Here is a 144,179-nt window from a genome sequence, read left to right as displayed (position 1 = left end):
AAAATGAACGCTTAACCTTGCACTGGGCCACGCAATGCTTGAAACAGCGAAGCTCGGCGATTGTAGCCCAGCATTTTCCAGAAGTGCACGTGAACTTTTCATCTTATTACTCATGATGATAATTTCTTTTCACGCGTCTCGGACTTACGGCTGTCACTGCGCTTTGCATAGCACAGCTTGCAACACCGACAACGCGTTCCAGCAGACCAGCTCCGTGAATGCGTCTCTCCCTCTCTCTCTCATTTTCTCTATCTCTCTTCTTCTTATTTCTTCTTCACCTCGCGGAGCACAAGCGTGGGAATGCAGTCATATGGTTTGCATAAATGCATGTTCTGCAAGCGTGGCTGTATAGCCTAGTAGTTACGACGCTCGCCTTGGGAAGGTCGGTATGCGGGTTCGAACTCTGCCTCGGCAAGAAAGTTTCTTTTATTTCTTGATACGAACCACAAACCACAAATTACACCTGGCTTGAACAGCTTCGCTGTTAAAAAAAAAAGGAAAAGAAAGAAAAACAGAAACCTTACACTTGCACAGTGCCATCAGGATTATGTAGTGGTACACATCAAAGCAAGGTTGCTTTCATGGACTTTAATGGCAAACAAATAAGTTTTTTTTATGTGCCGTATTTTTATATTGTTCCTATTTCTTAGTTTATTTAAAAGCAAAACTAAGTTTCATCATTTAGGTCAGTGCACCACCCAGTCCCGATTAATTAAAAGCATCAATGCTTTGCTGGGTTGACAAAATATTGCATTTGCATGTTTTATATTGAAAAATACATATATAAATAAATAAAGAACAAAAGAAAGTAAGGAACGACAAACTTCACTTGAGGTTGGTGAGAAGATTAACAGAAAATGAAAATGCCATTATGTGTGATCCAATAATATGTTACACATGAAAATGCAAGCTAAGCAAAGAAAAGAATGCAGAGTTTTCTTTCTTATAGGCAACAGATTTTCTCAGCTTTTATAAGCAAATATTCAATATTTCTAAACAGTACAGTACATCAGCTTTTACAGCTGATGTACTGCTGAAACACTTCACATTACAGCTGAAACACTTCAGAACCTATGGCCACACATTCACCCTATTGAGGTGACAATTATGTAACATTTCAAACCTTTCCATTTCTCTTTCATGCACATGCACTTTCAACATAAAAGTAAAATTTATATATGGACCAATAAATCTTGGGAGATTGCAAAAGTTGGATGTGGTTTCAAAAAATAAATTGCTCATAGAGAAATGTGTTCTCATAAAACATCAAGTACAACCAAAATACATTAAAAGGTATGTAGTCAGTCAAAATTAACTGGTGACAATGAAAAAAGCCTGGCGTCCACCCAAACACTGCCCAAGCAACAGAGGAAGCACACATGGGTTGCCCGTAAGCCTCCCTGAACTCAAAAATGAGTTACATAGTGGCTGATGTGTATTAGTCTACTATGAACTCATAGCCGTAACAATATTTTGAACTGGTACAGTAACAGCAAAGTGACAGGTTTTGATGAACGGAAATGCAGTCACCGCAGTTTCCCTCATGCTTTGCTACCCTACCCTCTCTCCTCCTTGCCGCATACTCTCACCAACTCTACGCAGTGCAGCCAAAGCTAGAGGTCGCATCCGCGTGCCAGAAGAAAGGCTCCTTCATTATTGCCCTTAATCACCCTCCGCATGAAGGTGACTTAAATGGAAGCTTCATTACAGGTTCAATGGTGCACAATGGGCAAGTCCCCATCCATTCTCAGAACACAGTCGGCGCTTGGCATGTTGGCGCTGTCATTCCTAGACAACCAACCGATCGACAGCTAAACCCTGGTGACATCACATGGAGCACTGTTCACATGGCGCACGAAGAAGGCACCGAAAGGCCAGGAGAGGAGCACGGGATCGCTTTTTGAAATTGTGGCGTTCCGGTGGCACGTAGCCCTGCTACATTCACCAGAGATGATGGTCATCGCATTCTCTAGGCGATGCATACGTTTGTTTTAAATGTGTAAAAAATGAGGGATGTTGTTTAGGGGCCGTTTAAATATTTGCCAAACAACCTGTGCGCTATCCAAACCAGATCAGAGCACCATCAGTGTTGAAAACACGTTGCTTACCACTCAGGCATGCCGTAGTTCAGATTCAAAAGTTAAATACAGCAGTTTATTAACCACATGTCTGCAGGAATTCATACAATTTGGGACAGTATACTATAGCTTGGATGCAACTATAGCTACAAGAAAATGTGTACTTATTTTCATCCACATACCTGTGCCTCCCAAGTAATTGCATTAGATAATTGGGTTTTTACGTGCCGAAACCACGTTTTGATTATGTGGCACGCCGTAGTGGGGGACTCCGGAATAATTTAGACTACCTGGGTTCTTGAATGTGCACCTATATCTAAGTACACGGTTGTTTTCCCATTTCGCCCTCATCGGAATGCGGCCGCCATGGCAGGGATCTGATGCCGCGACTTCGTGCTTAGCAGCCCACTCGTAACATTACCTGTCACATGCAATGCCACTAGTCAACTAAAGTCGGTGACAACCCAAAAATGCATTGCTAAAGGCACTGTTGTCAAACTCGAAAGAGCGTGCGTATAAGTGCATTTTGAAGTGCTGCCAAGATTAACCTATTTTGACAAGGAAGGAGATGGATGAAGAAGTTTCATCTTGGCAGTACTTGAAAACATAAATTATGTTCCAATTAGCCCACATCCAGTTCTTGTGTATAGATGTGCCAGCCAATTATGTTAGCTCATTTCCGGGATGCCAAGGCAGAGGAGAACTTCTTACAATATTGGCATCACCCGAGAACCATGTCACAGAGCGCAGAGGCACAGTGAGCAGGTGCAGTGTGTTCTTGCTGGCGGAGCTTATGCTGCACTTTTACTACAATGCTGAAAGATCCATTTCAGTCAGAATCACTGCCAGACTTTGCAGTGCCAAAAAAGTGCAAGATTGTGGTTGTTCACGCAAGCTGCACTTTGTGAATATTGATGCGCAATGATATACAGAAGAAGTGATCCAACATCCACATTTAACATACTTGAATTTTCCAACTATTTATATCAGTTCAAAAGAGAAAAGGCACATAACAGTAGTTTTAGTAACTGCCCTCCAAGACCCCCCCCCCCCCCCCCGGCACTTTTTCGCTTTGACTTCGTATTTGACCATGTCTAACAAGTCAGAACAAAAAAGATAAAGCAAATGAACAAAATATGTTATTGTTATAACATCAATTTTGGCACTGTTATATGGTCTGATGATTTGATTATGATGTGGTGTCTAGTGGCACAAGAGCCAGAAATGGCCAAAAAGCACCAATCAATTTGTTATATGGTCTGCCCAGTGTATATGTACTTCCTAATGGGGAACACAAGCATTATGGAAGTGTAAGAATTATTTGCATAGAAACAAAGATGTGTATTCAAGCAAGAAGAGGATGAATATAATTTACCTTTGCTTAGAATAATGCTAGCTGTCCCTGTTAATGTCTCCTGTCAATATTCCACTCATTTAATGTCACATAACACTAATGCAAAATTATGTGCGATTTCAGTTTTTACATTGTTACTGAAAAAACCATTTCCTGAGATCACAAGAACTTCTATCTGGAAGAAAGTATGGCTATGTCGGCTAAATAACAAGTAGCCACTGCTAAAATCATGACCAAATGGTACTATTCATGCTACCAATGCAACATAAATTCAGAGGCCTTCATTTAATCCTTCCGCCACCGTCGACGTGTGTCACTACTTGTAACAATGCACTGAATGCATGCAGTGGAAGCTGGTACGGCACTGTAGCTAAGATTGAACTTTTGTCTAATGTACATGGTAAGAAAAGGGGCAAAAGAAAAGATGCTGCAGTTAGAACCTCTTTGACCTATAGTAGTGTTTATTCTATACCACTTCTGTTTCTTAGTAAGTGCCCTTATAAATGACATACATGACAATACACATGGTTTTATTTCTGTTCTGAAAGATCAGGTTAAGCATAAATTACTCATTCTCATTTAATAAACTATGGACAGTGACATCCTGCAGCTTGGTGCAGATAAATCACCACTGCACAAGATGGTTTCAAGTTAAAGCATTGAGCATTGAAATTGCAGCTCTGCAATGGGTCTCAAGGCATTACTGTATCCTTACTACACAAAATAGATTATATGCAAAAGTGTGTACGCCAGTTTTCCCACAGAGCTAACTTTCCCTAACCAAGATGCCTATTTTCCTGCTAGTAGCCCTGCTAAAGCTGAGACGTGTTTTGATGGATATGATGTTGTGGAGAACGGGCGGTGACAGGAATGATTTCACTAACCCATATTTCGATACCTCAGTTAGAATCCCAGCCCAAGGTGCGCCATCTTAGTTGCGTCAAAGAAGGTGTGTGGAGAAGCACACTTGCAAGCTTTCAATATCGTCTATTGAACATTTATCATGAGAAGTGAAGTCACCACAACGATGGTGAAATACAAGTGCCACATATCCTCATTCTACATTACTGTGCGAACAGATGTCTTTCTCGCATGATCAGGGTGTCAAAGGGTGCCTGTGTTGATAACAGCATAGACAGTAACAAACAGTACAGGCCAACAACAGATGATAATGGGGCATGGTAGCACACTGCTTCAACTGTGTGTTTTCCCTCTGCCAGTGCAAATTTGTGTGCTGCATTTTCATCATGTTTGTGTGTAATGTGAGGAAGACGTTATCCTGCCACAAATAAATCTGTGTAAGTGCTCTTTGTGGCCAGGAACAAAGGCCAGCTGTGTCCAGCACATTTTGCAGGCATGCTGTAAATCTAGTTATACAGTGTTTTGCTTTCCAACAAATGTACACAGACAGTATTCCCTTGTATGTATATAATGAAATGTTTAATAGTCACGAAAATTGCTACTCAGTAGAGAAAGTATAGAATTCAAATTTAACTGAATAAGGATGAACACGTGCACACATGCAAGTACAGGTACTGGGATGACATCTTTTGTGTTTCTTGCTATAAATAAAAACCCAAGCCTTCTAAAGTATGCTAAAAATCACCCAGAGAACCCTAAATAAGTCACTGTAATGCTTGTTCTTATTACAGACCAGTTTTGTTTGTACACCAAGGAGGTGGTTGTGAAATGACGTCTCAATACAGTGGTTTACTCCATCCCTGCAGCTACTACACGAGAGCGCACTAGGAGAAACGCTCACTTTTTTTTATGAGCAGCACCATCATAGCTAGCCTTATTGCTACACAAAGTCTTGTAAATTTGATTCTGTGTCGCGATAATGTAGATGACGGCAGGTCAGGCACTTCGACAAAAGTTGAGGATGAAATTAAATATCATTAAAATATTGCGTAATTTTCATACTTGCTATGTGTGTGACCCTTTTACGTGTAAGAAGCACATGGTAGATTTTCTACATATTCGAAAATATGTGTCAATGTTCGGTAAAAGAAGTTGCCTTTTCATAAGAAGCCAGTTCTGCATATGCTGATGCCTCCTATACTAGCCCGTGTAATGCCATAAATACTCAAAAGCTGGATGGTGCCAATGTTGTCAAACTAATTTGCCCTAGTTAACAGGTCAAGCTTTTAAAGCCAATTACATTTTCTCCATAACAAAAAAGCATAAAAGGGAAAACAACTGCTGCCAATATGCTTGGCCAAAGTAACCTAATAAAACTAAATGTGCAGAACAGTCTAACGTGGTGCTTAGCTTGCCTGCAGCGAAGAACCTCCCCAACTTATTGGTGCAGAAATGCATGGGAAGTCCCTTTACTACAAGCATTGATGGCAAACACACTGCATGAATTGGCACAAATCCAATGACACATCGCAGCCAGGACTGCTGATACACCGGAACACTCACGTGGTTGTCTCGGCCTGCGGTGTTTGTAAGAAGCTCAACAATGTTCGTAATGCTTGGGTCCTCAGTATCGGAGAACCAGACCGGTGGTGTTGAGGGGTACGTCTCCTGCAATGTTTTTGTTGCACACTGGTCAAGGAAGAGGCTTCCCGAAAGACATCGGTATTCTTGTTTCATAGTAATTCCGGTCGCTTATGCAGTACTACCGCGTCACAAATGTTGGCGTGAATAACGCCTTTAAACTACCGGCACTACGCTACGCACACGCCAACAATCACAGATCGCAATTCACTTTTTTTTTTTTTTTTTCCGTACGCCGTTGGTCAGAACCACGCACGTCTGACATGCTCATCATATGTAACACGCAGGAACAACAAGTGCGACTGCTCGAACAAAGGTCCACGCTGTCCAGCGGCGATAGGAGCAGGAAACAAAGAAAACCCAAGAGAGTCAACACTCCTACTGCGACGTTCCGCGAAAGTCGGCGTTCGGGGCGACGCTCCTCGCACGGAAGCGTCCAGACATCGGCTGGCAGGATTTTTTTTTTTTTTTTTTTTTCGTTTTTATGTTGCTTGGTCACTGCGCGCTCCTATTTTCAGGTTTCTTTTTCCACCTTCATGCACCCTCTTATGCGGGAGAAAAGGTGATCCAACGGGACAACGCAGTGATTGCTAGTCTAACGACATACGTTCTCCTAAATATGGGATACGCCCGCAAGTTCGTGTCTCCAGCGGGCTGCTATGTTGCGGGCGTCGTAGCCATGGTTCGCGTGAAGGCATAGGTTTCCCCGAATCGTGCTAAACGACTACAGCCCTGGGTGAATTATATGCTTCACCTAGGCCTGTGTTTACACAAGCGTGTTCGCTTGCGTCAGAAGCTGCTGCACGAGGCATTAGCGAAGCAGGACTGCGAGCCCAAAAGCGAGACAGCGTTGCAGCGCGCCAGCCCACGATGGCAACAATACACCGATTTTCAGCACACTCCGTATATCGAACGTATACTTCTGCCACCACCAAAATGTAAGCTCCAGATCATGCTTCGGAGTATACAATGGCACAATAACACAGTTCTTAAGAATGACGAAAGTGTCAAAGAACGCGCACTGCTGGACGTAGGATTTCGCTCGTAAACAATACTCTTGTTCAAGGTCTTGGCCTAGTTAGAAAAAAAAAGGCACTCAGCTGTTAGCGAAAGCGGCCGGTTACGTCACACAAAAACTTCTTAAAACTACACGCAACAACCACACAATACTCCGCTTGCAGTAGTACTCACTGTGATGTTGGCGTGTATTTCAATTTTCTTCCCATTGCGGCCGATAAATCTGCAAGTGAGTTCATCCACTGACGCAGCTACCACTTGGAATCGTTCGTGGTTCTTCGGGAACGACGCTTCCAATGCCCGGATATCTTGCTTGAGACTGTTTAGGCAGGCCATTTTATCACCTCAAGAACATGACAACGTCTGTAGCTGGATCGCGAATTTGAACACGGGAACTTTATGGGACTGACTTTTGACACATTCTACCCCTCACTGACACAATATGGCGGACACTAGTAGAAGAATATGCGCATGCGCACAGCAGCGCACTCTCAAACCCAGTTTCCTCACTGACCGTGTGAAGAACGGTATGAAACTAGATAGAGAGCCGTGGGGGCCTAAGTAAACTTGGATTTTGTTTTGTAACTCATGTGGCCCTTTGTTCCGGCATTCCATTAGTTGTGCGTGCACTTTCGTTTTCGCTCTTTCCGTAGGACTCGCCCCGAGTTCTCATCACCGGTATCCGTCTCAACAAGGTTGTTGCGTTCATTTGCGCTGAAGCAAAGAAACAAGGCTAGTTTTTGAAAGGAGCTTTTTAGTGGGAGTACAATTGTTAATAAGCGTTCTCGGCGTCATCGCTCACGAGTGCTGGCATCTTGAATGGCTGGCAAGTGACAAGTTCGCTCAGCATATTTGGGGTCATTTTTTCATGTGAAACAAAGTATGAAGATTCTAAGGTGATCCCTTGATTGCGATATCGAACCAAATGGCGAGTTGTGGCGTCAAGACCAGTCAAATCTAGTATTTCGTGAAATAATGTCACTCCATACCTTCCCATATTATAATTTATGTGCGCAGTAAATCTCTGGTGGGTATTTACATTACGCCGGAGGCAACTATGCAAAGCAGATGCTCTCTATGCAAATACTGTTGGTGTGGTTCGACAAGCGCCATACTGTGAACATAGAGCCATTCTAAAAACAGCTGAAAAACTTTTTTACTTCCAACAAGGGCAGGAATGCCTGTCGTCCGACACCAGCTTTGTCGTATGCCTTCAATACTAAAAGCAGATTTATAATCCTGCTTTAATTTATGAGGTGCAAATAAAACTCATTAATTTTACATTTCTTCAGTCAGATAGAAGCTCTTTCAAAGAGTTCGAGTTTGTTGTAGTGCCTTCAAAGTTTTAAGTAGGCCAAACAATAAAGTTAACCTATCATAATGACTAATTGCAGTTGGATGACATGGTTGTACTGCAATTACATGTTGTGCCAGTGATAATCAAAAGAACGTAATCTTTCTGAAATGTAGCATTTACCTGAAACATTCAAGTGCACGTAGGATATGATTTAATTTGAACCAATAACTGCAGTTGGCACAAGACCAATCTTGCTCAAGCTCAAGGCCCTGTTATATTGCATGGTGTCCCAAGATATTGGCAGATATCTATACATTCAGCAGCACAGCATTATCTTAAAGATAAGATGAAACATATAAACATAGTTTGCCAAATACAATAGGCAAGCAAGTTCCTTTTTTTTTTTTTTTTTTTTTTTTGAGAATGTTGTAGCTGGTGTGCAGTAAATTTTCTGGTCAATAATTACATCATGTGAACACAAAGATTTTGACCCACCATGGTGGTATAGTGGCTAACACATTGTATCGAGTCCCTCATTATGGCATGCCTCATAATCAAATCGTGGTTTTGGCACGTAAAACTCCAGACTTTTTTTTTTTTTTAATAAAGATTTTGTTTTATGAGCACAGACTGGGCAAGTATAAATGGCTAGCTTGTCACAGCATTTTTTCATTTGCTCCTATAGCAGTTATTAATGCATTGCCTTGAAAACACAGATCTGTTCTTGGTGTTTCAGACAATGAGGCAACTTGTCAGTGGAGCTTGAAGAAGCCTTTAACAACTCATAATATGACATGTACTTCTTAAGCAAGTTACACCTATTCGCTTAAGCCAGCAAGAACAGATTTGGCTTGTAACAAGAGCAGTTATAACTGACAGCAGAACATGAGCCAACCTATGCTTGCACTCCCCGTGCAACAGCATGTCTTTGTATTTCTCGTATCGAACAAGTGGAAATTAAATTTGACAAACCGTTCACAATGTGTTTCATGCAAATTATACCTACACTTCTGTGCACAAATCTGAATTCACTACATGATAAACATTCAGCACTACACTCTGCACGTTTACACTGCTTCCCCTAGACTACTTATGTCTATGGATGTGCCTGGATATTAACTAAACTCTCGTTAAGCACCAGTCAGCATTCATGAATGCAGAAGTGCAAACATGCACAAGAGAATTGCACTGTTGCTGGTTAACAATGTGGACACCACCACTGCAAATCCATATTTTATTAGTTGTGTCAAAAACATTTCACAGCCTATAAAAAGACTTCAAGACTAGCAAACTGAGTGACCCCCCCCCCCCCCCCTTTTAGTCAGACTGGGATGTGTAGTACATAATCAGAATAGCAAACACAGGTTTAAAAAAGACCCTTGTTTATAACTGATTCTTATGACATTCTGCTCACACCACTAAACTAAACACTAATATTAGAAAAGCCACAGTATGCACACATTATCTTTGAAGTGTATTAAGTCTGTTTAGGCTCAATTCTTTCTTGAATATGTAGTTATGTTTTTTCTAGAATGTTAAAACTGTTGCCCCCTTTACGTCTTACAAGTCTGGCAATTCCAGATTGCGCATTCCATATTTATAACACCTGTCACTGCATGATCTAAAGAAGCCCTTACACTGAACAAGGCCACAGGAGAGCAAGGTTAATGGCATAGATTGTCTTAGGCTCCCAACTTTCCTAATGGCAACATTTTCATGTCGTGCAAAATGTTCGTGTTTAATATCACCATGCACCAACGTGATTAGATGGCCAAGAAGCAACTCACATTCTCACCAGTGTTTTACAAACTCTGTTCATAAGCCTAAAATGACATTATGATGCAAATGAAATGTTAGTTGCTTTATCTGGAGTTGCCATAAGCCCACCATTATTCAGCAAGTTAAACACACAATATTGAATCCTAACATCTGACAATATGGTGCCCATCAGATCGGAGGTGTTTAAACAAGTATAAATGTGTTTCAACAAAATAAGATCTACGAGTCATTTGTTGTATGATAAAATGCTATTTTGAAAGAAATTAAGTGTATTGTCCTACATAAACCAAGCGCGCAACAGGTGGGCAAGTTTCATCCGACTTTTATTAAAGATGGCATTAAGGCACATGCCACGAAATGACGTAGCACAACATAAAAGCGCGAGAAATTAAGGCAGTAATTAAGTGCTTAACAACGGATATTAGACTGCTAAATGTACAACCACACAACTATGGCCAAGCATTCTGTGATCTCTATATCCAGGTGCATTTCTATATGGCTGGAAAGGCTATCTTTTCTCAGTCTTAATGAAGAATTACAGAACCCCAGATTCCGTATGAATAATGCATCAGAGGCAAGACATTAACTACAATGCTGTGTGACAGTGCAAGGACGACTCATATAATGTCAGTCAAAATAAATTTACGTAGCGGGAATAATTAAGAAACTTGGTTGATCCATGGCTTCAAATAAAAAAAAAAAAATGTGCTTAGACAGCATGCAAAAGTTTGTATGACTTGCATTATATCACTGTGATTAATGTGCCAGCCTAATACAGACAGATTTTGGCTTACTCAATGGGTTACAACGTACAGGAAGAACAACCTACTAGTTATAAGGCTGAGATATACATTACGCTACAAACTTGACTTAGGCTATGGTAAGCCAAAATATAACAAACTACTGATATACCAACCTCTTCTTGTGGGAATTATTCCATTTGTTATAGTTGGGCTAGACTGTACTGCAAAGTGAAGGAGGAATGCTAAAAATGCAACTACAAAATGAAAAATAAAGGAAGGGGAAAAAACGGTGGCGAATATATTTACAGGGTCATGTCTTTCAATCGCCACTTTTGGGAATATAGGTAATTCAGTGTGTGTGCGTTGGTTGGCCCAGAAAAGTGGTAGTGGATGTAACGAACTTGTTGAATAGCATAATCCGATCGGCATTTATATTCCTGTTGTGCAACCCTGGAGTACACCGACAGGCTACCCCATCACTCCCTTGGGGTGTCACACCTGACATTGTGTTGCACGAAAGTGAATGTGATGGAACGAGAGTATGGTCCTCGTTCTTAACCATAATTGCATGACCACATCACAAAATGAGATTTCATTGTTTAATTACAGCAATAAATATTTTGAAATCAATGTTAACAGCTGCTAAGCATCCAATCTTTAATTACCACACATTACATACCACAAAAGAAGCTTGATGAAGCGACAACTTTTTGGGCATCACACCAGCATACATGTTGCAATGCATTCGAACCAAATGAACATCACAATCAAACTGAAAATCGGATTAGACAGAAATATAAACAGCATCCCAATGCCTGTTAAACACAAACAAAATCACAGGGACCCAACAAAAATCCAGCACACACCAAAAGACTTAAAAAAAAAGAAAAGTGAAGGAAAGATGAAGGTAAACTACCATTTGATTGGCCAGCAACATGTGGCTTACATTCAGCAATAAAATAGAATAAATAACTAACACACTGAAAAAATAATCTTTCTGCCTTGTTCAACAGTGAGGAAATAAATACTCTGCATCACTGGTTTAATATGTGAAATGGACAAAAATTACAAAAGAAAGAAGCACATGTGAAATATAACTATATTATGCACAGAAAAGAGGCACCACCTTCCTGCCTCATGCCTATGACATTTAAGCCACCCAAGTTTCACTTCAAAGAGTGGGTGATACCCTTAACAATAGCAGGAAAATATAACATGTATATTATGAGAATAAACAAGAGCCTATGAAGGGCTGTCTATTATGTAGGCATCACAGTGTTGTTACTTATATTGGAGTTCGGAGTACTAAAATACCTTTGCAGCTCGAGAACAGATCTAGAAGGCGATTTAGCTGACTTGAAACACACAAATGTGCTAGTGGCAGTATACCAGTCTTGATAAATATCTGGTGAGCCAAGCTAGGTTTAACCAATCTTCGCGCCAGGTAACAGTCCAGCATTTTGATGTTGCATATTTGCACCGCTAGCTGCATTGGTAAAAGTTGTCACTTCACATAACTAAGCTTTTAGCAACACAGCTACACCACACAGCTGCTGCTTCAACAAGCCCTATTCAACACCGGGTATACATGAAAAACCTGGACCACTTTGTCGTGAAGTGAAATGATCATCGAGGACAGAACAGAATGGAAAGTGATAAGTGGTGCTAAATTTAATATGAGGTAAGCAGTAGCAGATGTTCTGTCTTACAAACAACATGCCTCATAGTGTATATGTTCACCTCATAGTGTATATTTCTTTCTTTTTTCAAAACTTTCAAACCATGTAGCCCCCCCGTGGTGCTCAGTCAGCCCCAGGCCGTGGAAGGGGCCTCGTTCGACCACCGTGCATTTCCACGAACTGGACTAGAGACCGCGGGATCTCGCCTGCCCGATAACTCAGTCCATACTTGGCCACAGCACGTGCGGCCAGGCAGCGCAGAGTCACTTGGGTCTGAGTACGGAGGATCACCTCTGCAACACCCGTTGTAGCTGCTTCCGCTGCTGTCTCTCCACGTGCGTTAGTTGCATCTGCATGCACTCCTGCCTCGATGAGGGCCACAATGATAGAGTGCAGTGTAAGAAAGTCACTGATTGGCTTCTGGTAGGTGACAATGGCATGTAGGGGCGTGTTGCGCCTGGCATCAACTGCATTCGGATCGGCACCACAACGAAGCAGCAGCCGAGTGGTGTCAGTGCATGGGAAGTGGCAGATGTTCTTGGTGTGGAAATCGTCCACAGGTGTGTCAGCGCTCACACACAGGTGCAACAGCGTGCATCCATCTCTAGTCACCCTGTCAAAAGATGCAACGGCCAAATTTAGCATGTAAAGAACAGGTCAGCTTACATAATTTTGAATATGCTAAGTGTTTTGCGCAAATTAATGGCCACTGCAGGCATAGTCATCATTTTTATCACGAGTAGTGAAAAAGTAGGTTCGCACAATCTTGGAGAGATCATGGAGTTTCACACAACCTAACTAGAGGGAAATCTAACACTGTAATTGTTGAACCACCGCGGGAATGACTGGACGTACATGCTTGCAATATCATGGATTCAATGCTCTAGCTCAGCGAGTTTGGCTTCCTTCTGATTAGTTCACTTGTCATTTTGTAGCTTGGCATGTGCTGTGAACTTGTGCAAAATAGCATGAGTGTTCCCAACTTTACAAGCTCTTTTATGCCAGCAAGCTATAATAATGGAACATTGTGGTACTACCGTCAGTGATGACCCATCAGTACACAATTACAGGAAAAGGGTTAACGGGCAAAAACACAAATGCAACTCCACAGTGCTTTAAAGTGTGTGCAGCAGTTCCAACAAATTCTGCAAAAAGAGCAAAGGGTACTTACGCAGCTCTATACATGCTCTATACTAAGCCATTAATGTAGCCAGTTACAGTGCTTGCACTTCCTACCGTTCTCATACCAGGTAAAGCAAGGTTGCCAGAAACCAACAGACGTTTCCCACCGGATATTTTAGAAATCTCATAGATGATATGCTACATGGGACACAGAACTTAACCAAAGGGCCCAGCACTACAATGCACATCATATGAAGAACTGTACACATATCTTTGGAAAGTCCTCTGTTCCAGGAAGCACAGAACTATTCAGCTTACAAAAGAATTTAGCTCACCTTACCCATAAACTACAGTATTCAAGAAGGCTGAGATTATAATTAAAAACTGCTTAACACATTATATCACAGTCATTATTTGGTGAGCTTAAAATGCATTATGCTTGATAGTTGTCTCCTGTACCAAAACCAATTTGGTGTCCCACATGTTTCACTGAAAACATTTATTCTACTGGTTCAAGCTCACAAAAGATCAATAATTATTATAACCATGATAACAGAGAGTTCTTAGGAGCAAACCTGTCAGAAAAGTGGGCACTATGCTTAGTAATACTCTTTCATTAAATGCACAGAGCCAACTAAGAATGATAAGAAAGCCCATAAAGGACCCAGTTGAATAAGGAAAAATGCTAAATTTAGCAGACAGTGTTTGTAAATATACAAGAGGCTAGTTGACACTCTGCTACTTAAGTACTTTTGCAGGCAATCACAGGTAAATTACAATACTGAGTGAAAAGCATCTACCACCAAAACACTGATATGTATTAAGAAATCAGAAGGTGCAGTTCAGGATGTATTTTTTGAAATACCATCTTTTGTTAGGTTCATGTATATACATGGTAGAAGAGGTACCACCAACACAGTCATACTAATAGTACCATTACCACATTTAAAATCTGCTGTAAATTATTTCTAAATGTCTGTGACATTTACTCTGATCATCATCATCAGCCTATATTTATGACCACTGAAGGACGAAGGCCTCTCCCTGCGATCTCCAATTACCCCTGTCTTGCGCTAGCCGATTCCGACCTTGCGCCTGCAAATTTCTTACCTTCATCACCCCACCTAGTTTTCTGCCATCCTCGACTGTGCTTCCCTTCTCTTGGTCAAATGCAGTCAAACTGGGGAGCAGTCCTTAATTGGTCACATTCAGCAATTCCATTAATTTCACCTGACACAGCATGTAAAAGAATGACACTCTGTACTAATAGACTTTGCTTGACACTATGATATTTTCATGCTCATACTAACCCCACAATGTGAAAATAGTGATAATAAAGATAGCACATGCCCCTAAGTTTCTTTGATCACGTCCACTTCTGCAGATTTAGATCTATGGACCGTACGCCAAGAAAGCAGAACAGCATCCAGACATGTAACTGATTAAGAATATTACCGTTTGACCACAAGTACTCAGGCGCAAGTTGGAATACGCTAGCGCAAGACAGGGGTAATTGGAGATCACAGGGAGAGGCCTTCGTCCTGCAGTGGACATAAATATAGGCTGATGATGATGATGATGACTCAGTTCAAAATTTTTTTAAAGGTCCTCACCGGCCCAACTGGACAAGGCGGTAGATGAGCCTCATCAGCTCGTGCTCCTGACTAGCCGAAATGAAATGGAGCTTGCCGACCACTACCAACAGGTACAGGGAAGTCAGCATATTGGCATCATTGTCCTCATCTGAACCAGACTCCAGCTCGTGAATGGCCGCTGACAATATCTGGGCGACTGCTCCTGGTGGCACTTCGACTCCGACATGCAGCATCTGGCTGAAAACCTGGACACGGATTGAACAAATGCTAGTGAGCTTCCGGCAGATGGTCTACGATAGCTAGGGCAGACAGTCCTATAAGTGTGAGAAGAAAGTTTCATGTGGGAGATTTAGGAACAAAAATGTGTGCCAACTCAAAAATCCCATTTTTGTGTACACCCAAAAGTACACAACGGCGTGAGCACCACAGGCTAGCCGGAAAAACTTAATTTATTCGTAATTCAGACTTGCAACCTGAAATTTACAAATGAACTGGAAAATTCGTAATGCTAAATTTGGACAGTCCTCAATTTCGAGTCACACTCATAGAAGGAGATTAAAATCAGCTTTATCTCAAAATCCCTGGTCTGTATACTTTTTCTCAGCAGAGTACTACGTCTGTAGTGACTTCACTTTAAACTCCTACAGCCTTTTTCCTTACATGCCCCCTCACATGTTTACAATATGTGTAGCTTACAACAAATTATTCTGCATTCCCTGCAGTGTCCAAACACATAATGATGTCGATAGCTCAGTTGCACTGAGGATCACACAATAGCCGAGTGACAGGTAGTGTGCCTAACTGAATTGGTCGCTAACATTGCATATTTTGCCAGAATAAATCAGAATTGCATGTCATCTGCCATCATGCTAAGCAAAGAAAGTAGACTTTCACCAGTAACAGAGCAGCGGCCCCACCTGTCATTCTAAGAGCGATGAATGCTGCATCTCAACAGCCCCTGTTCATTTCATTAAGAAATGCTATGTTTTTCATCCATCACTACGGATGCATAATTATGACTTATTTCGGATAGGATGGGCAAGTAGTACGTACTGCATCCAAGCATGTAGGGATGTGTGAATAGTCTAAACTTTCAAACAATGAAACGGATAGAGTATTCATTTCGGTCTTCAAATCGAATATAGTCACTATTTGTAAATACGAATATTTTTCAAATAGTGTTCAAATCTTTTAAAACATCAACTGTGTGCAATCAAACATAAAACTGGAGCAAAAGTATAATAAATTTCATCACCACGGGCATAGTATAGGCATAAAACATGAGAATTCATGTCATTCGCACTTTCCAAAGTTTTCACTGTACGAGAAAAAAACAGGTTATTTGTTTGTAATCCTACCATTGTGCTTTTATTAACGCTTTCTGACAAGCTTATTTATGTAATGAATACTAGGATGTGAACATCATTTTATATTAATTGTGAAAACATCTCTTCATTATTCGAAAACATTAGAAAAGTATCCAACTTGATTCGCTGTTGACACTATTCGATTCAGTCTCAAATACTAATATTAACACACCTTCAAAAACATGATATTAAGCACAATGCACTGTGAAACCTTAATGTGATGCAAAACTTGAGCACAAACAAGCAGGTATTTTTAATGCATTTATTTATTTGTACATACTGCAGCCAAACATTTGGCTATAGCAGTAGTAGGAAAAAAACAATGAATTTTACCCATACATTACAACTGTGAAATAGCAGTAAGAAATTCACCTAAAGGGTATTCGCGTACATTTCTGGGCAAAGCATTCCAGCACTGGATCTTGCGAGGGAAAAAACTACAAAAACAAGTTTGAACGAGAACTATACGGAACAATATTTAGAGCATGATATTGTCGAGTATTTGAGGGGGCTGAAAATGAAATATAATCCTGAGAAGAACAAAGCAGTGAATTTACATAATTGTGCAAAAAGAACAATGTAGTGAATTTAAATAATTGTGCAAAAACTTCAAACAATCAAAGTGGCGACGTTTCGGGAGTGTGATTAGACTCGGGTCAGAAAGGTTGGAAGAGGATGAAAAATATCTATCGTAACGACGACAGATAAAACTAACATCTCTTTTCTGTACCGACACTAAAACCTTGCAAAGTCTTTTTTATGATGGGGATTCCATGTGATTGATAGATGAGCAAGTTACACCTGCCTCTCATATTTACGCAACATTTGGTATAAAGCATCCAGCCACTTACTTGGGCAAACCGCAGTAGGTCCTTGCGCAGAGGAAGCCTGGCAGCTGATCGCAGCCGAAGAGCATGCAGCCATAGTTGCAAGCAGCGATCAAACGCTGCACTGTCAGCAAACACTGCGCCCCTGCACACCATGAGCAAAGAAAAAGAAGTGATTGACTTACTCCTAATAACCAACGATACTCAGAATACCTGGAACCAGTAAACAGTCACAGACAGCCATCCTTAAGTAAATGCATGATTTTGAAGTAACTCTTGCACAGTCATGGTTTCTCTTCTAAGATAATAAGGTCAATACTCTGCATGTGAAAGTGATCCATTGGAGAAGAAAAACTAGATGCTAGAAGAATGTTGGTGCTGTGGCTTTTCTCTAATTCCTTGCTTCATATGAATTCTAGTAATGATGCTTCATCTTCTTGGGACATTATGCCACGCCCTGAAATGTGAAAGTGTGTAAAAGATGCCTGAAACTTGGGAAGATACTAAAAAATCTAAACAAAATACAGTGTAGACCGCTTATAACGTAAGTCGCTGGAGTCGCGAATATCTGCACTATAAGCGGCACAGCACTATAACCAAAACAACGATTTTCAAGCCCTGCACGTATGCAAAACATGTAGACCAAGCATGTAGACACGCTTTGTACTATCGCGCGCACATCGCGATTACGTTTTCGCCAGTGAGCTGGCGAAAACATAATCGCGATGTAGCCGGCGCTCTTTAAGTTCGACAGCTTTGCACCGAGTCAAAACGAAACAACAGTGTGCCGCAACCGCTGCGGAAAAAACCTTGACCGCTATCGACGCGATTATGAACGGCGACTTTGCGGTGCTGAAGGCACGCACGCACCAAGTCTGGACGAATTAACTACCGTTCGCTGCAACTGCAGTCGAAACCGCGGTCGCTATCTATGCGATCATCAATGGCGACTACGCAGTTTTTTTTTTTTTTTTCTTTTTTTTGCACGCGGCCGACGCGCGCGTGTACCAAGTAAAAACGAAACTACCGTTCACCGCAACCGCTGCGGAGAAAACCGCGGCCGCTATCGACGCGATCGTGGATGACGACCACGCAGTTACGAAAGCCCGTGACCAACGCTGTGTATGCAGTGTACGCCTGTATGCTTGCGGTAAACGCAAGCATACTGGGGCCGTATTCTGAAACGTTCGCCTAGGCGAAATCAGCATGCGCGCTGATTGGCTGGTTGAGCAAATTGAATGACGTCGGGCTCAACCACCCAATCAGCTCATCCAATTTTGCTAAAACAGCCAATCGGCGCACGCCTGAAAGCGAAAAAAGAAATTTCGCCTAGGCGAACGTTTCAGAATACGGCCCCAGGCGTTGCTGTCATTCACGTACGTTTTCAACTGATGGCCGTGGCGATGCGGATTCCGCCGCTTCGTTTCGGTTGGATGCTAGCGCCGTTCTTGCTCTTTTGCGTCGCACATTTGCGGCGCTCCTCGAGCTCCGAAAGTAGTCCGAATTAACTGATGTGCGGTCAAATAAGTCCGAATTAACGAGAGTTTGATTGCAGTGAATAATGCACACGACGGCCGAGAGCACGCACCTTGTTGAGAAGCGTGCTCGCTGCCGCCCTTGTCGGCGAGATTTTCCTGCGGAAGCCGCATTATAACCGGTATTTCGTCTCACGCGGCTGCACTGTAAGCGGTATGCGTATACATGGAGTGCTATGGGAAAATTAACGGGAGTTTGAAAACACCGTACTATATCCGGTCCTGCACTATAAACGGTTAAGTTATAAGTGGTCTATACTGCAGTACACCAAGATGTGCATTTGAAGCCTGGGAATAACAGTGATTATAAACCACTAACAAAATGTTTTTAAGCTCTCCACACAGGTCAATAACAAAGGCATGGTGTAAGAGCAATGGTGCCAGCATTAAATGAAATAATCAGCAATACAGAAGGCACCAACACGACCTTGAGCACATATAGAGTAAAACAAAGATGAGCAGCTATGATATTATCAATAACAAAATCCTCAACAATGGCAAAGAAAGAAGGAAAAGAATCATTAACAAGCTTTGTGCAGGTCCTGACTGGAACAACTAAGGCAATTTCCTGCACTCTGCAGCGAATAGGTTACGGCTACTTTGTATCCTGTTTGCGCACTCATTCACCAGAAGGGAAGGACACGGCCGGATGAGCAGTTCGCCCTCATCATTCATTTGCATGAACCACTGACGTTTGTTTGCCACTGGAGCAGCAGCCATGCATTCGCCGCCTCTGGCTTCCATCGGGGAAAAAGCAAGAGACTGCAGTACAGCCCACGTGTTATGGAAATGGCACTACGTCAGCAGCATACCAGAAAACATCCATTGTTCGAAATGAGGATGCATAATTAATGCCCTGTTCACTTTAATGTGGCAGTTACTACGCAAGATAGTTTGGTTTCACTACTCTGACCTGGGATTATGCCAAATTAAAATATAACACAAATATTGCATGCAACTTGCATAATAATTAAATAGCCATTCATGACCCTGATATAAACATGCTGCACCTGTGGTACAAGTTGATTATGTTCTTTTCTTCTTTCCTCAACGCTGTTGAGTAAAGCTCAGATATTTGCTTGGCAGTTGGAATACATGCGAGAGAGACCACAAGACTTGTGCACTAATGACACCTACTATTGACTGTTGTCTACTATTGACTATAGGCTTACTGTAAACTGGCAAAAAAAAAAAAACCATTAAAATTGAGGGCATTGGTTTTCTTTGTTTTTAATAATTGTTTAATATTCAGTAACCCAGCAGTACCAATAAATCCCATGATGTTCTACAAAGGACCCACATGTAACCGGCAACATTTTTGAGCACCAAGAATAATGTATGCAAAACTGCTTTTCCTTTGCACATTCACTGGGCTGACCTTCAAGCCAGCTCCAACATTAAAGCATTGGCACAACATCGGCACAGCGCCAAGAGCTATGAAAAGGCCAAATCCCTCGTTTTCCACGAAGAACAAGCCCTGGAAATAGTGAAGAATGGTGCACATGAAAGCAGATAGTGGCACATCATTCTATGTGCTTTATTCAAAGAAAGAAGCCCAAGCTGACACTTGTGCCGGATACTTTTGACCCTAAAGCCTGCTCTCCTTTTTCTTTATAGTGTCATAACCGAAGGCACCCACTTATTGACGCTGCTGGTCCGTGGTGCGGTATAGAACATTTATAGAATGTAAAAATGCTGCACAGACCACTACAGTGTTTGACCATTCGCGAGTTTAAAACATGCCTGCATGTTGTTTATCAGGAAGCACTCTGCAACTATCACGATAGTTAGCACAGCTATCACTGTTTCAGCAGTACTCCAACATTGCGGCCACCCATAGTGCATACCTTCTATTGTGAAATTCACTCATACATTTAAATTTCACCAATCCCGTAAATACTCTACAGCAATGCAAGATTATGACGAATATGAAGTGTGCCCATGCCCAAATTTCGCTGCAGCTGCTGGCTTACACAATCAGTGTATGCTGAATACTTATTGCCTAAAGTGACTGTTGCAGGTATTTTTCCAAGCCATGGCCTGTTCACTTGCAGCTATTGCATGGCAGACTAGACCAAGGGCAGATTTAATGAGCTTACTCCATGGGCAGGCAAAAGCAGGCCGTGAGATGTTACATACTGGTTATGAAGCAACATGAATAATGGCTGTTATTTCGATGTTCAACATCTGCGTCTTACGAAGAGGGCTGCTAGAAGCCGATACTGGCCCATGTTTTCGCACCTGTAGACAACGGGGTGCGGCAGCTCAGGGTTGTGCGGTCCCAGGATGCGCTCGCGGATCACCAGGGACTCCATGTGCAGGGCGTGCGCGTCGTCCCTGATGCTGTACAGTTCGTCGAGCGTAGCGCACTCGACGCGAGAGTCGTACGCGGCCACCACTGGGCCGCGCTCCTTAGGCAGCCGGGGCTCGCGCTCGCGCTCCCGCATCGCCAGCTCGAGGAAGCGGAAAGCTCGCTCCAGGCTGTAGTTGTCCTTGTCGTTCGCGAACGACGCGCCTAGCAGTTCGAGTGCGTCGATCTTCTCACGGCGCGTGCACCACGGCTGCTTCACGAGATACTCCACCACTTCGGCCTTCGTGCGCTCTGCGGCGGCCAGCAACGGCGTCATGCCGATCCCGTTAGCCAGCACGCGGGCGTTGGCATCCAAAAGCTCGCGCACTATGTCCAGGTGTCCGTGCTCAGCAGCGAACTGTAGCGCTGTCGCACCGCAGAGCGCCTGCACGTTGGGGTCGGCGCCTCGCGACAGTAAGTAGCGCACAACGTCCAAGTGGCCCTTGTAGGCGGCGATCATGAGACAAGTATTGTTGTACTTATTGGCCAGGTGGATGTCGGCACCGTGCTCCACGAGGAAGCGAACAATGTCCAGCCGCCCATCGAAACTGGCTGCTCGCAACGGCGTCGATACCGTGCGCGTCGGGTGGTTCACGTCGGCACCGCGCAGGACGAGTATGCGGACTATGTCCAGGTGCCCTGCACCAGCCGCGCACCACAGAGGAGTTGCGCCTTCGATGACGTATCCGTCGAATTGGACGGTGCCCTCCTGTTCCAGTCCGACCGAGGAACCGAAGTTTTCTAGCAATGTCTGCACCACCTGCCGATGTCCGTTGCGGGCAGCGATGAGAAGCGGCGTGCATTTTTGTTCCTTGTCTACCATCAGAGCACCTAGATAATCACGGTAGTCGCATTTCGGAACACTGGCCAGCAGGGCAAACAGAGTCACCGGGAGACCCTCGCGAGCCGCACAGTAAATCTTAGAGCGGAGACTCTCCTTCAATGCGTCAGCCATCGTTGTTTGCGGCAACGAGACTGCTGCTACAGCCGGACTGCTCCGGAACTGCACCCTAATAATGTCGAATAGCCATTATTCCTCAGACGGCTCCCCGTGTTTCGACAGACCAAACCATCCCGTGATCACTCATGTGACGTGAACAAAAAAAATAAAAAAAATAAGAACAAAATAAAAGCACATTTGCAGCTATTTGCAGCCAAAGCGCGGAATACGACCGACGCGCTGCCACTCGGCGTAATGGCGTAACTGTTATGCAAAACTGCAAATAATTACGTCAGAAACCAGGTGAATCAAGGTAAACTTAATACAGTCAATATCAACTGCTTAATAAAGCGTGTCTATCTCTAGCGACTATGGTATGATAATTGTTCAGGCAATGGGTTCGGGCCATTCGGGCACGCGCAGGCACAACTCCAAAGACCAATTATGTGAGGGCGCGAGACTGTCAGGAGCACGTAGACGCCCACATCACCAGGGAGTCGCAAAGAATACTATGCAAACTACGCAACGCCCATTTCTAACAATCAAACATATTTAATATTCTCACATATAGATGGCGCAACAATCGGCATAATCTAAAAGCTTGAGGCAAGCATTTTGTGCGCGGGCTTTTTAAAAGTAGCGTTGGTTCAGAAAATCGTAGGGTTGGGCGAATATCACACATTTCGAATATGAATCAAATACTCCTTGCTATTCTATTTGCGAATTCTCTATTCGGTATTGTCGAATATTTGTTTCAGTTCGTATACAAGAGATAACAAAACCATAAGTCTACCATAAGTAAACATTAGGCAGAGATCTGCCTGGTTGGGAACAATTATACCTGAATTGAAGGCACAAAACCCCAACCAAAATTTATTTAAAGAACCCGACATTTCGGAGCCACACCAGTTCATTCTGAAGGGGTGAGATGGCTGGTGGCGCAGCGTGGCGTGGCGACTGCGCAATCCTTGTGCCAGTGCTGTGGCCCCGACGACGCCGTCATCTTGGAGAAAGAAAAATAACCATCAGAGGAGGCTTTATTTGGAGTCGCGACAGATTAAAAAAAAAAAAAAAAAAGAAAAAGAAAAAAGAAAAGAACCGGGAAACATCAACCGCTCCTCAGAAACTCTTCCCGCGGTCTATATTGCGCAAGGTCCCCGGCGCCTGTTTAACCACCACAAACGCATGAAAAAAAATTGGTGGACGATTAAGAGTGGAACGCGATAGCGTTATCGGGGCCCGTTCGCATCGCGTTTTTCTTAATGAGTAGGCTTCACTGCAACACACAACGTGGGAAAGCCAGCTTTCAAAGACCAAGCTTACACCGATCCCCTAAAGTCGGCTTTACTTTTAAACACAAATGCATTGCTGGAAAAAACATTTCTTCAGGGGGGCAATATAAGCCGTTTTATATCGAAATGTGAAGGCCCTGGGTCCCTTTTTTTATTACTTTATTAATTGTTGCTGCTGATGATGATTTAATGACATCCCCTTTGAAACGGAGCGGTATATATATATATATATATATATATATATATATATATATATATATATATATATATTCAAAATCTACCTTGTACCGCTACCTATGATTTTAAGAGATCAGGTCGTATCAATCCGTATTATCCCTGCTTTTTTCTGCCAGTACTCTAATCGTCTCTTGCTTATCTCTACGCTGTTTCCTCGAGTGCCATCTGGATGGTGTTTTAGATCATACGCGAGTGCTTCAGCCTTACTTTGCTCGAACGAATATGTCTCGCTATTCTTTTTTTTTTTTTCCTGATGTAATAATTTGATGCATGGAACGGGCTTCCGAATGATGTGGTCAATACAATTGATGTTATTGAATTCATACGTTTACTTGATGACATTTATCTGATTTACTATGGTGGTTATTCTGAGCTTTAGCTATGATCATTGCATTTAAATGTCTTATTGTTTGGTTGTATTACTTATATACGCATATATGTGTATGTAAGTGTATGTAAGTGTATATGTGTGTAAACTTCTGTATGCAAAATGTGCTCCCTGCCTGTAATGACCCTCAAGAGAGGGTTAACAGTATTTCTAAATAAATAAATTAATAATAAAAAAATTACCCGGGCGCGCCGCTGTTGTATGGTAGAAATGCTGGAAAAGAAGTTTGTGTTTGAGTTTATTCCTCGTACATTCAAATTACAATCCGACGCTATGAGTCTGCAGGTTGTGGTTAAGTCGATCATACTGACGGATATTACTTTGAGAAATTCAATTTTTGTTCACTATAACGCCTTGCGCCACACGGAGGGCCTGCGCGGTCGGGGTGGTTCGGGGCTATTTTCCTGGCCGGGCAACATGGAGCAACGACGCCGACACCGGATTTTCTGCGACAACGGGGCCCTTAACGCTACCTCCCACCATCTCTCCCCATAACAGAGTTAATATAAACAACTCTAGAGTAAAGGCTCACCATATAACATCCATTCATTGAAATCGGCAACCGCAAGGGTGCCGCCATATATGTTGCTATTCTGTTATTCTGTATTCCATGTTGCTATTCTGGAGATTCAAACTAAAGTCCCCAGATTTTCAGCCTTAAAAATATCTAGGGACTTTTCATTCAGACGAGACGCGCAACAAACGCGACCCCGAGCCTCCCTCAGTATGGTGGCACTTGCGAACACATCCTTTCATGCACCGTAAATTTTACACCACAATTTTCTAAATGGCCATTCGATCTCGCATAAAAAATTTACAGAATGAACTTTACCTTGTCCATACGTACGTGCTACGTACGTGTTAATGCTTGGTTTTGCATTACATTTAGAAAAAAAAATTAGCGTTACAAAAAAGTTGCACTTTTGACATCTATACAAACTTACAAAGTAAGCATACTAGTAGCTTTATCGGCCGTATAAGCTTGCAAACATTCGCGCACTAACTAAATTAACAAGCATAGTGTCAGCGTGCACGTACAAGCAATCATGAATACATCACACTCGATGAGCGCGGGTACTGGCTGTCAAAACGCTGGCGCGAGGAAGCGCGGCAGCCGCCGCGAGCGAAATTACCTTCGCGCTGACTATACATATATCGCTACAACGTAAACTGAGCGCCGAGAACGCAGCACGTATAAAGGTAGGAACCGTCGAAGCGCCTAGCTAGACTCCGCCCTCAACGCAGATCACTTCCAAGATATGGCGCGCGAGGCCACGGAAATACGCAGTTGCTGCGGGAGTTTAACGCGCTAAGGCCCCCCGCCTCCCGGCCTGGAGCCTAGCGCGCGACGGAAGACATCCCGCCGCTTCCTTCCCACTTTCCTCCCTTGCGCGCGCGATATTGAGCCACGATTGTCGACTTGCCTCGCACGCTTTCACCCTCACATACAACATACGGCGCGTGACGACGGTGTCATCGCCCTTGGACTTCAACGAAGCATCACGGAGACGGCAAAAATGCGCCTGGAGTGTCCACATAATTGCTTTCGCAATAAAATGAGCCGTAGCAACATGGCGGAGCCTCTGCGGTTGCCGCTTACTTTTAACAGCGAAGCTGTTTAAGCCAGCCATAATTCGTGGTTCGTATCAAGAAACTAACAAGAAATAAAAGAAAACAAACTTTCTTGCCGAGGCGGGATTCAAGCCCGCGTAATACGTACCTCGGTCTCAAGCGAGCGTCGTAACCACTAGACTATACATCCACGCCCCCCCCCCCCCCTCCTTTATTGCATGGAATTGTTAGTCACGCTTGCAGAACATGCATTTATGCGAACCATATGATTGTGTCGTCGTCTTCGTCCACACCTGGCGCATTCGCACGCTCGTGCTCTGCGAGGTGAAGAGGTTTTGCGCGCTATGCTTGGGAGAGAAATAAAGAAAATGAGAGCGAGAGAGACGCATTCACGCAACGGGTTTGCTGGAACGCGTTGCCGGCATTGCAACGCGGTGTCGGTGGCGCCCTCTCGCGGTGACGTCACGGCCAGGACGCCACTCGCTCCGGCTCGTTCGTGCACGCTCGGTGCATGGGGCGCGCCAGCCGTACTTTCTCAAGGATGTTTTGGGTGCTTTCTGCTGTCCGCTGTCACACCTAAAGTACAGTGTCTCTTTCGAAACTGCGTGAATCGCGAAAATTTCTTGCTTGAATATCGAAGCTATATAGAGTTGCACGGGTTACTGCTTTTGCAAAGCAGACGTGTGCCAAAAATTTTGCGTAAAAAGAATGTTTGCAAATTCAGCATGGAGAATTTTATTTTTACAATGGTTCGCTCCAAACTTAGCATTTCTTTAGTACTTAGTTATGGCAGGCATTTCGTTTTACACAGAACAGTAATATTCGTATTTGGTGTCAACTTTATATATAAATCAGTATGTTAGAATACGATAATACCGGCGACGCTTTCATCAAGCTGCTTAGTTTTTCTACTCAAATCTGGGCGATGTAGTAAGGCGTAAAAGGAAGAGATAGGTGGCCATTTTTTCCGCAAAAGAAATTGGCTACTACTTTCATCGTTCCCCGAAACAGCAGCCCCGAAAAAGCATTCTACATGTATTTTAACCTGACTGCGCATATGTATGTATAGCAATCACTTGAAAAGAATGGATCGTGGTTAAGATCAAGAGCCAAGCCCTTACAAGCGATGTAATGTTTCATAGTGGCCTGAAGATGTCTTTATCGACAATATGGCAGACACCTCCCGCAATGGAAGCAACCGACTATCGTTAGGGCGTTATAGCGAGGCACACATTGTTCGCGAAACCCATCCGTTCACTACAACTTAGAATTGAAACCATGAAGCAGTGTGTTACAGCGCCAATTGGAAATGCCTACAACATAAAAGTACTAAAAGTTGGGCAAGTTGGTACCTACTCATCTTGAAACTGCAGCGCAGACACAAGAAACAAGGTCACAAGGCAAGGCACCAGCGCCTGTGTGTTACCTTTGCCTTGCGTCCTCGCTTCTTCTGTTTGCGCTGCAGTTTCAAGATGCCTATAATACACTCAAGGCACTGGAAAGCAGCTTCGGCTGCCTGAAAGAGGAAAATCTAACTACCGTTTGCATGACAATGTGTCAAACCACAATGGTGTTTAACTATACCAACTTAGAACTACTCACAGCGTTAGTCCATGAAAGACCCCCTCGTATACCCGCCTCATAAAGAGGTCACTATATGCAAGCCTCATATGAACTCAGCTGATTTTTGACCTCCTTCGGTGAATGCTGGTATTTTCAATGTGTCGTATATCACTAAAGAATGAAGCTTCGGCTTCTTGCTGGCTGCAGCCATATGGTCTAAAAGGCATATTTCGCCCAAAAAGTTGCGCCGAGCAGCTGTGATCGCCAAGCAGAGGTTTAGTGGCCTCAATGAGCTTTACTTAAAAATACCACCGCTTAAGAATGGCTTAATTTTGAGAAGCTGTTCAAAAATCAAACGGCACAGCCAGAATTTATATTACAGTGTTGTTTAGCCCTCGTGCAACTGCCGAACGTTCGTGTGAATAAATGCAAAAATTCGATATTTTGCCATGAACAGCTCGTCGTGAGCAGACAAGTTTTAGCGGGTTAAAGTCAAGGTAAATGTTGTATAAATCATATATAGCCAACATTTGTTACATGCTTGTTGCAACACGGCAAGTATGGTTGCTTAACTGGATCATTCTATCCCATGTTTTTGAGTTTATGCTTTTATTATCCACGCACTACCGCTGCAGAGTGTAGAACTGCAAATGAAAAACCCACACCACTCTGGACTGAGCTCCGTTGGCCGGCACTGTAACACTGTCTGAGAAATATATTGTTGTATAAAAAATAAGCTCTTTTAATAAATTTTGATGAACGAAGACATCGTAAAAACCAGTAGCGCACCCAGGATCTCTGCCAGGGGGGGGGTTGACAGTTTGCCAATACCATCTAAACAGCACTAATTTCGATTTCTTCACGGGAAATTGTCAAGAAAATGCGCTTCTTGCGAGTGTGCAGACGATTGCGCGTCTTGCATCTTAGTTGCAGCACTAAAATGCGTAAGGAAAGAAAAGAGGTTGAACAAAAGGGGGGGTTAAGTCGGCCTCAGGGGGGGGTTACAACCCCCGAATCCCCCCCCGTCGGTGCGCCACTGGTAAAAACTGTCATAAGTGTACTAGCATAGAGAATGAGAGCGAACAAACGGAAACACTGCAGAAGGCGCCTGGACGCAGCCCAAACTGTAGCAGACGACAGGCCCGAATTCTTGCCATGATGTCATGCGAGCGACGCTCGCAGTGCCCCTATTGGTTGTTCTCGGGGCTAATGCAACGCGCAGTGAAGGCCGTAGGTCCGAGACGCACGAAATGATCATCATGGGTAATAGGATGAAAAATTTGCGCGTACTTTCGGAAAATGCTGGGCTACGATCGCCCATCTTCGCTGTTTCAAGCGTTGCATGACCGAGTGCAAGGTTAAGCGATTTTTCCTATGTTTTTCCACTAGAGTTAGTATACAAGTACGCCCTGAAGGGGGAACCGATGGTTGTTGAGTGAATGCATAAAGCAGTTAATGTCAACTGAATAAGTCAGTCATTCAATAAGGTTCTCACTTTTGGGCAGTATAGTTCCGTTTTAATTTAGGCAATATTTTTATCAACATTCTCACCGAAGTTTCACACCTTTTGAGCTATGTGCAGAGCTTTAGTATCGCATACTGCCCCATCAAAATCTCGCCATGTGCTGCTCCTGTTTTTCATTGCAGACATTGTCACTGTGCGCTGGATACGATTGTTCATTTACAAGCTCCACAGTAGACCAGAAGTCCAGCTGTGTATCGCATTAAATTACCTAATGTTAAGCCTTCATCTCTTAACAAAATGGACTACATGCAGCGACGACATTTCACTCCTAGAAATCAGAAAATATTCTATTCCAAAACATTTTTCATACACCCATCAAAAAGCAAGTAGTATTCGTGCAGGTTTGTGCTGTTGCAATTTGTAATTTTCTTTTTCCTGGATGCAAAGAGCACTCAGGCAAGGCACAAGCTGGCCTAAGTGGTTAACAAGCCAGCAAAAGAGGATGCAAGTGATCGAACTGGTAAACAAAATACACGATTGAACTGGCATGGCACCAGTTACCTTTCATTTTCTCACATTTGCCTGCACTACTACGATACTACTTCACCTGGCAAATAATTAAATTCTAGAGTTTTATGTGGAAAGCCAGTTCCGATTATGAGGCACGCCTTAGAGGAGGGCTCCGTATTAATTTTGACAACCTGGTGTTCTTTAACGTGCACTTCAACGCAAGCACATGGGCATTTTTGCATTTTGCCTCCATCGAAATGTGGCCGCTGCGGGCCAGGGTCACCTGGCAATGAGGGCACATTATTGGATGCCGTGAGCGCAAAAGAACAGTGTGTGGCACTGTTCTAACGAGTTCACATTGCATTGTTTTCAACATACTGGAAGGGTCGTGAACTCGCATGAAGAAAGGCCAAGCAGCTCTCTCGCTTCGTCAAAAAAAAAAAAAAAAAACATACATATGGCGCATGAATCGTCTTTATTTCAGGGGTAATAAATTACAAAATTTCCAGTAACAAACAAATTCTTTAATGGCTGGTTATATAATCTTTAATAAAGCCCATTTCTTTTTTTTCTAGAGCAGTGAAAAGCTCGCGCTCGTCAAGTGCACACCGCAACGTCGAGCAACACTATATTACCCGCTTGTGCAGCTTACCAAGACTTGTTTTTCAATCTCTCCTGCAAACGTGTTCACTGTGTCCTGTTTACTGCAACATTCAACATCCATGTAAATGTGGCGTACGCACACTCACCATGTGGGTGCAGAATACAGTATATACAAAGAAGTGAACACTCAAAATTCAGCAGGTTTTCCGTGTTCCTCACAAGAACAAGAAAAGCAAAAGAATGTACAGCTCCAAGAGGAGTACTGTGCTTTGAGCACCATGAAAAACCACGTATTGGAATGTGAGGTCAGCACCCTGTCCTGGCAATCACGCAATGGCCTTTGCTTCAGGCAAGAAGGTCTCCCAATACTTGATCAACTGTAACAGAAAAAAAAAACAAACGACAAACACTCATTTTTACGTGCTTCTCAGGCACTTAAAGAGGGCACTAAAGGGAAACCAATTTAGACTGATAAAGCTTTTCAGAACTCTATTTTTGCTGATTTCGTGGCAGGAGATTGATCACTGGAAGAAAAAATGAAGACTTAAAAAAAATTTTCAATTTAGCAAAAAGCTTCAGCGTCAGTACGTTAGTGAGATGTCGTGGATTTAAAAGTACCTATATGTATTTGCTCGTGTTTGAGCTGTTGTGGCACAGTAAAACATCTTTGAAATTTGCTGAGCTAAGTTGTTTAGAATACAATGTTTAGAATACAATGGATAGTCCATCTCTAGATAAAAACTTAACTAGAGCTGAGATGATGGTCATGAAGAGCTGGTGTGGGAACTTCCAAGGTGGTGGCACACCCCGTCTATTGTTCTGCACCTTTCCTGACTTATCAAGCTTCCTCTGACAGTAACAGTGGCTTTTTTTTTTTTTGGTATCATAGAAAAGGCAATTCATCTATACAGCGCAAGAAATGAAGTGTTTCAGCCAGCTTCTGTGGCATGGGTAATCATTACAGGCGAGGCACCCCAAACCAAAAAAAGTATTCTCCAGCCATACCCCAGCACAAGAGGTCACCAGAATGTCACAGCAGCTTATTCTACTTTCGTCACAATGATGTGCCAGTAAGCAAAACAACTCACTGAAGCATGCTCGCTCTAATCCATTAGTGGCACTTGAAGCACAAATAAGGCCATTTTCCCTATGTAAACATGGTACTTGTTTACCACAATTGACACCAGACAGTACTATTTTAAATTCCAGGGGCCACCTGATGACTCATGGGCCATCTGAAGAAGAAATCACTGCATTGGGCGGAAACTTTTTCCTGATACATGACACCTAATGGAGGGATGGCAGAGTTGTCAGTTGGAATCTGTCCACAGCACCCAACATGCAATGCTGAATTCCTGGACAAGACAGATTCAATGCTGGAAAATTGCTGCCAATGTTCCTGGATAAGTTAATCACCTAATAAGCGAACAGCAGTCAGAATGTTTTGAGCATTAATAAACACTCAAGTGAACTTAGCAAGCAAACTTTTCCTTCCCTTTCAAGAGCCGAGACGTATGCAGGGTGAAGAAGTGTTAATGTGAAGGGCTTGCTTTTTGTGACAACCGAACTCTCAGCAGTGAAGCCCACTATTATTTAAGCTGATGCTAGAGTGGCAGTATGGCTAAGCGGTAGCTTGTACTTCATACAATTTATTTTATATTCATTCATTTTACATTCACGCAGCCTACAATGAACCCAAACTGCGTGACTAACTGGTGGTGCCACCCACTTAACTGCACTAAATGTAATGAATAAAGGGGGCAGTCTTCATTCTAGTCCCGAACAAATTGATTTGCTGCTTGTTCTCTCCTAAGCTTCGTTAAGCCTACCATGCCATAGCAACACAGTACCCTACACTCCGCAGACTGAATCATAGTACAGAAGTGCAAAAATCAAGAAGCACTGCTTTCAAGACGCGAGTGCCCACCTGTTGTTGGGTGTCAAGGAGAAACTCAAAGTAGCGCACAACTGAGTTGCGGAAGTCGGCGATGCGGTTGAGCTCGAAGCGGTCCATCTCGGTGCGAATCACACGTGACACATTGTCAAACTCCTCCTGCCCGCGCTCCACTTTGGCTTCCCACTCGAGCACCTCTTGGCGTGCCTGGGGAACCTTGTCGTTCTTGGCTGCCAGTTCAAGCTTGGCCTTGGCCTCCCGTTTGCGAGCCAGCATCTGCTGCGCGTGCTGCCATGTCTGGTACACCTGCAACAGGTTCCAGTCACCATGAGCTCGGTCTGCTTTCCGAGCCAAACATAGCTGCCCCTAAAAGCCACAAGGATTGCAGTGTACTCTAATGACAAGGGATAAGGTGTACAGGAAGCATACCACATTTACACATAACACAAAAATTTCCTTTGTCTCTTTACTGGGCTCAAAGCAAGCCTCCTGCTAAGCAAAATGCTTTACACTAGTTGGTAATATGTATACACTTCAATTTTTAACATAGAATAGGACAGAAAAGGCATTCGTTCCTCTCGCTTTGTGTTGCTGTCTATCCTATCCTGCACTAAAAAAACAGTGTTAAGCCTTCTGCTAAGTTCAGAATTGTGCGACCTATGAATGATATTTTTTTCAATGCAACGGTCTTGGCCGGCAATAATCTAAGTTATGAAGGAAACCAATCTTATATCTTATGCATCACTTCCTAAGTCTGCTTCCCGCACATACAGATCAAATATAGTGAGCTGATCACTTGTTGCTAAAAAATAAAAAGGAAATGAAACACTGCTGCACATAACACCACTTTCTTGTTTGAAACTGATTTTGTTTACACAAAGCTCAAAACATGAATGTTCACCAGCAGAGGGGTGTTATAGAGAAAGGAAAAAGTGGATAGGGTAGGAGAAAAATTAGAGTAAGAAAATAATACTGTACCTGTTTACAATGAAACCATCCACAGCATGCAATAGTGTGAATGTTGCAAGAAAAAAAAAATGCTCATATTGGAATCTATGTAATCTGAAGCCTTAGTGAAGCAGTTAATTAAATGCCTACTGTACAACTAAACGCAACATGTTAAATTGTGTTTGTTTTCATCCCATGCAACAAGTAATCTCATGCAATGTTTATGCTTATGCTCTAAATTGCTTACAAGCTATGGCAAATTGCAAACATCAATTCAGGCAGATGAACAGTACGAGACGTTGATGCAGCAATGTCACAAGGACGAAGGCGAGGTACAATGCTTAATGGAGAAGCAATGGTGATGAGAGCTGTATGAACGGACAACTACAGCACACATATAGGGTTGTTTGTTTTCGGGTTCTATATTTTAATTCGGGGGGGGGGGGGGGGGGGAGGAAGGTAGGTTGCGGTTTTTCAAGCGAATATTTGGGGAGAAATCGGATTTTAGAGGTCAAATTAGAAATGTACCGAGTAATACATAAATTTCATACAACGAAAAGATGCAACACACCAAGGAAAAAGACAGGCCAAAGGAAAGAACTTCCTTTCCGCTCGTTCCTTTTGCCTGTCTTTTTCCTTGGTGTGCTGCGTCTTTTCGTTGTATGAAGCATGTACCAACTAGCCCAACAAGTTTTATTAATACATTTTTTTTTTAATCGGAGGGTATCACTGAGCTCTTTAACGCTAACGTGTTAAAACTAGGGATCTGTTTAAGCTGGGAATCTGGGGGGCAGTAAATGACAGTAAAGAGCATTGATAACTTCTAGGAAATGAACCAATTTATGCACGAAAAGCTGGTCATCAATTTTTTACACATCCTTGTTAACGTCTATTATCATCTGTATGTGCAACATGTCGGTCTCCATCTGAGACCTGTCTGATCTTTGAATGTATCTAAGCTGAGAGAAAGTTCTCTTGACATCACAGCTTCCATTAGCTAGGCAGAACAATGACAGTGCAGCATTTGCCAGCCCGGGGTAGCGAGCGGTAAAGTGATGCCAATACTCAAAGAGTTTGATAGCTGTGCTAGTGGGGCTGCTTGCTTGTGAAAAAGTGCTGCACGCAGCTCGTGAATTGAACTATAGGTCCCTGGAGTTCACTTAAGGCAACAGGATCAAATTTAGTTTTCCCTAGGCTGGGTAGCTAGCGTGTGTACACCGCAAACTCCATGCAGCATAAAAAAAGATAGGTTGATATGTGATTTTGGAATTCGGAGAGAAATCGGGTTTAACCTGATTCTCCTGAAACATCGGGTAAAATTGGGTTTTACCCAAAAACGAACAACCCTACACATACAGCACATCTAAATACATTTAAGACTTCTATTCACCCTGTGTCACAGTGGCACATATCCATCATGGAGGATTAACCTGGAATGGGCACATACTTGGGTTGCCCGGATGATGGATTTTGAGTTCGAAGCGAATAGCGATTTTGGCCGAATATTTTGGCCAAACTTTCTGGGGTATTTATGTTTTACAACATAAGTGTGTGGTGGCGCTGGCTAACACTCCCAGGGTGAGTTCTAGTTGTAAAACATAAATACCCCAGAAAGTGGATGGGAAAACGGCTCCGCGGTAGCTCAATGGTGAGAGTATCGCACGCGCAATGCGAAGATGTGGGTTCGTTCCCCACCTGCGGACAGTTGTTTTTTCATCCACTTTAATTTCTGTTAATTTATCATTTTCATTAATTGAATTAGTAAGTACAAGTGATTTCCCCTATAAGCGGGTGTCCTTGTTTGTTGGCTTCTTATGATGCAAGGTAATTGTTGGATACGTGCAATGATTGGACTAATTTGTGAGAATGAGACCACAATTAATTCAAGTATGACTTATTTATTGGAATACATTTGACAATGTTGATGTCATTCCCTCATCTTATTGCTTTCTTTCATAATATTATAGTTTAAATGTTTTGAAATGGCGTTTATGAGTTTCCTCGCAAATAAAGGTGTCTGAGCAAATTATGAAGGTTGTTAGAAATTTTTAAAGGTCCGAAACTGGTTTTTATAACTTAGTCTGGACACGGCGGTGGTGAGAAAAGAGTGTTGGCAACCAGGGCACCAAGATTGGCAAAGATGACGCCGGCGTATACAGGTCTATCTGTAGCTGAGTTTGTTTCGCCTGTTAAACGCAGTTGATGAAATTCCTACAATTAATATACAGTCAGTGTACTATATCAAATAGCATAATATTCGAAAATTCCAATATTTGCACAACACTAGTACATACACAGTTGCCCAAGAATGTGGTAGCCCAAGTACATGACATTCAAGAAAATGAAAGAAGCTGTTGATTCCTATTCCATTAAGAGGGCTGCCTGCTTTAGAGATACCTATGAGCCGACATTATACAGTATGCTTCGTTAATTTGACTGGTTAGATTTTTCGGCTAATTCGATCCTGACCGAAGGTCTTGTCAGGTACCCATGCATTTCTATGAGCCCGACTTTTTTTATTTTGATCCTGAATTTGGTCTTCGCTGTATAATTCAAACTTGACCAGTCAACATGCACATGCCTGACCCCTATGGTGACCCCAATCGCCCTTATAGGGGCAGCGTCTGTCTCAACAGAGCTTAGGGACATTGAATGCATTGAACAAAAGTCATCCCCCAACGAAAACACCTATTGTCGGCCCGCCCTAACAAGATTTGCAAGCAATAATGGTGGCTCACAACAGATGATTACAGTATTTACCAATTCTAAATTGTGCTTTCTTTCCCCCAAGAAAATTGGGCCATAAGTCGCATGACACGGCTATGTTGCAGCAAAGCTGAGTTTAATGGGCTGACGATCACTTGCCTTTACTCTCTGGTGGAAGACATCCTTGATTGCCCCAACCAGGGACAGGTAATCCTTGACCAGCTCCGCCAGACAGTAAAAGTCGTGGTTGGCCTGGCGCCCCTGCAGCTGCTCCACCCGCTCACCGACCTCGGCAAGCTTGGACAGCGCCCGTGACAGGCCCGTGTGCTCTTCGCAGTTGCCTAGCATGGCTGCGCTCTTGGCAAATGCACCCGTGCTCTGCGACAGCTCTGCGCATTGTCAATGCACAGTGAGCCGCCAGAAAGTTTGAATGACCTACGATTGGGGTTCAGCGTTTTCGGTTTTGAGTTGGTCAAAATTCAGTCAACTTTTTTTTTCTTTTAAACTGACAACACGGAACCCTATCTGCAATAAAACATTTAACTGAATTTTACATGTGGTTACAAGCTTGCATACTGCCACATCGTTCAATAGCTCTTGGTCAAAAGGAAGAGTCACAACAAGAACAACACAGCTAAACATTCCAGTTTTTCATATTGGGCGGACACTGGGGGACTATGTACAGTAGAGGAGTTCCATATGGGCAGAATTTCCCATCACCATCAGAAGCTCAAAGTGCAAATTCCAAACATTTCAAAACCTTACATGCGACACATGCCATTAAGACCAAACTGGGAGTCTTAAGCTTCATACATGTTTACAGCGTCAGGCATACTAATATAGTGGCGACTTCATGCAGTAACTTCCGTGTGCAAATGATATAGCATATGGTTGCACAGAGGTAAGAGGAGCTTGAACTGTGAAAGCAGGTAGAATTCAATAGGGGACAATCCAATGAGCAAGGAAGACTCAAGAACTCAATGAAAATGCCAATGCAACTACAAAATATTGTGTTTGTGAGGGCCAAGAGGCAACACTAACTATAAATGGGAGGTTCATGAAAGTACTGGGTCCACTGGTGCTTAGCAGCATCCTTCAAACATGCCTAGAGCAGCAATTTCTCCTTTTTATGCAATTTGTTCTTTTTTATCACGCAGAATACAAGTAGATATTGGAAACGCTTTTCGAGATGCATGTAATGCGGATGATCACTTTTGGTTTGGCCAAGACTTGACTAAGGCACCTTCGAGGAGCAATATCAGCAAGGAGTGATGCATCAGTGAGCAACACGAGTGGTGTGTACATGTGAGCAGTCTATGTAGCAGAGCTGATAAAAGTAGGCTACTGCACAATGCTCACAGTAGAAGAGAAAAAAGGACTATGTCAATGAGAAGCAGGGAAGTTCATGACAAATTTGTCACCCATGGCCAAGGCCACGACTCCTCTCGACAAGAGAGTACTGCACAGTGTGTCATTCTCCTACAGGCCTGCTACTGCATGTCCGTGCTTCACGATTAGCACAGGACGCTTCCTGGCTCACCTTTTAAAAGCTTGCCATCTCCAATGGATGTCGCCATCTAATTCATTTGCAGAGCCTTCACTGTAAATAATGAATTTTGATACTCAGGCATCTACATGGTCCTTGCTAATCCATTAAGATGTGGGTTATTACAAAACAGGGAATGCATTATTGTCGTTCTACTGCAAGATTTCTTTAAAACCGTGCGAAGTCAATTTACCCCACTGAGTCCTAAGGATAATACAGTAGAGCTTTGTTCACACATATTGGAAAAAAACCGCGAGCAAAGATGTAACTAGGAAAATGTAATCCAAAGTAACTAAAAAATTTTCAGACTCGACTATAGTTGACATCTACGCAATGCGAAGTCTTGCGCGAATCGTTGCGGCACGAGGCCCGAGACACCGATGCGCGTCAAGATGGTGGGGCTTTGGCAGCCCGAGATGCGTTTTGTTGTTTTCCCACTGCGCAGTGTTTTGAGACGGCGACGGGAAAACCAAAACGAAATCGAGCTGGTGGGTGACGCTGGACGCGCCCGGAGCGAAATGTGACACTCACGTCACGCGGTGTGCTTGGGTTATCACCTACTAAAAGCATGCAGTACGCTTCCAACGGCATTACGCCCCATGCGCTTAAGAAAGAGCTTATAGGTGAAGATGCTTGCCACAATGGAACTGATTATAGTGATGGGGGCCCTCATTATAGTTATAACACTGTATCATCAGCTATTAGCAGCCAACGCAGAACCCAGGTAATAGCAGATATTTTCATCTGGTTTCATGGCGCCACAGCAAAGTGTCAGGTTTGTGATTGAGGTGTTTGTTGGCAGTTAAAAATCGCATTGTAGAAAAATTTTTTTGAGCCTGTTTTTTTTTTTTTTTTTTAATTCTGCCGCACTTGTTCTTTAGGCCAATGCTTCACCAACACGCCTGACACGGTGGGCTCCTACCAAAGGGAACGAAGTGACCCATTGCGTCGCCCAGGGGAAGGGGGGTGGGGGCTTAGGTAGATGCCGCTTTAGCGGGCGCAGACCAATGAATAATGACGCATTGTTACATTGTTAACTCTTTCCGTACCGCGCCCATTGCGCATGATTAGCCCTCTATCGATGGTTTGAAAAGCCACTTTCAAGACCTTCCGTGCTGCTCACAGACATACTGCGCTATCGAACGTGGAGGTGGAGAACTATATTTTAGTTTTCTAAGCAGTTCGCTTTTTTCCAGCGAGGCAGTGACCTTTAAATGCGCTCCGAAGTTTCGCGATCGTCAAAGAAGAATGAAAAAATGGCCGCCCGCTATCGATGGTTTGAAACGCCGCTTTCGAGACCTTCTGCGCCGCTCACGGACACACTGCGCCATTGGACGTGAAAGAGGAGAAACTATATTTTTGTTCTAAGCAGTTCGCTTTCTTCCCGCCAAGCGGTGATATTTAAATGCGCTCCGAAGTTTCGTGATTGTCATAGCAGAACGCAGAAAAGTCAGGCTCCGGTAACGGCGTCCGTGCTTCGGGATATCGCAGATATCACGATTCCACTGCCTCTGCAGCTGATCTTATCGATACATCGAATAGCAGCGAGTCAGAGGACGCTGACTTTTTGTCGGACTTTGAGTCTGAAAGCGAAAACGATGCAAACCAGCCCGGAACATCGGCGGCTGCAGCCCAGCACGCCCAACTTGCAGTGAAATTTTTGTGTCTAATAGACGGCAATACATGTTGTATATCTCATAATTTTGGTAACTTTTCTTTCTTAGTAGATGCAAGCATGTCTTTACATACTTTGTTTATTTTTATCGCACAATCTTGATTTTAAAAATTTATATATTTTTATGACAAACATCTTATTAATGAAACTTTTATGCGTGAAAAGTGCACTCATTTTGCTGTTTATGTATTACATTAAATATTGAGTGCAGTAGTTCCTTCAGAAAAAAACATCTGCCATAACATTAAAAAAAAAAACACCTATTTACCCCATGGTTGGGAAAGAGTTAATGTGCGCCCCAGTGAGACGTGTTTTCCGAGAACATACAAACCGGTAAGAAAGAAATATAACTTCATTCGGTTATTTTTTTGCGTTTTCGATCACGAATGTTGGCGCCAGGAAATCTTATGTAACGGGATTGTATCAACAAGGTTCTGCTCTACATGAATCCTTAGAAATGCTTGAAGTCCACTAAACGGTAGAAAAAATACACTACCTCTGCGTTGCTGCACCATATTTTCCACACTGGCATGCAACCGCTTCAGTTGAATGTCCAGGTTGTCAATCTGCTGTTGCTTTTCTTCGAACCACTGCACACGAGACACACATTCCATATTAAGTTACTTTGCTTCTAAAATGGGGAGTGCTCATGTAGTGCAATTAAAGAAAGAAAAAGGAGAGCCCACACAAATAAAAAGTGCAGAACAGGTGATACATGCTCATATGTCACACATCAGAACTAATACGTATGAAAATGCACTGTTGCCCCAAGGCAAGTGAGCAAGCAGTTGTGCATAAGAATCAGAGAGCATTCAGAAAAGTACAATTATTAATGTGCATAGTCCTGGTTGTGGTCTGCAGCTACACGGGGCGTGAATTTGGAGGACCCAACTGAAAAGCTTGCAAACAGTAGTGTCTAAATGTAACAAAGACAAAAGCTGGATTGTTTATTTCTATGGAAGAATGTACGATCTGAAAGACACATCTAAAGTTCCTGCTTTGTGCGTTTTCAAGTGCCGTAATACCCAATGGGACAATATAGAAAAATATTTGGCTGGAATATTGAACTAAGAAACGTCATTCTTACCATAAGCACACATATATAGTCTGGATAAACCAGGAAAGGTGCAAAATGAAAAATCTTCAAAGTTTCTGTGCTATCTCCTCGTGGCATCATGAGATTTGGACAGTATGCTTGGACTATAGTTAAAATATTTACCAGATTCTAACAAGCACAGTTTTCCTGAGAAAGTGGGTACGTTAGTTTAACAGATCAGTAGAGTGACGTCACATTGCGTTGCTGTCAGTGGAATTGGAATGCAGCAGCATTTTTATTCTTATAGTACAGCACATAATGGGCCGCAGAATGAATGAATTATGGGCCAGGAAACAGTACAAAAAAAGTGATCTGGCAACTGTTCCTCCAGCAGATTTTTCAGTCGCTGCACATGAGGCACATGGCAGCAGTCATGTGTCTTGTCTGCTCTGCCATGGTTTGTGCGCCTGGAAGGTTTTTCCTTTTTTTTACAAATCTCACAGGTCATCAATTGCTCATCTTTTACTATAACATGTTACATAACAAGGTGTCAATTGAGGTGGCCCCTGAACATGCTTCAGAAGCATCCATTTTCAACCAATATTACACAGCCCTAGGACGCTACTCCTGTCTAGTACGGGCAAAGTCGTAGTAGGCAAAAAGAGTAGCTTCTTTCCCACCAGAGTTAATCGTTGCAATGCCTAATAAAATAACACTACGAAACAGCTTTTATACACTTTCCTTTAGCAGCAACATAGCAGTGCTTCTTGTGCTTTCAGAACACTGCCTATCTGTGAACAAACTAACTCAAGTAAAGCTGGCTGCAGAGCAACAGTGAGCTACTGCCAGTAAGCAAATTAATCCCAGTAGCAAGTTAAGTGACAAAGCTCTGCTCTGCTTACTCGTTAAACCTTTATGCCAGTCTATACAACTCCACATATATTTTTTACCATGTACTGCACCGTAATGCACACACACTTATGCCACATACTGTAGGCAGTCACTGGCAGTTTCATATACAACACCTAAAGAAATCTTCAGCAAGTCAAGAAAATTATAGAAAAGCATTCTTCAAAGGAAAACAAAGGAGCAAACAGACCTTGAAACATATCCAAATGAGCAGGCGGTAGTGCAAGAACGTAGTACGAAAGAACTAAAAGTAGCGTGCTTGCATATTTGTGCACTTCAAAAGAAGTTATTTCTTTTACCTGGACAGCAAATGAAGGCTCGGCCAGCAAGACCTGGCAGCATTGAAAGAGGCAACAAGACGCCTGATACAGACACAAGACTGGACAGAGGCAGGCTGCCCCCAGGAAAGTTTCTAAAGGGGCCACAAACACTCAAGGTTTCGGCTCTCATTTTTCTTGTCAAGGTGATGGAGCTGCAACTACAAAGTCATGGAGCCCCTACTACAAGCCCAGAATGTGTGTTGGGTGTTTCTTTACCTGATTTTACACAGAGTGGTTTTGGTTTCCCTGCAGTCAGTACACCTACGGAATGCAGATGTGAAAGTGAGGGTGTCTAGTATTCGTTATGTGGTCTTAAACTGCTGCCATAATAGAAATGTTTCTGTCAAACTTGCATCAATGAGGATCAAGTCCTGTCACGCAAACATTCTTAAGCATGTTTGATTTCAATATACACACCTTACATTGATAACATGTGTTAACTGCAGTGCAAATCAATTTTTCCATTAATTTAAATTGTCTATGTGACCAGGGTATAACCCTAAACTACTGTGCTGGCCTCGCTCATCTAAGCCGGGGGCTGTCCACAAAAGTTAGCATTAAGTGTGACCAGTAGGGTATAGCCAGTTTGCAGATTGAAAATTTTTGACAAGACAGGCCTGTCATATCTTAAGCATTTGAAGCAAGAAATGTAACTTTGCAGCTAAGAAATGAATAAGAAAGGGCATATCTACACCCTTCCAATGGCATTGCAAACCATTATGTGTGCATGTAACAGGGTTCGTACAGGTTTCTAAGGCGAAAATTCAAGGATATTCCAGGACTTTTAAGGACCTGTCACAGATTTTTCAAGGACTCAAAGCGGCATCCAAAGTAGGATTTCTTTACTCGAACATTTCCAAAAATGACCAGTTTTATTGCACTTACAATAAATAAATGTATATCACAATTACAATAAAAATGTCTAGCCTTCATAACTTCTCAATATCACAACACAACACAGCGGCTGAGATTTCTCCAGTATAGGCTGGGTAAAGTTCACCAAAAATATTCAAAACATTCAGCATACGGTTATTGCACCAAAATAAAAAGAAATAAATGTATATCCCAATGACTGTAATAATGTCTAGCCTTGATCACTTTGCAATTTACAACATTAACAAAAAAAAAAAAGTTCGCAAAATACAACGAATGCTCCCGACAGCTACTCTGACTTCTCCAGTATTAACTGGGTAAGTTTACTGCACATTTCCAAACCATTCGGTGTAGTCTTCCTACATTTCCATTGTACTATAACAAATAGATGTATACTGCAATTTTGTAAAACATGCCTTGTCTTGATCATTTCTCAAGTCCGCAATATTAAAAGTTAACACAACGAACACTCACAATAGTTGCTCAGGCTTCTGCAGCATTAGCCGAGTTGGTTCATCAAACATTTCCAAAACATTCAGCATACCACATTTTCCGGTCTATAAGACGCATTTTTTTTCTTAATTTTTCGTCAGTGCGTCTTATAGAATGGTGCGACCTATGCACGTTTTTTTTTTTTGCAGAAAAACTGCTGTCAAAATTGGATCCGATGTTATGGCCACGCGAAGTGCGCTGGTTGACTAAATTGCTACGGGTTCTGTGCGCGCTATCGAGGTGCCGGGTTCTCGTGATCAAGTTTGGGCCCGAGCGCCGTGCGAGAAGGATGGTGCAGCAACGCAAGCGACGGTAGGCCGACCGCGATTCGATCGATCGTGAAGTCGTCGCATCTGCAGATCACTGTCAAGATACGGCGCGCGCCACTGCGCAAACTACGCAGTTGCTCCGAGAGTACAGGCAGCCCCCCCCCCTTCTCCCGGGCTGCCTTCCCACTTTCCTCCCTTGCGCGCGATCTGGCTCACCGTCGCACGCTTTCATTCGCATATAATACAGCATACAGCGCGCTGAAACGATGTTATCGCCCTTGGACTTTATACGGAACATCGCGGCAACCACGACGGCAGAAAGGCGCCTGGAGTGGAAATATATGGCACCCAAATGCTTGCGCATGACCCGCATTCACAGGGCGAAACGTCACTACCTTTTTTAAATCGCTTACCGAAAGAACAGGTGTGTCTTATACACCCGTGCAACTTATACGCGTTTTGTTTTTGTTTTTTCGGAAAAACTGCCGTTTTGAGGGGGGTGCGCCTTATATACAAAGGTGCGACTTATAGAACGAAAAATACGATAATGTTATTGCACTTATACAGGGTGTTTCAGCAAACGCTTTCAAAAATTCTTGAAGGTTGCCTGCGGCAGATAGCACAATTCTAGTTCATTAGTTCGTCTACTCGAATAGGCGGACATTACTTCCACAAGAAATTGAAATGCATAATCGAATAATTAACAGAAATTTACTAATTAAGTTTTTTACTAATTACCTGATGGCTCATATTGCAATTTACAAATTTTAGCTGTGGAGTTCGCAAGGCGGATCCACTTGGAACTAATTCTCGGAATGACACCAGTTTCGAGATAATAATTCCTGAACTTTGCCGATAAATGCATTGGCGTTCCAGTTAGGTTCTTAACAAAACGTCGCTTTTTGCAGTGAAGCACAAAATTAACTGGAACGCCAATGCATTTCTCCGCAAAGTTTGATAATTAATATCTCGAAACTGGCGTCATCCTGAGAATTAGTTCTAAGTGGATCCGCCTTGCAATCTCCACGGCTACATTTGTAAATTGCAATATGGGCCATCAGGTAATTAGTTAAAAACCTAATTAGTAAATTTTTGTTAATTAGTTGATTATGCATTTCAATTTTGTGTGCAAGTAATGTCCCCCTCTTCGAGTAGACCAGCTCATTAACTAGAATTGGGCTATCTACCACAGGCCACCTTAAATAAATTTTGAAAGTGTTCGCTGAAACACCCTGTATTATCATAAATATTATAACAAACATCCACCCAAAGGCACTGAGCATCGTAAAGTTGCTCTACTATAGCTTCACTAGTTTCACCTCGTGCGCAAGAGTGAAAATGGCACAAGGCAGACCGACGGGTGACGAGTGAAACAAACAATAGGGTGAGAAAAGCAGCGTAAACTGCCAACTGAGCCAGCACCGAAGCGCGGCACGGGTCTCTCGCTCCGTTCGCGGTTTGACGCGGTGAAGCCTTTTATTCTTCAAAACGGAACCATGTTCTGCAAAACGGAACCATGTGTGGGGAGTTCGACGCCGATCTACCACAGAAAGGAGGTCGCAATGTCGATATCAAGAGTGCATTGCTCACGAAATTCAAGGATTTTCAAGGAAAAAAATTCGAGGACTTTCAAGGGCCTTGAAAATGCACTTTTCAATTTCAAGGGTTTTCAAGGATTTTAAGGACCTGTACGCACCCTGATATAATGGCCTATACAGTTAAACCTGGATATAACGAAATTGACAAATTCCCGAAAAACTTTGTTATAAAGAGGATTTCGTTATATGCAGGTTCGGCACGAAAATTCGGAAAAGAAACGCTTACCGTATTTACTCGATTCTAATGCGCCCTCAATTGTAACGCGCACCCGTTTTCCGTTTTCGTCGAAGCACTCATCCTTGGAATGTCACACCAGGTACCGGATGTGTGGACGCATGTCGTTTTGCACAAGCGCGAGGCATCGGAAATGAAGAGCGAGCGTCACGATGGCGTCGTAGCGTTGTATAGGGTTACAGTTGTGGGAATCCTCGGGTCCCATAACCGCCCCACGGGCAGCGAACGTCGCGTCAAGCGCATGCGTGCCAGGGAGAGTTGGGAGAGGGGAAAGTTTCCTTCCGCGGGCGGCGCGCGGGAATCGCAAGCGCTATCAGCGCCACCGGGTGGGTCACGTGAGATCCCGCTGATATCGCCCGGGGCTCTTTGGTCTCCAGCAAGCGGCGACGGCGGAAGTCTCCGCCGCTCCCGTATTCCCGCACGTGGTTAGTCAACCGTGTTCTTGCCGCGGCAAACGCCGCGGCCCCCCTCGTATTCCCCAGTTGGTAAGTCGGAAACCTTTCTTTACCTAGTGTATTATTCTCTTCGAAGGAACCCTCAGCGATGTCAACTATAGCTAGCTGACCTGCTCGAAGTGTTAGTTGCAGTCGTAATAAATGCTTTCCGAGTGTACACGTGGTTGTCTATTGTTTCCTCGAGCTTGTACCGGACCGCGGTTGATGCGCAGGCATGCGCCAACCGCTGGGCTCGGTGTGTCGAGGCAGAGGGCCATTGGCATCCCCCCATATCCCGACACAGTAGAACCCCGCTGTTACGTTCCCAGGTGCTGCGTTTTGGGACAGCTCCCATAGAAGTCCCGGCACAGCTCCCATAGAACCCAATGCATTGGTAACCCCGCTGTTGCGTCGCAACTGTGGGACCGTTCCCGCATCATACGTTGCGAACTTCCACCCCGCGCCGGCCCGAGCAGGCATTTTGACTTTTTATGTCGCTTGGCTTGGTGGCTTGACGATGGCATTGGCTGCCCAAAGTGCCGGGGTCGACAACTATGACGTATTTTCAGTTTCTGTCAGCAAAAGTATGGCCCTTGAGATCCGTATTTGCTATCTAAAGATGGTGTCTATGACGTGTTGTGGCCCTAAAATTGGTTTTGGCTCATAGATGTTCTGTATAAAGTCCAAGGGCGATAACGCAGTCACCGCGCGCCGTATGCTGTATGTGAGAGTGAAAACATGCGAGGGGAGCCGACGACTGCGTCTAAATCTCGTGCGCGCAAGAAAGAAAAGTAGGGAGGCAGCGCGCCTTCTTTCGTTGCGCTCGAGGCACCGGCGAGGGAGTGAGGGGGGAGGGATAGCAGGCGGCGTTGTACTGTACTCTGGCATCAACTGCGTGCTGCGTGGTCGCACGGGCCATATCTTGAAAGCGATCTGCGTTGGGCCAAAGTCTAGGCAGTGTAGGTGCGTCGGCGGCTCGTAGCTTTGTGCGTGCTGTGTGTTCTCGGCGCTCAATTTGCGTTGAAGCGATAGACAACAGCACGAAAGTCACTTCGTTCGCTTCTGCAGCGGCTTCCACACGCCGCCAGCGTTTGACAGCGCGTGTCCGTGCTCATCGAGTGTGATGTGTCACAGCGTTTGCCAGCGCGTCGGCAACATCAACTGGAAAAGGAGAGTGCCGGCTTGGCGGGCTAGGCCAGCTGCAGCAAGTGGCAGGATCAGGTATGAATGAAGGGAGGGGGAAAGGTCACGCCCACGGCGGCAAGATCGCCGGGTCGAGGGATGCAGGCCTGCCTCGCATACGCTCGCACGCACGCACACGTGCGCTCGCTTCGCATTCCGTCCCGGCGGAGACGGTCCTTCCGGTTGCTGCTCGCGTAAAAATGACAAGATTTGGGGCGAAATCTCTAGGTTGTCGGCGGGGAAAATTTGTTATTTCGGGGGTCTCCCGCTGCCACTTCGTTACGTAGAGGTCTCAAATACATGTGCTTCTATGGAGTAATGGCGGGGAATAGAAAAACTTCGTTATATTGAGGTTCGTTATAAGCAGGTTTAACTGTATATCTTGTAACATCACAATGCTTTTAAATAATGCACTAAGATGGATAGTTATAGTACCTGAAATCACACAGAAAGCCAGCTTGTTAACAGACCCTGCATTGTAATTTGTCATTCAGAGGTTGCATTCCGAGGGTCCAGACAATAAATTTTTGATGCCTGTACTCCTCAAGAGTGCCTGAACACCCCACAGATTAGCCACACACTCTAGAAACCAAGACCACACTAATTAATTGGGGTTTTATTAGTGCTTTGGAAATCTTGTTGGAATTCCCAGCATATTTGAAAACAACACTGTCCTCAATGACTGGCTCCCTTTACCCATGCTAATCATTGCTAAGAGGTTTATGCCAACAACAAAATAGGCAATATAAGCTTAGCAAACAAAGCTGCGACAAAAGAACACAAGCAAGGAATGTAGCAGTTCCAGAAAGTCAGGGTCAGCATTAGCAAAACGTTTCCTATCCCAAAGCAACTAAACATAAATGCTGCATTAGTACCATGCTAAAGATGCTTTTAGTACAGAGTGGGCAATATTACAACCAGTAAAAGAAAATTAAAAATAATGTAAGTGCTACTTATCTATAGCACTGTGATGCACATATTACTCTAGTGGTTAAAAAAATTGTTCCTGTGGTTTCCTATCGCATTATGGGAAACCAGTGCTGCCCAGGGGTTACTCTCGAACCTCGAAGAGGTGCAGCTGTTGCTGCTCCGCACATCCTCACATGTGCCCATTTAATAAATGTCTGCAGTTACCTTTATGGCACACCCCCGCAGCATACATTCAAACATGCTCAAGTCAATTTTAGTAAAACAGATGCATCATAGAATGGGACCCAAAGGTCAGTTTAAATTATGAGAGTTAGAATTACTGGGATTTCACTGTATTTGGCCAGCGCTAATGCAAAGCTAAAATTAAAAACGAGATGGTACTAGCACCTCAAAATTTCATACTTTTCAGATCCATCGGCTCCGGTAGCCTTTGCATAACAATTAACTGAGGTGTGAGCACTAGCAACTACTACATGTTCAGTGGAACCTCGTTGATACGATTCTGTGTAATACGTTTTTCGAGATACATTTTTTTCCCTTTCCCGTAATATGATTTGGTTGGATAATACGTTGGATGATACTATTTTTGGATGATACACTTTATTTTCCAGTTCCCGCGGAGATCATATCAATGAGATTCCACTGTATCTAATTCGCCAATGTAGAGAAAGTGCAGAGAACTAGCTTCATCCCCATGGTTTGAAAAATAACTAACAAGACTGTAATCAAGCATGTTTAAAATGATAAATACAGTGGAATCTCGTTGATACGATCTTCACGGGAACTGGAAAATAAAGCGTATCATTTGAAAATCGTATCAAACAACATATTATCGAACCAAATCGTATTATCGGGAGGGGGGGAAAGAAATCATATCCCGAAAAATGTGTTACGCAGAATTGTATCAATGAGGTTCCACTATAGTTCACAGCGGTGTGATAGTGTTTGTTACACTACACATGATGATTACATTAAGTGTGCACTGCACTAATAACTTCCTTACCGGGTCTGCCTCGTCCATCTTGGTGGTGATCTTTGAAACTGAGTCTCCCATACGCGAGATGAGCCGGAACATGCCAGCTCCACTTAGAGACGATGTGTTGGTGGCTCGAGGCAGCTCAGCTTCCTGCTCCAGAAACTCTCGGAAATCTGGGTCGACTTTGAGCGAAGGGTGCGCAGCTGTTCGTTGCAAGAAACGCTCCAATGCGGCCCTTCGACGCTCGACAAAGTCTTCTGAAGTCACCTGCTCATCTTTTGACATCTTGATCTTGGTCATGCCTGAGCAGCACATAAGAAAGCATTCAAGTGCACAGCCTAGCTGGGATAATGTGATAAATGTCAATTATCAGTATAGCATACAATTAGGTATTACAATAGACTTCCATTAATTCAGCCCCGGTTAACTGAATTTTTTGGTCATTCGTTCCTGGCCGAAGGTCATGCCGGTGCCCATGCATTTCTATGGTCCCAAACTTTGTTATTTTGATCCCAAAATTGGTCTTTGCCGAATAATTCAAACTTTACCATTCAGCATGCACACCCCTGACCCCTACGATGGGGCACTTTTGGGGCAGCGTCTCTCTCGACACAGCTTAGGGGATAGTGAATGCATTGAACACGTCACCTCCTGAACGCCTAATTTTTGACCTGCCCCAAGAACATTTTCAAGCAATAATCATAGCTCACAATATAGGATTACGGCATTTACCCAATTTCAAGAAGTGCCTTCTTTTTTTTTCAGGAAAATTGGGTCAGAAATTGCCTGCACAGTGCAAGTGGAAAAAATAGCAAAACTGCCTTCGTGGCGTTTGGATGCTTACTGCACAAGACAAATGTATTGCAGCAAAGCTGACCAACCTCTTACAGCCTAAATATTTTTACCTGAAGAAAACCTTCGAACTGCAGTCAAATATACTTCTATGCAGGGTAAGAACATCCAAAATTACTATCACACCATTTGCTACCCCGGGTGAGATTTGTAAAATTCATTTCAAGACAACTGAAACAGGCATCTAGCACAAAGCAATGCCTTTATATTCGCGTGTTTTCATACTGAACAAACTCAGACTTGGCAGGCAAACCATCTCGCATCTTATGGCAGTCTGTAAAACAGCTGGTATTGCAGAGATGGTGACCAATTCATACACCTGAAAGGACGCAGCTGCATGAGATTCTTGACCCTCGTTGGAAGCACCATGCACATACAAGCATTGTTTTCCGAGTCATAGCAACACGCGGATGCGTTTTTGCGGGATAACCACACCGAACATGAAATCAGTATTTCTACCTTGAGCGTTCCATTTAGATTTACGAGCTCAGATTCGGTATGTTGCGAAATCGCGCCAACAGACTAGAATAGGCTAAAAACCACGTGTCAAAGCTGACTCTAGGAAACTGGCCGCCGTTGTACAACACATATTAGATGACAGAATCCTTGTGTCCAACGACGTTTACAAACACGGAAAATGTCATGTCAGGCATGAGTGCTAGCAGGTTTGGGTAGAGGGGGGGGGAGTCTTCCTTTTGCAGGCGGTGCATGGGCATCGCAAGCGCTACCAGCGCCACCAGGCGTGTCACGCGAGATCCCTCTGACATTTCCATAATCTCTTTGGTCACTAGCAAGCGGCGAGTGTGGAAGGTTACGCTGCCACTCCCAGCTTTCCAGCATGCGGTTACTCAACCACGTTTCTGCCATGGCAGTCGTGCGCCCGCTGGTAAGTCCGAAGTCCCCCCCCTCTTTGCCTAGCGTATTCTCTTCGAGGGAACTCTCAGCGATATGCAGCTAGATGGCCTACGCGAAATGTTAGTTGAATGCATAATAAATGCTTTCCAAGTGTACACATAATTTTCACTGATAGTTTTGTCAAGCTTTTATTGTACTATGGTTGATAGCAGGCATGTGCCAACTGCGGTGCACCAAGGTGTTGCACCATTGGCACCCCCTTATGCTTACAACCCGTGCCCATTTTTCTGGCTGAAAAATCGGGTGTGTGTTCGATTTATACTTTGTTTAGGAGTTTTATGTCACTTCTAGATTAGTTTTCTACTTTGGACATATAGAAAGTGGGCGTGAATTTGATTCAAGGGTGTGTTAGAATCTGGAAAATGTTACAAGGAATCAGCGATGTGTATTGGCATTTTTTGCGCATCTTGTTTAATTTGCCCCGCCAGATAATTTGGTCCATTTCGTCGGTCCCGTCGGGGTTGAATTAATGTAAGTCGACTGTAGTGGCATACGATGCACACAAGCAACACTTTCAGGCTTGGTAACGGGCTAGGATGTGTGCTGGTTTGCTTGTTGCACCATTTCCTCACCTAAAAATGTCTGGCACTGTGTGTATGCGGTAGATGATTGACAAGCAGGAAAGCTCATACAAGCGAACAGAATGAGGCCAACAAAAATGCTTAGCTTCAAGGAGTACTGACACACATCTTCAAAGTTACAGAAACTTTACCACACCCATTGCGCATGCAAAACAATGACAATTATTAAGTGTGAAGGTTAAGAAACACTTATATAATATGTATTCTAATTTAATAGTCACCTTGCAATGTCGAACCAGGCGTCAACATCATGAGATAGGAAAACATATGCCGACATCATGTAGCAATATGGCTAGGTATAATGGTCAAAATAGTGGAAAATTAGTAGACTTGGTGTAATGAGCTGAATGGATGGGCACTGAATGAATAGGCACTGAACTTCTGACTAGAATGTATTCCGGGAAAATGCTTGTTTAGATACGAACAAAACATACGCAAGCCCAGCTATTGCACAACAAAACAGGAAAAAAGTAAACCAAACCACGAGGATAACAGACATAATTTTAACTTTGTGGGGATGCGCAACTCTCACGCGTCCCCTGATGTTTTCCCCGCATAGCTCGCGTCTCCTGTAATCTGGCTTCTCCTCGTGGCTAAGCGCCGGCGGCGGTTGTAGTGGTTGCGGCGCATTGCGCGCGAGTGTCGCGATGCTAACGCCACAGAACGGCGGCGTGACTTGGGAGAAAAAAATCACAGCATATCCACGGGGTGAATGATGATGAGTGGGCGAAGCTCCGGAGGGAATCATCGGATCTCCCGCTTAAGGGGACGCTAGCACAAACGCGTTAGAAACGTGCAGTACTCTCTAGTAAGGGGGAGCGGCCACAGCGTCTTACGCAGCCATTTACACATGCCGGAACGTGCACCGCGTTTGCCGACGCCATCACATGACTGCTGAGAGAGTATACCCCCCGTATTCATAAACGCTCCTCGACTTGAACTTGACTTGCCACCGCTTTGGGCAGCGCGTTTGAAATGCGTAGAAGGTAAGGCGGAGAGGCCACAGCGTCTTACACCAGCTTCTTACACGGGCCATAACGCGCTAGCACAAACGCGTTAGAAACACGTTAGAAACACGGCCTTTCGTTAATGTTGGGTATTTATTGCCATCGTGGTGCGTGTGTCCATGTCCGCTTCGTGGCGTAGTGGGCTAACGCCGCGCGCTCGGAAGCGAGGGGTCCCTGGTTTGATTCCGCGCTACGGACACAACTTCGGAATTTTTTTCTCATTTTTCTCAGACTGGTTACACACTACTACTACGACGACGGGGACGGAACGGGTGCCGCTATAAGGAGCTTCGCCCCTAAAAGGTCGAAGGTGCTTCCTTTTCGGGTTCGGATCGGTGGGCGATGCGGAAGTCCCGCGCATGCGGCGATCCACGCTTCGCGAGACGTCTCGCGTGGCTAGGAGGGCACCGGTATGGATGAACACGGATCGTTCGAACATGCCACCGTTCGCGTGACCGTACACGTGAACGACTAGGCGATTGTGTTATAGCATGGGGCGAACATATTAGCTCGCTATCTGGTCGCCGTGAGTCGGACTTCCTTGATTTGTCGCGCGCCCATGTGAATGTTTTATGCATAGTAATTCGGCTAGCATGTATTAGTGTATGAAATGTGCAATAAATGCCCTTTTGACTGTTTGCACTACTGTGTTGTCGTTCCTTTGTCCCAAGAGCACGTGTGAGACCCCACAACTTAGATACCAGGTAGAGTACCAGGTACATCAGATCATGATACCACTAGTTTAAAATCACTTGTTAAACACTTTGTGCATGCCTAGCACTTTTCCAATAAGCTTACTTCACTTTCTAGAAGTGATACAGATGACTGGCTGACACACGCGATCCCTCTTTTCTCGATGTGGTATGCCTCAACCTGATTTATTTTATCTCTTGGGTCATAGCTGGGCATAAATAATTTTTCTTCGTATTTAAACAAGCATTTTCTGTGCATAAAATGCAGTAAATGTCCAGCGCCTGTCCTGTGTGGTTTGTGTCGTTATTCATGGGGCTTGTAACAATAGGTATGATGGTGTTGCTCTAAAGAAAGAGAAAGAAAGAAGAGTTCTATGCATGTTTAGGCTCCACTAATGTGTGGCATTTGCAGGAATCGCAGGAATGAAGCAAGCTAGCGTATCGTGAAGTCCCGACGAATCCACCTCCCAGGTACTGAAACCAACTTGTTCGTAGAAACAAGTAACATAGAAAAAATACTGGTAAGCGCCAGAGTAGTCTAAATAACTTTCTAAAGTTCAGCGCATCATTTAACAAAACTTCGTCAAAAATGTCATGTCGGTACTCGCTTTGCTTGGACCGCATTTCAAAGGCTTGAAAAGCAGCCAGAAGAAATTAGAAATTAGTTTTACGTGCCCAAACCACGATTTATGAGACACACTGTAGTAGAGGAATCTAGGTTAATTTTGGCCACCTAGGGATCTCCAAGGTGCACCTAATGTACGGCACAAAGGCGTTTTTACATTTTGCCCCTATTGACGCGTGGCTGCTGCAGCTGAGATTTCTATGTCAAAAGCAGCTAGAAATTGCAGAGGTGAGCACATTAGAGCAGTGCATTGACCTAAAGATAGTGTAAAAGTGGTCATACATGCACACGAAACTGCACACGAAACTTGAGCCTTTAGAAATGACCCGCCAATGTGCATCTAGAAATGAACACCACGTGAAGCGAGTGCTACATTGCTCGAGGAACTTTTGTACAGATTCTCTATTTACACAATGCATTCTGCATAAAACCTTTGTGCAGCAAAGGAGAGACGCCCATCTGTTTTCGCACCTAGTCACTGAACAATACAAAGATATGGGAAATGTCACTTTCTCTGTAGCATGCTGCATAACCAGCACACTGACTGTAGATTGGCTATTACCTTTAAAATGCCACACCTACCCTTCAAGAGATGACAAAGTGGGGGGCCCAAGCCAAGTTTTTATTATCTAGCCTCCTTAAATGCCTGCCAGGATCTAAGTGCACATATTTTAAAACAAGCACACTCCAATTTTCCACAACTGCGTTTGAGCTCACCTAGAACACTCTTTTCAGGAGCAGGTGGAACGATGCGCCCCATGTGCAAGTGCTTCTCCACCAGCTTTTCGTGCAAGCCAAGAAAGTCACTGAAGCGCCGGTTCACTGAAAACTGCGTCTTGCGGTAGTATGGTGCGTTGGTCCGTGTCACCACTCGATAGGTGACATAGGCAGCCATGCCCTCACCCACTTTCTGTGGCTCCCGCACGCTGATCTCCACAAACTCCTCCCCCTCAGAGGCCTTCTGCTGCTGTGGATGCATGGGAAGAAGCAACGCCAATTGACAAGAATTTCAGTGAGAGAAACAATGCACGTTCAATGATATATAACTGTGCGTGCTATAGTAACAGATGCCCATTATCAGTTTCAAGTTTCAACCAGCAAAGAACGGAAAATTTTTCCTCAGATGATGCATATTAACTACATCCAAGGTAGGTGGTTGATGTACATTGATTTGCTTGTCGCACTGCTTTCTCACCTAAATATGTCCGACACTTTGCTTGCATGTGGCAGATAATAGACAAGCATGAGAAAGCAATACAAGCATAAGAACTTGCCCTCAAACATTTGCATGCAGATGTACTTGTCATTTTTCAGTGACTAAATTATGTATAAGATCTTAAAGGCTATCTCCATCAAAATTTCACTTTGGTTACATTTGTCATACCCTCGAACTTCAATATAATAAATGCACATATAATTATTGAATATAACAAAGCTATATCCGATAAGTGCATCATTTGCTTTATTTTAGTGGAGTACTGTCCTGTTATAACAAAACCAAAAATGAGGGATCCGACACTGGTATCGGTGATAGCGAAGCTAATTCTTGTTTTACGTAGCTTAAAACATGTATTCTGGTAGCAAAAATGTCCAATACAGTTACCGACTGATTTTTCAGGAGCTAGATATTTTGGACTTGTGTGATTATTCAGACTTCGCCGTGCCACCGCACCTATCCCTGAACCAATTGTATAACGGAAACGAAAATTTCGGACGGCCGCATGGTGCGCTGCTGAAATTTTCCATATTCTAAAGCACGGTGCTACGAACATCCTGGCCAAGTTGCTGCCACGCCCATTTGCAACCAAAACAAAACTTCGGTTGCCGATAACCAATGGAGAAACACTGGGTATGCTTAGCGACCTAGGTGCATATATATATATTGAAATCTGCAACATCACCGACATCACAGATAGCCTTGTGCATCTATTGAGATCCACGTTTAAAAAACTTGCAGCATTTTAACAACTGGAGAAATGCAGATCTGGTTTCTGGATGTACCATTTTCCACTGATGTAGTACTTCTGTTTAATTGCCCTTTAAGGTATGAAGTTATAGCACGCAAACTAGCATTCCCACAGGTTTTGCTACGTTAGAAAGGAAGAGTCACCTCTTTCTCCTTGGCTGGTTTCAGTGTGCTGACATCTGGGGAGAAAAGCGTGGTGGCCTGCCTTGGGGGATTCGGCTCTGGATTGCTTCGCTGCACTTCGTCGTCGGCGGCTCGGAACTCAAGCTTGGCAGAACCCAGCAGAGGGGTCTGGGTGGGTGGCTCGTCGTCGTCCAGATTCACCTCCACTTCTTCGGGCCCCTCCATTATACCTGAGACACCGACAAAACAGTGTAAACAACTTTCCACATTTACCACAACTGACACATAAATGTGTTTATAACATGCTTTATATACATATATAGTTTATAGTATGCCTGCCATGAAGGCACATGGCTGATGACTGCTCATAGAGCAACTCAACTGCAGTCCAAAATAATTTAACATAGGGTGGCAATGAGAACACTAAACAAACAGGTCCTGGATTTGAAGATTTTGTACGTACCTGCCACTTCACTGGGTTTCAATGCACCAAGACAAGCATTCAAGCACAGAAGCAACCTGCCAGGAAAGCCAACCTGCCCAACTAAACCTAGTGCATGCAATTTCACATTTTTTTTACCTTGAAGTTTAAGGGCAGTGGAATTGCGTCTTAAATATGCGGACTTAATACAGGTGTAAAATAAATTACAAACCATGCAATATTTATTTACTTACGTGAAGCACTAATTCCTTTGTAATAACATCATAAAATGCTAATGCACAGCACAAGTTGACCTTTTAACTTGACAGTTTACAGTTTAGTTTAAAAGTGCAGAAGTTACCAAGGACAATTAATAAAGAAATGAATATTTGGCTAATTGGTAACCGAGTTAATTTCCAAAGGCACACAATGACAAAACCTAGTACTGATAAGAATGAAAACACCACCGAGAAATGTGTGATAATACCGAGTGGCTCGAGAGCGACTGCAGCTGCTAGCATTATTTTTAATTACACAATATAATAAAGCATATCCATACAAGAACATAAATACTGCTTAAGGTGACAGCTAACAACATTGAACGGCTTATATAGTTCATTTGGCTGGAGTTAATTATCTGCTAGTATGCACAACAGTCATGACAGGCGACTTCCCAGAAATAGTATTTGCAAATTTTCAGCTTGAAGCTACTACTGTACCCAGTTCAAAATTAATCAAGACTGTGTTTGACGACATATGCATGCATTACTTTTATGCAAGTTTCAGAGCACTGCTGTAGAAGTGTTCGTAAAGCAGAAAACACAAGCAAAATCATAAGACAGGAATGTAGGGCAAAAGTAATGTTGGCAACTATATAAACACTGGCTGACACAAGCTACTTGGCCGCCGGTGATTAAAAAAAAAAAAAAAAAAAAAAAAAAAAACACCAGCTGCTGAACAACCTGAAGCAACAAGTGCGAGTTTCCCTGCCGGCGTTATTGCATAGAGTTTGATCACAGAAAGTTAGCGAGAAGGCCTCTAGTATTACCCAGTTAAATGACTAAGTGCCACGTCGTTCCTAGGAAATTAACGGCGCTTCAGAGAGCACGAGACGTGCTTACAAGATAGAACCTAATAATCCTAGGTCACTCACCTTCCCTCAGGTTCTTGTGGTGCTGTAAAAGACAAAAGAAAGAAACGATTCAAGCTATGTACAGGTTTGCGTTGGTATTCAGTGAAGTAAAACAATCAACTAACAGCGACACGCTATGATGCTCAAGCAAACACTTGCGGAGCACAGCATCGGTTTCAGGCTCACGAAGGGGCGGATCTCGGCGACTCCCACCACTACTATCTCAACCAGTTAGCGGTCAAAATCAACCAGCAATCTAGCGACACAATATTAGCATGCGGCGCGTAGGCTCGAAGTAATAGAAAACAGAGGCTGCGGGCGTTGCGGTCGCGTCTGCATTCTTGCCAGTCACGGGTAGAAAATTAAAACACCCCTAACGAGGTGTGCATGTCCTGAGCATGGTGGACAAGCCGCAGGCGGTTGCGGCGACGTCACCGCGAAATAAGCGCAATTCTATTATACTGCCAACATGCACAGCACACGCTAATCAGGAAGGGCGCTTCACATACGTCAAGGGCTTACTAATAACGAAGCTATCAAGCTTGGTCAGCAGAGAAAATGAAACGATCCCGTTATTTACTGGGCGCAATCTACACCACCACCCCTCCCTAGTGCCCGCTCGGCATGCTTACTATAGGCAACGCGAAACGGACGAACACACGACACCGTGAGGTCAGATGACAGCACGTAACTAACTCACCTCAACGGCAGATGTGAACATGTCATCCTCTTCCTTAGAATTTAAGTCGCCTTCGCTGAGTAATGGAGGTGGCTCCTTGAGGTCCGCCATGTCTCACGTCAAGATTCTAATTGCGGCGGCGCTGGCGCTGCACTCGCCGATCCGTCGTTACCATAACTTCTAGAGCTACCACTACTGTCGCAGCTGACCTAGATAGATGGATAGATAAAGCTGAACCCTTTAAATCGGGCGGTGGCACACGCCGCCTAGCCGTGACTATTAACGTATGAGTGAAATTTCACCCCTGCCTTGATTTTAGCCACCAATCAGATAACCTCTGTTTGGTTATTTCTACCCGCTTAAAGTCTGTTTTGCCTCCACTGTCCCTAAACCCCAATGCTTTGTAAAAATCAGCACCGTTGCTTTGCACTGTAGGGCAGTAGCGCAACCCAGGATCTCTGCCAGGGGTGGGGGGGTTGACAGCTTGCCAATACCATCTAAACAGCACTAATTTCGATTTCTTCACGGGAAACTGTCAAAAAATTGCGCTTTTTGCGAGTGTGCAGACGATTGCGCGTCTTACATCTTAGTTGCAGTACTCAAATGCGTAAGGAAAGAAAAGGGGTTAAACAAAACGGGGGGTTAAGTCGGCCTCATGGGGGGGGGGTTACAACCCCCGAATACCCCCCATCGGTGCGCCACTGCTGTAGGGTTAAGCCCACGTGGTTAAGCCCTTTACAGAAAAGTACGAGATGTTCAGCCGTTTCCTCTTCCTATCCGCACGCACCGCACAACGTGTCTGTACCTTGGTACTTGGTACATCGTAGTCCGCAATACTCCCGTCCTGGCTTCAAACAACAAATAGCTTCTCCTGGAATTATCATAGATATTTTATTTGACAATTTCTTGCTTGAAAGTTCTGTATGTTCCCAGTGCCGATTTTGTAGGCATCCCTGTTTTCCACAGACCCCTCTCTGTTCTTTAACCTTTTTCTTAACCGCTGTTTCCTGGTTCGCACCCCTCCTGCAGTCCAAATATTTGATTGGCAAATTTCTGGTCAGCTTTCTCCATTTTGTGTCAACATTCCTCATGTACAAATAACTGAAAACTCTCCTTGCCCACCGTTTTTCTGCCATTTCTCTCAATCACTCCTCAAATTCTGTCTTGCTGCTAGCTTCCCTGCCCTCGAATGACGTCCATCCCATGTCACCCTGTACCCCCTGATTTGGTGTATTTCCGTGTGCTCCCAAAGCAAGCCTACCTACCCCTCGCTGCTTAACTTCCAACTAGGTCACTCTACTTCCAACCTTGCTCGAACCTCTGACCTCATGCACAGGACCGCATTGCCGAAAGTCAAACTAGGGACCATCACCCCTTTCCAAATCCCTCTCACCACTTCGTACCTATTGTAATTCCACAGTGCCCTATTTTTTTATCACAGCTGCATTCCTGCTACCAGTAGTCGTTACATATTTTCCCCGTTACATATATTAGAGGAGACTCGCCGCGGCGCCACCTACCACTTGAAAACGCGTTTGGTAGCATGTGCCACCTGTTCCACCACGCTACGCTATTAAAAATTTAGGCTCGAAGTAGAGTATACTAGAATGTCTAGTACACACTTGTACTCTCTAGCTTGAAGTCCTCAGCAGACGGACGAGAGAGAAGCGAAACGGCGCATTGCGCGAAACTCGCACGAAACGGTAGCAGCTCCGTGCAGTTCCAATCCAGCTAAAATCGAGCGCTATTAATGTAGCTCCAAGTCTGCTCAAATCCTGCGCTTGTGTAGTTCAAATCCAGCGCTAATGCAGCTCCACTAACGTGAAACCTGGGGAAGTGCGAAGCAGTGATGCGCCGGTGCAGGAGTAGCGCTGGAGGGGAGAGCAATCGAGCGCTTGTGGGGTGGTGGCGGCCTCTCTTCCGCTGCGCTGGTACCAGCCTGGCGTTTCGGAACCGATTTTAACGAGTTTCTGCTAATGAACGTGCTTAATGCTTGATTATTAGTCCCGTCATAAATTATTCTGAACCACGTTAATTTGTTTTGAACCGATTTTAGTCAATTGTCATTTGTTTTGACCGTTTTGAACACTTGTTTGTGAGCGTGATCATGACAGACGCTGCCGACAGCCCGGGCCCCTAAAGTGCTTCGCACCATCAGCTGAAAACCGTTTCATTCGCGAGCAGAATGCAGTAACGTCGATAAATACTACTGAAACTTCCCAGTGAAAAATAAATGAACACATTCTGCAAATAAGCTAGTCCAAAGGATGGGCTAAACTGTAATCTACACACGAAAGCATGCTAATGACCCGAGTGCTACGTACAATATATATACACACACACAAGTCGCGGCGAGTGTACACGGAGCTTCATGCAGAAGTTATTTCATTTGTGAAACTGGATATTCAAACGCGAAGTTCCCATTGCAATGTTCTGCCAGTTCGAGAATGAAGTATTAATTGCACTGAAATGGTGAGCAAATACGAGTCTGATGGTTTTAACTGCTGCATGTTAACATGACTGTTCTTTATAGGCTTGAAATGCTTTAAATACAAAACAGAACTGAACATTGAAAACAAGAAGACATGACACAACAGTATGTTATAAATAGCTTGTAAGATTTATTTCTTTTAAAACAGCTAACGACGGACTGTCCTGCACCTATCAGTGCTCGGTCACGTTGCTGTACACTGTGCTATTTACATTGAATGCTGTGTTTCACCATCATTTCTTTACAAAAAAAAAAAAAAAAGTCAGATGTAGTTTGTCCGAAACACCTCATAGCACGGTGATAGCAGTTCACAGCGTCACATTTATCACCCAGAAACAGTGCAGTGGCACCGAGTGTTGAGCGCATGAGTCCATCAGTCGCGTTAACCAGATCAGTCCAATCACTTCACACTGTACACGGGGTCCATTTCGATGAGTTCATCTCTGGCACTTTCTGCCTGGCACTATGGCATAATCCTCTCTTTGCTCAGCTTTCAGGTGCCTGTGATGTGTACATATTTATAAAAGGGAGAAAGGACTCGGACGAAGCTCCTTCAACGTTTCAGTCACTGTCCGATGTAACAAGGGCCGTTTTCTTCTTTTTCCGTGGTGGCTTGGGCTTGGCAGCTTCTTCATCCTAGTAAAAGCAGTAAACAGCAGAGATGTGTTAAGCGCGCATAAAAGCAGCAACAGTGATAAAAATTTAAGTGAGACTGGTTCGATATGATACAAGATTGGCACATCCTTGCATAATGCAGTCAACAGGTCATTTTAACATATAACACCCTTCCAGATATTACTTTAAAGAGTATGAAACATTTTAAATGCTTTCTGTTCAGACAACGAAATGACAAGAGGGCGCTCTCATCATAACACTGCCCAGGTCACGCAGTCCTCATATGCAACAAGCAACAGGTGCACACGTTGAATAAAGACAGTTAAAGTGTCTGCAAGTGGAAGATCCCCCCACCAGCAACTTCCTTTTCACTCAGTTCCATCTTCACAGCTAAACAATAATAAACATGTCATTTTGTACAACAAAAAATTTTAATGAAAGGCAGTACTGCTCGCTGTTCATGTATACAACGAAGACTGGAATGCAGTCACCAGTACTCCTGTACGAAAGCATGAAAGAGGTTCACAAGGCAACTTGGAGAGAATATTGCGAGGAGAGCCCTATAATAAAATCAGGGAAAATTATGGTAAATAAAAAGCTCTCTTTATAATTCAGTATGAGAACGTGCTGTAACAGTGCCGCCACGTCAGTATAGTCAGTAACACAAGAGAACAAGCACATATGGCTTTGAACACCAAAATGTGTTTTCGAATGGTGGCAACTAGCAGCAGAAGAAAATATATATACAGTGAAATCTCATTGATACGATCTTCACGGGAATCGAAAAATAAAGCGTACCATCCAAAAATCGTATCATCCAACGTTTTATTCAACCAAATCATATTATCGGAAAAAAAAAGTATAATCCCGAAAAACGCAGAATCGCATCAACGAGGTTTCAGTGTACTGCCAAGTTGTTGCACAGCATAAATATTCTTTCTGAGAGCGTGCATTTTGGTGTAAAATGTTGGGCTTGGAGAAGTGCAACAGCAATAAAGGTATGTTCTTGGTATACGCAGGACTACGAACCAGAGACCCTACTCACTTCCCTTGTGCATGAACAATGCATGTGCCTAAGTGTGTGCATTGTCTGTGCTGCAGACATGTATGCTCCCGAGGCTTTCAAAGGACACTAAAGGCAATTATTAAGTCAACGTGGACATCTAAAATACCGTTCCAGAAACCTCACAGCACTTGTCTCGTGCCAAGACAAGACTTAGTTTAAGAAGAGTCTGCATACCTTTAGCGCAATTCAAATCACCTGCGCCCGAATGGGGAGTGGTGACGTTCAATATGTCATCACCGCCCTTTACTGCCGTCAGTGAGTAAAACGGCGCCTGACAGACGGCGCTACGGTTTCTTGCACAAAATGCGAATGCACGGCCATGGAGAAACCGAGCCAAGACAGCGTTATATTCAACTATAGATTCGCCGCTGCAGCTGCTCTTGGTCCAGTGGCATGGACCGTTCGGGCATTCCGCGAACCAGCTTGTGATAACGAAACTACATGATAACCAGACTACTGAAACGCGAAAGATCAGGTGGTGCAGAGTCAAACGAAAATGAAACCTTTTGACTGCCCGCGTTGTTGTCAAGGGTAATGTAAATCAGTTCTTTTTTCTAAAAATAGAATAGAACTGCACAATAAGCATTTCCTTCCATCTCCTAATGCAATCCAGTGATCTTTTTATCACGAGTGGTTGAGTACTAGTGACAGAATTATAATGAGGAGTACCTATATCATCGTGCTAGTACTTGAATGTCCCGGGGGAGTCTCCAATAGTGTCCTGCATTTACCTCAATTCTCTATTACCAATGCTCTGTTCTCAATAATATTGATCCCTTAGACATTCTTGAGTATTAATATATCACTTGACTTAATATTTGCCTTTAGTGTTCTTTAATCTTATAGGCCAGCTACCAGCTATCACTCTGAGCTAGTAGTGCACTAGACTGCCCAATCTGCTGCAACCAGATATTCAAAGTTCAAACAATGACGGTCAATCCGACAGGCCAGAGATGTCTTCATGAATTAAGTAAAACCTCATTAATACTAAACTTACCTGAAACATACGAGAGAGACATTTTATTTACAGGAAAGGCAGATAGGTTGGGCTGAGCTGTAGTGCTCTAGCCTGCTACTCTGCACTAGGGAAGAGGGAAGGGGAGTAAAGTATGGGGATGAATGATGATGATGCAAAGAGGAGGAGTGGTAACGTACAAACGGTTCCTTGCATAAACCTGGAGATGCTGGCAGTGTTTTTGACGAGCCTTGAAATGAGCATTCATTCATTCCACAATTTGCGACGTGTAAAGGTGTACCTTACCTCACTGCTCTCAGTGCTGGAGTCAGAGTCTGCTAGAACGGCTTTCACTCTGGACGCGGCTGCCTTGTGCGAGGAAGAGGAACTAGCATTGCTAGCCTTTCCCCCTCGGCCCCCCCTCGATGATGACCCCTTGGGAGGCGTTGAAGGTGGAGCTTTGATCTCTTCCGCGTCATCCGCCAAAGCGAAAAGGTCACTGTACCTGAAATTGACGTGGTTCAATGCACAAAAGTCAGACACAGGTTATGTGCAAACACTTGCGTTTCTGCAGAGCAATGCCAAGGTTTTGTAATGTCTTATAACTGCACTTTTCCCTCCCTTTCACAGACATATATACTTTAGCAAGTAATGAAGATAGTTATGTAGGGTTTAATGGCGCAAAAGCGACTATGGCTATGATGCGCCAGCCACAGGGTAGTGCTCAATCAATACAATGCTCAATCAATGAAATGAATAAAAGGATTAAGACCTTCCTTTACAGTTTATTTACAAGACTCGTGGCCTCTAAAAACCTAAAAACGTCATCAATGGACACTAGTGCATGCTCTGATAGTAGTAAACGTGGATGAAGTGGTGTTAGTGTTTTGTATAGTTCGCGAAAATAATGCTGTCTTTCTTTTTCGAACGCCGGACACGTGATTAAAATGTGATCCACACTGAGAGGTTCCTTGCATTGTTCACACTCCACTTGTTGTTCTCCTCTTAGTAAAATGTTGTGGGCCAAGTGTGTGTGTCCTATACGAAGACGACATAAAATCACTTCAATAAAACGTTCTTGGTGGTAACACGACTTCCATTCTTGTAGAATAGGCTTAATGGTTTTAAGTTTGTTGTGTACCCTGGAGTCCCATTCGTCCTGCCACTTTGAGTTAAAAGCAAGTTAATGCAAGTAATGAAGATACTATACTAAGAAGCAACAAACAGTTATGATAGACAAATGTGTTTACAGCTCGGCCTGTTTTGTTTATTCTACCAATTACTTTATCCAATGTTTCTGGTTTTACATGACAATAAGGAGAGCCGAGAATGGAAAAAACATTAATTTAGCTGACGCTGCCATGTCCGTCAACATGCTCAACAACCATAAAAATGTGAACCAAAAAGCACAGAAAACATTTTATATATTCTTCTGCCAAGTACACTCACTTTGTTTTTTGTGCTTCAGTGGATGTAGCCTGGACTTGAGAAAGAGCCGCCTGAATGGCCCCCTGACCAAAGACTGGGGAAAAGAAAGAGGGATGACATGGCATCAAGTGCAGTGCTCTATCTGATATAAAGTACAGTGTAGACCGCTTATAACGTAAGTCGCCGGAGTCGTGAATATTTGCACTATAAGCGGTACTGCACTATAACCAAAACAACGATTTTCAAGCCCTTATGCAAAAAAAGTAGACCAAGCAGCCGCACGTATCCGAGAATCGAAGCGTGCGACTGGGAGTTTTCCATCCGTTTCAATTTACGAACGTTGAAAGGTTAATGTCCAAGTACCCACGATCTTTGCATGAAGCAGACAAAGTGATAATTAAAAAAAAAAAATGTTTCAGTTTCGCCCGAAAGGCGAAGCATCGATTGTGATAGCAAATTAGTAGAGAGCTATAGAGAGTAGGGATAGTAGTTTTTTCGGCTGCATAAACTTGACACATTCGCTTACTAACTGAATTAACAAGTGTGGTGTCAACGTGAACAAGCAAACATGAATAGACTCGATGACCGCAGACAACCACTGTCAAAACTCGGCTCAAAACTCGGTCTGGTTCTCGGCATGGGGAAACGCGGCCGCCGCAGCGAGCGAAGGTTCGTGCGGTCTATCGCTTCAACGGACACTGAGCGGTGTAAGCACAGCGCATACGAAGGTCAGAGCCGTGTGGAGATCGCTTTCAAGATACGGTACGCGCGACAACACCGACTGCCGGCACAGGTGCGCACGCATTTGTTGGCAGAGTAGAAGCCGCCCCCTCCCTCCCTCCCGTGCTGCCTTCCCGCTTTGCTCCTTTCGCATGGGAGATTGCGTTGCCAGTTCCCCTTGCGCCCAGTTGCAAGATACGCATTTGGTGCCGCAGCACAGCGTCGCCTCCCCTCCCTCCCTCCCATACCCCCACGGCCTTTCGCATGATGGAAGTCGCGTTTGCTCTCCGCTGCGCGTTCGCTCTCCATGAAGGTGCGCGTCCCCCGCACGCTTTCACTCGCACATTCGGCGCGCGGCGACGATTTCATTGCCCTTGGACTCATGCTCCACGTCTTATGCTCCTCCTTCGCATCGCCCTCGTTGATCGGTGCGCACACCTCGTTGAGAAGCGTGCTCGCTACCACCTTTGTCAGAGAGATTTTCCTGCGGAAGCCGCATTATAACCGGTATTTTGTCTCGCGCGGCTGCACTGTAAACGGTATGCGTACACATGGAGTGCTATGGGAAAATTAATGGGAGTCTGAAAAGACCGTACTATATCGGGTCCTGCACTATAAGCGATTATGTTATAAGTGGTCTATACTGTAAAATGAGGTACCAGACATGACTGTGCTTTCTACATCCCTCCAATGTAGAAATCCATTGCTACAACAGAGTCAACAGCACGGTATGAAACTTCACACGGGTGGCTTTTCATTAAAAGTGCAGGATGTGCACGGCCCACACAACCTTCTCCATTACTCATGCCCCCCTTTTCTCCTTACGTGATATAGGCCTTTGACAGAACCAGTCCTTCCTGCCACCTAACAACTCACAGGTGCTGCGCAAAAGGCACAATATCTAGTTTTGATCATGAGGGCTTGTTCTTCGTATTCTCCCATGTGACTGTGTCTCTTTTTGTACTACCTTCTGTTACAAGTTTGATTACAACATTAGGATCGAAAACTGAGCAAGCTGGTATGTATTCATGTTGTGGTTTGTGCAGTGGTCACAAAAAAAAAAAAAAAAAAAAAAAAAAAAAACAGATACAACAGAATTGTGCACTTCCTTTTCTGCTCTCCCTGCTTTTAGATGAGCACAGCACAGACCACAAGTTTTGATTACAACCATACACCATATTAAGCCAGGAAAGAGCCCATAAAGAGTATCACTACAAAAATCAGACCTGTTATGAAGGATTACAAAGTAGAAATTCAAATAAATTAAGAGAACAATTGTTGGAACTCAAGGCAGCATCACGACTTCAATGTTGGCAGTGTAGATCTTGGGTGAAGAATATGACACTATACACAACGATCACACATACAACGCGCACACACACATTACGGCTATTCATATTGTTACAGTTAAAGTTGAATCGGCTTTATTTAAAGGACGAGGTTGATGGTGAAGTAAAGATGGCGTCCAGAGGCTGTGCCAGGTAACGTCTTCCTCTTCTTCTCCTAGCCTGGCTCATGCCGTAGCAATCCCCGGTTGCCAGACGAAGCCCGCTGGGCAAGTCCAAATCACTCGGAAAGCGTGGGGTGAAACCGCTTAAGACGAGCAACATGTACTAACTGGGTCCAGCTAGACCGACGACCAGCTGACGTCAAGCGTGCCCCCATGTACGTCAAGTCATTCAAGCGACCTACAACGACGAATGGGCCCGTGTACTGGGGTAAAAACTTTTCGCATAAGCCCCGTTTACGTTGCGGGGTCCACAACCACACAAAGTCTCCTTTAGCGTACGAGACAGACTGGTGTCGGCTGTCATAGCGCTCTTTCGATCGGTGTTGCGATGCCACAGTACGAAGACGAGCAATACGCTGGGCTTCTTCGGCAAGACAAAGCGTCTTGGCAACAGAGTACTCGCTGTGAAAGTCAAACGGTAGTATAGTGTCAATGCAACTTAGCGGTGGACGTGCGTAAAGGAGATAAAAAGGACTGTAATCGGTCGTCTCATGCTTTGCAGTATTATAAGCATAGGTGATGAAGGGGAGTACGTCATCCCAGTCTCTGTGATCGGAAGATACGTACATGGCCAGCATGTTAGTTAGAGTTCTGTTCGTACGTTCTACAAGCCCATTTGTCTGAGGGTGATAAGGCGTTGAATGGTGGAACTGCGAACTGCAGAGACGAAGCAGTTCTTCTACGGCGTCCGCAACGAACTGACGACCGCGATCGCTAATGATTACACGGGGGGCACCATGCCGAAGAATAATGAAGCGAAGCAAAAACGTTGCAACGGACGCAGCTGTTGAAGATGGTACGGCCGCCGTTTCCGCGTAACGGGTCAGATGGTCGACACATATGATCACCCATCGGTTGTCGTTAGATGATCGGGGAAATGGGCCCAGAAGATCAATACCCACTTGTTCAAATGGCAGGCGAGGCGGCGGCAGAGGTTGGAGAAGACCTGGCGGAGCGGTCGTAGGACGCTTGTAGCGTTGACATTGTTCGCAACTGGCGACATAGTGCTTGACTGTGTCCCGCATTCTGGGCCAGTAAAAACGCTCCTGTGTCCGGTTCAAAGTTCTGATGAATCCTAGATGGCCAGATGTCGCATCGTCGTGCATGGCTCTCAGTATGTCTGCTCGCAAACTCTGTGGCACCACCAGAAGGAAGCGTGCGCCTTTAGCCGAATAATTGGTCTTGTAAAGCAGGCCGTCAGGGACACAAAATCGACCGGTGGCTCCAGGACGCGATGCAGCTACAAATAGAGGTTCCAAACTAATATCATTTTCCTGCTCTGCCTTGAAAGTCATCGAGTCTGGGAATGTAGAAGAAATGAGAGCAAAACAGTCATCAAAATTGTCTTCGTCACACTCCGTCGTCAGAGGAAGACGGGAAAGACAGTCCGCATCTGCGTGGCGACGCCCAGACTTGTAGGAAATAACGAAGTCGTACTCCTGCATTCGAAGAGCCCAACGTGCCAGTCGTCCACTCGGGTCACGGAGATTCACCAACCAGCATAACGCGTGGTGGTCGGTAATGATAGTGAACGGGCGTTCGTAGATATGGGGCCGAAATTTGTGGACAGCGAAAACAGCTGCCAAGCATTCTTGCTTGGTAACAGTATAATTGCGTTCCGCCATAGTCAAAGAGCGACTAGCATAAGCCACAACGTGTTCAGCTTCTTGATGACGTTACACTAGTACGGCACCGATGCCACTGGCATCAGCATGCACTTCCGTAGGTGAGGACGCATCGAAGTGACGCAATATGGGCCCTGACGTTAGTAGAAATTTTAGCTGGCGGAACGCGTCGTCGCAAGCCAATGTCCAGTTGAAAGGGACGGCTTTTTGGAGAAGACATGTTAGGGGGTACACCACGTCGGCGAATCTTGGGATGAAGCGACGAAAATATGAACACAGGCCCAAGAAACTCCTCAACTCCCGCACTGACTTCGGTGCTTCGAAGGAGCTGACAGCCTCAATTTTCCGTGGATCTGGCCTCACGCCGTTTTTGTCGACCAGATGCCCAAGTACTAACGTCTCTGTTTCCCCGAAACGACATTTCTTGGAGTTCAGGACCAAGCCGGCTTTTTCGACACAATCCAGAACAAGACTGAGACGGCTGTTATGCTCACTCAAAGTGCTGCCAAAAATCACCACATCATCGAGGTAGAACAAACAAATTTCAGATTTAAGTCCTCGGAGGGTAGTGTCCATAAATCGTTCGAATGTTGCTGGCGCGTTGCAAAGGCCGAACGGCATAACATTAAATTCATAAAGACCGTCTGGTGTCACGAAGGCCGTTTTCTCCTTATCGTCTGGGTGCATGGGTATCTGCCAATACCCTGATCGCAAATCCAGTGATGAAAAGTAGGCAGCGGAATGTAAACAATCAATGACATCATCAATTCTAGCAAGCGAATACACATCCTTTTTGGTGACCGTGTTCAGTTTTCTGTAATCAACGCAGAACCGCCACGATCCATCCTTCTTCTTTACTACGATTACTGGTGCTGCCCACGGACTAGAGGACTCTTGAACAACACTTTTCTGTAGCATGTCTTTCACCTGTTCAGCGATAACTGTCCTCTCTGCTGAAGAAACGCGGTAAGGCTTTTGCCGAATGGGGTGCGCAGATCCGGTGTCAATTCTGTGGCGGGCACGAGAACGCGGGAGTGAAGCCTGCTTGTCGCCTTGTGTGAAATCGAACACAGAAAGATGTGTCCACAAAACTTGTGCGAGAGCGTGGCGCTCATGTGAGGGAAGCGCCTTGTTGATCATCCGTAGGATCTGCTCTTCAGAAGTGCGTCGGTGGGGATCGCTAGTATGAGACTGCTCCTCGTCGCTTAGAACTGTAATGGAGCTGTACGTAATCTCGTCAAATTCAGCGAGCTTCATATCACGCGGGAGAACAGCAGGGACGCAAGAACAATTGAAAGCCCACAAATTTGAGACGCCATTCACTACTCTCACGAGAGAGCGTGGCACAAGTACATCTTTCTTTGCGCAGCTCGACGTAAGTGGCTGGACTTGCGCGTCAAACAATGAAAGGTCGGTGGCAGCGACATTGACAGGGACACGTGACAGCGACCAAGGCAGTAGCAGCAAATCGTTCGAAACAACACAATAGTTTTTCTCTGCTAAAGATGTGTCGGCAAGGGTGGCGAGAAGCGCGCTATTCAAGGTAATTTCGCCTGTGCCACAGTTAACGGAAGCACCACAATCCTGAAGAAAGTCAATCCCGAGAATAACATCATGAGTGTAGCACGGTAGCACGAGAAATTCTGTTTTAAGATCTTCCCCTCCGAATAAAACACTTGCAACACAAATACCAAGGGGAATAAGGCACTCTCCACTGACACCACGAAACGTCACACCATCATTCCACGGGAAAATAACTTTCCGACCCAGCCTCTCTTTGAAATTCACACTCATGACGGAAACGGTAGCACCAGTATCCACTAATGCTGTTGCAGGTATACTATCAATTAACACACGCACTTTGTTCTTCACCATCATAATAGGCAGAGGAGTATTTCACAGAGACGCAGACTGTCCGGCGACCTTACCTCCATCGGCCATGCCGGCTAGTTTCCCGACGGCGGTGGTGACGTAGCACGTCGACGTGGTGACGGTGAACGGCGTTGGCGACTGGTTGGGGGCGTCAGGCTGCGGTCTGAAGCTGGCGAGCCACTCCGTCTGCTATATTGACGGAAGGTATTCCGGGGTGGCGCGCCTATGGTGTTTGCAGTATCAGGGTCTGTCGGCCAGCGGTCGTCATAACTGACTTGTTCAAAATTAGGCCAAGCTGGTGGAGGGCCATATGTTGTCTGTCGGCGACAAAAACGAGCAATGTGTCCTGATGCGCCACAGCCGTAACACACAGGCGATGCGCGACCGACGTTGTGCGTCTCGGGGTCAACCTCGGGAAACCGAGACGTTGCGAATAATAAATGCGATCTGCCGAATGCCGATTCGTGGTGGTAGCTCGACGAGTGCGCTGATCGTGCGTCATGTCGTCGGGAGAGGAACGTCGATGCTGTCGCAGCTGATCGACTCGACAGTCTGCAATGCCTGGCATGGCAGACAATGCCGACACAGCAGATGCATGCTCTTGAGGTTGGTTGCAAGTGCAACCAATCTGTTCGACATCCGCCCCTGAGGTGTGTCGTTCAAGTTCTTCGCGGACAATTTGCCTTATAGTTGCCGCAAGGTCAAATTGAAAATTGCAGTTGTCGTTATCGTCAACACTTGCCACTGTTGTGACATTCGCTAACCTGCCGAACTTTGGCGTGATACGGCGCAGCTTTAAGGCCTCGAATGTGCGGCGATGCTTGATGAGGTCGGCGACCAAGGCGAGACTCTCCTTTCCGATTAAATAAGTATAAACATCCTCGGCTATGCCTTTGAGAAGATGTCCCACTTTGTCCTCTTCGGACATTCGAGGATTGACCGTTTTGCAAAGCTTCAGGATCACCTCTATGTACGTAGTACAGGTCTCACCTGGGACTTGAGTGCGCTAAAGCAATGTCTGCTCCGCCCGCTTCCTTTTCGTCGTGGAATCGCCAAAGCACTCTGTGAGGCCAGTAACGAAGCTGTCCCACGTTGTGAAGGAATCTTCATGGTTCTCGAACCACACTAGCGCAGTGTCTGTGAGGAACAGAACGACATTGTTGAGCTGAGCCGTGGAGTTCCAGCCGTTGTACTTGCTCACACGCTTGTAGTGGGTGAGCCATTCCTCCACGTCTTCGCCGAATTTTCCTGAGAAAGGGCGGGGTTCATCTGATGCATCCAGGTGCCAGTTGTTCGCACTGGAGCAGCCAGAGAAGGCTGTTGGTCGCCGCTGTGGGACATTGGGATCTCAAGTGGTGTTGGAGGCAGTCGAGCGAGGCGTCGGCTTCGGCGCGGCACTTGCTGCAGCAGCTCCGTTGTCTTGGTCGAAATACCCAGCACCTCCACCACAATACTGTTACGGTTAAAGTTGAACCGGCTTTATTGAAAGGACGAGGTTGATGGTGAAGTAAAGATGGCGTCCAGAGGCTGCGCCAGCTAACGTCTTCCCCTTCTCCTTGCCCAGCTCATGCCGTAGCAATATATAGTATATGCTAAACATAATCATGAAGTCTTAGTAAGACTTGTACTTCTCAAAAACACTAGAAACGCTTTCACTGCATGCTATGCACAGGTTGTGCTTTTCCGTGGGCCAAGGATTTCCTGCAACTCCAAGCTTTAGTTGTGGTTCAAGTTCAGCACTGCCAATTAGGCCCCGCAGTTCAAGCTCAGTTACCCGAGTTTCACGGACTTGCATATGGGGATGCCCCTAGCTCAATGCAGAGTTACAGGACTGGTTATGATTGACCAACTCTGCACCACTAGCAGTATGACATCTGATTCATTAGCAAAGCTGTCTGCTCACATGATGTCTGTTTGCAGTGCTGCCTCAGTTGGTCTAGGTGCGCTAGCGTCTGTTCCGGTGCTGGTCCTTGGTTCTTGCCAGCCAAAGGTTGCCTGCAAGATAAGGGACCAGATGGAACAATTAGATAAAAATGTAAAATGTCAGCCCAGCTGTTTGGTTAGATAGGTAGAGAATAGGTACAGCGGTAGAGAAGCAACAAGTTATGAGACTGGAATGTGCATTGGATGCAAGTGGCAAAGCAAACCAGAGAAAAAACTGAAGGTCAAAGCATCAGTCGAACCTCAATACTATAACAATTAAGAGTATAACAAAACAAATCTAAAATGTGCCTCGCTGATATAAGTGTGTAACAAATATATGCTTACAATGAATATCAAGATAGTAACGAAGGCATATTTGTGCCATGAGACTTTATTACGAGGTTCAAATGTATTGCACAAAGTAAGACTTGCATTTCGATGGACAGTATAAATTGCAGTAAACATTCGCTTACTAGCTAGATACATTTCATACGTACTAGATTTATACAGTTTTTCAAGGGAACCGTAGTAAAAAACAGTGAGGAAAGCCACAAATCACCACAGCAATGCCCATTAACAGCTCTGAATGGCTGCCAATACCTGTTATTCAACTCCGTCGGCGTTCATACTGTGACTGGGGACTGGGACGTGCGAGCAGCTATAATTAATGGATGCATATGATATTCCTGTGACAGTAGCCCCTTTTCTACTCTTGATATGCTTCACCTCAATATTTCGCATATGCTTCACCGTATGACACATCTTTATTGTGACGAAGCTGACTGAAGAGAACCGGCGACTATGCAATTGCATATAAGACCCTTGCCGACCCCAAAATGAATGCCCTGCACTCGGTGGATTTGGCCCAGTGTGCGCGGTTCCCGATATTTTAACAGGTGCACCTTTCTTCAGGTGCTTCGCCAACTGCTCTGTGCACTATATCTCCCTATATGCTTGTCTGGCATGTTGTCTGGCTTGTGCCACTTCGGTCACTTGTTGAAATGTATACATTTATCGTGTGTGAGCAAATTTTCCTCTGCACCACTAAATTTATGGGACCACCATGTTGAAATGCACCGTAAGATGCGGGAACATTGCAGAATGGGGACATATTAAATGGGAACATAATACAGTCAAACCTCGATATAACGAAATTGAACTTGTAGCGAAAAACTTTTGTTAAATTGCAAATTTCATTAATTCTTGATGGATAATATCTTGTCAGTAGGCACTTATAAAAAATCGCAAGAAGGTCGCGCCATAATAGCACGGTTATGGGTACCAGTGCATGCGGTACAGATGGTGCCGAGAGCAATGCATCAATGTGGCTCACGGCGTCCGGAGATTTGCGTGTGATGCGTCTCGCGGTACCATAAATCATGGACGCCATGGCTGACCACGCTTAGTGCCCGCATCCGTCATGAAATGACCCCCCCAAATTAAAAACAATTAAAATCAAAAAGTGTAAAAAGATACAAATATTTGCCCTGTGCAAAAAAGTCACAGTTTTGCTAGAGAGGCTGATGTAGGGGCGTGTGAGTATTGGAAACCTTTGAACAATGAATCAAATAATGTCCAATTCGATTCGGTCTTCGAATCAAAAAGTCCTTATTCGTAAATGCAAATATTTTTCGAATACTTTTCGAATATTGCAAAACGTCAACTACACTCAATAACATAAAATTGGAGCAAATTAAACTACGGTAAATTTTCAACCCCGCGGGCACAGTATAGACATAAAGCATGAGAACTTTTGTAGTGGAGCAGGCTACTTCGCTTACGTAGCCATACTTTACAGGCTATACATCTGAAAAGTCCGAAGTCCTTTCTGAAAAGTCCTGTGCATGTGAAAAAACTACGTGTTTGCTCCTAATACTCCATTTGTGCTTTTCATAAACAATGCTTCATAATGTACTATGTAATGACAGAAACGTGCTAACTTTAAGAATACTGGGATATGAACATTGCTTTATAATAGTTATAATGGCTGTTCATTATTCGAAAACTATTTGAAAACTATTCAAAGTCCGATTCGATTAGCTTCTGGCCCTATTCAATTCATATTCGATTCGGTCTCAAAAATCACTATTCGCACACCCCTAAGGCTGCAGATAGAAAAGAGACAACTACATAAAGTAAGGTTCGTAATTTTACCGGTGTCACGTGCAGTCACGCAAACTTGAATCGATTTAATTCGATGGCCACGAACTCGCTTTCACAACACGAGTGAACGCTTCACACCATGTCTCTGTCTCAGAAAGTTGAGATTACGCGACCGCTAACACTAGATGCTCGGGAACACAATGCGCATCAAAGCACCAACTGTCTCGGCTTGACCTTTGCACTTGCGGCAGATTAACTTCAAGATACAGCGTGTGGCCCATGTCTGAGGTGGACACGCACGTGCGATGGGGGAAAGGGCACATAGCCTCCCCCAAACTGTGGTTGAACGTAACCGTGCTTTAACTCCCTCTCCATCCCCCTTGCGCTGAACAAATCGTCAGCTCCTCTGTTTTTCTGTGCACTACGAGCTGCCGCATGTGTCGCGGCTTCCGCAAGTTGTTTACTAACGCAATAAATGGCACAGCGGTGTTTTTTACTTACCGTGTCCCGGTGCACGCGCTTTGACGGCGTTTTTGCCGCTTAAGCTTTACAAGTGGAAGGACACTTGAAATAGCTTTTGCCTTGGCCGACATTTTTATAGCTCTTTGCTAGATTTACTAGCCATAAAGCCTCCAAGTACATGCTTGAAATGGCAGAAAACTTTGTTAAATCGAGAAAATGTCATGAAACGTTTTTCAATGGAACTAAGATTGGGAAATGAAAGTAATTCGTTACATCGAGGTTTGACTGTACATAAGAGCCAATGGGATTCAGTTCGGGACTGCAGAAACGTGGCATACAGCTGAGAAAATGCAACAGCTAGGCACATATCAACGGGGTTACACAGTATAAGCATGCATGTAGTCATGGCGCATGGGCCACACATGTGTCGTCACTACCGGGATAGCATCACGGCAGCATGAGCATGCCTTGAGTGTCGATACTAATTGGTATCACAATAAACTAACGGCAAACCACAAACCGTTTCCGCTTGGCGGCTGAGCCTGACTTAGCGAAGAGGGATCCCACAAGCTCCGAGAGCTGCACCTCGTGCTCCTGGGTCCAGTACTTCAGTATGGAGACGACAAAGAGGTCGTTGCTCTTGACATCTCGGCACAGGATGTGTTTGAGCAGCTCCATCGAGGGCCTTTGAAAGGGCAAGACAGAATCAGTACAAGAGGGCACAGAAGAAGCAGGAGGCACAGAAAATGCCTTCACGCCACTTAAATGTGCAGGACAATTTATTTCAGGATCAATGTAAGCAAAGGCAGAAGCTACACAACCGACAAGAATTTTCTGGACACACCGAGGTGTCAAGTTGACTCAATTCAAATGCACAGGATTTACAAATTTTTGGTGTGCATTATGATTGAGGACATGCTAGAACTGAGTTAATGTTGTACCAGCAGCCAAAAGAGCATGTCGATTCAAATGTATTCCAGTGAATATGCAAGTTGCATAAGACTTTGACGGCAAAACAACTTTTGCTTATTTGCAATGCAGCAACAGCAGAGAAATAGAGATGTTCGGAAACAGCCGCTAACAGGCTTTCTTTCCTCAAATCTTTCTGACGCCAGAAGCTGTCGCTCAAGTTTCCTTATATTTTGACAGGAAGTCAGAAATAAATCGGAAAGCTTCTAGGCTAAAAAGCAAAGAACCTAATAGGGTTTATGTGGGTGGTATATAAGCACCAAAAAGCAACACCAGAGACTACAAAATGCTTTATGTGCAACTGCAATGGTAGAGTGAATGTAAAGTGGCTTTGCCATCTGCTGAAAAGCAACAAGGGTTATCGACCTATGAAGCTCGAACTTGGTTAAAAATAATGCGGATTTCACCCATATGACACAGGAGGCAACATGTAAAAGCATTTTTTAGCATCAAATTTTGTCCTAACACTTTTTTCAAAAACATGTACCAACAGCACAGGAAATTGCTATGCCTTTCATGCCCAAATGTAGCTTAATGTAGCTTAGCAGCACTTCAAAGCAGAGGATGCATGTTTAATATATTTCATCACATAACACACAAAGACAACACATAAAATGCTTCCCTCTTTGGCTCAATTCTCCTGGCACTTATTTCAGTACTGTCATTCTGACAACAGTACGACTCATTATTCTGGCCTAATACACAAAAACACAACACACTACATTAAACTTATTTATCCGTGAGGCAGTACTGCTTGTCACAAACTATTATGTCTCATCTATTTTTTATCGAGTAGTCTGACATTAAATATCTGTTTTTTTCAGGAGTCTAAATGCATGACTAACTTTAAGCTCCTTTTTAATCCTTTAACTCCCAACCCTGAACTGTATTCGTCATGGGACATTTTACCAATATTGTCAATGACGAGGTCACACTCGTTCGGCCTGTTTTCTGCTGCTCCCACGGCCAAAGACGAATTACGGTCGGCGTTGATGAAAAGCTACCTTAAGAGCAGCCTTTAAAAAAAGAAGAAAAAAACACACAATGAAGTAAAAATTAAGACTACATAAAAAACTTGAGAAATTTGGTACGTTTTTCAGGAATTATTTAGGGGTTAATTGGTTAAAATCACCATACTTGTAGAATGGCACAGTAAAACGATTTTCATGACAAACTTGGAAGCTCATTTTGCAAATCAACATACTCTGAGAAAAACCGTTCCAGAGTGCAATTAAAAAATATTTACCTCTCTTGCTTCAGGAGCAGCAATATACTTGTCAAGGCCTCGGCATGGGCTGCACATGTTTAACACCAATGAACAAATGTAAACAATATTTGATTTATATAATGTCATGCATAATGCTCAGTTATTTTAAGACTGTCACAAGCACTGCAACACATGCACACACAAAGTGCACATGTTGAAAAAGGAAGATACACTACTACAGACTATACACACTAATACAAACTACAAGCACACAAGGTCCGATCAAACAAAATGAGCAGTAGCACCTCAAATCCTATACAGTAATAGAAGGTACATGCCATAATCAGGCATGCCCTGCCAGGGAAGATAGTAAGCAGCGATGCAGACATCAAGAAAACTCAATGAGCACAAATACACTCACAAAACGTGCAGAAACACCGAGCGATGAGAGCTGACAAGCGGTGCACTTTGCAGCCAGCCACTAGGATGGCGTGGGCGCTCAGCATGAACAGGCATTCCCTCCCTCTACCTTATCTATGTGCACGCACACACACATGCAGATACTCTTTAGTGGCACACAGTCGCAAGCTGTGCATCTGGAGAGAGGCACACTTTTTGTTCACTGCCACGTTGCAGACATGTACCCACAGAGAGAAAGGAAAGAGCAACAAGAAAAACATATGCATGCACGTAAGCACATACAGGGTGATCATTTGTAAGTTTTATTTAAATTTTAAAAAATCGCCTGTGGCTGGTAGCATAATTCTTGTCCTTGAGCTGAATTATTCGAAGAGGCAGACATTACTAGCACGAGAAATAGAAACACATATTCAACTGCAACTTGTCACATTTTCAACTTTTTTTTTTTCTTAAGTAAACATCTTTATGTCCAGCTCCCAATGTGTATGCTTTGCATCTATGTCTCTTTTTCTGTTCAAGCTTCCCAGGTCCAGTAAGCAACTTTTCCACTGCTCACCTTGAAACTCCAACTTTGGCAAGATGGGAAGGACATAGTCAACCGGGATGTTGTGTGCTGCTATCAACTGCCACAGGCAGAACTGCTCAAACGTTTCCCACTCGAGGCTTGCATCTGTTGGGGGTGTAAACAGTGCATGCTCGTGAACGATGCACAATGAAGTCACCAAGTTGCACAGTTTAGACTGTTTATAACTTAAGTCGTCAGAATTGTGAGCACCCACACCTAGCATGCTCTCCTCCACGGCATCTTATTTAAAGGGGCCCTGAAACAGTTTTCTAAGTAATCATAGAATGGCCTCACTATTAAAGGGCGTCATCTCATGAATCTCATACCCCAAACATTTTTCAATCCTTCAACTACAAGGGGAGTTATCGCACAGATACCTGGCTTTCTCTCTCTTTTCGTCTTTGCTAGCACGCTGCAATTTACACAGCGAAGAAGCTCAGAGGGCAAAGACCCGGCCAAAAGTTGAGTGTTGCGACGGCGAAAGGACTTGTCGCAGCACCCCGTGGCAGCCGCAGTAGACTACGCTATGCAGCACGCCGCTGCCATCTTGAAGGCAACGTGCAGCTGATACAGCTACGTGTAGTGCAAAGATTAAATAATTTTTCTGTCTTTTTGAGATTGCAGACATATATATTTTTCATTTATTCACCTCAAAATTAGCAATTATGTATTACTGAGAATGCTTTCACGATCACGAAATCAACCAATAGCATTGGTGGGCCAGCTGCTTTTGATGATGCTGCATGACGGCACTGCGGAAGCGAGAGTAAGATATTTTTCGCTGTTTTTTACATGAGATTGTAAATACCCTGCTGCATGCAGTGCAGTAATATTTGGCTCACGTGTTCACAGCAGCCCACACGACAGATCATCAACGTTTTCTAACTATGTTAGAAAAGTGTTTCAGGGACATTTTCAAGCTCCACATGTCACATGTGCAACTCGCTCACTCAACTCACTGCAATGTATCCAGTACATACTAGTATAAATTGCGTGGCTCCACTATAAGTTGTATGAAAGTGCACACACCTCTATGGCAGTCTTAACTGCACAGCCATGTGACACTCATAAATGCTCATGACAGAATGAAACTACCAGTACATAAGCACTGAAAGAAATATAGCACAATGACATGAGAATGTAAACAAAGCTTTCTTACTCAGTATGGAGATGAACGAGTCCTTTCGGAACATCACCATGTTGCCCTGGAGTATGTGACAGACCAGGTCTTGAAGCTGCAACCAGAAGAAATGTCGGCTGCTCAGAAGTGCAGTCTTCATAAGCCTTTTTTTCAACCTTCGATGACATCCTCCCACAGATACAATTCTGCTATACTGCATTGACCCGTGTAAGGCCCCAATTTTTTCTTCAAAATCTTTACATGGCACTGGTCATACTTGAGTCAAGTTTATGGCTATTTATTTTATGCAAGAGATGGTAAGACAATTTTTCTTTTTTCTTTTTTTTTAAATGTTCAGGCTAGAAACTGAACTGACAGTGCAGGCCTTGAATGAGGGTGGGTGTTACACAAGTAAATATGGTAACAGGTTGTGAAACCATTGCTTGACTACATATTACCTCCAGACAGATTGTGGCTGTGACTGAGAATGCCAGTCCAGCACAGAAGCAGGTCGTTAAGAAAGACCAAAGATCAAGTTATGCGAATTTTTTTTTTTATCATGAACGATGTCTATTAACTAGGCAGCATTGCTAGTGGGACTGTGCACAGCAAGAACATTGCAGGTAATTAACTTCAATGTTGTTACAGCAATTAGATTTAGTTTCACTTGTAGTCAAGTAACAGCAATGTCACATGGTAATGTCGCATGGTAGAGGGATAAATAGGTCCTGAAAGCTTCTGGTGTCTATGTGCTTTGCACGCATGCTATGACGTCTGAAAACTTTAGCTTTCTAATTTTTGATGCCAACCAGCAGGATTTGGCACTTTACCTGCAGTGCGTCGATGCAGGACACAATGAGGTTGAGGATGTCTGCATTACCAATGGCAACATTAGGGAACTGGAAAACAAAATAAGTTCATGATTAAAACACAAAGTATAATCAATTATTAGTGCGAACAGTACTGCTTAAACACAATCTGTATATCTCACAATACTAACAGAACCTCATCTTGCGCACCAAAACTTTTATTTTGATAGCACAAAGCATATTTATATGACAGAAACATTTCAACAGAACTCAAAGGATTGGTACCCAACATACCTGTGTGTATATTTCAGGGACCAGGTAGCAAAAGAGCCGGACATCATCCTCTTGGCAGAGCTGCAACAAGTTGACCAAAGGCAATAAAAAATTAACGCTGCAACTAGTTCTAGCCCAAGAAACAGCATTCTTATAGTCCTACAGACATGCAGTATATTTCAGGGATGTGCATACAGAAAACATGCAGCGTAAATGTGTACAGAACATTGCTTAACACCAGCGCACAGCAATAAATGCCCGACTTGAGGCATAATAAAAAAAAAGGTATTTTTCTGTCAGAAACAATCGGAATGTTGTTATCCCTTAACTCCCCCCACATAAGCCTCACTGCAGTTAAGAAAATATGGCTGCTGCTGAGTGGGACGTGTTAAAGAATATTGTTTTACAGCATAAGCTGTTATGGGCTCATTCCAATAGCCGTTTCGGGTCGCGATGATGCCACCGCCGGCGTCCTCTGCGTAACTGCTATTGCCAGAAACGCGAAAAAAGTACCCGATTCCCGCCGGGATCGAACCCGTGCCCGCTGCGTGGGAGCCGATACTCTACCACTGAGCCACGCAAGCGCTTGCTATCGGGCCACGGAAAATACCCATATATAAGGCAAGCACGCAGGGGGAGACGACTCGAGCCTCCGCCAGTATGGTGGCGCCATCTAGGTAAGATGCCTGCAAACACAGCATCCGCAGGCGATGATATGCGATTCAGATGAGGCGCGCAATCAACGCGCTCCCGAGCTGCCGAGCAGTCCGCCAGTATGGTGGCGCCATCTAGTTAAGGTGCCTGCAAAGGCGGCGCGCCCGACATGTAAGTTGCAGTTCTAAGGCTTGATCAGGCTCAGCAGACTGCTGTGCAGAGAGCATTACAAGCCGCAGCTCGCCGTCGACGCCGGGCGGACAGTTCAGATTGTTCTTGTCAAACAGACGAACAGACTGCCGCAAAGACCCTGTTGTGCGTGGTGCCCAAATTTCAGCTACTCTTGAGCCGCTCCACCAGCTTACGCTGTGACTGTGCAGCACAGGCCTGTGACTTTTTTGGGCATTCATCTCTAAGGAGACACTAAAGAGGAAGACTAACTCAGTCTAGACTGACAACGTATTCCTCCAAAACTGTATTTTTGCTATTTTGTTGTAATAGGTTGATTACTAGAAGATAAAATGGAGGTCTAGGTTTCATTTCTTGACTTTCTCACTGAAACCAAAGCGCTGACACGTCAGACACGTCAGTGTGACATGAAGAACTTAAAACTGTTTTCTCATATTTGGGGCACTGTTACTCAGTAAAAATTCTTTACGCCTACTAAGTTCAGCCTTTGGCTCCTTTAGTGCATCTTTACTGATAAAACATAAACTAGGCCAGAGCAGACACCATTAAAATCCATGATGTCACACTGAGGTGGTGCAGAAACTTCAAGGCAGCGCCGCCCCCGTCTTTTGTTTCTTGGGTCTTTTCTAGCATACCTAGTCACTTTTCGTTGTAGCAGGGTAATTGACTAATACAGCTGAATTTTATTTTTTTAACATCTAAAACTCCACATGGTGGTGTAACACTAGAACAAACAGATGAGATTAGTAGTACATTTTTAGGCATAGAATTGAATCTGTTGATATAGGGCAGAAATAACTGAAGATGACTGGGAGAGGCCTTCATCCCGGAGTGGACTTAGCATAGGCTAATGATGATAACAGTTCTCAAAGCCATGAACATGAGGTCATCGGTCTTGCACACTACAAACTGAGGTAGCTGGCCTTCTTATTTGGCACAGGCTGACATGTAGGAGCACCAACAAAGGCATAAGAACCAACCTTGAGGTCATGCAAGAGACAGGTGGACAAGGCGTTATGACTTCGGGCGTAGTCCCGGTATGATGTGTAGCCCGACACAGTGCCTGAAGTGGCACTGCCTGTGGCACGAAGGAAGTACAGCAGCCGGTAGCCAAGCCGAGGCTGGTGCTGCCCTAGTTCCCAGAGCAGCATCAGCTGGGCTTGCCTGCTGGGGTCTTCCTCTGGTGTCTGGCACAGGTTCCTGGCAACACAAAATGTCAGCCTCATAAGCCTTTGTAACATGAATAGCTCAATGTTGGAAAATGAAGGGAAATCTCACCTGAATATGACGAACAGTGGTGTGCCTAAGGACTCCTCGATGGACCTGTACAAAATGGAAATTGAGTTATTTCTGGGATCTTCTTGCGGCATACCAATTTTGTTATACATCACTGGTTCATGTAATACCTGCACTATGCATTTTTATAGGACAAATGAATGTAACACGCACTCATCATCCAGTTCTTGGGGAAAGAGCTTTCTTGTAAATTCACTGTCCAATATCTGGGCGAGGCAGGTGCCAAGTGATGTTGCAGTGTCCTGGTCAAAATCCTCCTACAGAAAACAACAGAAATGCATAAAAAATTTCCTTGTGTAGGAACAATACTTTTCCTTCTCAAAGTACTGCCTGGGAATTCTCCAACTACTACTAGTGCAATATTTTATTGCTCATATTACAGCACAAAGCTTACTAACTGGCAACACACATTTGAAAGACGAAATCCTTGTTCAGAGGTGCCAAAAAAATGCTTCTTCATTCTTTTTCTGCTTTCAAAGCTATCAAAATTAAAAGCAACCTGATGGCACACAGCAGTCGCAGAAAATGGAGGATGAGGACGGATGCTTTGAGGCACACAGTCGGTGAAAATTTGTTGTGACTTGTGGCTTGGAAATAGCTGCTGGCAAAAGCATCACCATCTTGACCGCAGCGCAATTTTGAAGAGACAGTCATCTCTTCCAACTCTGGCTGCTGCCTCCGTACTCGCGATTTCAACTGACACCAACATGTGACCACAGAACACCATGGTTATTGGCTGAGATACCAAGAGCAATGTGAGAGACGGGCCAAGCTATGTGCGCGAACTTTATGTGTTAGACACGAGAGCTATCACTTTAACCAAGACCAGCTCGTGCTGGCTGTGACTTTTCCAAGTATTAGCATCTGATGGAGTGCCAATAAATGTGCTCTGCTTTTGCTACAGGTGCTTAGAAGAGATGAAAAATGGTTGGTTGCCAATTCATGGTTCCCTGGCGATCCCAATGTGGCCACCACTGATGGATCATGGATCACATTGGCATCATTATTCATTAAAGTATGCATGTTTCTTGAAAAGCTATTGCCTGGTAATCTGATATAAACTCGCAGGCAATGATATGGCTTGTCTGTACTTTGTGTAGTCAGTGAAGTGCTCAGTTGCCCTGATTTATACTCATGATGGGTGGTTATGGTGCCGACAGTCACAGGAATCTGTGTGTACTACCTATGACACCATAATAACACAAAATTTATCACTGAGATCACAGCACCTCCTGTGGCGCCACAGTCATGCTTCCTGTAATTGCAGTATGTCAGGGGACTGCTGGTGCTTTGAAATGTTACAGATGTGACAGTGATGAGGTCTCAAATGAGGTGGTTCATCTCTGGCTTAACGCGGAGCCATCCCAATAATTAACGTCCAGTCCTCAATACAGTTAAACATCGATATAACGGAGTATCTAACTTTTTATAAGTTCTTGTCCATAGAACACCAAACAAAGTGTGTTTATACACAATTTTTCAAAGCAAAATTTCACTGCCGCTGCAAAGGAATACAAAGACAATAAATGGAAACTTCCCTGGACGCAGATGGTCAAATTAGTTGAATTACAAGCAGCTGCTTGTGAACGCACCTCTCAAATTGCGCGCCGCACAACCAAGAGTTACCGCCAAAGTGGCCGTGTAAAGTCCACGTGCGGTAAGATGCTTTCGCGCCTTGCCTGCTGTATGCTTTGGGTGTGAGTGAAAGCATGCGAGGTTGAGTTGAGAAGGATGGTGGCTTGATAAGTGCCATCTTTCTGTGCGAGCAAGGGGAAAGAGGGGAAGGCAAGTGACCTCGCGATAACACGATCAAACGTGCGCGAGGGGAGGAAGTGTGGGGCAGGTTGGTGCGCGTCTCCTCTTCAAGCATGGCAGTGACGGCGCATATCTGTCAGTGTGGCTGAGTGCACATGTAGCCCGTGCACCTGTTTTAGAGATAATCTGCCACATTTACAAAGAGTGGGCATATCGAGATGGCATGGCATCTTGTGCGCCGTCTTCCTGCGTGCTTAACACTGGAGGTTGCGTAATGTCGAGTTTCGGAAAGGCGTTGAAGCAAGAGGCAGAGCGTTCGCTCCCCACTGCCGGCACTTCTAATGATAGCGTCGTAACACTGCGGGTGACATTATCAGCCGTGTAGATGGAGTGAATGCGAATGTGTGGCTGGCTTCGCTTCCTACTGCCAATGTGAAGATATCGTCGATACGGCATGAAACTGTATCTTTCATCGCCGACTCACAAATTGAACAAAATGAATTTTTTCTCGTTCAAATTTGCATTTTCCAATTGCACGATAATTCTGAAGGTTTTGCGGCCCCTTCTGTGTAAGAAAGATCTATCGGCGACTGTACTTATATGCATAAAAAGTCAAAGTTCAATGTAACGAAATTTCGATATAACGAAGCAAATTGCCGATTTGACCTCTGTTATGTTGAGGTTTAACTGTAGTTTATACAGTGGAATCTCGATGATACGATCACGGCTAATACGAATTTCCGGATACGAATTTTTCTGAGGTCCCGGCCGAGCCCCATTACTTTGCAACGTGCTAGAGAACGGTTGTTACGAATCGATTTTCGATCCGCGTCGGTTGATACGAATAAACGCCGCCCCACCGACGGCCGCGAAAGAGAACAGCGCGCAGTCACGCGCGTTTTCCCTTTCTCTTTAGGTGCATAGGCACGGACAGCGGCGCCGGACAGCGCGGAAGCCGCCACGACTGGGCGCGAGTAGTTTGAAGCGGTGGCGCTTTTGTTGCTTTCGTGCTTTTATTTTCTCTTCGCTCGCGGCCGCCGCAGCAAGCGAAGGTTCGTGTGGTCTATCACTTCAACGGAAACTGAGCGGCGTAAGCACAGCGCATACAAAGGTCAGAGCCGTGTGGAGATTGCTTTCAAGATACGGTGCGCGCGACAACACCGACAGCTGGCACAGCCCCCCCCTCTCGCGCTACCTTCCCGCTTTGCTCCTTTCGCGTGGGGAGATTGCGTCGCCAGTTACCCTCTTGCGCTCGGTTGCAAGATAGTAGTAGTGATTTTATTGAAGAAAATGACGCTTATTTCTGCTGCCCAATAGGGAGCACGGCGCAGCGTCAAGGTTGCAAGATACGCATTTGGCGTCGCAGCACAGCGTCTCCCTCCCTCCCATACCCCCACGGGCTTTCGCGCAACGGAAGTCGCGTTTGCTCGCCGCTGTGCATTCGCTGTCCGTGAAGGCGCGCGGTGACGACTTTATCGCCCTTGGACTCGTGCTTCACGTCTCATGCTCCTCCTCCGCATCGCCCTCGTTGATCTCCTCTCCCATCGGTGGGCGCACCTCGTGCTCGCTACCGCCCTTGTCGGCGAGATTTTCCCGCGGAAACAGCAATTTCGTCTCACGCGGCTGCACTGTAAGCGGTATGCGTATACATGGAGTTCTATGGGAGGGTAAACGGGAGTCGGAAAAGGCCGCGTTGTAGCCAGTTCTGCACTATAAACGGTTACGTTATAAGTGGTCTATACTGTAAATGCTTTTTACGTACGTGTGCCTGAGTGAGTTCACCTCTCGACTCTTTAATTTAGCTAGTTTTAATTGTGTTTTGATGATACGAAATTCGGCTAATACGAATTTTTTTCGGGACTCTGTGAGATTCGCATCATCGAGATTCCACTGTAGTTACTGTTAGTTTTAGAATGCCCTCATAATTTTTTAGTGATACAGAATGTTAAAAATAGTGTGCACATTACTGAAGTTCTAGTGTAAAATTTAGCTATGTTGAGGTCTGAAAATGCTAAAGGTCCGTAAATGCCTATGCACCATATTCAACTGCCACAGCTGAATACTGTGTAAAAGGTACAAATCACGCATCATGACTGTGAATGTGGATCATGGTGTCAAGCAAGAGATGGCTTACCTCACGCAGGATATCTTGCAGGAGACCTTCAACAATTTCACACTGAATTTCACTGTTCCTGCAGAAAGCCAGACCATAAAAATAGCTTAGTTCAGCAATGCGGCACAGACAGTAAAGACATAACAGAAAATTCTGCCTAATTATTTATGCATTACAATTTAACTTTACTCTTATTTTTATAAAACAACCTTCATTTAACAAAGTTGTACTTGCCATGAAAAACTTCATTAATTTGGAAATATTTAGTCAAGGTTTCTTCATTTAACAGCAACGGTTATTCTAGTTTCATAGAAGTCTTGGTAAGTAGCACCTTGTCAATAAGGATTCATGAACAGAAAGCACCATAACTTTACTGTTTGATATGCAGTTTTAAATACAGTAAAACCTCGCTAATTCGGATAATTCAGCGTCCCCGCTCCCTTACTTCAAAAATGTACATAGCCCTATGACAGCAAACCTTCGTTAATTTGGCACAAAATTGCACACACACCGGTTAATTCAGACTGGAGGCAAGCCAAGGATGGCGCTGATACATAATCGCCAACCATAATCGCTTCGACAGTGAGCGTGGTTTTGTCCACAGTGGTTGCGGCAAATGGTAGTTTTGTTTTGACTTGGTACGTGCGTCGGTCACGTGCCTTCATAACTGCCTAGTTGCCATCCATGATCACGTCGATAGTGACCGCATTTTCGTCCGCAGCGGTTGCTGCAAGCAGTAGTTTTGTTTTGAATCCGTGCGTGCGCTGGCCGCGTGCCTTTAGAACGGCAAGGTCGCTGTCCCTGATCCTGTCGATACCGGCCGCAGATTCGTACGCAGCAGTTGCAGCAAACAGTTGTTTCGTTTTGACTCAGTGCAAAGCTGTTGAGGAAACAGTTGGCGAACAGCTCACTGGTGAAAAAATAATTGGGATGTGCGTGTGATACTGAAAAGCGTATCTCAGATGAAGGCGTGCGCTGTGGCCGCGCTGTGACAGCAAGTCAGTCACAAGATGATGAGAATTGCAGCTTCCACACTGCATTTGTGCAATATAGAAACAAGATTTGCTCATTCATTCAGCAAATAAAAGCGTATTGACGTAGTAAGCATTTGTTTATTGTTTTTCTGATACCCTCGATAACTCAACATTCGAATAATTCTGACATTTTTTCTTACTCCCTTGACATCCGAATTAACAAGGTTTTACAGTACGCTTGACAAGCATCAAAGTAGTAATGTAAATGCCTCTGGTGCTTAAAATATTGCAATAAATCAATGCAGCTACACAACAGCCTCACAATGTGCGACACCTTTTCAAAATAGCATTGTTCATGGATCAAGACTAGCATGTAACAAATAGTTCAAGTTTACATCTCAGACTGCACAAAGTTTAACACGAACCGCAAATAAATATGCACATAAAACGCACTTTTCTTTCTGTAGGTCCAGTACTTTTTTCCGAATCTCCCCACTAAGCTGGTTAAGGTGTTCCGAGATGTCCATCTGCTCTGCTTTGCTGGGCTCCCTGATAGGCTGGAACTTGATGTCCTTAGAACGTAGCTTGCCTGCGTGAAAGCCCACCAAAGTCATCGAACAATGTCTTGCACATTTTTCAAAAACAATGGCATGAAAAGGATACTTCTAAAAATAGACGTAGAGCGGAATGTAATTAATTTGAACTTTTAGTTTATTCAAACTGATGCTGTGGTCCTGTCAAAATTATTTGTACTTCAACAGGAAAAAAAACTCAGTAATTTGAATGCATAACGTTTGTGACGGTTAATTCGGGCATGCCGTCAACAGTGCTCTCAGCAGTGCACTGGCTGCTGCTCCCATTGCAAGTACCATATCTTGCTGTGCATACCCTCCATAACCATTAAAAAAAAATTTAGCAGCGATGTTGGGGTGCAGGTTAATAGGCGAATTTTGCCTTGAGGCGTAGCATCACAGCAGCGATAATGCTGCCAAGAACTCCATTAATTTCTAACAAATTTTTGGGCCCCTACAAGTTCAAATTATCGAGATTTGACTGTACTATGAACAAGTCTTTTCCTGTTTGCTATTGAAAGAATGGAGTCTATTTGTAAATGAATGGAAATACGCTGTTTTGGTACATACACCAAGCCAGCAATGGCCAAACCACAGAAGGCCAGCAGCAGCGCTCACTTGCGTATCTCACAATGCATTTGGCACACCCAACGAGAGGTGCAAGCACCACACTTCAACAGTGAGCGACAGTAGGGTTCAAGCAAAGCTTGTGTTGCGTTACAGATTTCGGTGGCGGCGTAGTCAAGGAAAAAATCATGTGTGGCGCATACCCGCATTGGATACGCAGGTATGAGCCAAGGACTAGAAAGAAAGAAAGAAGGAAGGAAGGAAGGAAAGAAAGAAAGAAAGAAAGAAAGAAAAAGGAAGAAAGAGCAGGTGCGGAGAAAGCTGTGCTGGCGCTGGATCACGGGACGCACGTGACCAATCAGGCTCGTTTGGTGTGTCGCGGGGAGGGAAAGAGACGAAAAGGGGCGTTGGCGCACGCTCCGCCGGGCTTCCCTTGCCTCAGATCAGTTTCTCCGACCGGATGGGTTCCCCCAAGGAGCAGGCTGTATTTGAGCAACAGCGCCCCGAACTTGCTCGAGAAAGGGCTCATCGTCGATGTGCCGATTCTAGCATGAGGGCTTCCAAAGCCCAGGCGAAACGTCAGCGAAGCGCTGCGGACCGCCGAGTTGTGGCCAAACGTCAGCGAACAGCCGCCGACCCGGAGTTTAGGGAAAACGAAGCAGAATGCCTGCGACAGCGTCAGCTTGCCGCCACAAGCTTCGCTTACCCCCATTTTCTCGACAAAGGAAGGGTTCTGAATTTTTTCTTTTTTTTGCTGTGCTCTCTTCCGCCGCTTGCCTGTGCTCTTTTTATTTATTTTCTAGCTGATAAAAACAAAATGTTCATACCGCCGTATACAGGGCAGCAAGGAAATATAACTAGAATGCAAGAACAGTGCCCATCAGCCAGTTGGACTATGCCAACATCAATTGAGTAATTAATTGTAATGGTGAAATTGGCCAACTCATAGCCCAGAGTTTCTAATCTTTCAGCTGTATGGTTTGGTGGGCCGAAAATCGGTTGGTTGCTTGTTACATCAGTTTCAAGCCCTCCAAGTACCCGCATATCTCCTCTCTGTTTTCAGGACCCCCTTTACTCCCTTGAATGTTTTATTATTCTGACGAAAAGTGACCTTATATTGCTTCTTTCTTTATGGCATATTTTCAAGCTTAAAGCTCTTCTGAAGTGTTTTCAACCGATTTAACTTCATACTTTATGTGTGTAAACCTCCTTTTAGCTCTTCACTAAGCAATATATATATTTGTCGTTGCCACAAACAGTACAGCAGGAAATAAAGAAAATGCTTTACAGGAGAACCTCGTTGACACGACCCCGTTACATATGATTTCCCGGCGCCAACATTTGCAATCGAGAGCACAAAACGATGACCCATACAGTTAGGCTTATTTTTTACTGGTTTATACGATCCAAGGAAACGCGATTTTTTGGCAGCAACGTTCAGTACATCGCCAAACTGCGATTGTATGAGACGGTTTTCGGCCACTAGATCCTGTGTAAACAAGAAAATGCGCAAGACACGCAATATCGAGAACAGTACTATATAGCCGCCCGCAACGGGAGCTTCACCGCAATAGTCGCCCGCCCATGCGATGAAAAACGCCGGTGTGCACTCAGTTTCTTGTTCCGGTACCAGCAAATGTCCTCCCAAGTCATTGCAAGTCGCATTCACAGCTATCGCTGCCAAACCTATTGCGATAAGCATCTTCACCTATCTGTTTTACAGTGGGCGGGCATAGTGTCGTTGGCAGCCTACTGCACGCTTTTAGTGAGCGATAATCCAAATGCGGCGCCGTTCTCCTGCTGTGAGCGTCACGTTTCACTTCGGCAGCATCCGACGTGGCCCACCAGCTCGATTTCGTTTCGGTTTCCCGTTGCCGTCTTATACTAACACTACGCAATAGGAAAACATCAAAATGTGTCTCGAGCCGCCAAAGCCCCACCAGCTCGAAACGTGTCTTGTGCCTCGTGCGGTACAATTCGTTCAGTGCTTCATATTACATAGATGTCAACTATAGTCGAGTCTGTCGAATTTTGGGGTCACTTCGGATCATACGTTTTTTTCGGTTGGTAAATTTTTTCTCCGTTTCCTTCCAAGACGTACGGACGAGGTTCTACTGTATTTTAGATTGCTTCAAAATTAACAAATGTACAGTTTAGACCACTTATAACGTAAGTCGCCGGAGTTGTGAATATCTGCACTATAAGCAGTACCGCACTATAACCAAAACAACGATTTTCAAGCAATGCACGTATGCAAAACATGTAGACCAAGCAGCCACACGTATCTGAGAATCAAAGCGTGTGGCTGGGAGTTTTGCATCCGTTTAAATTTACGAACGTTGAAAGGGTAATGTCCAAGTACCCACGATCTTCGCATGAAGCAGACAAAGTAATAATTTTAAAAAATGTTGCAGTTTTGCCCGAAAGGCAAAGCATCAATTGCAAAAGCAAATTAGTAGAGCTATAAGGAGTAGGGATAGTAGTTTTATCGGCTGCATAAACTTGACACATTCGCTTACTAACTGAATTAACAAGCGTGGTGTTAACGTGCACAAGCAAACATGAATAGACTCGATGACCACAGACAACCACTGTCAAAACACGGGCCTGGGGAAGCGCGGCCGCCGCAGCGAGCGAAGGTTCGTGTGGTCTATCGCTTCAACGGAAACTGAGCGGCGTAAGCACAGTGCATACAAAGGTCAGAGCCGTGTGGAGATTGCTTTCAAGATATGGTGCACGCGACAACACCGACAGCCGGCACAGGCGCAAGTACAAGAATGCATTTGTTGGCAGAGTAGAAGCCGCCCTCCTCCCCCTCCCTGCCTTCCCGCTTTACTCCTTTCGCGTGGGAGATTGCGTCGCCAGTGACCCTTGCGCCCGGTTGCAAGATACGCATTTGGTGCCGCAGCCCAGCATCGCCCCCCCCCCCCCCTCCCTCCCATACCCCCACGGCCTTTCGCGCGACAGAAGTCGTGTTTGCTCTCTGCTGTGCGTTCGTTCTCCGTGAAGGCGCGCGTCCCCGGCACACTTTCACTCGCACATTTCCATCTTCTTCCAGTACCAGTGGCTCAATTTCGTTGTTGGTGACACTCCGTTTTATTTGCCAGTTTGTCAGTCAAGCATATGGAATCGTCGCTTTGTCGACTTCTAGTGATCCTTGCCAATTCCCCATCTTTGTTGCCGAGTTGCATTACTTAAGCATATAGGACCTTTTACTTCTTGAGACATTCCATGGTTCAACATTCCATTATGTCGTTGAGCTCGCTGAAATCGATTCACTTCCCGAGGCTTTCATGGCATGGAGTCATTCACATTTTGTTGCACAATAAGAAGTCCAGGGAAGGAAAGTCCCGGGTTTCGGCACCAAGTGTTTATGATGTGAATGGTGAAGGCAAATAAAACAGGGTCTGCTGAGTAGTAGTAACGAACTGATTTAATTAAACTGTTATGGAAGACGACAGGCCGACACGTTCATCACAAACATTCCCACCACACTCTGCGACTCTTCCCTCACACTGTCCACATGCTGTCCATTCGTGCAGACATGCAACACATGCACTTTGCGCCACCCGTGTATTGTTTCCTCTGTCGCCGCCGCACTCGTGCCACCTGGTCCTTCTCCTGGGAACTAGTCAACCACACACGCGGCCTTCGAGAACTGCACTGCACCTTGCCTCGCCTCATCTAGAGCTTTCGGTTTGCTTCTGTTGCCACTCTCTCCTCATAACTCCCCCCCTCCCCCCTTCAAAACGTGAAGTAGTACGAGAAGAGAGAAGCTGTAGTTCATGGTAGAGCCCCAACTGGTCTGCGTGGGCAATAGTTAGACGATGTCCCATAGTAGGGTAACTACACTAGTTGACCTAGGTCTGTGTGGGCAATAGTTCAACGATGTTCCGTAGCTATGCTAGGTGCAGCTAGGTGACCTACACCCCCTACAGCAATGGCACATAAATCCCCCGGAGTCGCACTGTTGGTATCCCTGTGACAGCACTGCAAGATGTGGCCTTATAGCACGAGCGGTCAGTCCACGCAGCTGGTCTGGATGGCAGGATGGCTGTGTTGCCGTGGGTTGCAACGGCCAGTAGGATGCTGCAAACAGCGCGACAGCCGCAGCCATCAACACTTTGGGTTGTGTTCCGGGCAGGCCAGTCACGTTCACAGCCAACTGGAAGGTAAAGTCCCCCACCACTTGGTCTGTTGGAGGCGGTGGCGGCTTGGACTGCAACTGCCTCCAAGCACGCTCCATGAGGCCGTCAACTGCTTAGCCAACTCTGCGAGATTTTCAAACTGTTTGCCTTGTACCAAGTCTTGGAGTTGCGAGTGCATTTCCGCAGCATGCGGCCAACCTTTACCGATTCCAAAACTTTACCACTCGTCCAATCATAATAGGCCGCAATCGTGTAAATAAATTCTTTTAAATTTTCTTGTGGGTGCTACGTGCGGAGCTTAAGTTCTTCTTCCAAGCAGTGCTTCGAGTCTATAGAAGAGAATTCTGCAATGAAGGCTGCAGTAAATTCCTCCCACGATGCAAACACGGTCACGAAGCCCCACCACAACTTCGCGCTGCCCTTCTGAGCAGCGGGCACAATGTGGGTAAGCCTTTTGTCGGCGGCGACACCGGTGACCAAACGTCTCCAGCCAGTCCAAAAACTTCTCGGGGGACTGGATGTTGTTGAATCCATTGTATTTTGGGAGCTGACCTCCAAAGGAGCGGCGTCGCCTGACGGTTGAACCGCTGCCGCTGCTGTCACACAACCTGCCGGCACTGTCTCTGCCGCCATCAGTCTTTGTCGAATTGCTGCCGCGATGTGCTCAGGTTGCATGGCGGAGCCAATGGTCTGCTCCAGCAGATGCTGCAGCAACTCTTCGGGCACGTTCACCGCCTCCAGCTCCATGTTGATCATGGACGAGCCCCCACTTTGATATGAATGACAACAGGCTGACATGTTCGTCGCAAACATTCCCTTTATTATCGCATTCTGCGACTCTTCCCCCATGCTGTCCACATGCTGTCCATCCGTGCACACCACACGTACTTTGCACCACCTGTGTCTTCCTTCTTCTGTCACCGCCGCACTCGTGCCACCTGGTTCTTCGCCTGGCAACTACAGTTAACTGCATTTGCGCGGCCCTACGAGAACCGCACCTTGCTTTGCTTCACCTATAGCTCTCGGTCCGCTTACGCTGCCACTCTCTCCTCACAAAGCGTAAACGCTTTTTCTACAACAGCATGAAAAGGTTAGCCCTGCTCAGTTTTCTGAGGGCGATTGAACATTTTTTGTCACATTCCTCTGGGTGCTCTGTTGTCCTTTCCACACGCAGTCTCTGCCTCTCGTCTCCAGTGCAAGGCCAGGTGTCCGTGCTGGCACGGCTTGCAGCATGTAACCCGTCCTGGCTTCGAAAGGGAGCACAATTTAGGAGTGTGCCAAGTAAACGGGCGAATGTGTAACAACCATGGACGGGGGCCATATAGCGTATGTGGGTTCCTACCGGGAAACTTCACATTGTTTACTGAGTCTGGGAGCTGACCGCAACAGACATAGCCGGAGGTCAAGTAAAAAGCAAATAATTGAAGTGCGCCACCCAAGTATGCCAGAACTACTATGCCGGGAACTCGCAGTGTTGTCAGCATTGCGGCAGAGGTGTAGTGCCGCATGCATTTTGCTTGGGTGTACTATGCTAAGTTTCAATGCTACCCGTGCATTGCTCTATGAAGCTTGAATTGCCTGGACATTAGTTTGACTATCTTATCTGGCAAGTCAGCACACCTGCCTATCTTACTCTGTGGACCAAACATTCATACTCACCAAGTGGAATGTCATCTTCATCTTCACTAAACTGAGCTTCATTCTCACAGTTCATTACAGAGTTGTGGTTGCCATCCAAGATCATCGCTCCTGGAGGCATGGGCACTGTTTCTTCCACTTTTCCTGAATACAAGGGAGGATCAATGGATGAGTCAATTCAACAACCAGCTGTATCCACAAGCCAAATCATGCACAAGCTAAGGTTTGTTTTATCAGATGGGAGTCCATGAAAAGGTTTCAAATGCCTAGCATTGTTAGTGAAGCATTGTAAGTAATTATTTTACCTCGGCATAACAAGGCAAGATGTATCTATGCGCACTAAATATCTGTTGGTATCAGATCTAAGCTTTGCTTCCTGCAGAATTAAAACCAAGTGTCGCAGCACAACAGTGATGAATTTGAAGAAACAAAAAATGCGCAAGCTCTCTCAGATCACTCTACGCTGCATGTAATAATATACGTCAGCTGTCATAGTTACTGTCACGAATCCGGAAGCCCCCTTCTGAGGTTTAGTCCCCCATTACCTTCGCCATCATGCAGGGGCTTTTTGATGTATTTGTGGTTAAGAATGACACAATCTTATTCTGCAGAAAAAGGTTATTTACAAAATCACTCACCTTCAACTGGAGAACAAAACTCTGTGAACTGCTCCCTGATCATTGTTCGAAGCTCCTTGTCAAGCTTAGGGTTGTCAAACAGAGGAGACAATGACCTGCAATATGACATCATGCATGTGAGCAGCTGATGTCAATATTCGGCATTGAAAAACGAATGTCGGTTCTACACAGAGAAAACTGACTTACGCGAGAACCCGTTTTTCCAAGATTTGTCGCAGTGATGTATAAATGCCCTGTTTCACCTGGGCTGCTAAGCTCTTGCAGAAGTTCGGCATAATCTGTAAAAAATCACCTTACATAAGAGCGCATAAGTGCATGGAACCACACATTATCAAAAGGCATGCCAAAAATGGGTGTAATATAGTAAGCAGAGACATTAGAGTTACGAGAACTTTTACGACTGCTACTTTTTTTTTCAAAATTTAATGATTTCGCATTGAGCTTTCAATGTGATTGGAGGGTGAAAAAAAGACAACAGTGCAACGGATTAGGACTAAGAAAAGAAGCAGACATTGCAAGGCAGACAATGCAAGCAGCACTTATGTTGTCCGCTTCTTTTCAAGACTTCTGCTTCTTTTTTCAGCTCCTTTCTCAACCATAATAAAAAGATGAATTAACTGTACTACTGATCTGCCTTGAAACACCAGGAAAAAAAAAAGAAGCATAGACTTACCCTGCATAGAAAATCTAATAGTGTGGCTGTAATGGCTGGGTGGGGACGCATAGAATGGTACATGACCAGAATGGCGGGCTCTGTAAAGATGGATAAATAAAAAAAAAAAGCTTGCTCAATGCCGCCTCTCATAATTTTGGTTCATTGAGAGCTAAACATTGTTGTTTGTTACATGTGACGACAACTAGTACATTCTCACTGTACTGACAACATGCATTAAATGCCAGGAAATTGCAAGCAGAAATGCAGTTTCCAGCATTTTCTATAGTATTACTATATCAAGTAAAATGTAACCTAATCAACAGCAAGTCTGTTCTGTAATACATGGCACACTGCTTCTCTTCAGCACATGTGTCCTGGGTTTGTCAGAAAACTTACATGCACCATTAGGCATTAAGAGTTGTGCATTTAATTGTTTTTACATGATGAATTTCTCAGAGAATAAATTGAAGAGCAGAGATGCTAAGCTTGCCCCATAAGAGAAAAATAAGAGAACAAGTCAAAATTCATGTAATGCTGAAGTTGAGATGTTGAAGCTAAGAGTATTTTTCTGCTGCATGCAGTTATCTGCTGAAGAGATAAAGCACCAATGCACTGAGGAGTGGAACTTTGTGTAGGCAAAATAGCTTGTTTTGTCAGAGCTTGCCAGAAACTTTGATGCCTCTGATAATGATCCGTGTTTGGCTCTCATGACAGTTGTTGCAGTACATACACAAAACGCTTGCATATTAACCTTGCATATGCTTTAGTATAGTGCAGACATGTGCAAAGCACATGGGAGTTTCAGGGGTTACCTATGCATGCCGCCTTTTGGATTTAGCGTTGTCGTCTTGCGTAACTATTGCAACAACATGGCAGTGTCTCGAGTGTTTCGTTGGTTTCAAGTTTGCTCTTGCAATTTGGAGTTATCACCATGTTTGCAAAAAAGAAATATTATTATTCATAATTAAACTAATTACAAACACTAAAATCAGCTTTTACTTCGGTCATTTCTTTTTGAGGACAAATTACTAATGCTTATTTGTCACTGCTTTCAGCATAAGTGTCTTACACAGTTTGTGGAATATTAAAGGGGTCCTGAACCACTTTTTAATAACGTTGAAAAGTGCATTTGACTTTAAACTACACTACCGTATTTTTGCGATTCTAAGCACCCCCCCTCTATTTTCGCAAAAAAATTGGAAAAAAAGTTTGCATGCGAATCTAAGCACCCCCCTATTTGTTAAGAAGAGCGCGTAGCCAAGGCCACCAAGCGCGCGATCTCGCTGCACAGCCGGAGCCATCAAAGTCCCGAGGTGGAATGACGTCCGCAGTGCGATCTCGCCACACAGTCGGACTGCAGAGGCGCACGGACTTGTGACGCCCGTGAGCCACGCGGACTTGTGACGCTCGCGCGCCGCGCGTAGCCTGGAGTCGTCGGAGTCCCGAGGTGGCACGGCGTCCGCAGCACGATCTCGCCGCACAGTCGGACTACAGAGGCGCGCGGACTCGTGACGCTCGGGCGCCACGCGTCTCGGAGCCGAGCGTCATGGAGATTTTTCGAATCTAAGCACCCCCCCTCACTTTGGGCATCGCGATCATGAAAAAAAGGGGGTGCTTAGTAATCGAGTAAATACGGTATTTCAGAAATATATTGTAGCAAGAAGGACTTCACTACATTCAGCAGAAGCAGAGTTATTGGCAATTAAAGATTGCCTTTGATCCTTTTCGTGGTGCTCCCGCTCCTTCTATGCCTTGTACTGCTGAGGTACGGCAGAGCGGGTGGTGCCCACAACACTCCACCTGCTGACTATCAATATGGCACACAGTTCAAATTTGATTTTGTATGTTCACATAAACGCCACTACTCCCGATTTTGCCGCCTATGGTACGCCAAACTTGGAGGTTATCCCTCAGCTTACGGTTAAGTTCACAGTGTCTCATCCCTTTGCTGTGCTACACTGTACTAGATAGCTACGCGTGGCTATTCTCACACCAAGTGGCATGAGTAGAACATTTCCTTTTGAACTTATCTCTACGACAATCACATAATTTTCGAGGGTCGAACAAAGTATATCTTCATGTTCACTCATGCGAGTGTGCCCTCAGCATGCACATGGGCTAAGCGATGGATGCCGCAGTCCAGGATTGTGTTGAAAGGATTCCTATCATAACGAGCTTCGACCATGATGGGGACGTAACTCGAGGGTTGTGCAACTCGGGAAGCATACGACCTGTTGGTCTTAAGTCATGCCACCTACAGATAATCAGAACACGCTGTTGTCTTCAGCGAGCTCGTCGCGCTACCCCGCGGTACCTACGTTACGCTACAGACGCTGCTACATGAGACTGTGGTGGCTAACTATGTGCACGACAGGGCTGAAGTGAGTGCTTGTGCTCATGTGGTCCGGTTTGGCCATGCTACGTTGTGCAGACCAGTTTTGTCCTGCACCAGCTTGACTGACGGATAGAAACCACATTCAAGTTGCGCATTGTGCGTAGTAGCTCAACATGAAGCGAAGCCTGCCAAAGCTTCAAGGAGTGAGTGCGCGCTATCGAGTGTACTCCTGGTCTGGCCTCAAGTTTTACGTGGTTCGAGGCTAGAGGAGTGTTGAAAACTAATAGAAATTAGTGATAGCTGACGGCTATGACACTGATAAATAGTGTGGGCAAGGTTTCATTTCTACACAGGCAGGCACGGCTGAGCGTCAGCGATAGTTCTACACTCGTACTTCCAGAAGTATGCAATTCTTATCGAAATTCAAAACAGAACTTTTCCCATACTTCATCCTGTTTATTAAACTGTGTCAATAAATGTACACAGTGACAGTATGAAGTGCACTGATCCAAACACCCTTGATTGATATCAGCTATTGGCCAATATGGCCTATCGGAATCGCTATGACGAAATATGGCAACCCCGAAAAGAGTGAGAAGCTTCTGTTGAAAAGAGAGTGCTTGAGAAAAAAGTGACTTTCCACTCCACTTGCAAGCTACATGTGGCATGCATGACAGCAAAGCTTGGCTGAGATGTTTACAGCAGCATATGCTATCTGCTGACTCTGCTTTTTCACCAAGCCCGAGGGGTGGTTCAGGACCTCTTTAATACTAAGCAAGTTTTTTCAAGAACATGAACATGTGGAGGGCCACAGCCATTTGGCGTGCATTCAAGTGTACAAATGAAAGGCTACATTAAGCCTGTTGGATGACTGCACAGAGTTTGAAGAAATACCAAATCGATGGAAGTCGCGATCAATGTCGGACTGCTTCTCTGCAACCACACAACTCTGTCCACATGCACTATGTGTACGCCACAGGCTTGTCATGAAGGGTGCTCTTGCTGCAACTGGGAGACTGCGAAAGAACATGGCCTCATCATGCAAGATAGTGTTTCCTCACCTATGTTCATGATGTTGTCCCTGTCAGGAGAGAAGAAGAGCCAGTCGTAGAACAGAGCCAGCTTGGCATTGGAAGCAGCCACGTTGGAGGTGCACGTTGTGAGCAGCCAGCCAATCACGGCCCACCGGGGGATGATGTCCGAGCAGAGCAGCTCGTTTGATGGATGAATAACGCCACAGATGAAGCGAATGAGGTCGCAGCGAAGTGACTGGCTCTCGGGTGTGCTCAGGTACTGCGTGCGACAAACCATGAAATGGTGAGAACACCTGTCCCAACACCAACCGAAGGCAAGACAAATGGCAGAGCACAGCGAAAGGAATGACAGCTGTGTGTCATAGCCTACACCTGGCGTCTTCTTCTACCTTCTTTCCTCTGTGCTTCGTCGGCAGTTTTAGGCTGTAAAAAGCTTTTCCACAATTGGCATTGAACACACCAAAATTTCCTTTGCCCAAGTACCCAAGAACACTGTGCTGTCACCACGAAGTGCCAACAAATTTCGGATTCATGCTTGTAAACAACTTCAACTTCCGCGTGCAACAGTGCAATGAATGAGACTCTAGCTGCTGCAGCCATTACCGTATTTTTCTTTTTTCACAATTTTGATGAGGTGCGGCCCTTACTCGGGACCGCACCTTTTGGTCCAAATGGTGCCGGCGCAGCCAGTGACTTGTGCACACCCCAGCTCTCGCCATCTAGTAGCAGCATGCGCATCTAGAGCGGCATGTGGGCTCATGGCATTGGGGCACCAAACGCAATTGCTTCTCCATTGGAAAATTTTTTCCAAATTTTGGGCTGCCAAGTTGGGGGTGCGGCCCTTACAATAGGTATGGCCCTTACACGAGTCTATACGGTAGGTTACATGCCAGTAGTGACGATTGAGAGAGTGACCAAGGCCTAAAGCAAATGCTTCCCAGGTTACTGCAAATGCTAGCATGCTCATTTTTTAAAGCAGACACACTGAAAAAGAAATATATACAGTATATATATATATATATACATATGTGCCACACTTATCGTGAGAAGTTACGGTACGCAAGCTTCTTGAATACGTGTCAGGGTACTAGGCTACTCGCAGGTTCGCAATGTTTCTATAATGTATTTTTTGCAGGAGGACACGCAGCTGATTGATGCTATGTTTACAACACATTGTGGTTTGTGGCTCTAAACGAGCTGTTAATAATGACAACTTTTACTGTTTGCCCCTGGTGTCATTACATATTACAGTATGACACAAATAAAAATAAAAGGCTACTATCATTGCTATTATAAATATCATTATTGCCCAGATTATAAACATGCATTTGTCCTCTGATCCATATTGCTGTTTTTCTATGTGTTTACACTGCACATATAAACTTCTTTTTCATTACTTGTTGCATTTTCCCGACATCTCCTGGATAAAAAAGGTGAGATTGTTGGTGCTGGTAGTAGCCAACCTGATGCAACAGGCTGCCAAAAATGCTCGTCCAGAGTCTCTGGTGTCCTCTAGAAAGTCACAAAGCATAAGAGTTCTATTGCTTACCTGCTTCTGAAACCATTCTTGGTAACGCTTTTGGTTCCCAAACTTGACCTGTGATGTAAGAAACGTAATCTTGCGCTCCATATCTGGTGTTAACCGGCACTGAAGAAACCTCCGCGATGTCCTCTGTGTGAGCAGCTGTTGAACTCCTGCAATCAAAGTACAGCAGCCAGCTCAGGAGCGCTGATTACATACGTAAGCACTGTTGCGGGTCCGTACTTCTAACGGTGCTACCTATACTTACTTTTTTAGCACCCAAGCACAATAACTAATGTGTGCTCGAGCTTCTTAAAAATGAAAGAGCTTTTAACACGAAATTTGAAGTGTTTCATTCAATAAAGGCCGAGTTAGACTCAGGTTACCTATCACCGATACAAAAGCGGGCAGCAAATTAGAGTGCCGAGAAACCCTAGTGCTTCAGCACTGCACAGCCCAATTTTCGAAACAAAAGCTGGATATGAATAGAACAGAGGTGATTTTGAATCTCCTGACAACAACACATCTTAGGCTCTACTGCAGACTTCAACTGAAACTTTGTCTCATTTTGCTCTCTGAAACACAGTACACAGCTATATATAGCGTAAAGCTTTTAACACACAAAACATGGAAAAGATGAGGCACCTGTTAACGTTGGTGAAAGTGAAGCTGGGTTGAAAAGTAGGTCCCGCCACAACTTCTCAAACTCGGGTATCCGGGCCACATTCTGGAGTAACCGGATCAGGTCCCGCCCGATCATGGCGCACTCTGTAAACTGCACAGAACAATGCGCACGACAGCTACTCACTCAAAATTTCAGCTTTGGGATTGAAAGCTAAAACAACTTGAAAGTTATGGTGAGGTAAAGAAAACTTTGGCGTAGACAAGAGTATAATGTATTTCAGTGTACAATGTTTCTGCCACATAATAGCCTTCCAAGATTAACAAAATAAAGAGAACATTTTAATAAAGAAAACCTAGAAAACTACTAATGCGGCTTGTTTAAAAAATGTCTAATGTGTGTTCACCGCATTGTTTACACCAGAAGTCACTAACTCTTTGTAGTAATGTGTTGGGACCAACCAAACATGCGAAAATATCGGTTCCGGTCAGATGATAAGAAGCGCCTGACATGCACGCTTGTGTGTGCTGGTTTTTGCTTCGTGTTTGTTGCGGCACTTACTGATATACAGTGCAGACCACTTATAACGTAACCGCTTTTAGCGCGGGACCAGTTATAGCGTGGGTTTTTTCGACCACCGATATATCTCCCATAGAACTCAATGTATAGAGGGACCGTTTATTGCGTAGGCGCACGAAGCAGAATACCGATTATAGCGCGGCACTTTTAAGCGCACGACCATGAAATCGGTGCACAGAGCACGGCCTTTTCTAGGAGGCGTTGAGCACGGCCCGCACGGCCGCATGGTTGCCAGGCGCGCAAACGCGAAGAGCGCGGGCGGTGACCGGTGGCGAAAAGTGAAACAAAAGTCGCAGTTTCCCCCGAAAGGCAAAGCATCAATTGCGATAGCAAATTTACTAGTAGAGTATACGGAGTAAGGATAGTAGTTTTATCGCCTGCATAAACTTGGACACATCCGCTTACTAACTGAATTAACAAGCATGGTGTCAGCGCGCACAAGCAAACATGAATAGATCGCACTCGATGACCGAGTAGAACGGTAGCGCACTCCCTTTTTTTTTTCTTTTTTTTTTCAGGAGTGGGAGCGTGGGCGTGCGCGTGGAGACCAGTCTCCAGACAAAAATAACAGCGTTCTTCCGCTGATGCCACACTTGTCAGGAGAACATGGTTTCTGTGCTATGTTCCGATTGTGTTGCATGTGTGTGTGTGGGTGAAATATGTAATAAATTGTGTTTGAAAGGTGGGTTTGCCCATTTGGCATAAGCAAAAGCCGAAAACAGCATGCTTTGGTTATAACGCGGTACCGCTTATAACACGGATTTTTACAACTCCCGCGACTTACGTTATAAGCGGTCTACAAAGTAATTACTTTTTTAACTACTAATAATTGCACTTTGCAGCGTCCGCATGTGAGGGCGACACTTCCTTTAGCGGAACACTTGAATGCTTTTCGTGGCGTGAAGCACTGAGCAACATTCTCAGCAAAGCAACGTTATTATTGCGATAGCAATTATATGGACACTCCAAGCGCATTTCTGCCACAACCATTGTCGTCGCTGTGAGGTTCCGTATAAAGTCCAACGGCAATAAAATGATCGCCGCGCGCTGTACGCTGTGTGTGTGAGTGAAAACGTACGAGGGTGAGCCGGAAATCGCGGGTCTATGTAGTGCACGCGAGGGAGGAAGGCAGGCCAGAAGCGCGCTGTCTTTCGTGCGCGAAGCACGGGTGCGAGGCGACGGAGAGGGAGGGGGGGGGGGGGGTGCGTTATGCTCCGTCGGCTGCTACTCACAGCGCGGCCAGTGCGCCCGTATCTTGAAAGCGATCTGCGACGTGGGTGAAGAGCCTGCCTGCGCGGGCCTCATCTTCAAAGCGATCTGCGATGGGGACAAAGTGCATTCGCCGAGTGCCGGTAGCTTCGTATGCGCTGTGCTTTCGACGTTTAGTTCGCGTTAAAGCGACATGAGAGACAGCGCGAAGGTCAATTTGCCCGCTGCTGCTGGCGCGATTTCTCACTCCAGCGTTATTACAGCGACTTTCCACGGTCATCAAGCGAGATGTGTTCATGTTTAGCTGCGCGCGTGTCACCGTACTTGTCTATTTAGTTAGTAAGTGAACGCTTACAACTTTATACGGCCCACTAAACTACTATCCTTTCTTCGTATAGCTCTCTACTAATTTGCTATCACAATCGATGCTTCGCCTTTCGGGCGAAACTTCAACTTTTTTTCCAGTGTATGTTTTGTGGAAAGAACTCGCGATAATTTATCGAATCGAAAGATACTTTTAGTGCAGAGGAGGAGTACATTCCCCCTTCAGATGAGAGCACCGAAAAAGGTGATGATGAGGACGCAGAAACAGTTTCTGTGGTGATCGCTTACTATGTGATACTGGTTGGAGACGGCACACTGTACGAGAGCATAAGGAATAAAGAACGTTTTCTGAAATAAATCACTTAATATGCGATTGTTCACGCTTGTGCTCTTTCTGCACAGCGTCCAAAGTGCGCGAAATAGTTTTTGACTCGAACAGTTGTAAAGTGGGTAAATGCTCGTGGCCACAAAGAGTGAAAACAATAAAGCAAGTGCATGAGAATGAAGAAACAAAATAGCTTTGGTGTGCAGCATAGCAGACCCAAAGTGAGCTCACCTTTTCTCGCAGCATGGAAATGCAAAAATCCACTTCTCGTTGCCGCAGTGTAAGAAATGGCAAGTTTCCATGGTCCACGATGAGCCGCAAGTATGTGTATACAGCCGTTGCAATCAGCACGGGCAGGGAGGCTAGCCACGCACTGTAACACAAGAAGTAAGCGCAACACACGTTAATGCATGTTCAGGCATGACAGACAGCAATGCCATTGACTACTTCTTGCTTATACAACCACGGAGGCACTTTTGCAAGCCCTTGGTAAAAAGGGGGGCTCATAAAGCAAGACAGTCATAAATAGGCGGTGGCTAACTAAACTCAATTCATGTGCATACATTTATTTGCACATATATCAAAGTAGTAAATGACTGTTTCTTGCAGAGAAACATTTCGATGAAAAATGGCACCAAAAAGTGTGTTCAGAGTACAGTGACTTTAGCATTGATGAGCCTCGAATGAGCGTCAGGTTGCCTCACCTGTTTTCGATGAAGATGTCGAGCATTGCTTCTGCAAGCCATATGTTTTTCGGCGTTACGTCGCCACCTGCGAAGAAAAAAAAAGTAGGTGGAGGGGGAACATACATCATAACCATGCAAGAAAATGTCTTTAAAAAAATACATTAGCATTTGTAGAATGGCTCTGAATTACAAAATTACAATGGACATAAATGAGCTGATGTGAGCACTATGATTATAAAGTCGATGGTGTGAACACTAAGGTACTGGCTGGAGTTCCATTCAGACTAGCAAATTTATTGTTTTGAGGCACACCCAGCGCTACACCTATGTTCAAGGATCTACAAACAGAAAGAGCACATGTCCCAGTCATTTCAAGAAACACCAACTTGCTTATAGCTGCAGCTGTCCAACAATAAAACAACACGATTCATTCCCCTGATGTAGCCTGCGACTAAACAGAATTGAGGCATCAAGCGCCATGGTCCACACTGGAAGAAAGAAGGCCCCTATCTATTTCTCACCTTCATTTAACCCTTCTGTGAAATTTCACAAATGTAGTCGACAGCACCAGATACAAGAGTACTGGGGCTGTACGCTAGGTCATTAAATTTGGGGGATACTTTTACTTTTGTGAGAAGTATTGCCCAATGCAATGTCTCATAGGAGTGACGGGCACCTGTCTGCTGGGTGCCCAATGAATGTGCACCGAAAGTGATTTGCATGAAAGTGACTGACCAAGAATACGGCCGCTGCTAATCAATGGTTACAGAAGTTTCTTTAAGCTGTAAGCAGCTGCAATGCCGACAGACACACACTATGTGCTGATAAGAACAACAGGTTGGTAAATGCTTCATATGTCAGAGGATGGGAGAGTGTACCTGCGATCTGCCTGAGAAGACTTTGACAAAGATTGTCGACTCCAGGCACTGAATTCTTGATGAGCTCCTTTATTAGCCATATTAGCTGATGAAAAAGAAAGAAAGAATGCCAGTTAAACTTCACACAGAGCATGCAGAACAAATGAGTAGATGAACATGAGCATTGGTTAAGAAACAAAAGGTTAGCCAAGTGAAGTTTACAATAACTGCTTTCTGAGGCCAATTCTGACTGGGAGGCATAATGGGAGGCCCTTCATACACTTGTGGCACTGTTAAGCTTTACGCACACCAGCTAGCGCATAGAAATCTTGTGGATGTCAAGTCACCCTGTAATGACATCGCCACCGACAGATGCAATCAGCGACAGGTTAAATCTGAAAGTGATGATTCACGCATGAACAACACAAAATCGAAGAAGTTTGTTAACTGATTTGTAAACGAAATCGGCTGATCTCATGCATAGATGTATGAATCAGTGATAAGAGAACCTTTCTTTGATTGCTACTGAAATGCCTTCACTTGCCCTTTCTTTCATGCAGCTGAACGCTCCTCCCTCAAGGAACGCTCTAGTCCCACTTCTTGCATCTTGTTCTGCTTGCCTGTTCAGGCACTTACCCAGTGGCACAAACACATTCTGGGGGATTGGCCACAAATGTTCACATACTCAGTGACCCAAGTTGTTGTATAATGCAGGTTGGGGTGTCATGAATAAAACTTTAGACTAGTCTCTCTAACACATCTTGTGCACAATCTACTGATTTTTGTGCTATGGTCCAAGTTGTCCCTTTGTTTGTTTGACAAGGTCAAAATTACAATATTCACATTGACTTTCGGAATTAATTATCTAACCATAACACAAAAATAATAGAGACACTTTTTGATTAATGCTTTTTAAATGAAGAATCAAAGCCTGTCAATATTTCCATGTTTCTTTCCATGTTCTACCGTCAGCCTGACAGATGATCATGGCCCTGCGAAAGCTTTATGGCACGCAAGAAATTTATACTCTCAAGTGCAAAACGTGTCGGAATACGCCACATCTCAGGTTATGTTCAAAGTGGCCTTTAAAAGTTCAGTGAGCCTAGAGCAGTAGAACTTTGGGACAGAAATGTGGTTACGAGACCAAGTCTACGTGCAGTGATCGATAAGAACAGGCTGTCACACGACTGGCTAGCTCTATACAAAATTAATATATGACATTTAGTAATAGCTACTATTGGTTTATTATAATACGTGTCACTCTCCTTCTATCTCACACTATCACACACACCAGAGCACAATGTGTCCCCAATATATACATGAAAAAGGTTTTCTAGTCACAACCTACTATCGACAAAAGTGCAGAGCATGCTTAACTCACAGGCCATACATGCTCACCTGAGATCGGCAGGAGTCTAGGAGCTTGGTGTACTTTTCCAGAATGAGAAGGCTTAAGGTGCTGACGAAATTCTGCAGGCCATCGCGTGTGGTGAATGTCACGTCACGGTAGTACTGCGCAAAAGAGCAGGGGTCAAGCTACATAAACTTCTTCACCAAGTTAAGAATGCCTTTAACTGATTGATCGTACTTGATAAAAAGCCTGACTTAATTCCACTGATAGAAAATAGAAGGAAGCGATGATGATGACTTGCATCTCCTGGTGGATGCCATTGTTTAGCATAAGGAACTAGATCGAGGTATGCACCACCACAATGTGTGACTATGTGGTACAAGCCTAATGATGAAATGAGCTGACTATCACTGCATAGTTGGCAATTTTGGACATTGACGCACATTGTGCAACTAAAGTGTACTTGCAGTGGTAAATGGCAAGCTAAATGCAGCATTTTATAATAAAACCATGGCACTCAAGCACAAAAAATAACTGCTTCAATGCCTTAGTGTTTAATGCCATTCATGTAGTGCCATACGAACCTGCTTAAAGGCATTAAATTTAATGCCGTTTGCAGCATAGCACATTCTCACAACTCATGCAGCCGTCGGATGTGCACTTGCCCTCAATGTTGGCAGTTTTGGCTGCACATGAATAATTCATTTCTGAAGTAAACTGAAATAATTCAACATAAATTATGCCTAATAATCTTTTTAGTGGCATTTCTTGTACTGATGTCCACTAAATAATTTTTTGTTGATATATTACAATTGCTAAAATATAATTGCATTCACTGCAGCTATCATCACCACGATGTGTAATGTCATTAAAAATGCATGTGTAGCAGGGACTTCAGATATAATGGATTAAGAAACTTAAGGTACTAGACTCGTAATAGAACTAACCTCACCCATGTAGCACAGGCATTGGACCCACCATTAAAGTTTACTGAAAAGGAAGGCTATCTCCTTTTGGGGGCATAATAATGACAATTCATTTATTACTTCATGCAGAATATCAAGGGAAACATGTGACATACATAACGACTGAGCCAAGCCAGTGATGGATTATGAGAAAAAGAATGTGTAAGTTTGCAGAGACAATTCGGAGGTAACAAGCGTAACGAGAATAATGAAAAACTCAGGCTTCAAGAAAAAATAAATGCAAACCAGGTCACAGGCATGCTAACATTTCGAAAAGCTTGGTTTAAAGATAAACAATTTGATATTGCACGCAGAACATGACACCAACGCGTCGTAAGCTAAGCACAACTTGCACCATGTCGTACGTCTTTGCAGCCACAAACAAAAAAATCATGAGTTATGACAATCACACAAACCAAGTTCAAGGATGTGCACTAAACTGCTGTGGTTTCAATAGCTTCACGTTTGTGCTGCCCGAATGCTGAAGTATGGTTTTGAACTAAAGGTCCTCGAATTTTCGCAAGTGTTCACAGTGTTTTGTCAATATGATGTCAAATGTTGTGTATATGTGGTCTGCAACAGCAAATGGTAAAAGGCAAGCCATATAAACAGTGTTCAAAGAACACAGCAGTGAAGCCATACTTTTTCATTATTTGCAGTAAAGTGGGAGTACTTGCAGACAAGTCAACTACGACTTAAAAAAAATGACGCTAATCGGGAGATTCACTTACTCTCGCTGCATTGGTGGGGTCGATGAGGATGCCATAGAGAAATCCAGAGCAGATGTCATCATGAACCTGTGCCCCCTTGCACACCTTTAACAGAGGACAGTAGATGTTTTAGCAAAACTTTCACGATGACGCAGCCTCAAAAGTAACATTCAGTGCGAAAAACAAATGTCAAACCGTTTCTTACAGCTGCATTCAAAGCGTCGTGCGCCTCTTTCTCAGAAACACCACTGATGAGAGACTGTAAATACGTGTAGCTCCTCTCGAGTTTCTGCAAAGAACGATTATACGGCGTTAAAACTGCTGCACCAAGTGGCATTTACAATCCTGCTTTTCCAGTGGGCACCAAAAGTTATCGGTAAACAAGCACAGAAATCAGGCTCGCTAGCGTCCGGCCTCAAGCATGATTCAGTGTAGCGACAAGAACATTTTTATGAGATGCACGCAGGAACTTACGCCCTTTGACCCAGGGTTAGAACTTTTATTCAAACAGAATTTTGTAAGTGTGTAGGCCAAGGATGAGTACGGAAAGCAAACTACGGAAGAACAGCGTGACTGGCACGCGCAGCAAGGCAAGTTGCCGGCTCTGCTGTAGCCACGAATTAAACGTCCGTAACTCAAGCACGATGGCTTTTCACCTCAATGTTATAGGAGTGATGATGATCTATTTAATTCGATGTGCACGCACATTCAATAAAAAATGTCACCGCGGTAACTTGTGTAAAATGTAACGAACACACTCTCCCGAGCACATTGCGCGCAAGTGAAAGTTCGGGCCTCGGGCAAACGTTAGTTAGATAAGGCCGGCGATCATGCAAGCTCGCTCGGCAACGAGCCCGCTTACAAAACATTCGTGCAACTAGCGCCGGGAATGATCAAGACAAAGTTTAGTTAAATTAAATCGTTGACTAGTGTGCAACGTAAAAAAGTGAAACCCAAATACGACAGTGGCGACACCGTGCGAATAGAACCGAAAATTCGCGCCTTTGTGCACGTATGCAGGGGAAGTGGGAGACATGCTTTTTTAAATTGCGCCTAGTCCAGTCCCGTTACCTCGTCTATTTCTTCTTTAGCTTCTATCGGAGAAAGAGCGAATATCCTCGATGGCGTCCCTTTATTTGAATCCATCCTATACGCGAAATCCTTGGACTGGAGTCATCCAGCCGACCGCAAAACCCTACCCTCTATAAGGGCAGCGCCATATTCGCGGAATGATACTTTTCGACCGATGAGAGCAGCTCGCGCACTACTTTCTAGGCTCGCGTTTTTATTTGCGAGAGCAATCGCTAGCAAATCTACGGCTTCATCCGCTACGACATATAGGAACACTTTCGCTAACCGCTCCCGAGGCCTTCACTGCCTTATGCTGCAACAGTAGATATATATTGCTAAAAAAATGCATATTGGAACATTAATAATAGCTTAATATATACTAAAAATCGCTATTAAATTTACAGCGCACATAGAACTTAAAAAGCAAACACTTAAATTTGATAGAATTTGACAATTTATGCTGTATTGCCTTATTTTATATCGTAAAGCAAGATTGCTGTTTTAAAAATACTATTCAAATACCAAAAAACACTAATCAAATAGAATTTAATAAGCCCTGTATCCAATGGTGGCGATGTCGATGTTGCACCCACGAGGAAATCTCGGGCGAAAACATGGATGCGAAGTGGAGCTGAAAGTACTGAAAGGAATCAATAGTTTAAAATTCGCTGTAAATTAACACCGCAACAGCGCTTCCCAGCGACCGACACAGGTAAGTCACGAAGAGATCGCTCAGCAGCAAATGCATAATTCTTAACGTCTCTTGATAGATACAGCGACGCAACGCCAGCGGTACGCTGCGCCAGACAGACCTCATGCGTGCACACCACGCTCGTTTCTCGCCGTTGGACGTTTAAGACGAAGTAAATCAAAACGTTACTTTAGAGTTTGCAAAGAACTGTGTAGCCAGAACATCAGATCGGAGCTCGGTGCCCTGTAAACGCTGTTGCGGGTCTTCCCAGGCGTAGCGCGAGTGCGATCTGGTAAATGTCGTAGTCGGAATCGCGCTACCATCGTCTGCCTATTTGCCAGACTATCCACTTGCCTGCATCATAACTGAGCTGCCTATTTAGGCTGGTTGCGGTCCGCATGTATACCGGTCAGTATAGAGCTGTGGGCATCTTAGCTGTGTGCACAGGCTATCAAGCGCAGGTAAACAAACGCTGTTTGAAATTGCGGCCTCGCGCGTCTCGTGGTTTAGGCAATGATGATGATGATGCATTTGCGCTTTGTGGAATGGATTGGAAGGCGCTGGATTGGAATACGACAAGTAGGTGGCACTAGCGTTCCAGCCGCGCCTTCGCTGATGGGTCACGCGCGTCTGCGAGCCGTTTCTGTGCCTCTTTGGCGGTTCCGGCAAAGTGCGTTGTTACGACCATAGGCTCGGCGGGTTTCAGGCAGGATCATGGATCCAGGTGCCCTGTAAGCCCGAGCGGCCTTTCTTGTCGCACCGGGAAAGAGAACGCGTGGACTTGTAACACGCAACCACTGACGAGTAGGCTTAGATGTTGCCCCGGTGTAGCACTGTGCATCGCACGCCTCCGGCGACGTTGACAACAGGATGCAGATATCGACAGACTCCTTCCCATTCAAGCTGGGCACCCGGCGCAATGTGCTCCAGGTGAGCGACGCTCCTCCGGAACAAGAAGCCATGGGCTCCGAGTCGAGGCTGAAGCGCGCCGGCAGTTCGTTCGTCTCGTATGTGGACCTCGGTGTTGGCGAGCGGTCGTCTGCACGCCCACCCGACGCAGCGCCTCCTCCACCGGATCTCATACCGCTGGTGACACTGAAGCCCGTGTTGTGCGACGGCGAAGTGGTGGTGACCGAGGTAGACAACGTGCTCAAGTTTAACACGTTTAGCGACCTGCGTAACGGCGTGTCTGGCGTGCTTTTCTGCACCAACTTCAAGTTGAGCTTCGTCACCATGGACACGAGCGGCGAACGCAAGCCCCGAGCGCTCTGCGCAAACCGAGTATTGGGTGAAAACGACATTGGTCTCCTGAACGTGGAAGCCCTGTTTCAACTCTCCGGGGGCCGCCGCAAGCGGCTGTCGCCACAGGCGGCCGCTGCGCAGTCCGTCGAGGTGCTGCAGGTCCACTGCAAGGACATGCGCATTTTCACCTTCTCCTTCAAGTTCTGTCAAAGCGACCAGTGCAGCGCCAAAGTGCTGCAGTTCCTTTCGCGACACGCGTTCGTCTCCAGCTTGGATAAGCTGTTCTGCCCGCGCGGTGGCTCGATCGGCCAGCGCGAACCGCCTTTCGAGAGCGCCCGCGAGTGGGACGCCGAGCTTCGACGTTGCGCCGCCTCGAAGTTGTGGAGGGTGACAGAGCTGAACGAGCGTTTTCGCCTGTCGGCTGCGCTTCCCGGACGGTTCGCGGTTCCGCGCCGTCTCGTCGACTGCAAGCTAGAACGCCTAGCGCAACACTTTTGCGACAAGCGTGTTGTCGCCTGGTGCTGGAGCCACGCGAGTGGCGCGGCGCTAGTGCGTGGTGCCGCCTCTGACACGGGCTCCGAATCGGCGGACGCTGAGCGGCTGCAACTACTTGTCCAGTGTCTGGGCGCTGAGGTCCACTTGGTGAACCTGGATCTTGAGTGCCCAATCGTGCGCGAAGTTGGTTCCAGCTATCACAAGCTTCAGGCACTCTGCATGCCAGCTGATGAAGCGGAGTTTCTTGAGCAAGAGGCGCGTTTCTACGCGGCACTCGAGTCGACCCGCTGGTTGGAGTGCTTGTCAGGTTGCCTTAAAGTGGCGCTCGCGGCCGCCAAGGTGATAGCAGAACGCAGAAAACACGTCCTGGTGCGTGAACAGACAGGTGCTGACATGACTTGTGTGGTCGTCAGCCTGGTGCAGATCCTTCTCGACCCTTACTATCGAACACAGGCAGGTTTTCAAACCTTGGTTGATAAAGAATGGGTAGCTGCAGGTCATCCTTTTCCAGAACGCCTGGATCATCTGGGTCAAGGACGTGCATCACCAGAAGCAGCACCACTCTTTCTGTTCTTCCTTGATTGCGTCTGGCAGCTTCAGGCACAATTTCCTGCAGCGTTTGAGTTTTCCGAGACATATTTGACTAACCTCTGGGACTGCACCCATGTGGGTATCTATGACACGTTTCTTTTTGGGAACAACCGACAGCGATGGGAGGTGTTGAAGTTACAGCCCTACCGCAACGTGTGGGATTGGGTTGGTTCGCAGTCACGCCTTTCTCCACAAGACCTGGAACTCTTCAAGAATCCATTGTACCTGCTTCAGCGGTCCAAGGAGTTGCTCAGCGTGAGATCACAAGAGGGTGCTGGTGACCGAGGTGTACCATCATTCAGCGAAGATCTGCTCTCCCTGGACCCTACGGTGAAGTCGCTGTCAGTGTGGACGCAGTGCTACTACCGCTGGATTCCAAAAGCAGAGGTGGTTAATGGTGATCCAGCAACTCTCTTCCTCCACAATGTTCGCGTGGCCAGGGATATCAACTTTTTGGCTGCTCAGATTCGACTGCTGAAAGAACACCGTGACGGTGGGGAGATGGTACAGCTGCGGCACCGCCGTTTGCCCTCGGACGAGTACTTCTTTGCCATCCAACGTAGTTCTGCGCGCCCTGGTGTAGCAATAGACAGTCAGCATCTTGTGACTTCTTCATTTCCATTTGCACCTCCGGGTCCTGTAGATTGGGGAAGCTGCCATGTGCCTTCAGTAGCACCACTTCCAGACGATGACTATGGAGACTTGGATGACTAAACACTGACCTTAGTTTTCATTTGAAGGGGGTCATTTAAGTTAATGGGCCTGTTTTGCAGAGTGCTGTGTCTGGTTTGGTTTCTTGCAATGCATAGCAGGCTCATAGCTGCTGTCAGGGCATCAGCCAAGCCATCTCGGGGCATTTCTGTATCAATTCTTTGGCTGCTGTCGAATGTTTAAATTGGAAATGTTCATCACAGCATTGGGTGCCAGATATTGGTTATATTAGGTACTCGGTACAGCTGTGGAAAGTTGTTTGACACTTTTTTCTGTGAACTTTTTGGTGTAGTGGGTTTTAATAGCAGCTAACCAAACAGCTCACCAGCCAAATGTTAATTCCTTGTTTCCTTGATGTTGCATTATTCTGTGTTGGGCAGGGATTTTGTTTTGTTAGTTGTTCCCACTGGAGGCTGTGGTGCTGTATTGTTTGTGAAAGCTTTTTCATTTTTCACAATGTTTTTAGTGGCCCCCAACTCCTTGAACATGTGCTTGGCAGAGGGCATTGTTGGGATTAGAAGGAACGTACCGGTAACTTATTGTACAAATTGTTTAAGCTCCTGCTTGTTTACTAGTGGCGGTATGTTGTGGCTGTTAATATGTATAGAGAATGTATTTTTTGTTTGGACCTGTTCCTATGCTGTGCGGATTTTATTTGCAAGAAAGCTGAGATGGTGTAGCTTTTCTATTTTTCTTTTGTCTTGGAGAAGCCACTTTTTTTGTAATTAATGTTGCCAGTATTGAAAGTGGTGATGCGCAGTCCTGCAATATTATGTTGAAATTAAATTTGCAAGGTAAACACTTATGTGAGACACAGTATCAAAGTAAGCAATATGTCCTCTCAGTCCTTGAATTTGTCATGATTTGCTGGTTTTCTACATTTTTTATGGCCCACAAGCAGCATATATTGTTGCTCTTCCTTTTCATTCTTTGATCCCTGGGGCCAAACTAAATTCAGAAACTGTGTACATTTTGGATACATTTTCTTAACGCAATGACATTGTTCCTAGCTTAGAACAAAGGTAGATCTTTTAAAGAGTTGGCGGTACTATGCACCAACCAGTACTAGGAAAGCTGAGAAAGCAAGTTTTGCTGTGGTGTCCAGCGAAAGCAGTAACGATTGGTCATTGCGGGGGCTATCTGGTATTGAACAGGCTCTGCTGTTAACCTTCTGTCTATACGAAGGAGGCAGACTTGAGGCTGCTGTTGCAAAGAAAAAGATACCTATGCTGCAATAGTGTCCAAGACACCATGGTATGAGTTTTTAGTTTTACGTCTACACAACTTGTGCAGCAGGTATTGATTTTTTTTCACAGTAATGCATTTTATTGGTGCAATAAGTTTGATAAAATGCTTGGCACAACACAGCTATTGGCTTAATTGAACACTCTTGCTTGCCATTAAGTGCTATTGTACCTTACCTACAGCTGTTGGATGATAATCTAGGCATTCACGTTAATCAGTTTCTGCATTTACAGATGGCTCTTGGCAATGTTGATAAAGGTAGAGTGGTAACTCTCTGCAAACATAATTGTATACTTGAAACCATGTGCAAGAGCTGTGGCTGGTTTGATAACATATGCTTTGCTTCAGTAGCTGTAAGCTACCAGCATTGGTTCTGTGTGGGTGTTCTTGTGCTCTTAGTGACCACATAAGACTGCAGTAGCAATTTGCTAGGCTACTGTAGAACTGTCGAGACTGTACCATCATGCCTTTTCAGGCGTGGTCAGAAGTTCTGGCAAGCTGTATAATTTGGCATAACTGTTGCTGTTTCATCTTTGACGATCTAATATTGCATCTTTACAGTTTTTTGATACCGCCTGCACTCGGTATGTTGTCTTACATGTTTGTGTAGATTTTGACAAAAATGGCCTTTGCACTTGAAAAATATGGTTTTGTGATACTAGCTTAGATGTTGTACAAATCATTGTGTGAGCTCCCAAGACAATGGAATGAAAACTTCCTACGAGAAGGACCTATGAAACGTGGCCTAAGCCAAATTCGGTGCCATACTGATTGGCAGGAAGTATTAAAATTGAGATCCGAAAGATCAAAGCTATGGAGCGCTACAGCTTTGCTTATTAGAACCACTTGTTATGCACACAAGAAAAAGTACTATGTACATGTAGATAAGCACTGCCCAAAGTGAGCCCTGCATTCTATCTTATCAGGGTACAGTTATCCGATGTGCAGCCCTGTAAGGATAGCTGTAGGGCACAAATTCTTCATGCTTGTTTAAAAGCAGGTCTACAGTACTTGCCCGATACAGGCACTTCGATATGGGACCTGTGTGGTGTGCCCAAATGTGGAATGGATTAAAGAGAAGATATGCATTTTTGTTTCCTGTTGATTTACTGCTACACTTGTTTTAGGAAACAGGTTGTCAAAAACAAGGAGCTTGATATTTCCTTGCCATTGCCACTGGCTTTTCTATTCAGTCGCTCGGTTGTTGAAAACGTGGAAAAAAAGCATATGTAGGGTGTATTCAGATAAGGACAGACTTAGGGGGTCCGGAGTCTTTCTTGTTTTTCGTTAAATTTTTATATGAAGTGGGCAATATCTCTCTAGAAAGGAATCAAACTTTCTTTTCCGAGACGCAGCGCAGATTTCGAGAAAAAAGGCTACTAAAGGTGGCGAGGAGCCTTTTGCAATAGGCTAGTAGTTCAAAATTACAAAAAAAACAACAAAAAAACTGTACAGTGCTTTAGGTTTGGAGTGATAGGTATTCAAACTTGCAAAATCTGCAAGACACAAAAATGCTTTTCTCCACCTTTAGTGGATTACAGTTTTCTTTATTGAAATCTGCATTGCATCTCACAATACAAAGGTTGATTCCTTTCTACAGAGACATTTGCCCTCCTCACAAAAATTTCACTGAAAACAAAAAATAGTCTGGACCCCCTAAGTCTTACCTTATCTGAATACACCCTGCATTATTCTTGGGAGTTTTTTTTTTTTTTTTCTCGTTACGAAAGAAATGCTGATGCAGTGTAAAGCAGCTTTCGGACAAGGTGTTGTAGCTTACATCTCGTGCATCTTTTCTAACGTTGCCAAGGCTTTCTAAAAAAATCATCTGTCATCAACTGACTTGCAAATTTCGTGTCCCATTTTTTTTTTTCTTTTTTGCTTTCTTAAGATGCTGATGCCTCTAATTATAGTACAAAGCCTTAATTCCTCAAGGGTACCAAAAATTAATTACAGCTCTGTTTATGTTAACTGTTCAAAACTTCTGCCAAGTGCAGTGTGGCTTTGGATGTGAAAAAGACTATCCACGTGACAAATTGAAGCGGAGGTGGCGGTATCACAATTAAGAGCATGCCAGTAAGCCCAACGCAATAGTTAAATACCATGCAATGGTCGTGTCGCCAAAAGCTGTTAAAGCGGCCTTTGCAATTGTGCACTTCGCTTTGAAATTCAGGGGAGGCCATTCTCGCCTCTTGTCCCGTAGAGTGCTGAATGAACTTTGCTTTTTGCAGCACAGTCGTAGCGTGTGTGTGTGTGTTGTGTGCGTGCGTGCGTGTACAAATGAGTGGTGTCTGGTACCATAAGATTGGCGCATCAGGTTTTGGTGACACACATGTGCCAAAGCCGTGTGGATTGAGCGAGTTTGGGGCCTAAAGCTGTTTGCTACAAGACTACAGCAGATAGAGGGGTCTTTGCCTGCCTGCAACACTGACTGGCTGATCCTCAATTGCTCATAGCTCAATGGCTATGGTGTTGTGCTGCTGAGCTCGAGGTTATGGGTTGGATCCCGGCTGCAGTGGCCTTATTTCGATGGGGGTGAAATGCAAAAACGCTAGTACACGTTTAAGAAACTCAGGTAGTCAAAATTGATCCAGAGTCCCCCACTATGGCATGCCTTATAATGAGATCGTGGTTTTGGCACATAAAACCCCAGAATTAAAAAAAAAAAAGAATAATGACTTAATGGCTGTGGTGTTCGCGGTGTTCTCCGACTGAGCGAGAAATCGTAGGTATCATTCTCCAACTATGGTGGCTGCATCCCGAAAGATTGTGGATGCACACACTTCCGTCCAGATTCCAGAGCAGGTTAGAGGAACCCAAGTTGTCAGAGAGACCGTTGCTATGGCATCATGTAGCCAAGATGTGCATCAATATGTAATGCCTGTCAGTCAAGATAGTCTTTACCCAGAAAGTGGCCAAATGTTGTGAAACACGTGCAGCTGTGGTGCCAGTGGTTTGCAAGCAGCAATTCTGTACTGACGCGAAGTGCTGTAGAGTGGTAGGCGTGATTTAGAACACAGCAGGTAAGTATACTGATAACGGGTGGCTTTCTGTGTGTGCACCCACTTCTGTATATAGGTTGTGCTGTATTCACTTGGACAGGTAAGGCAGAGCCACCATCCAGCAGGTCTGCAGTAATGAACGCAGGTACTCTTCTCAATTTTAATGCTAAGCAGTAGAGAAACATTGCAAGAGAAGATGACAGCTTACAGATAAGAGCAAAAATACAGGTACTTCACTACTGTATATTGCAAGAGGAACACCCAATGTATTAAATTGGAGCATGCCACTGAGGGAATAGGCATCAAAGAACTAGGAAGAAACCTACTCATTTTTTTGTAACCAATCAAAGATTTAGAAATAGTGGATGGCAAAATGCATGTTGGCATACTTGGGAAGCAACAGCACAAGCGGCACTATACATATGCAGAGCCCCAACTTTCTTGTACACCCGTGAGCAAAAGTATACGGACTAGAGATTGCGCGATAAAGCCGGTTTTAAACGGCGGAGCTGTTTAAGGCCGAGGTTAAACTGTGCCGAGCGTTGATCAGTGTTGCGAAGTGCGCGCCAGCCACTGGTGGTTGGACAGTGGTGAGGATCAGAGAAGGAGAGCCCGCACCACGCAACAGGATGGCGGAGCCAAAGAGAGAGAGACGGCGGCACGAGGCTTTCCAGGGAGAGATAGCGTGGTGGGGGGGGGTCTACCGGGCAGTATAAAAGCATGCACTGTCGGCGCAGAGCATTCCGACGTTCGACGACGAGTTTGGCGGGGACGAAGAAGCAATTGTCTTCGAAAGAAGCGGCGTGGCCGGAAAGACGACGGGAAGCTGCTCGAGCATGGGCCCAACGACAACGTGCCGACCCAGAATTCCGAGCCAGGGAAGCCAAGGCTAAGTGACGGCGAAGATCCGGAGACCCCTAGTTTCGAGTGAAGGAGGTGGCGTCGCGGCAACGGTACTAAGAGACTCATCGGGAAGTAAAAGCCAAGTTACGTTAAGTCAGTGAAGCTGTTTTATGCTCTTTTTTTCAACTGCCTGCGAACGCAACTTAAAATTGAGGACTGCAGTCCAAACTTGGCATTGTGAATTTTCCAGTGTACTCGTCAGTTTAAGTTTATGCATGTTAATTACGAATAAATTGAGCCTTTTCGCTGACGCTGTGGTCCGTATACTTCTGCTCACGGGTTTACATAGTGCCAATGGTATTTGCCAACCTTGGGCCCACTGTGTATATCATTCTTCCTATTAACCCAGAAATACAAGCTTTGTGGGCAGCCTTCTAGCCTACACATGTTCTAGTGCTGTACACATGTTGGGGAAAGTGAGCATTACTTATCCAGGCCTTAGCTCCTTTGTTTTACATACTGGAAATCATTTTCAACCATTTCAGACTGTTTACCTTGGTCATAAGAGAGAGTATATGAATTAGGCACCATTTTGCACAAATTTGAGCCAGACAGCAGTAACTTGAAGGCAGGGGCCAGTGTGAGTGTATGTGCAGGCATACATGTTCGGAAAGCATGGAACAGAAATGGCATGCATTACCACATAGTAGAAGTGAGATGATTGAAACTGTTCGGCCAAGAAGTTCAAGCAAGCCATAGTTGCTGGTAGAGTTACTGCTAATTTTTCTTTAGGAGCAAGAATCATGGGAAGCGTCACTTCATGAATTTTATGAGGCACCTTCACCTTGCCTAAAATTAAGAAAGAAGGGCAACATGTACAGCATCCAATCAAGCCTTGTTCTGGAGTGACCACATTTGACATTATTTTCGTATGCTGTTACATCCAATGCATAGCTATTCAACTATTCTGAAACATGAATACGTGTGTTGTTCTGCATCCATTGTCGGTACACACTCAAGAACTTGGAACATGAAAGTGGCACTAATGGAGTGTGGGCTGGATCACAGATATTTTCATCGTGTCTTATACCATGACTTTCACCATTTGGTGAACCCTGAAAGTAATGTCTTTAGACATATCACATTTTGCTAAATGACATTTCACAATACCACACTTGCAGTCTCGTACTGTACATTATGTATGGGCCATGCCACATTTTACCCTAGGTGAAAGGCGAAGCATGATGACAGTATGCAATAAATTTTTTTTTTGTGACGAGATTACTTTGAGCTTGCCTGGCGCCTTGTGTAGCTGCAGAGTTGGCAAACAGCATGGTAGCTGTAAAAATTGGGGATCCTCATTGACTGCAGCAGTGGTAGTTGTGTAATGTTGCTGTTATTGGTAGTCTTTAGATGCAGAACAAATTTTGAGAAATTCTGATCCAGCATACACCTCTGGAGATTACATGCACCTTGTTTCCTTAGTGACATTGTGCTGTTCACAGTTTATAAGTAACCCCACCTGCAACACATGCAGCTGTGACAAGGCCTTCATATACACACGTCCTCCGTGTCTGTCCATGCTATTGTGCAGCAAGCACTGTGCAAAATGCTCGATTTACTGAGCAGTTGTCCACTTTCAGAACAGGACTTTCTTGGTCAGTGTTTCCAACTGAACTTCACGTAACAAGCTATACTTGCGCTGCTCCTGTTTTTTGAGATTTATAGGCCTACATGATAGACTTTGACAATGCTGCTGCGTGACACCCCTTAATTGTGTGTGTGCACATTGCATTCTTTGCGCTTCTCTCCTTTCTTTTTTTGTGCCTTTGCTCCTGTGCAGGATAGCCAACCAGGGAGGGTAATCTGTAAGTCTCCACCTAGTGGACATGTCCATGTTGTCTACTGCTGAGGTGCTGATTGGCTGTGGGTGCCCGTCTTCTTCTCATGCGTACCCCAGCCCAGCCAATCAGAACTTCAGCTGCAGACAAAATGAGCATGTCCACTAGGTGGGCCCTTACAGAATACCTCCCCAGAGCTACCTCTGGTTAACCTTCCTGCCTTTCCATACACTGTTCTTCTGTCCTGTTGCCTTCCTCTTCTTAAAAGCACTGTAAATATATTCAGTTATGCTATTTATAGACATGCTGTCTCTTCTACTATGTATGTGAGCCATCTGCTCACTTCCCTTTTTTCTTCTTTCTATCCCCTGTCCCTGTGCAGAGTTGCCAACCAGACATCTGTCTGGTCAACCTCCCTGCCTTTTCTTGTTTCTCTAGCTCTCAGTGTTCTCATTCGAGTTTTACTTCTTTGCCTTGCAGTGACCAAGAAGAGAAGATGACCCGCTGGGCAAGGAGCAAAAGTGTCCTAAAGCATGAACGGCAGCCAGGCGAGGCTACCACTTGGTCCGAGTTTGTAGCACAGCGGCAGGAGGCTACGAAACCAAGTTGTGCACGTCGTGATGGCAGTGGAGCTACAAGGTTGTTGAACACTGATAAGAAACATCCCAACGGTAACAACCTTGATATCAAGAGGAAGCTGACAAGCACAGATTGTGGTGGTGCTGAAGACGTTGCTTACCGTGGAGGTGCAGCTGCTGATGTGGTCCCTCTAAAAAGAACAGCGGCAGTGTCAAGTAACAGGACTACACAACATGTCATCAGAAATAACAGCAACATACAGGTGAGGCCTTTTTGTCATTCTCTGATGCAGCTCAGTGCAGCTTTTGCTGACAGAGAGGTCATTTAGTTGAAACATTTGCTCATGCCAACACATTCCTCTTCACTACAAAATGACGTAAAAAGCATTTGTGATGACCACAGTGACAAAAAGGCTGGTTGCAGTGTGTGTGTTTCTTTAGCATTGGTCATTAACTGTATTGTGAGTAAACATTTGCTTTTTGATGAAAGACACAAGTTCTGCGGAAGTGCACAAGGGGGAAGAAAATTTCTTAAAAGCTAGAGTTTGAATCCATCTGAAAGCGCAAAGCTATAAAGGAGGCCCACACGAGTTCACCAGATAGCTTCACAATTGAAGAAAAACTTGTGCCGATCTGGGGTTCGAATCTAATAGTACCACCGGCTCTCCAAGGCATTTGCTCTACCAAGTGAGCAAGCAAGGAGGCTAACAGGTGCCAGGGCAGTGGTGAATTAATCAACAACTCGAAACACCGCTTCATTGTTTTTAAAAATGTGTGGTAATCTGCAAGGTGAGAGAAATTTACCTGAGAGTAGCACAAAGCTACATCATAATAATTTGGTGTTACTTTTTAGTTGATGCGCATTTTTCCTTTCATGATTGGCTTTTGTGTCATAATTTTCTACATAATTGCACCTCAAGTGTTCCAGACAAAGGGACATTTTGGAACTCTGATTCTGTTCTACCACCTGCCATTGTCAATGACCCCTGCCAGACACTCATTAGACATGTGCACCACATTATACCTAGTGCATGCCTGAACTAGCATGTGGCTGGTGCATTGACAGTTGCTGAAAAAAGGCAGCAATTTGCAGGCTAAACCATTCTGGTACTGTGCCAGGGGCCAAAAGATTATGGGCTACAGGTGTTGGTGCATATAAACTGAATTTCCTTGTGATTGATGCATCAAGCCTGAAATTGCAATGTGCGGCCTAAATTTCAGTGTGATAATACAATGGTGCACCCATCAACTTGAGGATCTGTGCCTTGGCCCTAGGAAAGTTGGCCTTATTTATGACACCCATGCTTGGCAAAGTCTAGTCCCTGTGTAATCATTTAGAAAAAGCGATGCAAATTTTCACTTAGTAAATGTTGTTTTCTTTGTGCTCCATTTTTTTTTTCAATGCAGGCTAAAGGCAGAAATGCTATGAAAAGAAAAGAAGTTGTAGTGTATGACGAAGAAGCAGAAGCACTTGAGAAGTTGTTGCAGAAGTACAGAAAAACTGAACCAGACCTTCCAGTTGCACAAAAGACAGTGGAGGTAGCTCCTGAAAAAAGACTTGCTGTAGTGCCAGCGCCAAGTTCCAGTACGACGGGCAGTACAGGTAGCACACTTCGTAGAGAGGTTGCGAAAAAAAGATCATCACCCAGTGTAAAAAAGAAAGCCTGTTTGCTTAAAACAAACACTTCTGCTACTGCAATTGCTGTGCCAGCCTCAAAGAACCAACCCTCGCTCTCCACTGTAACTAAGAAATGTGGTGATATAAAGGAGGCTCAGTCTTCTGGTGAAATGTTAAAAGCAAGAAAAAAGAAAATCATTGCTAAGAAGCTTCTCCCATCGGTCCGGGAGAAGCTTCCGGTTCCGGCCAAAAATGAAGGGAAGTTCGGAAGTTCTGACTCTGAGAGATCAGGTAAAGTTAGGGAAACTCTCGGTCAGAAAGCTGATGCACCAGTCATGAAGGAGGAGGCCTTGCCCATTGATGAAAATGAAAAGGACAGTGAGGAAGAGGAAGAGCAGCCTGTGTTGAAGAAGCCAAGAACAGGTCAGCACATAGATGGTAGTGGCAGTGGCAAAGCCAAGCGACTGCAGCGGATGCGCCAGGAGCGGGAGGCCAAGGGCATGCTGCTCCTGCCAGAAAAGGTAGAACGGCGCATCTACCTGACGAAAAAGGCCATGCGCAAGAAGGGCCTTCCTGGAGAGCAGATCAAGGACGCTGTGCGCAAGATGCGTCGAAAGGAAGAGCTGCTGTTTCGCAGGCAGCTGGCCAAGGTGAGAATGCTACTGCCAGTGCATTGCTCTCATCTTCATGTGAAGGGACCATTCTGTCAGGAGCCGATCATTCCCTTTTGCGCTTGATGGGAATGATCTGGTGGAAATCTGATGTATGTTGCCACTGAAGTGATGATTTTGCTGCAATAGAATGGTGGCACCACCTGTTACGATTACAGTGAACACTGTCTGTTGATTGTAGTAGTGCCAGATGGCACTACTGTTCCATTCAAATGAAACTGAACATTTTTGAGTGGCATCGCTGCAGACGATACTAACTTTTATTTAATTGTGGGTGAAATAGGTACAAAGTAATGCCCACAAGTGTGGTATTAAACTGAACTTGCTGCAAATTACTAAGTTTGTGGGAACCAAAATCTAATCACAAATGAGCCAGCAGTTTAGCTGGAAGAGTCGTATTTCTGGCTCTCCTGTAACACTCTGTAGCTTTTGGCAGAATGCCACATGACACCAGTGTAAGTGCGGTGACACTAGGCTTTCCCAAACAGAAACTGCTTCCAAACTAAACTGCCATTCAAGCAACCAAAATACATTTTAAAGGGACTGACAACCAATTTTTATGGTACCTGTTTTAAATAGTGTTGTAAGTCAGCGCAGTGTGTGTCGTCTCTCTTAGTCCTCATCCTTCGCGCTGTACGTGGTTTTAATTATGAATAACCAACTAGCCCGAGCCTCCACCCTTGTTAACTACCAATTCTGCTGCAATACCAGAAGAATGTGGCTACAGTAGAAGCGTCATTATAATGAAGGCGTCTGGACCAGAAAAAATAATTACTAAATCAGCATCTTCGCTATATATTAGCTGTATTCACCACTTTGCTTTTTCGTAACTACGATAAAAAAAAAAAAATTGTGCTCAGTTGAATGATTCTCATTCAAAAGAGCGCAAATTTGCTCTTCATAGAAAAACGGATTATGCATCTTTGGCTATGTCCTTGCGTTCCATCGTCTGCCATCATATCATGGGCTGCTATCGTTAGACGTGTAGGTGCTGCCACCATTTGACAAACGTAGTGTGATAGGAAAACATGGTGACCACGCTGATGAGAATTCAAGGCAGTCAGTGCACAAAGGAATTGTCGTAGTTACTGAAACTGTGTGCTGAAAGCGTGGCGAGCATAGAGTTTCGTGCAATAATTACTAGAGGGAACTATGGCGCTAGTGTCTACGAGGGCTGCAATGGGGGCGGTTCAGCCAGCATGGGAATAACGGGAAGTACATGAACTTGGCCTAAACTTCGTCCTTCTGGCTTCAAACGACTTCATGACTTTATAAACTCGTCATTTTTAACGAAGTTAAAAGTTAACGAAGTTAACCAAAGCCCGATATTACAACCATTACGCCACGGACGCATGCATCGACAAGCGACATAAAACACCCTTACGAATTTATTGCGGGCAAGCCAGTGCCTTGAGACGCTTGCAGTGGTTCGATTGCCGTTCCGACAGCTATTGTCTCGCCTTAGAGCAACTGTGTGTTTATATTGTTTTCTTGATGCAGCTATGCTTCAAATGTCGTCAGCCTGGCCACAGGGTGTCCGACTGCCCTCAGATGCTTCAAGATTCCAGCGAAGGCATTGGAATTTGCTTCAAGTGTGGATCTACAGAGCACTTCTCATCTGCGTGCACAGTTCAGACAAGCAAAGACAATGGTATGTATCCAATCTCTGCCCAGAAAAGAACAACTACAGTACAGTGGAATCAAATGGGGCTTTATTTCTCACTGATCACTTTTAGTTATTAGTACTTTTTCTGTTGTATGATGTAATGTGTTGTGTAGTGTATTACCACTGCGATAAGGACTTACCGGTGTACATTGCGGAATGGTTATACTATACTTGCAAGCAACTTTCTGTGGCAATGAAGGGAAAGCTACAGGGGCAAAGCTTCTGCATATGTGCCAAGTAATCCGGCACCATTTGACAGCACTTTTGGTTTACTACAGCGTGGCGCGCTGCCATGAAGTCACACCTCAAGGCGAAATTCACATATAACTTGCACCAGCTATTTTGATTATTCGGAGGGCTGCCGAATATTTGATATTTTGAGCAATTCCTGCCGATTCTGAATAATCTGTCGACTACTGTATATCATTAGTGTGCATACTTAAAGGTACACTAAAGGCAAATACTAAGTCAATGTTGACTGTTAAAATACTATTCCAGAAACCGTAAGTCGATGTGGACTGTTAGTAATCCCAGAAACCTCACAGCACTTGTTTTGTGCCAAGAAAAGACTTAGTTTACAAGAAAATAGCATCTGAATGGTCCGCATACATTTAGCGCAATTCAAATCGCCCACCCCCGAGCGGGGGAGTGGTGACACATTGCATATGCCATCACTGCCCTTTACTGTCGTCGGTGAGTAAAACAGCACCCCACAGAAGGCTTCTCCATGGCTGCGCAAAACACAAACACGCAGCCATGGAGAAGCCGAGCCAAAACAGAGCATTGGATTCGCTGCTGCAGCTGCTCTTGGTCAAGTGATGCGGACCGTTTAGGAATCCCGCGACACCACATGGGTGTGGCATTCTCCGCTACTTGCAGTTAATGTGAGTTTTGCGAGCCAGCAAAGCCAGCGCAGCACTATGCCATAACGAAACTACTGAAACACGAAAGCGTAGAGAAAACAAAACCTTTCGACCGCCCGCGTCATTGTCAAGGGCAACGCCAATGAGTTCTTTTTCTAAAAATCAAATAGAAGGGGAGAATTAGCATTCTGTTTCGTCGTATAATGCAATACAATGATCTTCCTATTACGAGTTGTTGAGTGCTAGTGACAGAATTATAATGAGGAGTGCCTTCGTCATCGGGCTTGTATGCTTGATTGTCCTGGGGGAGTCTCTTATCATGTTCTGCATTTACCTCAATTTTTCAATTACTAAAGCTCTGTTCGAGATAATTTTGAAGTCTTCGACATTCTCGAGCACTAATCTATCACTTTGGCTTGACCTAATATTTGCCTTTAGTTTAGTGGTTGTTTTACTCAGTTTCCCCAACTGTACCGTCACCTTATAATTGTGACTGCTTTATAATCTGGTGAACACTTATTGTGGCGACAGATCTCTCATCTAACAGGACCACACTACACTGCCTCAAGAGCAATATGTGCACTTGCCTGGGGCAGTTGTGCCTGTACGATAGAATCTCTGCAGGTGTATATAGTATTGCAGTAGTGGACCAGATTGCTGAACGGTTTTTTTCATTGCTACACTTTTTTTTTTGTTGCGGTCTTGCTAGTTTTATAACACATGACCCCTCCTACTCGTTAGTATCACAGTATGGGTGTGTGTGTGCGTAGAAATTTCACACAGACATTTTGACTTATATTTGTGCAAATATGGCACTAATATCCAAAAGTGATAAAGTAGGAATATGATGCCAACAGCCTAAACGGTAGGAACTGCATTCAAGGTTCCTCCGCTTTCCTGTGCTTGTGAACTTCCTTTTCAAATGACGGTGCTGTAGTACCTATCATATTTGTTGCTTGCAGGTAGATTTTCGAAAAGCCTTGGTCTGGTTTGGGTGGGCATTCATTCCTGACAGCAGGAAACTTCATTGACAACCTATTAAGTTTAGTATTGGGAACATCTGTATCCGAGTGTACATTTTAAACCTTTAATAGCCTTGGCTTAGTTAGATGGGTTTCCCCTCCACGACGTGAGTATATAAAGTTACTATGTTGTTCCAGAGATCACAAACAAAAGTTATGTATTATGGCAACTGTGGTTGCATTCACTTATAATCTTTCCGGTATTTTTGTTTCTTTTTTAGAAGAGAAATTCTACTGGTTATGCGAACAAGCAGCAGCACTTTGTTATGCAAACATCCATTTTTGACTGTGCTTGATTATACATTATTTGTTGTGCACAGTATGTTCCATTCAGCATCACTTGACAGCGGGCTAGTTGGTGACCTTGACTGAATGTCACGTGCTGCAAGCAAGATGGTGCATATAAGCATACGACATGGTGCACGCATGCCCTTTCTCTTTCTGCATGTCTTGTTTGTACTTGCACTTGCGATGTGTGTGCCCATGCACCATTTATATCAACATTTGTGAAATAGCATCTGCATGCACATGGTGACAGAGAGCATAAATGTTTTCCTAGCTAAGTTGCCGCTGCCTGTGCGTAAGTTCCAGAATGCTGATGTCTTCATTTATGGCACGGTTACAATATCTCAAAGTTAGCGCTTCAGCCATTTCTGGCATTGTCTTGGTGGTCAGTTTTTATCATTCTCTCCAAACAGAGTTCCCATATGCCAAGTGTTTCATCTGCAAGCAACAGGGGCACCTGAGTCGCAAGTGCCCGCGTAATGATAAAGGGGTGTACCCAAAAGGTTTGTGGTTTTAACTTTCCTGTTTTCGTTTTTCATATTCAGAACTTCAAACAGCTGCACGATTCAGTTCACTGTAATGGTGTGCTATGCGCACAAAGGTCATGCTGTGTACTAGGGGCTGGGGAATCGTTGTCAGGAAATAGTAATTATGGTAGTTGTTATGGACAAATAAATGGTCTCATGTGAAAGAAGTAAAAAAAAAACTTATAAATGATTATCCTTGAATAGTATGGTAATTGCTCTGTATTCAAAGTAGAAAATTAATTCTGCTATGAAAGTTGGAAATGCAACAAAATGTAGTTTTCTATAACTTATTTTCTTGAGATTTATTAGCACGCATGATAAAAAATATGTTGAAACATGCCCTGCCCCCTTTTTGCTAATTCATCTTTAACTGTAGCAGAAAACGAGGTGATGATTTGTAAACTGTAGAACAGTCCTCAGACTGACACACAAGTCTGCTGAGCTATTTAATTTTATCGTGTAGGCAGTAACTGTCAAAGATAGAATAACTGTATGTACTTCTTTTTTACCACACTATTCATTATTCATGCATGCAAAGTGTTCAGTGCAGACTGCTTGAAAGTATATTCATAATGACTTCAACTGATTATCTGACTCTTGCAGTATTAAGGGTGGGCATCTGCTTTGCCTTCAAGAGAGATCTATTATCATAGGCCTACAGCTGGTCCTGTTAGCACACTGTCACGTAATAACTTTCGATGCTCTAGTGTGAGGTTGGCAAAGAAAATTATGTGCTAATATAATCCATGTTCCTGTAATCGCAGTCGGGTATCCCTATGTTTCCATGAAAAGAGGCATGCATCCTGTGTCAATAAGAGATTTGTATAATGCCGATTCATGGTTCTTATTGCTTTGGCATCAGTTTGATGCTTCTGCATTCAGTGATGGCAGCGTGCATGAAATGTACAGCCTTTTGCAAAAATATACAGTCTATTTCGCACCTTCACAATATATGTCGTCCGGCTGTGTGGTGCTGTTCCCATGGTGCTCCTGACAATCTAGGCATCTGGATAGCGAGTACGAGAGCTCTTTTCATTTCCAAGGGTGTTGGAACTTGTGGCGTAACAAAGAAACTCTTTTAGGGACACTGAAATATGAACACTTAATCAGTTTAGAACTTTAGACTGATAAAGTATTCTTTAAAAACTGTCTATGTATTAATTTGCCTGTAATATGTTCTTTATTAGAAGAGGAAATAAAGGTCAGAGTGCCATTTTTTTAATTTCACGCAGAAACTCCAGCTCCAGTACATCAGTATGACGTCATAGATTTCGAAGTACTATTTTGTATTTGGGTCCTTGTAGCTCATTAAAGTTATTGAAACTTGTTAGGTTTAGTCTTTTACTTCTTTAAAATACAATGCCATCCATCTTGATCGCAAAAATTTAACTAGGCCTAAGTAAACGCCGTCAAAATCTACGACGTCAAAGTGAGCTGGTGTGGGAACCTCAAGACAGCATCGCCACCCGTCCTTCGTACTTGCACCTTTTCTTGCTTACTAAGCCTCTTCTTATGGCAAGAGTGGGTTTTGGTATTGCAGAAGGGTACTTAATCTTTAACTTAATCTTTAGTGTCCCTTCAAACAGTCTGGTGCGTCAGCCTGGTGGTTGAAGGCAATGCAGCCTGTATACTTTTGACAAAGACTGTACATTTTCTTTTCCCGATCCCATGTTTATTGCTCCTGACTCGCTGAAAAACTTTTTTTTCATTCACATAGTGTATATATTTCCTGTACTGTGGTTTGCAGGAGGTCACTGCAATTTCTGTGGAGGTATTGACCATTTCAAGAAGGAGTGTCCCGAGATGGAGAAGAATAAGAGTAAAACCGGTGAAGAGAGTGAGGTTGCAGCTGACATTGCGAGCATTGGCCTGAGTGCTGACGCCGAGAACATTGTGCCATTACACCAGGACATCGTGGTAAAGAAGGAGAAAGTGATCAGCTTCTGAAGCTAATGTTGCCTACAAAGTTGGCCACACACCCTTGTATTGAAACTGTCAAGTTTCATAAAGAAGTCCCTGAAGGAAAACTGCCATTTCAGTCAACATGAGAATGGTATTAATTGCATGGATTGCTCATAATAGAGCTTACAATATTGAACAATCTTTGTGACTTGCATTGTAAAGCAGTGATTAAATTAAGCTGTTTGAATCCTGCCAACTATTTGTTCTTGGAGCTTTCTTCAGAATATGTTACAAACCTAGCAAAAAAAAAAAAAAAATAAAAACTATTCACCCTAAAATGGATGCTGCTATTTAAGTACTATTACCCAGATTTATTGACATGCATACATACATACATACATACATACATACATACATACATACATACACAAAATTGTAATCATTCATATAATGCACAGAATTTTTTTAAATAATTAGAACTTGATTGATATGCATGGAGCTGTTTCATGGGACTCTTTTTGGGTCTTGAAAATAAACATCCTTTAATATGGCTGTGATGTGTGTAATTACCTGTGAAACAGTGCCAAGCTTTGGCTGGGTATAAAGCTTGCTTCACCATTGTGAAGAAGCAGATCATGTGCTAAAATATAATGTCATCCACTAAGGCTCATCTTGCCACTGTTTCTTATTTTCTGTTTCTTGAAGATTGGCACTGCAATGCAGCTAGATAATTTATTAATGGCATATTCAGATGTGTTCCAACACATTCTCACTTTATCATCGGTGCACTTTTGATAACGTTCAAAGAGAGAATGCTTCTTCAATAAAAGCTTAAGTAGTATATCATTCCAAGCAGCTGCATCCCTTGCTGCGATATGCCTGATGCAGTGAGCGTTATGCAATTTTTCAAGTGGTAGCATTTGAGCAGTCAGTGCACGTAGTCTCTAGAAATGTATCTGCTGAAGGTTATGTGCTTAGATGTCATGGAATCCACTGAGATTTTAGCGTGAGGGAACACTTGAGCAAATGATCACATTGTGAGATGGCTCCTTCTCCACCCAATCAAATAATCAGATGTATTTTTTCTTTCATTAGAAAAAAGTCGCAGTCCTGCCCGAAAGGCGAAGCATTGATTGCAATGGCAAATTAGTAGACAGCTATACAAAGTAAGGATAGTACTATCGGCCCTATAAACTTATAAACATTCACTTACTAATTTAACAAGCATGGTGTCACGCATGCATAAGCAAACGTGAACACATCACACTCGATGACTGCGGAAACTCGCTGTCAAAATGCTCGAGTCTGGAGGCGCGGCAGCAGCAGTAAGCGAATTCACCTTTGTGCTACCTCTTGCTTCAACGCGAACTAAATGGTGAAAACAGCGTACAGCGGACTTTGTCCCCATCGCAGATCGCTTTCAAGATGGCCTATTTTTGGCCACCTTATTTGCAATGTGCTAGAGAGTCTACAAATCATCTATGACGACACCTACCCAAACAACGCAGAACTTCTCTCTCATAATATATTAAATGGACTATTATAAGATCATTTATTAAGTTCAGCTATAAATACGGTCATTGTGACAGACGCCTCACAGTGTGAAGAAAAATCTGGAATTGGCATTTTTGCTCCTACTCTAGACTGATCACTCTCAATCAGGATTCCGGACTTATCCATATTTCTGGCTGAATTTCTAGCTGTGGTGTTAGCCTTATGCTAACTAAATTCATCAATATTGACGGTAGTCATAATAACGAATTCTTTATCTTTATGTTCATAAATCACAGCAAATAGCGGAACTAACCTTTTATGTACATTTCATTTTCTAGTGCCTGCCCACATAAATTTAATTAGATTGCTTTGGGTACCTGGACATAAGGTATTATTCATGAACGAAATAACTGACAGTCTTGCAAGAGCAGCCCTCAATGACCCTGTACAATTATTACTTCCTACATCAGCTCACCTAACTACTGCTAGATTCAGAAGATTAAATTATTCATGACTTTTTGAACCCAGCTATAGCTAATTTTTCATAATATATCAACACCTCCTATTCCCTTGGCACAAAAATTCTATTCACACAAGAAGAACTGAAGTAAATTTTACCTTATTACATCGTTGGATACCGTTTTTTTTTTCTCGACTATTTCAGAATCACTTTTCTGTAAAAAGTATTTTAATGCGTTTAGCAGAAGCGGAGTTATCGGCTATCAAACATGGCTTCCGTTTTGCTCCCCTACCTCCTTCAATGCCTTGCACTGTGAAGGCTACGGTGCATTGGGGTGGGGCCACAACGCTCCACCTCCAAGACGTCACCGTGGCACGCAGTTCAAATTTCATTTTGGACTTCCGATTTTAGTGCCTACGAAGTGCTAAACGTAAGCCAAATGCGGTTGTCCTCGGCGAGCCACAGCGCGCTTAGCCAGAGGACTTGTGGTGGCACCTCGCGGGGGCCACGGTGTAGCCGACCGCAGCGACCAATAGCAGCCGCGTATTGGAGTGTGCTTTATTATGAAATAAAGCACACAGAAAAGAGTGAGGATCATGGGGTTTCTGAAACGAGAGCATTAGAGAAAAAGGTGACTTCATGCTCCGCTTGCAAGCTCCACGGACCGTGTACGACAGCAGAACATGGCCGATATGTTCGCAACAGCATATGCTACCCGCGGACTATGTTATTTCACCAATCCCAAGGGGTGGTTCAGGGCCCCTTTAAGCTTTTATCATCACAGGGCTGGCATGATGCCCTCCCCTCTGTGCCCAATCTGTGTAGAAGATGAGATTATACATGCTCTTTCTTATTCTGTCGGTGTTTCTTCTTTAAGGAAAAACATTTTAGAATCAAGGTTTAGACAAGTTGGTTTAAACTTTTCCATTCTGAATATATTCTTTCTCTAGGAGCCTTCTTTCTTGGCAACTACCACAGGGATGTTTGCTCAACCTTGGAGGAAATTATAGTTGTTTCGGGGAGATTTTCTTAAATTCTTCATACGTTACTTTTGATTCATTTCTTCCTAACAATTTTATCAACTTTAACAGTAACAGTATTTTCTAATACCATCCAAATCTTGGCCAATCCCCCACAGTGGGTATGCACCATCATAAAAGGAAACAAAACAAGAAGTGCTACAAGAGGTGGTACTGCTGTGTCAAGCACTGCCCGGGGGCACTGTGACTTTTGTATTCCAGGGACTTTTGCGGGTCTGCATGCCGCGGCAAAAGAACTACTGCTGTTCATGCATACACGTGCTTTCATTCTCTATGACACATCGATTGAAAACATGTTCTCAGTCCCCTGTGTCTGCCTTCTATTGCTGATGAAGCTAACCTTTCTAAAAGTCACTGTATGAAATTGGCAGCATGGCCAAGCGGAAATGCATGCCATGTGTAACATTGGTGTTGCTTTTGAAGCTGTGGGTAGGTCATCCTAACATGTTAGAAGGGCCCTTAAACCACATTTAGCTTGAAAATTACTACTATTGGCAAGAAGTTTTCAAAATGATGTTGCAACAGCAAAGTTACAGGCATTTGAATAAACATAAGCGGTCATTACAGTCTCTCAAGGATGCTCTCTTGTTCTCCTTGCGTACTTTCACCAACTTCGTGCAGTACAGCAAAACCTATGAGCTGCATCAGCCAACTAGAAGGGCTCCAGCACCGATCACTCTTCGCGTAATGCTGACTGAATGGAATGTTCAGGGAAAGATTAGAGGCTTCCGAGAACGCACACTTGGCTCTCATTACATCGGTGCTCTCGTCCTTCATTGATTGACCGAGAGATTTTGCCTTGTTGACGTCATGCGCATGACATCTCTGGCATCTTGATGGGTGAAGAGACTGGAAACGCCCCGAGAGGAGCACGACACTGTTTTCTGAATTTGTGGCCTCCCTGGGCATGCGTAGCGCTGCCATGTTTTCCAAAGGTGATCGCAGTATATTATAAACAATACGCATGTGTTTACGCACGTTCAGAGCTTTGGAGATGGTTTGGGGTCTTTTTAACCCACACAAGCTGCACTTGTGCGTTGCTTGTTTATTCAGCAACATAGGGCATCAATCTAGTTTGTGCTGCATAAGGAAATTTGACTACTCTGGACAACACATACACAAAAAATACATACAGCACTAGTTCAATGCTAAATATAACAGTGTTATGCATGTCCTCTTTCCGAGTATGTGTCAGGAGTGAAGTGTACTTTTAGACCATATACCACGTTTATTTCTGTGCCTGCACGGAACATGTGATCAGAATCCCAACCACATGGCTGAAACAACGTTGCACCATTTCAACTTACCTGACTAGCCAAGAAAAAAAAAGATCCAGTAGCAACGAAAAAAAAAAAAAAAATCAACAGCTCCGTTTATTCACTGGTACAACACTGCCCATACATGTTAAAAGGCACATCCCATTTTCAGTATCAAAACAATTCTGTGCTCAGAGCGGTACAAAAGCAGCAACTAATGCGACTGATTAAAGAACAGCACTGAAGGTAGAATAACTAAGCTACAGGTGCGAACAAAGCTTATGCATAACAACTGTGCCAATGAGATTCACTTTTCATGGTGGCCATTGCAGGGGCAACACACTACAGAGCTTTTCAGAACAACATACAAATGTCCGAACCAACACTGTCTGCTTGCATGCGAAGCAATTTGAGCTTTATGCAAGTTCCAACGTAGATTTCATTCTGCAAAGGTTAAAGTAGGGTGAGGAGAGGCGATGATGGAACATGAAACAAAGTCAGAAACTATGTCTATATATTTTTTAAATCTGTTCATTCGATGTAACTCAGTGAACAGTATTGGTCATAACATGGCAGAAAAAAAAAGGACTTTTAGAGCCAAGGTGCCAGATTTTGTCTGTTAGAGAATTAAGATGACTGCATTAAGTTGCAGTGTCAATATCATCTTAAATTTTATATATGCAAAGCATTCAAGCTTGAAAGCACCATGTACAGACGGTTAATTAAATAGAAAAAGCACAGTTCCATGAAAGTTGCACGGTTGCATGAAAGTTGTGGCAACTGCCACCATGGCTGTTATATAATAAAGTTCCTGTAACTGGAATGAGCTACTGAGCTATAACTGGAATCTACTGAGCTGACTAGATGCACCTATCGAATCCCTGCTATTTGCAAGCCCAAAAAGTAGGGACTTGGGAACCCTTGCAATACACAAATGAATTTTGCATGGCTTCAACACTATGCTCAATTACTTGCAATAGCATCAGAATAAGTAAGGAAAAAATCCATTCTGAATGTAAACCAAGCTAGCTGCAGCAATACGTTTTTTTAATACCTGCAAGTATGATTGTGCCTGGACTAAATGGGGAAAAAAATCTAAATATACAGTGAAAAGACACACCGGGCACTGCACGTGGTTATACTTAATAGTACAACAAACTACAGCAGTCATGTTACAATAAGCACACTGAATAGGTCACTACAATCATTATGTATCACAGCTTAGAAAATATATACACTTCTTGCATACTCCCATCTCAAGGCACAATCGTTTGTTATTACTCATTTGTTGAAAAATTTGGTCCTGCTTTCAGTGAAGTGGCTTCAAAGGCAACTGGGTGTTCCAAGTGCCCTTTAATTTTGTTGCTTGGTCCAGATAAAACCGTAGCAGCCTCACAGCTGTCATCACAGCCTAAGTTGTACTGGAGAGTATAGATGGTGAACAAAACACAGTACTGTGACACAGCTGCATTTGCACATAATATAGCTTGGAACTGGACTATGCATGCAAATGCGAAATGTGCTCCATTTACTCTTGATTCACATGGCAAGTTCTCTATTCTAACTTGGAGCCACAGACATAATGCAATGATGGGTACACTTTCTACAATAGTTGCAACATGTGAAGATAGAATGCACCATTAGGAAAATTTGCTGAGTATGTCACAGAAAAAAAAACAAAAAAAAAAAACATGAGAAAATATAGAAAATTGTTTTGTTGCCTGAAATGGCCATTCTGCACCACTCAGATTACATCTAATGCTTTTTGGCATATTTCTTATAATTCGGTGAGAACTACAAGAGATATTCCAATATCGTGGATATAAGTGATAACCTGGACACGGTACCCCAACTGGCAATGAATGCTTCCCACTACTTACATTCCATATTGTTAGGGTATCTGTGCATGTGATTAAATTTTTTAAATGGGAGCACGAGTTCAAAGGCAATCAGGTTGCTAGCTTTAGAAAGAGCTGCACACTATACTGTGCAGATTTTGTTTTTGGTTCGCTTACTGTGTTCATGCTGCACATATTAGCTGCAATCTATTGAAACATCTTTCACCTCTTGTACGCGCTGATAATATTTCACTCTTTCAATTGAGCAGCAGTAGGTCTGGGCCATGCACTGAACGGTAGCAACAATAGGGCACAGCACTTTCAATGGAGCTGCAAAGGCCCGTCTAGATTATATACCAACCAACGGAACCACACTGTTGCCTGCAATGAGCCACGCAGCGACAGGCAAAGCTTTAGCAGGCATCATCAGTAGCAGGCAATTAAAAGATATGTGATCAGTGAGGAAGAGACAAGAGCAGCACTGTGATGGTGCTAACACCCAAGACCATAGAGAGCACCTTTGGCAGCCTGTTATGCGTGTGGCTCATTTCGTGGGGCAGCACCTCAAAGAAAGTCACATAGAGGAACGTCCCGCACGCCAAGCCCTGAAGAATGCCACTCAACAGTGCTGCTTCTCCAGTGTCCGTTTGCATAAGCAGTATGGCAAACACCATGCCAAGGGGAGCCATGAGTGAAAAGGTGATTGCACTCGCGAAAATGCCGCAACGCCCGAGCCGGCTGTGCGCCAGGTTGATTCCTAGGGTAACAGCTAGGATGCTCTTGTGTATGGACACGGCTGCCAGGATCTGAAGCAGGAGCTGTACATTTGGCTGCAAGCCTATGGCGATTCCTTCAAAGATTGAGTGCAGTGAGAGGGACAGCACAAGCACTATGGACCGGAGGCTGGAGTGAGAGTTGGGGTCTCCGTGGATGGATTCCATAGCACGCTCCTCTGCCTCTGCATCTTCTACACCAGGTGTGATCGGCCACACCACGCACAAGTCCGTCACCATATGAGTCTGACTGCTGGAGGCTACCATAGCTCGCCACAGGTGTGTCCCGGCCAAATGGAGACGAGGTATTATAAGTGGCCCTTGATTGTATTTCCTTCCAGAAAAGTGTCACCTATTAAAAGGAAAAATGTTTGAGCCTCAAAGCAGTCTGATCACTTGCAAGACATCTGTTCACATACTTTTTCAACATGCTCACTGTGTTTGGGTAAACGAGGGGTCACACTGGTTACTGATGCTTGCAGCAACACACATCTTTCCATTAGTGAAGCAGCAATACCTTCGTGAATAATCAAGATAAGTTAAAAATCTTGGCATATGCTCACAGATCCGATGAAAGTTTACCTCAGTGGAAGTGCTCTGACCCCTAAACTCTGGCAGATCCAGAGGGGCTGCTTTCTGGGCCCAAATAAGAAAAAAACTGAAAAATTTAAGATTGCTTCGGTGGCAGGCTGATGCGTGCCTCTGACTTTGCCAGGCTCCTTGCATCAAAGTGCAGCAGGCTCACAGCTGTACTTCCTAACACCATCTTTGCTTTTTGGCAAATTAGCTTTCACTGACCCCCCTTTCTTGGTTAAAACTTAATTCCGGAAAAATAATTTGGCGTATTTGTTTGGTTTAAAATGATAACACTGAACGCTATTTATGACCTGGTGCACCTTAAATTTCTACTTTTATTGCAGCAGAGCTAGTGCAGAAAATAGTATGAACAACCAGAACTTAGGATGACATACTTTGCTGTATTTGATCATATGCTACGGCAGTTTATGCTATGACAAAGTTCAGCTACACGAGTCAGTCGGTGACTTTTAATGTTAGCAGTTAAACAAGCACTCACCTGCTCAATTACGAGGACAAGGAGCAGGCCTCCAATGCAGAGGAACTCTACGAATGGGAAGTCTGGTACATTTTCCCAATGGTCGAGGATGCCTTTGTTAAACTGGTTGCGTGCCTCAGGAAGCAGATGAAGTAGGCATGTAGCGAGAAAAACACCACCACCAAAGCAGCTCACAAGTGAGACTGCTGTCTGATAGACATGTCTGAAAGTAGGGAGAAGCAAAAGTTCTGTTTCAGTGCATATTTCTGGCACTGCGACTAAATTTGCAGATCTAATGCCTCTGCACATACTTGGGTGAAGAATCAGTGCATTCGAGCAGGACAAGGGGAGATGACAGGCGTGAGTACTGTGTCTGTCATCTCTTTTCCTGCTCTAAATCACTGTTTCTTCACCCAACTATGTGCCACTGGCCCAAATTAATACTCTTGTTTATGCACATCTGGAGCGTGGCACAAATGAACAAGCCAGGTGTATGCGACTGTTCTGGCTAAACTGCTTACTCGTGTGCTCACTAATTTCACAAAAAGGTGTAATTTGGCGGTGCTTGCTGTGAAATACAATGTTAAGATGCATTACTTGCCTCTTGTACTGAGCTGCCCATCTGAGTCAAGCGAAACAGCAGACTATGTTATAGTTCTTGTGCGGTGCTGTGAACAGAACTACAAGGAGCCACCACTTGATCTGCCTGAAACAGGCTCTTCATTAGTGTATCTTTTATGAGCACCTCTGTCTAGCCATGGCATAAGTAGTCAAGTGTATTGGTACATTGCTTAGCTAGGTTAATTCATTACTGGATGACACATAATCTGATCCAGCTACAAAAGACTGTTCAAGCCATATTGTAGTTACTCGTAAAAATGACAGCTGTAAGGTCAGTCTGATTGATTTACAATTTTTATCTTTATTCACGACGACGATTTAGTTTTGTTTAGCAGCAGCAGTGCTTTAATGTGAGATAGGAGGAGAGGGGATTCGGTACAAGCTTAGCACAGCAGGCCCAAGCTGAAAATTCTACAACTCTCCACGCATACTCATATGCCTATGCCTTCGCATGCTCACTGCGCAAGGTAACAGCAAGGTCGAACCATATAGGTTGTGAAACTTGGAACTAAAGGAGTGTGAAAAACTTGTAGCTAGAGACATCATGCAGTGAAGTGGGATTAAACACGACTAGGTGAGGTGGGGACAAACACTGAAATAAAGCTATGTGAAAAACATTTTCAAAAATGCTTAATCAGAATACTGCTAAATAAAAAAAACAATTCAGCGAGATAATTTAATTTGGCATCCTAAAAAAGCAACTATACGTTTTCTCTATTTTACAATATAAAGGTTGGCTCATGTTGACCCCTACAGACTAGTGCTTTTGGCACAAAATTTGGCCAGTCTGTACAAGCCATTGTACAGCTTTTATGCCGTGCGAAATGGTGCTGGTCAATTGAGCGCGGCGGTTCGGTGCAAGTTTTTTCTAATTTCATTGCGTGTTGGGCGTGTGGTATGCTCTTCACTTCAAATTTTGCTGGAGTTAGCACACGGCATTTATTGGCATAGGAAGATGCGACTGCAGACCCTGCATTATCGTGCATCTTGATACTGCTGCATTTGAAGTGCTGTGTCCTGCCGTGACGATGAAAGCAGAGCACTACACGGGGATACACTGTGCAGCATTTGTTCACTCTTTGTAATACAAGCTCTAAGCGTACTACAGTCAGCAATATTGGTAGGTCGAAATGCTTTTTGAATGGTAATATGGTGCAATGCTGTCACATTTGATAACTGTCTCATGAATACATGGAGTTGCAAATAATTTCGAGTGCTCTGTGGATTCTGTGAGTAGGTTTTGCACGTGTTGCAATATTGTGGGTGTGTGTCGGCCATAGTACTTTTCATCTATTGAAACATATTTTCTTAGTCAGTCATGTATTTTGGTATTATTTCTATCCCAATAAAAGTGAAGCGGCTTTTGAAACCTCTTTCGTACTGTCATTCATTTCCAGTAGCGCACCCAGGATCTCTGCCAGGGGGGGGTTGACAGTTTGCCAATACCATCTAAACAGCGCTAATTTCGATTTCTTCACGGCAAATTGTCAAAAAATGCGCTTTTTACGAGTGTTCAGACGATTGCGCGCCTTACATCTTAGTTGCAGTACTCAAATGCGTAAGGAAAGAAAAGGGGTTAAACAAAAGGGGAGGCTAAGTGGGCCTCAGGGGGGGGGTTACAGCCCCTGAATCCCCCCCCGTCGGTGCGCCACTGTTCATTTCATCTTAGTCCTCTTGTTCTTAAGGAACGTGAACCAGCCTAATTATGATCTCCTTCAGACACTCTTAAAGAGACACGCTGGTGCATAAGCTGAGGTATGGTGCCTTCTAGCCACCATAGCTGAGGTGAGCTGTAAGCTCAGAAAAAAAAAAAAAAAAAAAAAAAATAGAAGGAAGAGAAAGGAAAAAAAACAAAAAAGCTTCAAGCAGCGGTCGAAATGCCCGACTTCGAAGAAATTTAAACATTTGCGCCAAGGAACGTTTTTGTACTTAATTATTATTTGTTCATTATTATTATTATTTTTTTTTCTTGCCAGAAGTTGTCCCCTCGACACAGAGATGGCGATGGTTGCAACACGCTGCCATTTTCTGGACATGTGGGTTCAGTGGAAGCTTCGCTACCAGTTTACATGATCGCATGCGCGACCTGTGTTGTGACTCACCTCCGCCTCGGGTCCCGCATGTGACGAATTCTGTGCGAGAGACTGAGGGGCAGGAACACCAGGGTCGCGGAGAAGGTAAAAACCATGAAAACCACGAGATACTTGAGGGGGCGAAGCTCCATGTTGACTGACAGGAGAGAGCTGCTGCTTCTGCCGCGAGCGAACACCACGTCCTGCGGGGGGCGTTAATTTGAACCAGGCGGAGAGATCCAGCCACCTGTACCGAGAAGGAGACGTCTTATGAAACGCCCCGCGCACATGACTAGACGATATAAGTATCTGCGCACGTTACTCCCAACGTGTGTAGGAAACTCGGAACGTAAGCCGGTAGTGGCGCTTTCAGCACGCAAAGGTGCTTTAGGCACGCAAAATCTAAAACTCCCTATGGTCATACTAAAGTGCGCGACCCAAGAAGGCCACTAATACATTCGTGCGCGAGATGACGTCCAGTCCCGTAGTCACGACGACAAAATCATGCATTCGTGTCAGCGTCGGGTCCCACACTCAGCACACAAAACGCTTGCGCATCACCACAACGCACAGCACATAAAATGTACAGACATTACAAAACACCATAACGACGACTCACTCTGTGCAGTACAGCTCAGCAGCTGACATTCACATAAGCTACACAGTGGGGATGGTCAGCTCCGAGAATGTCCCGACACCTAGAGTAGGAGCACGGCTTGTTGTTAGCTGTGGGTTGTACTGCGGTCCGGCATTTGTTTTTGGGCCGAGCACGAGACGAGTGAACGTTGTTCACGCACTGTCAGTCGCAGTGGCAGCCAGCCACTAAACTCGGTAAAGGCTAAAAACATTGATGCACAACGTCGGATGACATCGTGAGACGCACTAGCAGCAACGCTGTCAGCTTCTTCGTTGCAGGATTTTTTCCGTCGAACCGGTTCATGTCATCACAGCAGGTTGATAAGCGGTGAAAAACTAACAATTTTGTAAACTTTAGGTGCGTGATCGCTGGCAGCTTCACACAAGAGGCGGGTGGGCAGACGATTCAGCGACGGAGGCGGCATCTGACAACCTGGCCATTGCACTACATTGGTCTAAAAATTTGTATGTTCAAATTTTTAAAACATTAAGTCCTCGAAGCATATGTTTAGGTGTTGAGGCAGGAATAGTAACTTCGCAAGGCAACTAAGAAATTAAATGCGTAGTGCCACCATAGAATAAAGAACCAACAAAGAAAATCAACAGATGGAGCCACCATACTAAGCGTTCGCGCTTTTCGCGCTCGAACATTTTGTCAATTTTGTGTAGAGCAAAGTTGGTTCTTTATTCTATGGAGCACGCTTAGCACGGTGGTAGAATAGGAGATATGGCCAAACGGCGCCGCTCCACCAATGCGCCGCCCATGACGCGATGGCTCTCGAGTTGCCGGCGCTTTGCGTGAGGTGGCAGCAGGGGTACGGGCCCATTCACACTTGCGACTTGGCGAGGTTGCGACCAAGTTAGTCGCAAGTAGCATAGCCTCCTATATAATATATAGGCGGCTATGCAAGTAGTCGCGAATGATCGCTTTCCTCAAAATGCGACCGTTTCGGGCCAGTTGCTCACTGCTCGATTTTTCAGTCGCGCGGCCGCAGTCGCAAAACAGTTGAACTACTAGTACACTGTAGTTGAACCAATCAGATGCGAAGGAACAGGACGTCCGCTGACGCTTATTTTACGCGGCGATGACATTTCAAGCAAACGTGAACGGCATATCGTGAGACATTTCGATTTAACGACTCGTCGGTCGCATTTGTCAGTGTGAACATCGTTCGTCTTGAGTAGCTTTCTGGTCGCCAGTCGCAATCGGTCGCGCGACCTCGCCTATATAGTCGCAAGTGTGAATGGGCCCGTAGTCTGGACTCATTTCCCCGCTCCGCCGTACTTGAAAGTACGTAGCCGGCAGGCGTCGCGAGCATTCAAACTGTATTTTTTACGTCTCCGACTTTTGAGAAAGAGCTTCGCGTCGTACCCACGAAACACAAAGCGTCTTGAAAACTTCTCGGAACGGCTACAAACGGCTATAGACGTCTTGGTCTACGCGAAGGCGTTACACAGATGTTGTTGGAAACATTATGTAGCAGAAAGTACGGTTAATCAAATATGCTATTGTGTTTCAGCTCAGTCCACCTCTGGCGTCACCGGAGTATACTTTGATGAACGCCTTGAGGGCGTATAACTCAAGAGCTTTTTTAGATGTTTTTGTCGGAAAATGTGCGACATGCTGGGCGTGCGCGTGAAAGTGAAAAAGATTTAAAATGCGCGTGCCCGACGCGCAGTGTTACATTCCGTGCGACTTTTTCAAGCCATATGCAATACGTTAACGTCGCATCATATAGCCTTTCGCTGCTTTCCCCCTTTGCGTGAACAAGCAGGAAAAGCCTGCGGGGTTGTTTGATTAAAAAAAAAATTAATTATGGGGTTTTACGTGCCAAAACCACGATCTGATTATGAGGCACGCCGTAGGAAATTTGGACCACCTGGGGTTCTTTAACGTGCACCTAAATCTAAGTACACGGGTATTTTCGCATTTCGCCCCCATCGAAATGCGGCCGCCGTGGCCGGGATTCGATCCCGCGACCTCGTGCTCAGCAGCCCTACACCATAGCCACTGAGCAACCACGGCGGGTGGGGTTATTTGATTCCCTTCCGATTTTTTTACTCGATGAGTCTGTCACGACAGTCAAAGTTCAGAAAAATGTCACAGTTTCGCCCTAAGGGCGAAGCAATGAATGCGATAGCAACACAGCAATGTCATACGAAGTAAGGTGAGCGGCTTTGGTAGCAATATGAATTGTAGTAAACATGAGCTGATTAAGTAAGCAGGTGTGCTGCGGCGTAAGTAGACCGACATGAAGAGAGACTCGATGACCACGAGAAGGCGCGTGTGAAACGGTGGTGTTGATGAGAAGCGCTTCCCGTGGGCAGCGCGTGCGAAGGGACACACCTGTAGCGCTGCACTGCCGATCCGGGCAGCATTGCGTGTGTAGCGTGCGTTGGAAAATGTGGCCCGACTATTACGAACTGAATGAACAAGCGTGGTGTGAGCGCGCACAAACACGAAGAGATCACACTGAATGACAGCAGACAACGACTGTCAAAACGCCGGCAGCAAGCATACGCCGCAGCGGGCGAAGGTACGTGCGGTCTATCGCTTCAACGGAAACTGAGCGGCGAATGCACTTAAAGGTCAGAGCCGTGTGGAGATAAGAGACGGTGCGAGCGAGCGACGAGCGCGGTTGTTGGCAGAGAAGTGCGCCCCCCCCCCCCCCCCCCCCCCCCCCCTTGCTCCCTCCGGCTCTGGCTTCCTGCTTCCTTGCTTGCGCGTGGGAGATTGAGTGCGTTCGCTCTCCGTGATAGCGCGCGTCTCCGCACGCTTCCTCTCGGGCATACGGCGCGCGGCGAAGATTTTATCTATAGGGAACCTCACGGCGACGGCGACGGCGACGACGACGCCGACGGCAGAAATCCGGTTCAAGTGTCCATATAATTGCTATCGCAATAAAAAGAAAACGGTCGGGCGCTCACGTGCGCGCCCGTTCAGCGTCCTTATCAGAGCCGTGCCTTCCTTTCCCTTTGCGTGAACAAGCGGCGAAGAAGCCGGAATGGCGATAGCAGCTATATCGTCACCAACAGATCTGGCCGCGCGCAGTCGCAAACGTGCGCTCCGTTTGAGCGAACTGCTATCTGCTCTTGGACCACGTGTCTTGGACCGCACCAGGGGGGCGCGCTGAAGTTTCCGCGAGCGATTTAAGGCGGTGGTCCCACTCCGGCGGCACGAGCCCCCCGTTTTCAGTACTTTTGGTGTAACCGTGGCGGCTCTTTTATTTAGGATATAAATTTGTGGTATATACCATAAAAAAGCTTAATTCTTGTAGATTCCAACTATGTATAATATAAGGAAATTGATTAATGTGATTTAGAAATAAATGCTCAAGAACAAGCATGAGATACATGGTTTTTGCAAACTGTGTCTCAGTTGTGACCATATTTAGAAGAAACTACCGCACTTACTGCATTGCGGCTTGCTCTATAGCTTTAGGAAATATTTATCTAGCTCCTAGACGTAGCAAATTAATTTTTTATTTTTACTTTTTGGATAATTTGCTTTTGCAAATTGCCAAATATTGCAATCTTCTGTTGTAAACAGCCCGGCAACTACATGCTCAAGGAAGCTAAATTTTTGATAAAGTAGAGTTCAAGGAATTTCCATTTAGGACACAAAATTTAATTCATGTAACTTTATTAGTTTTAAAGCGCAGCTTCGCAGCTTTATTACCTTCCCGCAAAAATGGGCAAAAATAAAACCAGAATTCTAAATATTGCTTATTTTCGGCCGCATTATTAGGAAAACGAATAAAGTTACATGAATGAAATTTTGTGTCCTAAATGGAAATTCCTTGGTCTCTACTTCGCCCAAAATTTAGCTTCCTTGAGCATGTAGTTGCCGGGCTGTTCACAACAGAAGATTGCAATATTTGGCAATTTTCAAAAGCAAATTCTCCAAAAAGTAAAAATTAAAAATAAATTTGCTACGTCTAGGAACTAGATAAATATGTCCTAAAGCTACAGAGCAAGCCGCAATGCAGTAAGTGCGGTAGTTTCTTCTAAATATGGTCACAACTGAGACACAGTTTGCAAAAACCATGTATCTCATGCTTGTTCTTGAGCATTTATTTCTAAATCACATTAATCAACTTCCTTATATTATATATAGTTGGAATCTACAGGAATTAAGCTTTTTATGGTTCATACGACAACTTCATATCTTAAGTAGAAGAGCCGCCACGGTTGCTCCAATAGTACTGAAAACGGGGGGCTCGTGCCGCCGGAGTGGGACCGCCACCTTAAAGGGCCGTGCTCATGCTCGCAAGCGTTTGCTCGCCAGTGCTCATGCTTCTCTTCCCAAGTCTTTTGCTCGCGTTCAAGCCTTGACCAGCGCCTGCAGATACGGTGCAGTTCCTTACGGTACGTATACGTTTACCTGCTATACAGCTTGCACGCCACTTTAGTTTTGGCGGGCCCGTACTGGCGCGAAGTTTAGACTCGAATATATTTGCATGCACGGTATGTAGCAGCACGTTCTTTTGTGATCTGGGAGGTAAAGTCGGAGTTTCACATAATTGGTTGAATGATTACAGAAATTCTAACTGCGTGTGGCCTTTAAGATGGCAGCAGCGTGCTGCATTGCGTAGTATACCGGGGCTTTGCTTTCTTGGCTTCTCCTCTGTGTAGCTTCCAGCACGCTAGCAGGCAGGAAAATAGTCTTGCATTGGTGTGGTAACTTCACTTATAGTTGGAGGATTGGAAAACTTTTTGCGGCATGAGATTCGTGAGACGACGTCCTTTAATATAGTGAGGCCATTCTATGATTAGCTAAGTGTTTAGGGTCCCCTTTAGGAAGAGAATGGTTTTATTGACATGTGACACAATACCACAGGGATATTGTAAGAGACACTCGGAAGGAGCAGTTGCCGGCCTTGATTGTCAGGCTAAGCCGACCTGTTGCTACAACTCACCAACACCACTGCTTAAATAAAAGTAGCATACTCTTGTAAGAAATTTGTTTGCAAACCATCTAACTGCTAATGACCTACTACAAGTCGTGTGTGGATCAAACCATTTGCCAGTTTTATTTCACTCTACAGTAGCTTTTTCATATCATATCTGCAACTTAATTCTGAACGTCATCGTACAGCAAAAGATTTTGAGAGAAAGTATTGCTTAAATTTATAAAGTAAATGTGACCGAGGTAAAACAACGGCACATATGTTGCTTTTTGAAATACCGAATCGCACATCTTTTTTGTAAATCAAGTGTGGCTTACTCACTTTTTTCTTCACTGTTGTATTACAGAGCAAACTTCTGTGGGCAGCCAGCGGTATCCAAGAGGGAAGGGACCTGGATTGCTGTGGTTACTGCAGCTACGTCTTATTTTCTGTGGTCACCTTTTCTACTGTATTAAAAAATTTTGTAAAATAATTCTGCA

At 44.4% G+C, this 144,179-nt stretch overlaps 7 protein-coding genes and 1 non-coding gene across 11 annotated transcripts in view; 3 read left to right on the top strand and 5 right to left on the bottom strand.

Annotated features, from left to right (window-relative positions):
• Nucleotides 1-7,416, bottom strand: part of LOC119442844 (ubiquitin-conjugating enzyme E2 Q2) — a 17,829-nt gene extending 10,413 nt beyond the window's left edge. The window contains exons 1-2 of the mRNA XM_037707885.2: nt 7,126-7,416; nt 5,857-5,961 (exon numbers count right to left, since the gene is read on the bottom strand). Of these exons, the coding sequence (XP_037563813.1) occupies nt 5,857-5,961; nt 7,126-7,287 (267 nt within the window). The 5' untranslated portion in view covers nt 7,288-7,416. The remainder of the gene's footprint in view (nt 1-5,856; nt 5,962-7,125) is intronic.
• Nucleotides 7,417-11,355: 3,939 nt separating this feature from the next.
• Nucleotides 11,356-22,407, bottom strand: LOC119442843 (protein fem-1 homolog B). Its single transcript, XM_037707884.2, has 4 exons — nt 21,137-22,407; nt 17,385-17,505; nt 15,185-15,411; nt 11,356-13,062 (listed from the first exon to the last, which is right to left on the bottom strand). The coding sequence occupies exons 1-4, from the start codon at nt 22,198-22,200 to the stop codon at nt 12,573-12,575; spliced, it is 1,902 nt and encodes a 633-aa protein (XP_037563812.1). The 5' UTR covers nt 22,201-22,407; the 3' UTR covers nt 11,356-12,572.
• A 7,261-nt stretch (nt 22,408-29,668) lies between these two features.
• On the bottom strand, nt 29,669-57,006 carry LOC119442842 (sorting nexin-2). Of its 2 annotated transcripts, none has more exons than XM_049662420.1 (9): nt 56,853-57,006; nt 56,174-56,195; nt 54,621-54,829; nt 53,228-53,474; nt 47,866-48,140; nt 39,081-39,174; nt 35,523-35,752; nt 31,743-32,015; nt 29,669-30,192 (listed from the first exon to the last, which is right to left on the bottom strand). In XM_049662420.1, exons 1-9 carry the CDS (start codon nt 56,940-56,942, stop codon nt 30,142-30,144), a joined length of 1,491 nt encoding a protein of 496 aa, XP_049518377.1. In that variant the 5' UTR covers nt 56,943-57,006; the 3' UTR covers nt 29,669-30,141. The 2 variants fall into 2 exon arrangements, with proteins under 2 accessions (XP_049518377.1, XP_037563811.1); XM_037707883.2 differs by having other exon boundaries at nt 53,228-53,477; nt 56,853-57,004.
• Nucleotides 34,289-34,360, top strand: Trnaa-cgc (transfer RNA alanine (anticodon CGC)). Its single transcript has one exon. It is a non-coding gene; the product is annotated as a tRNA-Ala (tRNA).
• Nucleotides 57,007-59,428: 2,422 nt separating the features above from the next.
• LOC119442838 (integrator complex subunit 3-like) lies at nt 59,429-107,929 on the bottom strand. The gene is made up of 29 exons (XM_037707877.1): nt 107,754-107,929; nt 106,888-106,971; nt 106,704-106,787; nt 105,055-105,168; nt 103,678-103,762; nt 102,818-102,884; nt 102,345-102,486; nt 99,700-99,829; nt 99,082-99,227; nt 97,560-97,791; nt 94,182-94,261; nt 93,695-93,786; nt 93,509-93,603; nt 92,892-93,014; nt 86,399-86,534; nt 84,993-85,050; nt 81,257-81,360; nt 81,086-81,130; nt 80,788-81,007; nt 78,986-79,045; nt 78,713-78,781; nt 77,922-77,997; nt 76,754-76,867; nt 75,817-75,865; nt 74,122-74,286; nt 71,017-71,108; nt 63,408-63,480; nt 62,265-62,463; nt 59,429-59,958 (listed from the first exon to the last, which is right to left on the bottom strand). Exons 1-29 carry the CDS (start codon nt 107,826-107,828, stop codon nt 59,884-59,886), a joined length of 3,084 nt encoding a protein of 1,027 aa, XP_037563805.1. The 5' UTR covers nt 107,829-107,929; the 3' UTR covers nt 59,429-59,883.
• A 402-nt stretch (nt 107,930-108,331) lies between these two features.
• On the top strand, nt 108,332-128,098 carry LOC119442840 (uncharacterized). 3 transcript variants are annotated; one of them, XM_049662418.1, is made up of 7 exons: nt 108,339-108,465; nt 108,524-108,616; nt 118,895-119,255; nt 120,400-121,260; nt 122,782-122,932; nt 125,531-125,620; nt 127,392-128,098. In XM_049662418.1, exons 3-7 carry the CDS (start codon nt 118,911-118,913, stop codon nt 127,589-127,591), a joined length of 1,647 nt encoding a protein of 548 aa, XP_049518375.1. In that variant the 5' UTR covers nt 108,339-108,465; nt 108,524-108,616; nt 118,895-118,910; the 3' UTR covers nt 127,592-128,098. The 3 variants fall into 3 exon arrangements, with proteins under 3 accessions (XP_037563809.1, XP_049518375.1, XP_049518376.1); XM_049662419.1 differs by lacking the exon at nt 108,524-108,616 and adding an exon at nt 111,950-112,014 and having other exon boundaries at nt 108,341-108,465; XM_037707881.2 differs by lacking the exon at nt 108,524-108,616 and having other exon boundaries at nt 108,332-108,465.
• LOC119442839 (myotubularin-related protein 10) lies at nt 108,685-113,816 on the top strand. The gene has a single exon (XM_037707879.2). It carries the CDS (start codon nt 109,315-109,317, stop codon nt 111,484-111,486), a length of 2,172 nt encoding a protein of 723 aa, XP_037563807.1. The 5' UTR covers nt 108,685-109,314; the 3' UTR covers nt 111,487-113,816.
• A 3,797-nt stretch (nt 128,099-131,895) lies between the features above and the next one.
• On the bottom strand, nt 131,896-139,360 carry LOC119442841 (zinc transporter ZIP1-like). The gene is given in 5 exon segments (XM_049662417.1): nt 131,896-134,563; nt 134,565-134,759; nt 135,483-135,684; nt 138,185-138,401; nt 138,774-139,360. Coding segments are annotated over 4 exon segments (993 nt in total). The 5' UTR covers nt 138,307-138,401; nt 138,774-139,360; the 3' UTR covers nt 131,896-134,089.
• Between the last annotated feature and the right edge of the window lie 4,819 nt (nt 139,361-144,179).

This window comes from Dermacentor silvarum, chromosome 2 (genome assembly GCF_013339745.2).
Source record: "Dermacentor silvarum isolate Dsil-2018 chromosome 2, BIME_Dsil_1.4, whole genome shotgun sequence".
Taxonomy (NCBI): Eukaryota; Metazoa; Arthropoda; class Arachnida; order Ixodida; family Ixodidae; genus Dermacentor; species Dermacentor silvarum.
The sequence above is the reverse complement of the archived record's forward strand: the minus strand, read 5'-3'. Positions and strand labels throughout refer to the sequence as shown.

Coding starts and splice junctions, on each gene's coding strand:
- LOC119442843 (XM_037707884.2), bottom strand. CDS start 22,200: ATGGCTGACGCATTGAAGGAGAGTCTCCGCTCTAAGATTTACTGTGCG. Junction 17,506..21,136: donor CCGCACCCCGTTGTCTACAG/GTGCGAAAACAT, acceptor CATGGTGTGCAG/GGGCGCAGTGTTTGCTGACA. Junction 15,412..17,384: donor ACCTACTGCGGTTTGCCCAA/GTAAGTGGCTGG, acceptor ATCCGTGTCCAG/GTTTTCAGCCAGATGCTGCA.
- LOC119442842 (XM_037707883.2), bottom strand. CDS start 56,942: ATGGCGGACCTCAAGGAGCCACCTCCATTACTCAGCGAAGGCGACTTA. Junction 35,753..39,080: donor TATGGTGCAGCAACGCAGAG/GTAGTGTATTTT, acceptor GACAATGCGCAG/AGCTGTCGCAGAGCACGGGT. Junction 32,016..35,522: donor TCTTCCACCAGAGAGTAAAG/GCAAGTGATCGT, acceptor AACCTGTTGCAG/GTGTACCAGACATGGCAGCA.
- LOC119442838 (XM_037707877.1), bottom strand. CDS start 107,828: ATGGATTCAAATAAAGGGACGCCATCGAGGATATTCGCTCTTTCTCCG. Junction 99,830..102,344: donor TTTCCATGCTGCGAGAAAAG/GTGAGCTCACTT, acceptor TGTTCTGTGCAG/TTTACAGAGTGCGCCATGAT. Junction 81,008..81,085: donor CCACTGTTCGTCATATTCAG/GTGAGATTTCCC, acceptor TTGTGTTGCCAG/GAACCTGTGCCAGACACCAG.
- LOC119442839 (XM_037707879.2), top strand. CDS start 109,315: ATGCAGATATCGACAGACTCCTTCCCATTCAAGCTGGGCACCCGGCGC.
- LOC119442840 (XM_037707881.2), top strand. CDS start 118,911: ATGACCCGCTGGGCAAGGAGCAAAAGTGTCCTAAAGCATGAACGGCAG. Junction 121,261..122,781: donor TTCGCAGGCAGCTGGCCAAG/GTGAGAATGCTA, acceptor TTCTTGATGCAG/CTATGCTTCAAATGTCGTCA. Junction 125,621..127,391: donor TAAAGGGGTGTACCCAAAAG/GTTTGTGGTTTT, acceptor TGTGGTTTGCAG/GAGGTCACTGCAATTTCTGT.